Raw genomic sequence first — 144,179 nt, 5'->3', positions numbered from 1 at the left:
CATAAAATTACGATTAAATCGTTCCGCTCTTCTGGCCTTCTAACTACAAACCTGTCTGCAGTCGTGGTCTAGTAGTTACCAATACTGTCTCTAGATCGCGACCGAGCGAGGTGGCGCAATGGTTAGTACACTAGACTCGTATGCGGGAGGATGACGGTTCAAACAAGCTTCCGGCCGTCCTGATATAGATTTTCCGTGATTTCCCTAAATCATTTCAGGCAAATGCCGGGATGGTTTCTTTGAAATGGCCCGACCGAATTCCTACCATATACTTGATACAATCCGAAATTGTGCTCCGTCTTTAATGACCTCGATGTCGACTGGACGTTAAAACCTATATTTCTCTTTCTAGATGGCGGGATCCGGGTTCGATTCCCGGCCGTGTTCCGCTCGGGGACTGTATGTTTGTGTTGTCCTCATCATCTCATCCCACCTTCATCGGTTTTCTCTACGCCACTGAGCAACATTGTAAATATGTACTGTATACACTGCCAGAAAAAAAATGCAGCGCTCTCGAGGACTGTGTACAGTGGCAGCAGGGTATAATGTGTGCAGTCTGAGGGGTTGTAGGATCAGTGATTCATTTTTCACTGTCAACGGTGATGAGATGGCGGTTAGGACGCCAGTCTGTGCGCCATCTGTCTTGACCCTATAGTCACTAACTGTAGAGAGATTAGAGGTGAACAGCGTTTGAAACATTCTTACTAGAGAACAACCATGCACTGCCAACGAGTACGTACTCCTGTTCAACAATTTCAGCCATTTGAACAGGGTCGCATTATGGGCCTGCGGGAATTGCAACGAAATTCTATGGCAGGATGCCATTCGGCGCCTTTATGATCGTTTACATGCGAAAATACACACCCGAGTTGACGCCAGAGAAGTGTACACTGCATATTGTTGTGAATGTTTGGTCACTCTTTATCATAGACTCCCATAGCGATGATTTACTGTCTGCGATGGAGACGACGTCGAAAATAACTGAAGATATTCACGTCTACTCTGTCTTTGGGCTCAAATGGTTCAAATGGCTCTGAGCACGATGCGACTTAACTGCTGAGGTCATCAGTCGCCTAGAACTTAGAACTAATTAAACCTAACTAACCTAAGGACATCACACACATCCATGCCCGAGGCAGGATTCGAACCTGCGACCGTAGCAGTCCCGCGGTTCCGGACTGCGCGTCTGTCTTTGGGTTGTCACATCCAAGTACTACGACGGACGTGCTTAGAGACTTTCACGTCCGCCTTTACCTGAATGACACCATTCCAGGACGTTGGATTGGAAGAGGAGGAGCAGGAGATGAACTTCATCGCAGGTAGCCTCCCAAGTCTCCAGAGCTCACACCTAGTGACTTTCATCTGTGGAGTTGCGTAAACGACCGCGTTTTTTTATCCCCCCTATTACATTTACCGTTTTCCATGGATCCCTTGGAGAGGAGTCTCTGGAATGCGAATAGAGTCAAAGCTTTCCTTTGTGCAATTATAATACAGACAGAGTTACGAGCTATAATCCTTGTGAACATATTCATCGATGGAGCAGAAGGAATTGGCCAGGAGGAACTAATTAAATTCACTCTGAATTCGATCTTTATCACTTACAAGACCTCTGATATGCTCTCGTAAGTTATTTAGTACAGGGTGTTACAAAAAGGTACGGCCAAATTTTCAGGAAACATTCCTCACACGCAAATAAAGAAGAGATGTCATGTCGTCATGTGTCCGGAAACGCTTAATTTCCACGTTAGAGCTCATTATAGTTTCGTCAGTATGTACTGTACTTCCTCGATTCACCGCCAGTTGGCCCAATTGAAGGAAGGTAATGTTGACTTCGGTGCTTGTGTTGACATGCGACTCATCGCTCTACAGTACTAGCATCAAGCATATCAGTACGTAGCATCAACAGGTGAGTGTTCATCACGAACGTGGTTTTGCAGTCAGTGCAATGTTTACAAATGCGGAGTTGGCAGATGCCCATTTGATGTATGGATTTGCACGGGGCAATAGCCGTGGCGCGGTACGTTTGTATCGAGACAGATTTCCAGAACTAAGGTGTCCCGACAGGAAGATGTTCGAAGCAATTGATCGGCGTCTTAGGGAGCACGGAACATTTCAGCCTATGACTCGCGACTGGGGAAGACCTAGAACGACGAGGACACCTGCAATGGACGAGGCAGTTCTTCGTGCATTTTACGATAACCCTAATGTCAGCGTCAGAGAAGTTACTGCTGTACAAGGTAACGTTGACCACGTCACTGTATGGAGAGTGCTACGGGAGAACCAGTTGTTTCCGTACCATGTACAGCGTGTTCAGGCACTATCAGCAGCTGATTGGCCTCCACGGGTACACTTCTGCGAATGGTTCATCCAACAATGTGTCAATCCTCATTTCAGTGCAAATGTTCTCTATACGGATGAGGCTTCATTCCAACGTGATCAAAATGTAAATTTTCGCAATTAACATGTGTGCGCTGACGAGAATCCGCACGCAATTGTGCAATCACGTCATCAACACAGATTTTCTGTGAACGTTTGGGCAGGCATTGTTGGTGGTGTCTTGATTGGGCCCCATGTTCTTCCATCTACGCTCAATGGAGAACGTTATCATGATTTCATACGGGATACTCTACCTGTGTTGCTAGAACATGTGCCTTTACAAGTACGACACAACATGTGGGTCATGCACGATGGAGCTCCTGCACATTTCAGTCGAAGTGTTCGTACGCTTCTCAACAACAGATTCGGTGACCGATGGATTGGTAGAGGCGGACCAATTCCATGGCCTCCACGCTCTCCTGACCTCAACCCTCTTGACTTTCATTTATGGGGGCATTTGAAAGCTCTTGTCTACGCAACCCCGGTACCAAATGTAGCTGAACTAAGGCGTTTCATTAACTCTAGAGTGTGAGTTTTCCAATTTAGATTGTGGTCAATTTGACACTGTCTACAGCTTTAATTTCATTGTTTGAATACATTATACTTATAGGGTCAGGTTTTCGTTGTGAGGTACTAAACTGTATGTACTGGGTCTTGTCAAAATGCCTGACACTCTTGGAAGTCTGCAACATCGCATTGCTGAAGCTGTGAATTCGCAACCGAATGTCCACCTCCTCCCTGTGTGGCAGGAAATGAGCCACCGTTTTCGTATTTGTCGTGTAGCACATGGTGCTCAAATTGAATCCGTGAAAAGTGCGAACTTTTCTCTTTCCAGGAACGCTGGAACTGTACTTTGAGGTTTTGGAAGCGATAAATGTTTAACATCTGTTCCTTCTTTCTGAACGGTCCTCTCTATGCGGTGCATCAGGTTGTTGAAAGATCCACCATTGGCAAGGAACCAGAGTATGACAGATAGCCTGACCCAGACTGGAATCGTTTCTTAAATACAGTGGAATCTTTCGAATTTTTTTCTCCAACCACCTACAGAACGGTTTCGCAATCGCTAGGTCACATTCTTAAAGAAATTCTGAAATCCATCTCATAGTCTAGATTTACTTTTTGAGAAGATTCATAGCAACAGTACTGCATCCCGAAAGTAGTTCAACTCTACTTTTAAAAAAAATGTTCAAATGTGTGTGAAATCTTATGGGACTTAACTGCTAAGCTTACACACTACTTAACCTTAAGGACAAACACACACACCCATGCCCGAGGGAGGACTCGAACCTCCGCCGGGATCAGCTGCACAGTCCATGACTGCAGCGCCTAAGACCGCTCGGCTAATCCCGCGCAGCCTACTCTAGTTCACCTTCACTTTTTTTCCTTTTGTAATAATATTAAATTAGGTGGGCATAGAGTAAACAGACGAAGATCAGTTTCTTGGGACATCAGGTTCTCATTTCTGTAGTGCAACAGACTCCGAAGTTATGGTTGCGCGACTTCGTACAACGACTGTCGCGATAAAATGTATCGCGACTGTCCATATAGATTGTCGCACCACTTTGTTGGGCGTGTGTACTTGCCTTGAGACACGCTTTTTACATTTGAACTCCCGAACTCGCTAAGGACCCCTTACAGCGCTACTTTCTCACTGTCTCGCTGATACTGGAACCTTAAAGAGCTCCCTTCTGGCATCTTGAAGTTCGTGTCAGACTGTTATGATTGCAGCAATCGATAGCTCGATACAGATCATATCTTTGCCGAGTATCTGCGGTTTAAGAACAAGTGAAAGAAATGACAGACAACATTCATTGTGTCGTCACCCAGACAACAAAGATCGTCTACTGGTTTTAGTGTCTTCTTTTCTAATCTAATTCCCTCAAAATCGCCTGATATAATTAGCCTATACTCAATTATAATCCTCTTTATTCTGTGCATGGAGATACGAGCTTTCACATACAAACTGTTTAAGTAGGCTATATATATATATATATATATATATATATATATATATATATATATATATATATATAAAATTACTTTGGAACACTATTAAGGTAAATACATTGTTTGTTCTCCGCCTATACTCAATTATAATCCTCTTTATTCTGTGCATGGAGATACGAGCTTTCACATACAAACTGTTTAAGTAGGCTATATATATATATATATATATATATATATATATATATATATATATATATATATATAAAATTACTTTTGAACACTATTAAGGTAAATACATTGTTTGTTCTCTACAAAAATATTTTATTTGCTAACTATGCCTATCAGTAGTTATTTAGGTGGCAGTATTGGCGCTTGCTGTATTGCAGTAGTTCGAGTAACGAAGATTTTTGTGAGGTAAGTGATTCATGAAAGGTATAGATTATTGTTAGTCAGGGCCATTCTTTTGTAGGGATTATTGGAAGTCAGATTGCGTTGCGCTAAAAATTGTGTGTCAGTTTAGTGATGATCAGAATAAGTAAAGAGAGAAATGTCTGAGTACGTTCAGTTATGCTCAGCTGCTTGAAAAGCAAATAAGAGGTTTACCAGCACAGTCATTCATAATTTTTCTAAGGGGACGTATAGGAATGCATATATTATTAAACTTGGAAAGAATAACCTAACTGTACCCACAAGTGCACGTACAACTACTAAACGGGTAAAATGATTAACAAATATGGTGTAAACGTCAACATTTGCCCTGCAGCGGTATTTGCACCAGCAGAGCAGAATCGCGACGCTGGAACATGATCTGCTCACTGTTGACGACACACTGGCTACTCGTACATTATGTGACAGTAACTGAGGCTACGGGGCAGCTGTGATATCATCCGCACCGCAGCACTCGTGTTTAACAAACAATCTACATATCGCCCTACGCGCTTCTCCGTATCGATTTGCTCGATGACACCATCGGCTGCCGCTGCGATATTGTCTACGTAGTGCTTTCAGATTCGTTCAGCAGTATCTGTCTTCGCCAAGCCGCATGCAGATCTTGTAGATGACACGGGTCGAAGATACTACTGAATTAAAGATATATTTTCTAGCCAAAAGAAACCTTACGCCCTCGGATGTTCCTTGCAAGGACTTAAGTCATGTACCTTATAGTGCCCCCCCACCCTTCCATGTCCCTAAAACCGGTGGTCAATTCCAGGGAAGTCTAGCCAATAACTATTTGTGCTAAACTTACAGACACTACCCACTAATCTAACGGTTAACGTTTTAGAATGATCATTTTTTCAGTGAATTAAATTTTGTGGCCTAAATTAAACTTAAATTGATGTTCTCGTGAAGAGAAACAGTTTGGAGGGAAATTTGAGGCTTTCATGCATTTATTTATTGAGCAGTTTTCATCGTCCAATATGGCAGACCAGGCCCAGTGAACGAACGTCCAAACTGATGTGGTTTTGGTCCTGCAAGTCCAAGGGAACAGATAAAAGTCGGCGAAAGAAATTCTGTGATGAGGGCAATCCGCGTCAGAAATAGAGTCTTCTGTTTCTCTATTTAAAAAATAAAAATAAATGTCTATTGTAGGAGCCTCACAAGGAACCTCTTGATTGCGAGATCGTAAGAGTCCAGTCACGTTTACGGCATTCGAGACCCAATTATTGGCTGCCTTGCAACCATAATCTTGGCTGCCAGTGGCAGCAATGGGCGGGACAGGCGGTATCTAATGGTGAGCACAGCATCAGGCTACGGAGTGCAGTTGAACTGGTTTTGATACAAAGCAGAGACATGGCAACTAAACAACACAAACATTGCATTATATCTACAATACCAGTTGCTTAAGTTGACATCTCGTCAGAAAGGAACTCAAGAAAATTGAAAAAGCTACGATACTGCAGTGGCTCTGTTATTCCGAATTACGTTGCAGAGTTACCTTGGAGATGCATGCGTATCCAAAGGATCGGGAACGGTGGCGACTACAGCCGTCGTGAAATACATGCAATTTATTCGCAGTTGCGATAATGGACAACCATCAGCTGTGTAATGGAACGACGACAGTGAAAATGTGTGCCTGACCGTGACTCGAAACCGGCTTTCCCAGTTATCGGTTTACCATTAGGCTATCCCAGCACGGGACCCGGCTGAACCCAAACTTCCATATGTCGTCAACCGTGTGTCTGCAACCTGTACATACATGGTTGACGTCATTACGGATGTTTGGGGCTGGTTCTGAGTCGTGCACCGATAGCCTAATGGTTTGCCCTTTGCAATAAAAAAAAGAGAGAGAGATTTTAAAAAAATGCTAAGGCGACCGCTCGCGATATGCGGGAAACTGGGTTCGAGCCCCGGTTCGGCACACATTTTCACTGTCGTCGTTCCATTATACAGCTGATGGTTGTTCTAGTATGATAAAAAAATAAGTCAAATATATTTCAATTTTTTCAATTTTAATCTGATAATTATGTATATATTGTGTTTCATACTAGAATGTCATGTTCGCAGTTTGGCACAGCTTTGCCGCAGGAAACACAAAAGTAGTCGAAGACGTCCGTCTTCTGGTCGGCTCCTGATCGTTGCCAGAAGGAGGCTAGTTTTTGAATACACAAAGGTTTATATGATTTGCAAAAGAATAACCCGGATTTCTCTACGTAATCAGTATGAGTTTTATAATTACCTAAGGGACCTTTAATAATGAACAGTAAAAAAAATTGCGTTTGCAAATGAAATCATTAATAAGTGGGGCAGCTATGAATTGTACAGAAGACAAGGAGCGGCGTTCTGTCTATGACCAGGATGCCGCAGTATTCTCTGCTGTAGTAAAAGCTGTTTGACGTTTATAAAAATATGATGTGGAGGTAAAAAAATAAAGGAAATGAATAGAACAAGAAACACTAAATATATTCAAACAATTCTCACAATCAGTTAGGGCTTATTTATAAACAGTATAACTTACATAAGTAATTTTCTAACTGTATGGTGCGAGCAGATTTCAGTCTGTCCTGTGCTAGTTTCTTGGTTCACGTTTTTGTCACAAATTACAGTCATTGCTTTTCTCTTTCCTTCGAGACAATTCTTGCACCGCTCAACACCTTCATAACAATAACTAGCCGGTTCACAGTGTCGAACATAAATTATTCGAATTTTATTAATTAATAACTGTTGTCTGCACGCTGGCAAGACCGCCCACTTTTATGGCTTAAAGACGACCTTCTTTACGCTTTCACATTACAAGCAGAAGTACGACAAAATCTGAAGATCTACAAAAGTTTTTACTATCACCTTTTATTTAGATCGAAGCGGAACGCTCAGTTCAGCTTCTGTTAAAATGTTTCTTTGACTGCGAAATCGATGTATTAGCGTCCGCGCTAGATGTGCGAGGTGCCGGGGCTAGCAGTGTATTTAACTCTAAATTCTTCTTGAAATGATGCTCCAAGGCCCCCTTTTCTAATTCCGACTTCTGCTGTTGCACATGGATTAAGAAGAAATGCGAACTGACTGTAATCGACCCTGCAAGTGGAGTAGAAAAGAGTTTGGGACCTGCAGTAACTTAATATGACAGAAATTAATTAGATAAAGGAAAGTTTCATTAACGTAGTGAGAAATGGAAAGGTTGCTCTACCGATTAACAGAATGAAAGTTCTGTCCAAAATAACAATTTGATTTATTATGACTAAACTCAAAATAATAAACAAAACACATGAAACATTTATAATACATCAAATTGGATACTCAAATAAATGCTCTGAAGGTGAAGTTGTCCATAAACTAGCTTGTGACGTTTATGACCAAGTGGTATGTGGAGCCCAATTCCTTGCAACTCAAATCTTAAGAGAAACACCCAGCCAACCGAACATTAACTGCTGCTACAGTAGTGAGAACTCAGACAATGAACATCCAAGACAGAACCACATAAGAAAAGACGGGAACAGGCGCACTCTGCTGAGCTCTGATTATCACAGAACAAAATTCCCTAATCAGCCGGTGCTGCAGACATACATTACCAAGCTGTCTTCTTAACTGCATGGACACGATCTGGCATACCGGAGGCGATGGCTGGTTGCTTTGATGTCCCGTCGTGGTGATGATAATGTCGCGAGTATAGCCTGAAACAAATTATCCTGGTCTGGTTGTTCCAGACTAAAGACTTCCTATCAACACAAATGCGCCTCTGAGGGAGATGAAGAAGGCTCGCGACACAATGACTGATTGTACAGTAATTGATTTTAATCAGCGAAGTCACACAGTAACTCCAACACAGTCAACTTTAGCCAAAACTGCTCAGGACGGACAACATAGGCCGCTTGTAAGCAGAACGCTCAATTGCCAACTGTACTTGGAAAGAAATGTTGAAGTCGAAACTTCAGCAAATTCGTCAAGCAGTTACAATTAAATGAAAGTATATTAGACAGCCAATGGAAGGCAGGCTGTCCAGAGCAGCGAGAGCTCAGTCTTGTAACCTACCCCGACTGAAAGGCAAGAGCCGACCCTCTCAAGAGCACCCATACAAGTTGAACACAGAACATTCCTGCACCCACGACAGTGGCCGTGGTTAAACGTGCCAATCAGCAACTCGAAAACCGGTGGAAAATTCCACTCTATTGCCGAAGCACTATTATTCCACCAATGGAGATACTTGGCGCCAATTTCTGCGCCGACTTTGCTACGTCATGGAGCTATCCCCTGAGCAAGCCAGTCACAGTTATGATTTTGCAGAAAACGTGGGAACTTGCCTGCCAAGACTGCCTGGGAACACAAGTCATTCCCACGCCTCACTGGTAGCTCGCCAGAAAGTATTTTCACAAAGTTTCTGCAAAGTAACGGAATCTCTAGCCCAGCCACTCCGTCAGGCCCTTTTGAGCGTGTCGCCCCCGCTCTTATGACAATGTCGGCGTCTGGAAAGCATCCACTCGACTCCCTCACACCCATCGGCTTAACCCTTTCAAGATCAGCAGAGCCTGCCTGTCACTGGACCAGCCGGGTGACGAGAGACGCTGCGTGAGAAGTCCGCGTGTGAAGGAAATAGCGACTTTTCACTGCATACAATTAGAGAGGAAAAACGAATTACTCAGAGTAAGATAGAAATATGAGAAGGGCCTCATGCCACCTCTCAGGTGCGCATCTTCACAGTTACGTAAATTATATAAAACAAATGTCTTTCAAAGAATAGGTCTCATCTCATAAGTTGATGATTTAATATACAGATAGGTGAATGCCTTTCTAAGGGTACTCACAGCTTTCATATGATGGAAACCCCAATAATATTACATTGTCCACATTCGCAGTTGCGAATACATTTCTTGTATTTTATGACGGCTGTAGTTGCCTCAGTGCCAAAGTGCATGAGTGTCCAAAGGAACATGGCATTGTAATTTGGATAGGCCTAACACAGGCACTGCAATATCATATTTATCCGCCAACACTGGGCACGGACTTTCGAGTAAAATGTCTCGCCTGTATGGGAATATACATAATGGATGTACGAGCACAGGTTTTAGACACAGGGTTGACGACATATGGAAGTTAAGGTCCGGCCGTGAGTCGTGCTGGGATAGCGTAATTGTAAGGCGACCACTTGTGATAAGTGGGAAATCCCGTTTTGAGTCACGGTCCGTGCAAATTTTCATTGTCGTCTTTCCATTACAGAGCCGATGGTTGCCCGTATACGCAATTTCTAACGTGTCTCATGAGTAAGAAAGAAGTTGCAGATGAAATATTAGCGTTTCTGTAAGATGAGTCACTGGAATGAGTGGTGTGTTATATCCTCGACTGTGCGGACAAGGTGCATGAGTACGACAATGACAATATGTGCTTAACAACTGAAAGTGATACTGAAACAGGTGTTGAGTCGCTCAGTTCATCATCTTCGTCCGACAGGCAGCCATAAATCCCGTCTCCACTGAAACGTAGTAAAGAACAATTGTTGTGCAAGAAGTGCTAAACATGATCACGCAAATGGAAGATCACCCACAGCATAGTATCAAAGCAATTACGAACAGGTTTTGACTGAGCGACGTGGCGCGGTGGTTAGTACAATGGACTCGCATTCGGGAGGACGACAGTTCAAACCCGCGTTCGGTCATCCTGATTTAGGTTTCCCGTGATTTCGCTGCAGACAAATGCCAGGATGGTTCCTTTGAAAGGGCACGGCCGATTTCCTTCCCCATTCCTCCCTCATTCGATGGGACCAACGATCTCGCTGTTTGGTCCCCTTCCCCAAAGCAACCTACCAACCAACAGATTTTGAATAAGTCCGTAGCAATATGACCGTGTAGTACATAAGAAAAACTACCGTTATAGAAGGAAGGACAAGGCGCACTAGTTACAAAAATTGATGTTTGGGCGTTTCAACGGTGCTGGATACAGTTTATGATGCGCGTGACAGTGACCTAGTATGTTATACAGATCAAACTCGGCGCTACATAGATGACAGTGGTTTCAAGAGAAGCAATGGCTGGTTGCGCGACTTCAAACAGTGCTACAGAATTGATTCAAATGGCTCTCAGCACTATGGGACTTAACATCTGAGGTCATCAGTCCCCTAGAACTTAGAACTACTTAAACCCAACTAGCCTAAGGACATCGGAGACATCAATGCCCGAGGCAGGATTCCAACCTACGACAGTAGCGGTCGTGCGGTTCCAGACTGTAGCGCCTAGAACCGCTCGGCCACCCCGGCCGGCTAGAGAATTAGAAGACGTAAGATCACGAAATTTCAAACAAAACGTCAGTTCAGCGATCCACAGCAAACTGCAGAATCGGACCGAAAATTTGTAGATGTGTGGAACAAACTTATCCCAACTGCCAATAAGGTCGTTTTTTTCCAACTCCGACCAAACTGGATTTGAAGAAGAAATGCGTATGAAAGGAACCCTGGAAATTGGACGTACCAAGAGAGTTGTATCAATATCAGCTAACTTGAATGCCTTAAAGCATTCAAATAAAGTTATACCAAATGTCAATCCGGATGGTTAATTGCTTGGAAAGTTATTTATTATGCTGCGAGAAAGATATTATCTGCCCTCTACGATTTTTCCTCGTGTGCGTGATCTTGCGAGGGCAATAGGGAATATTTACACCACAGCAAGCAAGAGTGGGAAAATGGGCGTAAGAGAACTACAACTATGGTGAGATCACTGTCTGTGGCCAATATCTGATCAAAATAACTTGCTTTCGCTTGATTCCTGTTTTGCATACAAAAATCATTCTCCTTTAGAGCAAACTAACCCGCCTGAAAATGTGTGACATTGCAATTCATACTATCTGGAACCACGGGAGTGAATTGGCGACCTTCCATCACGGTTTCAAATTGTGACAAATAATAAATCCTTTCGATAAGTTAGCGATGATTTTCTGATTTAAAAATAAAAATAAAAGAGTAATAAATATGGTACCTCTTTCAGTTGATGGAGTAAACTGAAAACATTTAAAATTGGAAATCCTTAAAATTGTGTCTCATTAATCACAAGAAATTGGAAAAGAACAGTTGTCGGCTATAGAATAAGAGGCATAGCACTGTACCAGATTTCAAACAACATTCAGCAGTATTCACTATTCGACTAACCTATCTCTGCCTCGTACAGATCCATGAGTCATGGCCGGTGGGTATGGGAAAGAAGGAGGAAAGATTAAGGCTTAGCGTCCCGATGACATCGAGGTTATTTGAGGTGGAGCATGAGCTTGGATTGATTCAAGGATGGGGAAAGAAATCGGACGTGACCTTTCATAGCAACAACCCCGCAATTTGCCTGGACGGATACGGGGAAATAACAGAAAACCTAAATCAGGGTCTCCAGACGCCTGGCGAAAGTGAGTGGAGTAGATGGGTAAGGGAAGGTGAGACGTGGGAAGTGTAGTGGCATGAGCATCGTAGAAAACGAAATGATGTTTGGCTGCGGGAAAGGGACGAGCTTTTGGTCGCGGTATTAAATTTAAGAAAGAATAAAGCACAGAAAGCATTTTAATCGCCAGAAACGTGCAGTCCTAAAGTATCGAGTGCACACCGACCAGCGCAGCGCTGAGAAACGGCGGCATCAAGAAAGCGCTGACCAATGCGCCAATGGTAAGAGCGGGCAGCGCCACACCTCAAGGAGGACAGGGTTCTGCGCCCCCTGTCAACGCTGTCTCAACCGGCTGCCCATCGCTGGTCACCCCGAGTTCAGTAGCTGACTTCAAGAGCATCAGCACTGAGTAATAGGAAGTTATTTAGCCTGCGTTCTGCGAGTTGTAATAGATTGCCAATGTAATTGCAGGTAGCAGGCACAAGTTAATGGTTCTCTTCTTTGTAGAAATAAGGTGTTATATTACACGGAAGAGCCAAAAATATTGGTACACCAGCCCAATATCGTGTAGGGGCCCCACGAACATGCAAAAGTGCCGGAACACGACGAGCATGTACTCAACTAATATCGGAAGGAGTACTGGAGGGAACTCACACCATCAATCCTCCAGGGCTATCCACAAATCCGTACGATTACGATGGGGTGGACATCTCTTCTGAACAGCACACTGCATGGTATCCCAGATATGCTCAATAATGCTCATGTCTGGGGAGTGGGAGTGTTCCTGGAGCCACTATGTAGCAATTCTGGATGCGAGGGGTGTCGCGTTGTCCTGCTGGAATTGCCCAATTTTGTCGGAATGCACAATGAACATGAATGGATGCAGGTGATCAGACAGGATGCTTACGTACGTGTCGCCTGTCACAGTCGTGTCGAGACATATCAGGGGTCCCATATCACTACAACTGCACACGCCCCACACCATTACAGACCCTCCAGCAGCTTCAACAGTCCCTTGCTGACATGCCAGGGTCCATAGATTCATGCGCTTGTCTCCATATCCGTACATGTCCAATACAATTTGAAACGAAACTCGTCCTACCATGAGGTCCCGGTAGAGGTTCGAGTGTTCCCTCGGGCATGGGTGTGTGTGTTTGCCCCTAGGATAATTTAGCTGAAGTAGTGTGTAAGCTTAGGGACTGATGACCTTAGCAGTTAAGTCCCATAACATTTCACACAGATTTGAACATTTGAACATCCTACCATGCAACATGTTTCCAGTCAGCGATAGTCCAGTGTCGGCGTGACGGACCCAGGCGAGGCGTAAAGCTTTGTGTCGTGCTGTCAACAAGGGTACACGAGTGGGCCTTGGGCTCCGAAAGCCCACATCAATGATGTTTCGTTGAACAGTTCACACGTTGACACTTGTTGATGATCCACTATTGAAATCTGCAGCAATTTGCGAAAGGGTTGCACTTCTGTCACGCTGAACGATTCTCTTCAGTCGTCGTTGGTCCCGTTCGTGCAGGGTTTTTTTCCGGCCGTTGTGATGTCGGAGATTAGATGTTTTACTGGATTCCAGATATTCACGGTACACTCGTGAAATGGTCGTACGGGAAAATCCCCACTTCATCGCTGCCTCGGAGATGCTGTGTCCCATCGCTCGTAGGCCGACTACAACACCACGTTCAAAATGGTTCAAATGGCTCTGAGCACTATGGGACTTAACATCTGCGGTCATCAGTCCCCTAGAACTTGGAACTACTTAAACCTAACTGACCTAAGGACATCACACACATCCATGCCCGAGGCGGGATTCGAATCTGCGACCGTAGCGGTCGCGCGGTTCCAGATTGAAGCACCTAGAACCACTCGGCCACTCTGGCCGGCAACACCACGTTCAAACTCACTTAAATCTTGATAACCTGCCATTGTAGCAGCAGTGACCGATCTAACAACTGCGCCAGACACTTGTTGTCTTATATAGGCGTCGTATTCTACCTGTTTGTATACATCTGTATTTGAATACCCGTGCCTACACCAGTTTCTTCGGCGCTTCAGTGTAAACAGCATGTGCTATGTACAGATCATTTAGGATTCCAGCAAGCGGCCATCGCAACTTCTCTCCTTGTTCCTTGTTTGAGAGTCAAAGATGCTATGTAAGTCACCGGTCACTTCAGGTGTTAGGGTGCCTGTGGTATTTGAGAATGCAGTATTGTTGCTGTATTGTGCTCTTGCGCGCAGATTCTGTAACATGCAGAAAGCAGCGGGCTGACATCTGCTTTTTATTGCTCAGGCACAACTTGCTCCAACGTATACTTTCAACTCTGTCCCGTGTTGTACAACGGGTACACCCAACCCTCTCCATACAGCATGTACAACAACTGCATAAGAAGGACCTAATAAAAACACCAATGTCGCTGTCGCGTTCCCAACGCAGAATAAATCAGGGTAAGACTGCAGCATTTTATTACAATAGTCACGGCCAGAATAATAAAAATTATTGATTTGCGTATAGGAACTGCTAGTTAAATTTTCTGAAAGGCATACCCGTCATTTGGCTGTACAACAGGTTTTATTTCACGATCTAGATTTCGGTCTTAGGCCATTATCAAATGTTAGAACTGCAACAGATTAAAGCACAATAAAAGTACAAGTATCAGGAAAATAGCAGGGCAAGCTATTTTTCTGATACTTTATCTGGTACTTTGAAAGGTCTCTGTTGGATTCCTTTCATGTTTAATTTCTTAAATCTGTTGCCATTTATGGAATAAATTCCTCTTCTAAATGTACTGTGGCGTTTCTGACTATCTGGGAGGAGACTGAGCAGTGGAACGTGTTACTTTTACACATAAACAAGAACGATCTGTCACACTACTACACTTTAAAGCACAGTTTATATGTAATTCTTATATGTAATTCATGTCACACAGTTTCATACGAAACCTACATCCGCTTTCTTTTATATACTGTATATGATAAGATACTGTCATCCCCCTTCCCTTTTGTGTGAGAGGATGAATGAGCATATGTGTATTTCTAGTTGCATGCTTGAGGGTAGCAGACAAGGCTGTCTGCTAGAGAACAGTAGGACCAACGTCGGAACAGGTAGCTACGCTTCCTAAAAGCAAAGAGGTTTCTATCCTTAGTATGGTCCTGTCCGTCCGTTGTCATGTTGGTATAGGAAGCTGCCCCTCTGGCCACTTCCGTTGGTCTTTGTGAGCCACCCTCAGGAAGCACGCTCGGTAGTAGGCAGTTGCAGTCTGGCGGTGGCGAGCGTCTGAAGTGGTAAGATCTCCGGCTAAGCGCGTGTCTGCTAAGTCCATAGGACAATGGATTTGTTAAGTTCACCCTAACTGAAAATTTAATCATCTTTATTTCGGGTTTAGCTCTAAAATATCTAAGGTTATCTTAAATTGCAGCGTAGTGTAATTCTCGTGTGAAGTTCATATTAGTTTCCGGTTGTTGCTTTGTTACTACTTTGTGAGTAAAGTGGAACCACGTGTTGATCAGTAACTCTACCTAAGTTCATCAATCTTAAATGTGAATGCTTGTGTGATTATAACGTCTCGTCTTGACAATATTTTACAATATAACAACTTTTTTTTATGCTTTTCTTTATGTTCAACCCACGTGGAGTGTACTTTGCGAGACCAGTACCACGTGCTTATATAACTGTTTGACCCATCAGGTTAATAGTAAGACGTTAGTAACCAGTTCAAGGTTTTTCTTTTGTCAATTGCTTTTCGATCGAATTTATTTTAATTATCAAAATTACTGTGGAGTTATACGCTTTCTGTAAACCAAGTTGACCACGTGGAGCATGTGGTGTAATCATCAAAGTAGCCTTCAGCTATTCCTTTTGGGAAGATTTTACAAAGAGTTAATATGAATTTAGTATACCAGTGTGTGGTAATTACATGACGGACAGGATTGTGTTACGAACGTAATTTCTTTGGGTGAAAACTGAATCTGTTGGTTGTGGTTAATTTCTCCTTGCTTATGTTTCAACGTTCTTTGGGTGTTGTTTTGTGAATGCAGGGTTGTATGCAATCTCCCAATCTTGGCTCCATATTTGATCTGTTCCGTAAGATTAAAATCTCACATTTTTACAATCCTTAAACAAGGCACCAGCTCAGTTATAACTCACGTATAATATGCTGAAATTTCAGTGAACAATTTTAAAATAAATTTCCAAATATAAACTGATTTCTTTCTTTTTATTTAAATTCTCCTTTTTATATATAGATATATTACCGGTTGTTGTATGACTGTAAAAGATTATAATCAATGTTAGTCTGTTTGGGAATTTCGTAAACTTAGACTAGATACCTGATGAAACAGTTGCTTAGTAATACAAGATTATCCTCCCCAGACAGCTCACAGCTTTTAACCCGCTTTTATTCTACTATTAGCACCCGATTTCAGCATAGCAAATTCATGTAGCAATATTACAACTTGTACTTTTATTGTGCATTATCGTGAAATAAAACCTGTTGCATAGTAAAATGGCGGTTATATCGTTCACAAGGTTTTATATGACTGTAGCTTCACAGAAAAGTAAAATCATTAATTGCTAGTTAAGTACTACACTAATTATTTATACTGAAACAGCTAGTCCACGAACTGTGGAAACCAACACTAATGGAGAGACTTAACTACAGTATCGCACCATCGTTGTGCACCAAAATACTCAGAACTATGCACCAGCTTACGAACGTCGGTGTCTGCCATTCACAGGGTCCCACGAACATGTTTCATTTCCGAGCGGTGTCGTCTCCACAATGGCTCGCACACTATTTCCGCTACCCAGTTAGGGGATGGTGGCTTCCTCCTCGTTACTTTAGTTTTTAATATCATTTGACGGCAAATGTGTCTTCGAAAAAGCAATTATTTTCCCCAGATTCTGGGACACAGACCCTCTTTGCTTATATTAAATTCCTTCACAAAAGAAGACGAAGTAAATATTCCAGAATTCCAGTCAAGAACAACTGAGAACATGGGTAACTTAGAAGTCGATAGCCTCGGTGTAACGGAGCAGCTTAAAACACCTACGAGAGCGAAGGCTGCGGTCAAGATTGTATACCAGTCAGATTCCTTCAATAGTATACTGATAAGATAGCTCCATACTTAGTAATCATGAACAACCGTATAACTGCTCGCTTGCAGAAAAATCCGTACCCAAAGACCGGAAAGTTGCACAAGTCACATAAATACCCAAGAAAGGAAACAGGAGTAATCCACTGAACAGACCCATATGACTAACGTCGACTTGCAATATGATTATGAAGCACCTCGAAGAAAACGATTTATTTACAGACAGCCAAGACGGATTCAGAAAATATCGTTCTTGTGATACACAAGTAATTCTTTATTCTCAAGAAGTAATGAGTCCTATCGACATGGGGCATGAAATTGATTCCACTTTTTTAGATTTCCGGAAGGTTTTTGGCACTGTTCCTCACAAGCGACTACATATTAAACTGATTATCTATGGAGTATCGTGTCACTAGTGTGACTGGATTCGTGATTTGCTATCGGAAAGGTCGCAAATCGTAATAACTGACGGAAAGTCATCGAGCAAAACAGGAATAATACCTGGCTTTCCCCGAGAAACTGCATAAACGATTTAGGAGACAATCCGAGCAGCCGTCTTAATTTGTTTGTAGACGACGCTGTCATTTACCGAACTGTAAAGTCATCATATGATAAAAACGAAATGCGAAATAATTTTCGCTAGATATCTGTGTGGCGTAGTTAGACAATTGACTTTAAATAATGAAAAGTGTGAAATTATCTGCTAAATTTCTGTTACATGATAAATCATAGAAATCTAAAGACTAAAAACTCAAATGAATATTTAGGGATTACAGTTAAGAATACCTTAAATTGGAACGATCACATAAATAATGTTGTGGGGAGAGCAAACCAAAGAAGTGCAACAGGTCTACTAAAGAGTACGAGGTGCATTCAAGTTCTAAGGCCTCCGATTTTTTTCTCCGGACTGGAAAGAGATAGAAACATGCGCATTGTTTTAAAATGAGGCCACGTTCATTGTCAATACGTCCCAGAGATGGCAGCACCGTACGGCAGATGGAATTTTACCGCCAGCGGCGAGAATGAGAACTGTTTTAAATACTTAAAATGGCGACGTTTTCCTTACCTGAACAGCGTGCAATCATTCGTTTTCTGAATTTGCGTGGTGCGAAACCAATTGAAATTCATCGACAGTTGAAGGAGACATGTGGTGATGGAGTTATGGATGTGTCGAAAGTGCATTCGTGGGTGCGACAGTTTAATGAAGGCAGAACATCGTGTGACAACAAACCGGAACAACCTCGGGCTCGCACAAGCCGGTCTGACGACATGATCGAGAAAGTGGAGAGAATTGTTTTGGGGGATCGCCGAATGACTGTTGAACAGATCGCCTCCAGAGTTGGCATTTCTGTGGGTTCTGTGCACACAATCCTGCATGACCACCTGAAAATGCGAAAAGTGTCATCCAGGTGGGTGCCACGAATGCTGACGGACAACCACATGGCTGCCCGTGTGGCATGTTGCCAAGCAATGTTAACGCGCAACAACAGCATGAATGGGACTTTCTTTTCGTCAGTTGTGACAATGGATGAGACGTGGATGCCATTTTTCAATCCAGAAACAAAGCGCCAGTCAGCTCAATGGAAGCACACAGATTCACCGCCACCAAAAAAATTTCGGGTAACCGCCAGTGCTGAAAAAATGATGGTGTCCATGTTCTGGGACACCGAGGGCGTAATCCTTACCCATCGCGTTCCAAAGGGCACTACGGTAACAGGTGCATCCTATGAAAATGTTTTGAAGAACAAATTCCTTCCTGCACTGCAACAAAAACGTCCGGGAAGGGCTGTGCGTGTGCTGTTTCACCAAGACAACGCACGCGCACATCGAGCTAACGTTACGCAACAGTTTCTTCGTGATAACAACTTTGAAGTGATTCCTCATGCTCCCTACTCACCTGACCTGGCTCCTAGTGACTTTTGGCTTTTTCCAACAATGAAAGACACTCTCCGTGGCCGCACATTCACCAGCCGTGCTGCTATTGCCTCAGCGATTTTCCAGTGGTCAAAACAGACTCCTAACGAAGCCTTCGCCACTGCCATGGAATCATGGCGTCAGCGTTGTGAAAAATGTGTACGTCTGCAGGGCGATTATGTCGAGAAGTAACGCCAGTTTCATCGATTTCGGGTGAGTAGTTAATTAGAAAAAAAATCAGAGGCCTTAGAACTTGAATGCACCTCGTATAGGGCCTACGCTTGTCCGCCCTCTTCTGGAATATTTCTGTGCGGTGTGAGATCGACATCAGATAGGATTGACAGAGGACATCGAAAAGCTCAAAGAAGATCAGCTCGTTTTGTATTATAGTGAAATAAGGGAGAGAGTGCCACGGAGGACTTTCTCATGAAACCACGAACTTTCTCCTCAGAGAGTGGAAATATTCTGTTAGCTCCCACCTACATAGGGAGATATGATCACCGCAATAAAATAAGAAAAATTAGAGCTCACACCGAAAAGTGTAAGTGTTCGTTTTCCTGCGTACTATTCGAATGTGGTGCCGCGGTGAAGTGGCTTAAAGGTGGTCCAATGAGCCTTCTGACAGGCATTTAACAGTGAATTGCAGAGTAATCAAGTAGATGTACTCGTAGATTACTTTTTGGGGTTCCGCGCCCAGTCGGTAAAAACGGAACTCTTCGTTGTGCATCTCTCTCTCCGACTGTGAAGACTCCTTTGTCTCAGAAACAGACAGAGGTGTCAAGTGGAAACTAATGTCACATATTAGGGTCTACAGTCTCTATGGAAAAATTTAAGCTTCTAACTCTATGAAATCAAAAGATACGGCATTTATGTCACACATTTTGACACTCGCGAACTCACTCATCAAAACATGTAAGGTGAGTACCATTGACCTAGAACCAGGAAATTTGCTAAGAAGAAAAGGTTCACAGTACAAGTAAAGTAGACCACTGAAGATTGTTAATCTGTAATTACATCAATTTTTTTGCCATTCGTTTTCCGTCTGTGTGTTTGGGACCCATTTTCTCAGGAATGAGTAGAGTTATCAAGTTGAAATTTATGTCAAGTACTGCGGTCTACGGTCAGTATGGAAAAATTTAAGCCTCCAAGCCGATGCAGTCAAAAGATGCGGCCATTTACGGCACATATTTATATACTTGCAAACTCACTCATCGTAACCTATTGATGAAATAAATGGTTCAAATGGCTTTGAGCACTATGGGACTTAATATCTGAGGTCATCAGTCCCCTAGAACTTAGAACTACTTAAACCTAATTAACCTAAGACCATCACACACATCCATGCCAGAGGCAGGATTCGAACCTGCGACCGTAGCGGTCGCGCGGCTCCAGACTGAAGCGCCTAGAACCACTCGGCCACATCGGCCGGCTATTGATGAACTATGTTTACACATAATTAAAGTACATGGAAAATCAGTTATCGGAATGGACAATGTCTTGAAAGGAGGATATAAGATGAACATCAGCAAAATCAAAACGAGGATAATGGAATCTGGCCGAATTAAATCAGGTGATGCTGAGGGAATTAGATTAGGAAATGAGACACTTAAAGCAGTAGATGAGTTTTGCTATTTGGGGAGAAAAATCACTGATGATCGTCGAAGTAGAGAGGACATAAAATGTAGACTGGCAATGGCAAGGAAAGCGTTTCTGAAGAAGAGAAATTTGTTAACATCGAGTATACATCTAAGTGTCATGAAGTCTTTTCTGAAAGTATTTGTATGGAGTGCAGTCATGTATGGAAGTGAAACATGGACGATAAATAGTTTCGACAAGAAGAGAATAGAAGCTTTCGAAATGTGGTGCTACAGAAAAATGCTGAAGATTATATGGGTAGATCACGTAATTAATGAGGAGGTACTGAATAGAATTGGGGATAAGAGGAATTTGGGGCGTGACTTGACTAGAAGGTGGGATCGGTTGGCAGGATATGTTGTGAGGCATCAAGGGATCATCAATTTAGTATTGGAGGGAAGCGCGGAGGATAAAAATTGTAGAGGGAGACCAAGAGATGAATTCATTAAGTAGATTCAGAAGGATGTAGGTTACAGTAGTTACTCGGAGGTGAAGAAGCTTGCACAGGGTAGAGTAGCGTGGAGAGCTGCGTCAAACCAGTCTCTGGACAGAAGACCACAACAACAACAACAAAAACAACAACAACAACAACAACAATTATATTTGTACAGAATCCTTAGAGTGCGAATTCTACTCCCTACTGACTGGTCTCTACAGTTCACAACACATATATCGTTTAAAAGTAGGGGTGTGATTCACTGGACTCAGTTTCTTGGCCGACTCCAGCATGTTTTAGGCGGGAAAGGTAGGATGGACTGTTGTCTGGCCCACCCCGTGCAGTCAATAGATTTTCAGCGTAGTGCCAGCACATAGGTGGAATTCGCCGTCTCGCATACCATGCCATACTTTCGCAAAGAGCTACTGTGTCTGTCCAAATCCCCATCAAGCCTTGGAGGGCTGCTTTCCACTGTGGTAAATGCCGTCACGCCAATTTTCGTTGCAAGCACAGAACCGTCCGCTAAACTGGCTGCCTCCTCACTTATTTGCTCCGTTCTATTACACCTGGCAGAAAGAGGCGTCACGGTGCTGAGGGTCACCACAAGGAGTCGCTGTGTCGATAGAGCTACATTCAGCAAATCTTCCTGCATCAACTTTTACTCTATAAAAACTGGTGTGTAAATCTAATGCCAAAAATACCAGAGGTTGAAAATACCGCTACAGCTGTAAGGTTCTTTTTATTTAACACACGGCCGGTTTCGGGCTCTTATACACCCATCTTCAGGTGTCGTAACGTGGTGCTGTGACCGCTAGCGCCGCGGTGGACGTGTACAAGACGTGGTGTGCTACCAATGAGCACGGCGCTCGGGATCACAGCACCAAATTACGACACCTGAAGATGGGTGTATAAGAGCCCGAAACCGGTCGTGTGTTAAATAAAAAGAACGTTTTATCTGTAGCAGTATTTTCAACCTCTTGTATAATAGTCAACTGCTGATGTTCCTCCGACAGGATTGTTTGGCGGAAATCTATCGCTGCAGATCTTACTAACAAGATAACGTTTGTGTGTGTGTGAAATCTTATGGGACTTAACTGCTAAGATCATCAGTCCCTAAGCTTACTCACTACTTAACCTAAACTATCCTAAGGACAACCACACACACCCATGCCCGAGGGAGGACTCGAACCTCCGCCGGGACCAGATAACGTTTCTATCGGTGTTAAATTACGTTTACGGAATCCCAGGGGGACATTCAGAATTTGAAGAAAACCTATCGCACTTCTACACGGAAATAATTATTGCACGATACGTGTTCGCAACATTAACGTCGGTTTACAACAGGACACTGCACACTAGTTCCAGTCATAGTAAACACAAGACACGAAAAAACATGGCGTACCGAGCTCTCAGACAGCCAGCTTTTGACATTCTCTCTTTCTCTATAAGCTCTCTGGTTTCCACTAATACAGCTGAAGTTTCGTAACCCACAAACTAAAATTTAATCAATAAACACGACGCTTACTCCAAAACAGCTAAAGGAGTGCCAAGCTGAATCAGGGTCTCGAGCAGCGACTCTCCAATGACGAGACATGAACTGCCGCCGTGTGCTCACCGCATCACTCACTACTCCGACACACGTCTTAAAATTACCGTAGGAGAGGAGTGCCACAGTGGCAACTGAAAATCTCCCTCTCTCTTCCTGCATGCACGGAAAGCTGGCAAAATTTTCGTCTCCATCACTTGTTTATTCTTGTCAACGGAGTAAAAGTTGGCCGTGCACTGGCTCTCGACTTCTGATTGGCAAAACCTCGTGTAGGTATTTGAGTGCAGCTTGCTTCCCACGCTGTTTACAGTAGCACAGCGGTGACTCTTTTCTCTGTTTCCACTTTGAGGACAACCTCTGAGTCTTGGTGAAATCTCTCGGAAGCTCGCGTCGCTCACACTGCTTTGAAAGACGCTTCTGAACTACTCTTGCTCAGTAGGTATCAAAGGCGGCTAACTCGCGTGGAAGTTCCTGGAAGCAAACCGCCCACAGTTCTTGTGCAGTTTACTAAACTTCTAAGACTTACAGTTGGCATGTCTCCCACATTCCAACTGGGTGAACAAGAGCTAAAAGGCCAGAGCTCATAGGCATTGCTCTTCCACTCAGGTAGCTTACAAGAATCGAACGTAGCATATATATATATATATATACTGTCGCTTAGCGACATGTGACAAACCAGTATCGCCGCGTTGCCCTCTTGAACGCCCAGATTGAAAGAGGAAAGTTTCCTTGGTATTACACCGCACAAATTATTCCGAGTTGTCACCTTGCATTGAAAGGGTAGCTTGCCGTGAGCCAGGAGAAGAGGAGAGGAGAAGTTGGTTCTCTCGCTCGCACAACTGACGGTGCCTACCGGGCCGGGAGAGCCATGTACGTGCTTAAAGCTGCGTGCAGAAAGTTGGACATCGTCTCTACGAATCTGAAGGAATACTGTTAAATATTAATCGATCTTCCTCATACTTTCCTCACCAGATTCTATGGATAACAGAACCACACTGCTACAATTTCAAATCAATAGCTCTAATACATTCAGAGCTACAAATGTTTACCTAAAACACATAATAACCTCGCTAGCATTGTGAAACTGAGTTAGGGACTATAATGTGTTCATATATAGTATCAACTGAAACTACAACCAAGAGGGCAGGTTCATATAACCTAATTTTCTGGAATTTTCTTTTGTTCCATTGCCAAAGATTTCTGACGTAATTAACAGTAAATTGGAAAATTATTATTTCATCGTGTTTTGGTTGTGTGACTCTTTTCGAGAGACACAGAGAGTGAATGGGGGACATACGTAAAGTGAGAATCTGAAATTTTATTAAAACTATGTAAAAGTAAGCGTGAGAAAGTTGTTGCGTAATCGGTGATTTTGTGACGTATATCCTAGCGAGCTTGGCATTATAAAGGGCAGCAAGAAGGGGCGTTGTGTATAAATTTATTAGTAATTTATTCTGTTGAAAGGAATCGTATTTTGTTTTCCTTAAATTTTATTTAGTTTCGGAATTACGAGATTTCTAGTCTAAATTAGTTGTGATAATCTGATTGGCGAACATTAGAAATACCGCGAGTATAGACGTGCTCGAGATGATATGATTGGCTGCTTAACATACTAGATAATAGGAATTCAGCGTTTCCGCGATTTTGAAAAGGGCTTTGTGCCTCACATCTATGAGTCGATATATTCTCTAGGGAGCCGTGTTCAGGTAAACACGTATGTTAAGTCGTGCTGATCAGATTTGTACCAAAATGGAGAAATCCGTGCATTTGATCGGTTCTCGTGTAGATGATGAAAAGCGACTACAGGGTTGAGTATTCTGAGAAAGGTCGGCCGGCCATGGTGGCCGAGCGGTTCTAGGCGCTATAGTCGGGAACCGCGCGACTGCTACGGTCGCAGGGTCGAATCCTGCCTCGGGCATGGATGTGTGTGATGTCCTTAGGTTGGTTAGGTTTAAGTAGTTCTAAGTTCTAGGGCACTGATGACCTCAGAAGTTTAGTCCCATAGTGGTCAGAGCCATTTGAACCATTTAAGAAAGTTTGAGTTTTGTGAGTGATTTAGTTTAGGAGAATTCGGGTGTGAACATTTCTAGTCGTACATAAACTCCGCGTGGCGTGTTTCGTGCAAATTCCGAGACATTATGGGGAGCACTTCTGTCCAAGAAGACTACTGAACTATTGACTGCGTTAAATATCAAGTAGTCGTGGCCCATGGACTGCTTAGGACGGTCGGAATAAATATCATCTGGCTATTTTTGGTTGTGAAATTGTTACAGAGACAGTCAGGAACATTGCGTAATTAGTGTCGGGATATTAAATAAGGACTTGACAGCCATTTTCTGTGTTTTAAAGACAATAAACGAGCGTACAGCAAATTTTACACATTTTTCAAACGAGTCATGCAAGAATGTCGAACGTTAAATACACTGCTGGAAATGGAAAAAAGAACACATTGACACCGGTGTGTCAGACCCACCATACTTGCTCCGGACACTGCGAGAGGGCTGTACAAGCAATGATCACACGCACGGCACAGCGGACACACCAGGAACCGCGGTGTTGGCCGTCGAATGGCGCTAGCTGCGATGCATTTGTGCACCGCCGCCGTCAGTGTCAGCCAGTTTGCCGTGGCATACGGAGCTCCATCGCAGTCTTTAACACTGGTAGCATGCCGCGACAGCGTGGACGTGAATCGTATGTGCAGTTGACGGACTTTGAGCGAGGGCGTATAGTGGGCATGTGGGAGGCCGGGTGGACGTACCGCCGAATTGCTCAACACGTGGGGCGTGAGGTCTCCACAGTATATCGATGTTGTCGCCAGTGGTCGGCGGAAGGTGCACGTGCCCGTCGACCTGGGACCGGACCGCAGCGACGCACGGATGCACGCCAAGACCGTAGGATCCTACGCAGTGCCGTAGGGGACCGCACCGCCACTTCCCAGCAAATTAGGGACACTGTTGCTCCTGGGGTATCGGCGAGGACCATTCGCAACCGTCTCCATGAAGCTGGGCTACGGTCCCGCACACCGTTAGGCCGTCTTCCGCTCACGCCCCAACATCGTGCAGCCCGCCTCCAGTGGTGTCGCGACAGGCGTGAATGGAGGGACGAATGGAGACGTGTCGTCTTCAGCGATGAGAGTCGCTTCTGCCTTGGTGCCAATGATGGTCGTATGCGTGTTTGGCGCCGTGCAGGTGAGCGCCACAATCAGGACTGCATACGACCGAGGCACACAGGGCCAACACCCGGCATCATGGTGTGGGGAGCGATCTCCTACACTGGCCGTACACCACTGGTGATCGTCGAGGGGACACTGAATAGTGCACGGTACATCCAAACCGTCATCGAACCCATCGTTCTACCATTCCTAGACCGGCAAGGGAACTTGCTGTTCCAACAGGACAATGCACGTCCGCATGTATCCCGTGCCACCCAACGTGCTCTAGAAGGTGTACGTCAACTACCCTGGCCTGCAAGATCTCCGGATCTGTCCCCCATTGAGCATGTTTGGGACTGGATGAAGCGTCGTCTCACGCGGTCTGCACGTCCAGCACGAACGCTGGTCCAACTGAGGCGCCAGGTGGAAATGGCATGGCAAGCCGTTCCACAGGACTACATCCAGCATCTCTACGATCGTCTCCGTGGGAGAATAGCAGCCTGCATTGCTGCGAAAGGTGGATATACACTGTACTAGTGCCGACATTGTGCATGCTCTGTTGCCTGTGTCTATGTGCCTGTGGTTCTGTCAGTGTGATCATGTGATGTATCTGACCCCAGGAATGTGTCAATAAAGTTTCCCCTTCCTGGGACAATGAACTCACGGTGTTCTTATTTCAATTTCCAGGAGTGTAGTTAACTAACTTTCAGATGCAGCCCATAGACTGGAGTTATGTGGCCTTTCCGTGGTAGGTATTTAGCTGACTTTCGTCAACGCTGCTTTTATCGGCTAGACCAGTATTTACCACGGCAGAGTGAAGGGGCAGACGACCTGAAGCCTATCCAGGTAAGTGGACTGTTTGTTTAAAGGGTAGTGAAAGAGTAACGCTCCCCGTGGCACTATATATCCTCAATCGTCAGTGCTTGGTAGCACTGCAAAAGGGGAGAATTCTTTCTCATATTTAATGTAAAAACTAGACACGAATAATGTGAACTTCTAACAGTCTTCCAGTAAGTAACTTAATAAGAAAACAAGGGGTGTTCGGATATTCGCGTTACAAACTACTAGAACTTGCAGAGGGAAGTGAATACATAACATTTTGAATAGAAGACCCATGTCTGGAAACGAATCGTTTTCGTTCTACGACGGTTTCAGTTCGCATGTTTAACTCATCCACTTCCGCTTCACGAACTGAATTGGGTATGACGCAGTACAATTATTAGGTAACAGTTTCGAAAGGAAACGTAACGACACATCAGTTTATCACTTACGCAGATTTGTTTGTGTTAACACTTAAACATTAAGTGTTTGCATTATTCGAAAAGAAAAAAAGAACCCTCATACTGTACACACAGAACAGCACTAATGCATTATAACATCGTCTCGGTGAGGCGACCACTAACGTAGTTACAGGCGTAGGACCGACAACGCTTGTTGCGGTGCACACTTTCCAATACACCTCGCGTCTCCTCAGTTTCTAGCGCAGCGGCCAAAACTAGTGCCAACACATCCTCTCTATGGGGGTTTTGTGAATTAAGTTTTGCATGCGACTTTAAATTACACTACTGGCCATTAAAATCGCTACACCAAGAAGAAATGCAGATGATAAACGGGTTTCTTTGGACAAATATATTATACTAGAACTGACATGTGACTACGTTTTCAAGCAATTTGGGTGCACAGATCCTGAGAAATCAGTACCCAGAACAACCACCTCTGGCCGTAATAACGGCCTTGATACGCCTGGGCATTGAGTCAAACAGAGCTTGGATGGCGTGTACAGGTACAGCTGCCCATGTAGCTTCAACACGATACCACAGTTAATCAAGAGTAGTGACTGGCGTATTGTGACGAGCCAGTTGCTCGGCCACCATTGACCAGATGCTTTCAAGTGGTGAGAGATCTGGAGAATGTGCAGGCCAGGGCAGCAGTCGAACATTTTCTGTATCCAGGAAGGCCCGTACAGGACCTGCAACATGCGGTCGTGCATTACCCTGCTGAAATGTAGGGTTTCGCAGGGATCGAATGAAGGGTAGAGCCACGGGTCGTAACACATCTGAAATGTAACGTCCACTGTTCAAAGTGCCATCAATGCGAACAAGAGGTGATCGAGACGTGTAACCATTGCCACCCCATACCATCACGCCGGGTGATACGCCAGTATGGCGATGACGAATACACGTTTCCAATGTGCGTTCACCGCGATGTCGCCAAACACGGATGCGACCATCATCATACTGTAAACAGAACCTGGATTCATCCGAAAAAATGACGTTTTGCCATTCGTGCACTCAGGTTCGTCGCTGAGCACACCATCGCAGGCGCTCCTGTCTGTGATGCAGCGCCAAAGGTAACCGCAGCCACGATCTCCGAGCTGATAGTCCATGCTGCTGCAAACGTCGTCGAACTGTTCGTGCAGATGGTTGTTGTCTTGCAAAAGTCCTCATCTGTTGACTCAGTGATCGAGACGTGGCTGCACGATCCGTTACAGCCATGCGGAAAACCGAGCGGGGTGGCGCAGTGGTTAGACACTGGACTCGCATTCGGGAGGACGACGGTTCAATCCCGCGTCCGGCCATCCTGATTTAGGTTTTCCGTGATTTCCCTAAATCACTCCAGGCAAATGCCGGGATGTTTCCTCTGAAAGGGCACGGCCGACTTCCTTCCCCATCCTTCCCTAATCCGATGAGACCGATGACCACGCTGTCTGGTCTCCTTCCCCAAACCAACCAACCAACCAACCAACCATGCGGAAAAGATGCCTGTCATCTCGACTGCTAGTGATATGGGGCCGTTGGGATCCAGCACGGCGTTCCGTATTACCCTCCTGAACCCACTGATTCGTTATTCTGCTAACATTCATTGGATCTCGACCAACGCGAGCAACAATGTCGCAATACGATAAACCGCAATCGCGATAGGCTACAATCCGACCTTTATCGAAGTCGGAAACGCGATGGTACGCGTTTCTTCTCCTTACACGAGGCATCACAACAACGTTTGACCAGGCAACGCCGGTCAACTGCTGTTTGTGCATGAGAAATCGTTTTTGAAACTTTCCTTATGCCAGCACGTTGTAGGTGTCTCCACGGGCGCCAACCTTGTGTGAATGCTCTGAAAAGCTAATCATTTGCATATCACAGCATCATCTTCCTGTCAGTTAAATTTCGTGTCTGTAGCACGTCATCTTCGTGGTGTAGCAATTTTAATGGCCAGTAGTGTACATCAGGTGAGCGTCTGACGTACTACACGTCATCGTGTCTACCCCATTCCATTCGAGGACAAGAAACTCTGGGACTTTTCTCTTTCCCTCAGCAGACGTGGCCGCGTTACATATGTGAATTAAAAGAGTCGTAGAACGGAGACGGTATGTTTCCGGACATTGGTTCCTATTCAGAATTTCAGAATATTACGCACTCACTCCCCTCTACAAAACACCGAACTTTGTATGAGAGTATATATAACAGCCTGTATATAGAACTCAGTCCATCTATCACAACAAAAATAAAGGAACTTTGTCCATGGTTGTGTTACAATGTAAAAATATCGGAACCTGTCCTTGTCTTACGAGTGAATAACATAACAATAATGCTTAGCAAACAACATGAGGTAGGCGTTTCACGATTAAGAGCTGGCGATGGAAATAAATTGAAACCTCGTCTGGATGCAGTAAACCATATAAGCGTCAGAGAGAAATGCTGAGAACATTAATTACACCTGTTACAATATGTGTTAGATAGTAGCCGCGCGGGGTTGCCACGCGGTCTCAGTCGTCTTGCACGGTCCGCGTGGCTGCCCCCGTCGGAGGTTCGAGTCCTCCCTCGGGCATAGGTGTGTCTGTTGTCCATAGCGTATGTTAGTTTAAGTTAGATTAAGTAGTGTCTAAGCCTAGGGACCGATGACCTAAGCAATTTGGTCCCATAAGATCTTACCACAAATTTACAATTTTTTTTGTTAGATAATAGCCTCTTCCCCAGAGAAATATAAAAAGTCTCACTACCGGCGGAAGGCCGAAATCACAATCGCAGCATTCTAACAGGCTCCAAAACATATTCCCGACAGCAAAACTGCACTTGGGTAACTATCTTCCCGCTCTCTCGTTGAAACGAGGCATAAACCCTCTGAGTACCATGACGGAAAAATCTCGCATACTCACAGTACACCGAGGCAATAAAAGCCATGGGGCAGCTATATGCACAACTACAGATGGCGGTAGCATCACGTGAGAAAGTATAAAAGAGAGTGAATTGCTGGAGCTGTCATTTGTGCTCAGCTGATTCATGTGGAAAGGTTTCCGACTTCGTTATTACCGAACGATGGTAATTAACAGACTTTTAATGTGTGAATTCTACCTGGCGCTAGAAACGTGGGACATTCCATTTCAGAAATCGATACTGAATTTAATATTCCGAGATTCACGTTGTGAAGAGTGTGCCTATAATACCAATTTTCAGGAGTTACTTCTCACCACGGATAACACAGTGGCCGACGCCGTTTGTTTAACGACAGAGAACAGCTGCGTCTGCGTAGAGTTGTCAGCGCTAACAGACAAGCAACACTGCATGATACAATCAATGCGGGACGTACGACGAACGTATCCACTAGCACACTACGACGAAATCTGACATTAACGCTCTATGGCACGAGGCGACCGACGCACGTGCCTTTGCTAACAGCACGATAGCGCGTGGACTCACCATATCGTCTGGACCCTGGAAAACCGAGGTCTAGACCAGTGTGCGGTTTGTGCTTTTACCAGTGGGGGGGATGTCTCAGGGGGTTAGTATAATTGTATATGTTACTAGCTTGGACCGTGGCGTTACCCATGGTTAAACAGTTCAAAAATGGTTCAAATGGCTCTGAGCACTATGAGACTCAACTGCTGTGGTCATAAGTCCCCTAGAACTTAGAACTACTTAAACCTAACTAACCTAAGGACATCACACACATCCATGCCCGAGGCAGGATTCGAACCTGCGACCGTAGCGGGTTAAACAGTTATTTATAAATAGATGTTAATGCCGAAACTCACTATTCACGCGTATGCACTATCAGAAAAGCCACTTTGTGAGATGTTTTAGTAAACCGAACAACTTTAGATCTCTCCTGAGTTGATCAGGAACCATCATGTCTCAGTTTTTCAAAAAGATGGACAAGAGAACTGGACTTTCAAGAAAAGCTCGAAAAGCATTAAATGAGGAAGCAACCCAACGTACGCGAAGAATACGGCCTAGTTTTAATAGCTGCAAGAATAATTCTTGTGAAAAACTTTGTAGTAGTCTCTGATTTTTGGGACTTCGAGAAAACACAGAATGCAAGGAATCTAAAAAAAAACCTGTATATGGTATACATCTGCTACATCATTCATAACATCGTGGACAGCTTTCATTTTGTGGTTCATACAATGAACGACAGTTAAATCCTTATGTAAATGACTACGCAGTAGAGCGGCTACGCCTTTGTAAGGTGCAAGCATTGTTGAGCCACCATGTGTTGCGATACCTACAAGGTGGTTTTTTAATTCATCATTTGTAATGCCATACTTTTCAAGAGCTGCCAACAATGTGCTAAAAATGCATTCTCCTGTCCCACTTTCTAATTCAACAATGTAAAAAAAATAATCGCAAGCAACTCCCTCAAAGGACAAACATAAATATATTATTAAACAAGTTTTATTGGAAACCGTTGTACTTTCGACCATCATGATACAAGCTCGCAAGTAAACGGATGATGCACCTTAGATGAAAGCAACAATGACAACGTGATAATGATGATTTAGTTCTAAACGTTTTGAAACGCTTAACTACTACATGCATGGAGAGCTGCATCAAATTAGTCTCTGGACTGAAGACAACAACAATAACTACTAGATAACACTTTTTCAAAATTAATAAGCAAACATATTAATAGTAAGACTGTATTAAAAACTTTCAGTGTTCGGCTCCACAAATTTAAATTATATGTAAAGTTTTACTCCAGTGCGTGGGAAATAAACATCCCAGGTTGGGATGCATTAACTAAAACCAGAGGAGGGGATGGTCTGATGCAGAGAGGGGGAAATCCGCCCCATCCACCCCCCCCCCACCCCCCCACCTCCCCCACCCACCCCCTACAAATCGCACACTGGGTCTAGTCAGATGAGGCCAGATTTCAGTTGGCAGGAGCTGATGGTAAGGTTCGAGTATGACACAGACCCGACGAAACCATGGACTCAAGTTGTCAGCTAGGCACGCTGCGAGCTGGTGGTGGCTTCCAAAATGGTGTGGGCTACTTGGAGACCATTTGTAGCCATTCATGGACCTCATGTTCCCAAACTACGAAGTTATGTCACCGAGCCACAATTGTTCACGACTGCTTTGAAGAACATTTCGACAATCCAAGCAGACGGTTTTGCCACCCAAATCGCCGACATGAATCCCATCTAAGATTTGTGGGACATAATCGAGAGGTCTGCTCGTGCACAAAATCGTGCACCGGCAACACTTTCGCAACTCTGGACGGCTATAGAGGCAGTATGTCTCAGTATTTCTGCAGGGGACTTCCAACGACTTGTTGAGTCCATGGCACGTCGAGCTGGTGCGCTACGTTTGGCAAAAGGAGGACCGACACGACGTTAGGAGGTATCCGTTGACTTTTGTCACGTTAGTGTAAATAATCACAACACTTCAGAACCTGGACACACACATACACAAAGATGAAACACTTTATTGAAGTTAAATACAATACAGAATGGAAAAGCAACGATACATTGAAATTTTATTCCTTTCGTCGCACCAAAATTGCTCGTTATTCTCGTGACTAGCGCGCTTTCGACTTACATGTTGTTGTTGTTGTTGTGGTCTTCAGTCCTGAGACTGGTTTGATGCAGCTCTCCACGCTACTCTATCCTGTGCAAGCTTCTTCATCTCCCAGTACCTACTGCAACCTTCTGAATCTGTTTGGTGTATTCATCTCTTGGTATCCCTCTACGATTTTTACCCTCCACGCTGCCCTCCAATGCTAAATTTGTGATCCCTTGATGCCTCAAAACATGTCCTACCAACCGATCCCTTCTTCTAGTCAAGTTGTGCCACAAACTTCTCTTCTCCCCAATCCTATTCAATACCTCCTCATTAGTTACGTGATCTACCCACCTTATCTTCAGCATTCTTCTGTAGCACCACATTTCGAAAGCTTCTATTCTCTACTTGTCCAAACTAGTTATCGTCCATGTTTCACTTCCATACATGGCCACACTCCATACAAAGACTTTCAGAAACGACTTCCTGACACTTAAATCTATACCCGATGTTAACAAATTTCTCTTCTTCAGAAACGATTTCCTTGCCATTGCCAGTCTACATTTTATATCCTCTCTACTTCGACCATGATCAGTTATTTTACTCCCTAAATAGCAAAACTCCTTTACTACTTTAAGTGTCTCATTTCCTAATCCAATTCCCTCAGGATCACCCGATTTAGTTTGACTACATTCCATTATCCTCGTTTTGCTTTTGTTGATGTTCATCTTACATCCTCCTTTCAAGACACTATCCATTCCGTTCAACTGCTCTTCCATGTCCTTTGCTGTCTCTGACAGAATTACAATGTCATCGGCGAACCTCAAAGTTTTTACTTCTTCTCCATGAATTTTAATACCTACTCCGAATTTTTCTTTTGTTTCCTTTACTGCTTGCTCAATATAGAGATTGAACAACATCGGGGAGAGGCTACAACCCTGTCTTACTCCCTTCCCAACCACTGCTTCCCTTTCATGTCCCTCGACTCTTATAACTGCCATCTGGTTTCTGTACAAATTGTAAATATAGTCTTTCCCTCCCTGTATTTTACCCCTGCCACCTTCAGAATTTGAAAGAGAGTATTCCAGTTAACATTGTCAAAAGCTTTCTCTAAGTCTACAAATGCTAGAAACGTAGGTTTCCTTTTCTTAATCTTTCTTCTATGATAAGTCGTAAGGTTAGTATTGCCTCACGTGTTCCAACATTTCTACGGAACCCAAACTGATCTTCCCCGAGGTCCGCTTCTACCAGTTTTTCCATTCCGACTTACATGTAGAATGGTTGAAATTGAGACTTAACATCCAGTCGACAAAGAGAATTGCACAACCTGGGTGTAAAAAAATGATGACTGAAATTTGCCTACGTACAAGAACACACTAATCCCGAACAAAATTAAAACACAGCAAGACTTCTATCCGAGTAAAACAAACACATGCTCACACAAGAAAACCCTCCCATAAAGACTAAAAACACTCTGCAAAAAATGGACTAAAATAAGAATAAAAGTTATGACTAACGGTATTTAAAACATGCGTGTATTTACACTACTGGCCATTAGAATTGCTACACCACGAATATGACGTGCTACAGACGCGAAATTTAACCGACAGGATAAGGTACTGTGATATGCGAATGATTAGCTTTTCAGAGCATTCACACAAGGTTGGCGCCGGTGGCGACACCTACAACGTGCTGACATGAGGAAAGTTTTCAACCGATTTCTCATACACGAACAGCAGTTGACCAGTGTTGCCTGGTGAAATGTTGTTGTGATTCCTCGTGTAAGGAGGAGAAATGCGTACCATCACGTTTCCGACTTTGAAAAAAGGTCGGATTGTAGCCTATCGCGATTGCGGTTTATCGTATCGAGACATTTCTGCTCGCCTTGGTCGAGATCCAATGACTGTTAGCAGAATATGGAATCAATGGGTTCACGAGGCTAATACGGAACGCCGTGCTCGATCCGAACGGCCTCGTATCAGTGGCAGTCGAGATGACAGGCTTCTTATCGGCATGGCTGTAACGGATAGTGCAGCCACGTCTCGATCCCTGAGTCAACAGATGGGGATGTCTGCAAGACAACAACCATCTGGACGAACAGTTCGACGACGTTTGCAGCAGCATGGACTATCAGCTCGGAGACCATGGCCTGCGGTTACCCTTGAAGCTGCATCACAGACAGGAGCGCCTGCGATGGTGTACTCAACGACGAACCTGGGTGCACCAATGGCAAACCGTCATTTTTTCGGATGAATTCAGGTTCTGTTTACAGCATCATGATGGTCGCATCCGTGTTTGAAGACAACGCGGAGAACGCACATTTGAAGCGTGTATTTGTAATCGCCATACTGGCATATCATCCGGCGTGATGGTATGGGGAGCCATTGGTTACACCTCTCGGACACCTCTTGTTCACATTGACAGCACTTTGAACAGTGGACGTTACATTTCAGATGTTTTTCGGCCCGTGGCTCTACCCTTCATTCTATCCCTGCGAAACCCTACATTTCAGCAGGATAATGCACGACCGCATGTTGCAGGTCCTGTACGGGCCTTTCTGGATACAGAAAATGTTCGACTGCTGCCCTGGCCTGCACATTCTCCAGATCTCTCACCAATTGAAAACGTCTGGTCAATGGTGGCCGAGCAACTGGCTCGTCACAATACGCCAGTCACTACTCTTGATGAACTGTGGTATCTTGTTGAAGCTACATGGGCAGCTGTACCTGTACACGCCATCCAAGCTCTGTTTGACTCAATGCCCAGGCGTATCAAGGCCGTTATTACGGCCAGAGGTGGTTGTTCTGGGTACTGATTTCTCAAGATCTATGCACCCAAATTGCGTGAAAATGTAATCACATGTCAGTTGTAGTATAATATATTTGTCCAAAGAAAACCCGTTTATCATCTGCATTTCTTCTTGGTGTAGCAATTTTAATGGCCAGTAGTGTACATAAGGTGCTGCCTCTTTTCCAACTAGGACAGACAACTTCTGCCTGGAGCAGGGGTCCGTGTATTTACTACTTCACAGGATCTATTTTCTCGCTCCGTTGTCTGATCCGACATTCCATATTGCTCACTCGGCTTCTCCTCAAGCGGACGAGTCTTATTACTGCCCCAGTTGCGTTTCACGTTGTAGTTCTTATAGGCACTGTCGTACTCCCCTGTTTTGACATTCGCAGACGCTCTGTCAAGGAAGAGCTCCAGGAAACAGGTGCAGTACCGTTCTGCATTTAAGGTTTCCTGAAAGAAGATCGGCCCAATGATGCACTTACGAGTCACGGCGCACCAAACACCAACCTTTTTATCATGCAGTGGGCACACCGTAACTTCATGCTGATCCTCCGTACTCCACACACGACTATTCTGCTATTCACGTAACCTGAGAGATAAAACCGTGTCTCATCGTTGAAAAATCTTGTGCCGAGAATTCCCTCACCATTGTCCTGCAGGAAGAACAGAAACCAGTTGCAAAAGTTCACACGCGCCGGTCGATCGGTGTCTCTCAGTTCATGCACGACCGACATTTTGTACGGATACGTGGACAGTGACTTTCAGAGGATCGTGTGAGAGGAACCCACGGACACGCGGGCCTGCTGAGCCAGTAGTCAAACCGATTTCTTTGGACATAGCAGCCTCATGTCTTCCCCCTTCCCCACCATCTCTTCGGATGTGGATGTGGATGGCCTGTCCGATTTTGGAGCATTATGAACGCTTCCGGTCTTTCGAAACTTTTTGGTGAGGTTCCGTACAGCATTGCGGTTAGGCATCTTCACTCCTGGGAACTTTGCTGCAAATTCAGTTTCTGCTGCTGAGGTAAACTTGTATCCACTGCGGAATACACGCTCCGCAAGAAATACTCTTTGTTCAGTCGTCAGCATGATGACCTGGATCATAAGAACGTCACAAAAGCCGTTAGTCTTCAATCAAACCGGAGCCGGCCAGAGAGGCCGAGCGGTTCTAGGCGTCTCAGTCTGGAACCGCGCGACCGCTACGGTCGTAGATTCGAATCCTGCCTCGGGCATGGATGTGTGTGATGTCCTTAGGTTAGATAGGTTTAAGTAGGGGACTGATGACCTCAGATGTTGAGTCCCATAGTACTCAGAGCCATTTGAACCATTCCATCAAACCGGACCTGCGAACAAATACAAATACCTGGTCAAATATGGTTCAGATATGGTACAAACATGTTAAACAATGGAAATCGTTTGAAACGTCCCCTTTTTGAAGAATTATACAAGACTGTGCTTTAACTGACACACAATATTTTTTAGCGCAACGCAATCTGACTTTCAATAATCCCTACAAAAGAATGGCCCTGTCTAATATTAACCTATACGTTTCACAAATCACTTACCTCACAAAAATCTTCGTTACTCGTACTACTGCAATACAGCAAGCGCCACTACTGCCAGCTAAATAAAAGATTCAAACTAAGGAAGGCACTAACTACTGATAGGCATAGTTAGCAAATGAAAGATTTTAATAGAGAACAAACACTGTATTTACCTTAATAGTCATATTATATATAGCAGTTCATAACAGTCTTACAAATTTCAAAACTCCGCCATCTCTCTCCCCACATCCATCACTGCTGGCGGCTCACCTCCAACTGCGCAACGCTACGCGCTGTTAACATCCAGCTGCCGCTGCCCAACACTACAATGGCAGGCAACAATCCAAACCAGCCACAGACTGCACACAGCACAGCCAGCACCCTCATACAGAGCGCTACGTGGCGCCACCAATACAAAAACCCAAACAGCCCACTTACACGTTGTATTAATAATTGACAATCATATCAGTCATTACGTAGCACACCACAACATGGCACTGCATAGTTACTTTCTGTACATCCAGTATATCCGACCTTCCTACTCTGTTGAGTAACCGCTTGTGGTCTGTTGATAAACAGTTGTATCAATTCTCCTCTGGTGTAGAGGTTGTCTAGATACTGGTTTCGCTTCAAAAGTTTAAGGAAATACACAGCGTAAGAGTAAAACACATCGCTGCTAGGGGTGGAGCTTTGAGGCACACCCTGCTCTGCTCAGGCATCGAAAAATGTGTCTTCATCAGTTCGCATTCAAACACCTGCACTGATTTACATCTCTGTTGAGCTGGTGTAGCGTTGTCACACGCTTTACCGCTCACGTAACTGCTCACAAATTCAGTTTGTCGTTGGGCTGGACAGTGACTCGGCAGACTAGATTTAAATTACGCTAATCAATGTTTTTACACAGACTTCTCCGTTCATGTGAAATATTAAGAACTTTCTTAATAAAAAAAAAATTATATTTGTCGGAGCTAATCCAATTGAACTTTGGCTACCTTACGCAACACTGGGTTCATTATGAGTTTTCTATTCTACTCTACCGGTGTACTCCTTTCATTTTAGTTTGAACGCTCGTCTCTAGCATCTTCACTACCCATAAGGTTTCCCATGTTTCAACTGTGATTACTTTTTCTACAAGTTTCTCCACTGGAGATCCGAGAAACAACTCAGTTTCGGGTTGTGTCAAAGTTTGTTTCCGCGTTTTTTTTATATTTTATATTTTTTATTTTTCGTGAGATCGAGATCTACCTGTGTGTTCCATTATTAATAGAACAAACTACCAAAAAAAGGAGTCTGAGACATCGATCTTCAGATATTAACAGATAAACACTCTAGGTCACAAACAAATGCCCTACTCAAAACTGAAAATATTTTCGCGTCCTGAATATATATTCATTACATACTACGCGAAAATTCAATTTTAAAAGTACTCCCACGAAATACATAAAATATCCATAATTAATAAAAAGTTGCTGTTACCGAAACGATATTATGAGTAAGCAAAGCAGTACGCACAAAGTAGTCCCTACAATTTGGTTGTGTTATCTAAACTGCGTCTCACTGTCCCGTTTTAAATGTGTCTGAAAAAGCCTAACTTAAGGTCTCTAGCAGGGTCGCCATGAAATGTTTACATCTCTACATCGAACTTGTACTAGTTGCCAGTCGATTGGGCCGCAACAGTCGTCCGTGCAAGCTGCCTGCCACACTCGCGAAGTGAGCACGCAAGTGACTGAACAAGTGGTTCCGTGCTCAGGTCGTATCCAACACATTCACACAACTGTGAAATAAGTAATTAGTCATTGTGCTAAGTGCTAAAGAATCTGAAGTTTCATTATCCACAAAAAAATTTAATTCAGTTCGTATAATTAAAAGGGAACCAGATAACGTTCCAAATTAAAAGTAAAGAAAACGTTTGTTGTAATGGCACCTGCATTACTTTGGAAACACTGCCACAGCGAGGTTGAAATTGAGTGAGTTGGAATCCTACGACGATTTTATTTTTTATGGAAAGGGCCGCCTCATCAGAACGTTGTGGGACGAACTGACGGAGTGAGAAGGAGTTGTTTAACAAATACTAAATTTTTTCTTTCAATCAGTATTGTTCAAGCTGAACTTCGATTGATTTACAGTCAGTTTCATCAAAACAAATGTAAATAGCAATATGGGTATAATTTTAAGACATTTCTGAATCACTAGCGTGATAATATCCAGATTTATATACACTATACCTGTGCAGAAGGCACCCCAGTACTCTCAAGAAGACTGTAAATTGAGACGTCAATCACTTTCCAAAGTCTGGGTAGCTCACAAAAGGGACTTTTGATCCCAGTATGATAGAGAACTACGTAGAAAGCAAAGACCGGTAGCAAACCAGACTCGCAAATTATGAGCTGTGCAGCGCAAAGACAATGCAACTGCTGAGCTCGACGCTTACTCTAAAACAGCTGAAGGAGCGCCAACCTGAGCAGTAACCTATCAGCGACTCACGAACCATGAGACGTGAACCTCCGCCGTGTGCTCGCCCCAAAATCGACTACCCACTCACTACTCTGACACACTTCTGAAATGTTACACAGAATCGTAAAAGTTCCATCATGTCAAACTAAAGTGAAAAAAGAACTTGACATATTAAGACAGGTCGCCGATGCAAATGATTATGACCCGGATATAGTTAACTCTAAAAATTGTTCAAATGGCTATGAGCACTATGGGACTTAACATCTATGGTCATCAGTCCCCTAGAACTTAGAACTACTTAAACCTAACTAAGCTAAGGACATCACACACATCCATGCCCGAGGCACGATTCGAACCTGCGATCGTAGCGGTCACGCAGTACCAGACTGAAGCGCCTTAGAACCGCACGGCCACACCAGCCAGCTGTTAACTCCATACATAGCAAAATTAAAAAGAAGATAAAAAGGAGCGGGAAACGGCAGGTAAAACCGACATCCGAAAAGGATACATACGCCACTATGAAATATATAGGCAAAACATTAGATAAAATCGAACATATTCCGAAGAAACGGGGTTAAAATTGCATTTAGGACTCCTGATCATTTAAAAATACTAGTGCTTCATAACTTGCCACGGAAAAGTAATAAATATAGTAAATTGAGGGCCTACGAAATATCACGTCATGAATGCGAAAAAAAGCTATATCGGACAGTCGGACAGACAGGCAGACCCTTTGCCGGCCGGAGTGGCCGAGCGGTTCTAGGTGCTACAGTCTGGAACCGCGCGACCGCCCGCTACGTCGCAGGTTCGAATCCTGCCTCTGGCATGGATGTGTGTGATGTCCTTAGGTTAGCTAGGTTTAAGTAGTTCTAAGTTATAGGGGACTGATGGCCTCAGAAATTAAGTCCCATAGTGCTCAGAGCCATTTGAACCATTTTGAGCAGATCCTTTGATGTAAGGTTTAAAGAACACACGTATCCCAGTAATAAGACAGCGCTAGGTTTACATATGCAGGAGGAGGGTCATAATATTGGTAACATCGACGAACGGCTTCAAATTCTGCATGAAGTTACAAAAAGTAAACGATTAGACATTTTAGAACAACTGGAGATTTATGTTACGAGACGCAGAGAACCTGACAAACTCCTCAATGAACAGAATGAATTTGCAACAGACGTAAACTTCAACATTTACGGCGATCTGTTCACCTGAGCGAATCGTTTTTACAACATACGTGCTTCGCTGAGGATGGAGCCTTCCGGTGGTCGAGTGTTGCACTGTGTAGTGCGGGCCGCAGCAGATGTCAACAACCTTTAAGTCGGAGGAGCGTACCATCCACCTGCAGCAGAGCACTACACTCGTCGTCCTGCCCGTGTCGTCACTGCCGTACTAATGGACAACAGCATAAACAGGCAATAGCCGGAAATACAGCGCCATCGGGCGTCAGAAATACACTCTACAAGTGCTACTACTATTTTCATCTATAGCAATGTTTTCTCCTTTTTCTGAAATGTTATGTTACTGTTCTGTAATCTTAAATTTTACGTACATTTGACCTAAATATTAATAGTAAATTTGTATATTTTAGGCCTTCAAAAATTAGGACTATCTTATAGAGGACGCGCGCATCTACCGCAAAGAGAGTGAACAAAATCTAACAAATTTTTATATCTAAATAAGACCGGTGTTTTACGTTTTATAGCTAGTTTGACAACGCGTGAACTTGTGTTGAGTGTATCCCGCCTTTAGGTATGAACTATATGTATTTCGCATAAATTCAGTTAGATTGCTAATAAGCCTGGTTAAATATTGCACTTATTTTTCGGTTTTAATATAAATTTTCTTTTGTATTGTTTTAGAATCTGAAGATGGTCATTGTATGGGTGAAACCGGTTATCACTGTGTCATAAAAATGTGATTGCGTCTATAAATAAACAAAAAATTTTACACGTCTGAAAATTGCCGTAGGACGAGGTTGTAAGGTTTGCCACAGTGGCAACTGAAAATCCACCTCTCTCTTCCTGCAAGCAGGAAAACCTTACGGAATTTTCTTCTCCACAATTTGTTGTACTCTCTGTGAACAAACTAAAAGTTAGCAGCGTACTGGCCATCGTCTTACGACTGGTGGAACAATGTCTGGCCATGTAAATGTAGATTGCTTCCCACATTGTTTATGGAAACATAGTGGTGACTCTGTTCTCTGCTTCTGTTGCATATTTTGCATTGATGGAGACACCTCTGTTGCTGGATTCTTTTGTTGGAGTGGTTCCACAGAAGTCTTCTATGTCATCCATTCTGTATGCACCACTGAGTTTGTGCTACCTTTGCAACAACGCTAGTGTTTCAGTGGTAGGTACTATTGAAACGCAGTCATTATTTCACACAGAGAATGGCAGACATGGTATTCTGTGTTTGTTTAACTAACAGCATTCATCAAAAAATAAATAAACAAATCCCAGGCATCGCGACAGACCTCGAACAGTACGCACAGCGCATATGGATAGGTGACTGTTGTGAAGAGTAGAACAAGATGATCCTGAAACAAGAATGCGAAGGTACGGAGTTGTAGAAGTCAACAACACTCTTAGGTGGTCAATCTGCACCGAGAGCTGCTTTATCCATATCACTTACAGTGCGTCCAAGGTCTGAGGCCAGAACCCCACCACGCCAAATTACAGTCCTGAAAATGAAATTTAAGAATAAGCACCGAAGATCTGCAGTTCTGAGATTGTATTTTATTTACAGATGAGGCGGAATCCACACAGAGTGGGTCAATAAATTATGACAATAACCAGGGTTTGGCAAATGGAAACACACAAGTGGTCATTGAAAAAAGGAATCCGATTCTCTTCACTATCAATGTCTTAGTGCGACTTGTGAGTGACAGACCCACAGGGCCATACAAGTTGCCAGGGAAATTATCAAGAACAGTTTACCACCAATTTCAGAGCGACAAATTTCCCATGCCGCTGGAGAACGGTGTCCTTGGAGAGACACAACAAATGTGGTTTAATAAAGATGCAGAATTACCACATTCCTACCCGTCATATGATAGAATGTAATACAATCATTTAATTGACGAAGCACCAGTCACGGAGGTACATTGCCTCATCGTTAACCTAATCTTAAACTATTACATTTGTGGCTATGGAGTAATTAGAGGCACTTGTATACTCCATGCCAACTGACATAGTGTGCACGTTCGTTACACACTGAAGCGTAGAAGAAACTGGTATAGGCATGTGTGTTCAAATACAGATATTTGTAAACAGGCAGAATACTACGATGAAGTCGGCAACGCCTATATAAGATAACAAGTGTCTGGCGCTCATATTAGATCGGTTACTGCTGCTACAATGGCAAGTTATCAAGATTTAAGTGCGTTTGAACGTCGGCGCAGGAGCGATGGGACACAGCATCTCTGAGGTAGCAATGAAGTGGGGATTTTGCAGCACGACCAATTCAAGAGAGTTCTGTGAATACCAGGAATCCGGTAAAACATCAAATCTCCGACATCACTGCGGCCAGAAAAAGATTCTGCAAGAAGGGGACCAACGACGACTGAAGAAAATCGTTCAACGTGACAGAAATGCAACCCTTCCTCAAATTCCTGCAGATTTCAGTGCTGGGCCATTGAACGAAACATCAACACGTGTAGCGTGAGAACCATTCAACGAAACATCATTGACATGGGCTCTCGGAGCCGAATGCCCACTCCTGTACCCTTGATGACTGCACGATACAAAGCTTTAGGCAACATCGACATTGGACTGTTGATGACTCTAAACATGTTATCTGGTCGGACGTGTTTCGTTTCCAATTGTGTCGAGCTGGTAGAGGTGTACGGGTGTGGAGACAACATCATGAATCCATGAGCCCGGCATGCCAGCAGTGAACTTTTCAAGCTGGTGGAGGCTCTGCAATAGTGTGAGGAGTGTGTAGTTGGAGTGATGTGGGAGCCCTGATACGTCCAGGTACGACTCTGACAGGTGACACGTACGTAAGCATCGTGTCTGATCACCAGCATCCATTCACGTCCATTGTGTAGTCCGACGGACTTGGGCAATTCCAGCAGGACAACGCGACACCCCACACGTCCAGAATTGCTACAGAGTGGCTTCAATAACTCTCTTCTGAGTTTAAAGACTTCCACTGTCCACCAAACTCCCCAGAAATGAACATTATTGAGCATATCTGCGATGCCTTGCAACGTGCTGTTCAGAAAAGACCTCCACCCCTCGTAATCTTACGGGTTTATGGTCAGCCCTGCAGGATTCACGGTGTCAGTTCCCTCCAGCATTACTTTAGCCATTAGTCGAGTTCATGCCACATCATGTTGCGGCATTTCTGCTTGATGGCGGGGGTCCTACACTATATTATGCATGTGTACTAGGTTCTTTGGCTCTTTAGTGTATGAGCACATGTTCCAAGATGTGACGGAATATGAGGGGGGCCAGGTGGGTTCGCGTGAGGTCGTGATTGTCTAAGAAGGGCTACTGTAGCTGTAAGAATGAGTGAAAACAACACCAAGGATCTCCTGTAATGTCACTGGACAACGACCCACACCTCGCTAACTCTTTCTTACAGACAGATTTTACTAGTAATGGCCCTACAAGCAGTGATGTGCCATTGGCATTCTCTGATCTTTCCAATTAACTTATTAGCAAATTGCAGAGGGACCTGCAGCTAAGTGTGGTCTCTAAAGCAGACTGGAACTCGGCATTTTTGACACTGACAAACGGGACAAACGGTTCAAAAATGTTTCAAATGGCTCTGAGCACTGTGGGACTTAACTTCTGAGGTCATCAGTCCCCTAGAACTCAGAACTACTTAAACCTAACTAACCTAAGGACAGCACAAAAATCCATGCCCGAGGCAGGATTCGAACCTGCGACCGTAGCGGTCGCGCGGTTCCAGACTGAAGCGCCCAGAACCGCTCGGACACTCCGGCCGGCCTGACAAACGTCGATACGTGTGATGGAAGTGAAGACTTACAGGTCATTAGATATGAGTTCCACGTTAGGTACTGTTCTGGTGGATGGATATCGTACTTAAGTGTAGTGACAGGTATTTAAGAGTGGTAAAAAGTGCAAAGGTACAGAAGTCGTCACGGTTCAGATTGCAGGTGGTCCTTTCTTCAGTCATTGCCTAGGTGCTAGAACAGTTTATTATAAATGTCCGCTAACTGCATGAAGGATAAACTGAAATTGGGTGGACGGAATTCTCGGATTACTGTGCGTAGCGTTAGATGGCAGCAGGACTGGGATGAGGAGCTCTGGATACGTCGACAGAGAAATGGATATCTAGAGACGATGTATGGACACACACCTATGATGTTGTGGAAGACATGGAAAATGACGTTCGCACCGATTTCCGCTCATAGATTCGACTCTTTCTCTTGCCACTAACCATCTCCTGGAGTTTACCCATATACCGATGATCCTGTATGCCGCACGCAACGACCGTTGCTGTAGAGACAGAGCCATCTGGGTCCACCTGGTGCGTCACAGCGTCGCCCGTCACGGCAGGTGGGCTGCAGCCGTGTCCAAAGTTCTTCCCGGGGAACCTGTTACGTAGTCCGATGACAAAGCGGCGAATCACTGCGTGACAATTCTGGCGTCCGCTGTGCAGTTCGCCGTACTCCACCAAGGCTGCACGTAGCCGCAGCGGGCCTGGCAAATACTGCTGCTCCTTCTGAAAAACAACCATCAAGTCGTTTAAGTTCGATAACCGAGTCCGAGCTCTTTATTACTCAGCACACTTCCCATCAGCGACCTTCCATTTCCCCTTCCATCCAGACAATATGATATCTTGAAATAAATAAATACCTCAAGTGACCGTAAGTAAGCCGGCCGGAGTGGCCGTGTAGTTCCAGGCGCTACAGTCTGGAACCGCCACGGTCGCAGGTTCGAATCCTGCCTCGGGCATGGGTGTGTGTGATGTCCTTAGGTTAGTTAGGTTTAAGTAGTTCTACGTTCTAGGGGACTGATGACCTCAGTAGTTAAGTCCCATAGTGCTCAGAGATATTTGAACCATTTGACCCATTTGACTGTAAGTGACGTCAGTTCTGTCAGGTCAGCAGAACCTGCCTGCTCAGGCAGGCGGTTGTGCCAGAGTAATGGTCTGTGCACATGCCACTGTTTCATGGTTTCCAACTTTTTCCGGCCTTTGCTAGTAGGCTATGATGTATACTTTTCTGGTTAAATGGCACGTATGACATGTGAAGTTCTCACAATAGATATTTTTCCAATGTGAAGACGATCAATGATCGAAACCGGTTGTGAATAAATACACTATGTGATCAAAAGTGTTCGGACACCTGGCTGAAAATGACTTAAAAGTTCGTGGCGCCATCCATCGGTAATGCTGGAATTCAATACGGTGGTGGGCAACCCTTAGCCTTGATGACAACTTCCACTCTCGCAGACATACGCTCAGTCAGGTGCCGGAAGTTTTCTTGGAGAATAGTAGCCCATTCTTCACGGAGTGCTGCACTGAGGAGAGGTATCGGTGTCGATCGGTGAGGTCTGGCACGAAGACGGCGTTCAAATGGTTCAAATGGTTCTGAGCACTAGGGGACTTAACAGCTGATGTCATCAGTCCCCTAGAACTTAGAACTGCTTAAACCTAACTAACTTAAGGACGTCACAGACACCCATGCCTGAGGCAGGATTCGAACCTGCGACCGTAGCGGCCCCCGGTTCCAGACTGAAGCGCCTAGAAGCACTCGGCCACAACGACCGGCGAAGACGGGGTTCCAAAACATCCCAACGGTGTCCTGTAGGACTCAGGTCAGGCCACTCCATTACAGGGATGTTACTGTCGTGCAACCATTCCGCCACAGACGGTGCATTATGAACAGGTGCTCGATCGTGCTGAAAGATGCAGTCGCCATCCCCGAACTGCTCTTTAACAGTGGGAAGCAAGAATGTGCCTCAAACATCAATGTAGGCCTGTGCTTTAACAGTGCCACGCAAAACAACAAGGAGTGAAGACCCCTCCATGTAAAACACGACAGCACCGTAACAAACCGCCTCCGAAATTTACTGTCGGCACTAAACACGCCGGCAGATGAGGTTCACCAGGCTTTCGCCAAACCCACACTCTCCCATCGGATCTTCACATTGTCTACCGTGATTCGTCACTCCACACAACATTTCTCCACTTTTCAATTGTCCAATGTTTACGCTCCTTACACGAAGCGAGGCGTCGTTTGCCATTTACAGGCGTGATGTGTGTCTTACGAGCAGCCACTCGACCATGAAACCCAAGTTTTCTCAGCTCCCGCCTAACTGTCATAGTACTTGCAGTGGATCCTGGTGCAATTTGGAATTCCTGTGTCATTGTCTGAATAGATGTTTGTCTACAACACATTACGACCCTCTTCAACTGTTCGGGGTCTCTGTCAGTCAACGTACAAGGTCAGCGTGTACTTTTTAGTGCTGTGCATGTCCCTTCACGTTTCCACTTCACTATCACATCTGAAACAGAGGACCTGGGGAAGTTTAGGAGTATGGAAATCTCGATTACAGGTGTATGACACAAGTAATACCCAGTCACCTGACCACGTTCGAGGTCCAGAGTTCCGCCAAGCGCCCCATTCTGTTCTCTCACGATGTCTTATGACTACTGAGGTCGCTGATATGGACTTCCTGGCAGAAAGTGGCAGCACAATGCACCTAATACGAAAAACGTATGTTTTTGGGGGTGACTGGGTACTTTTGATCACATAGTGTACATTGTAGGACAGCACTGTGTGTACCATGCATTTCTCCGACTGTATCAATGCTGTTGACAGTCCCCTGAAGAAAAAAAATCAGTGTGGACGGACTTTCACGATATTAGCTGAAGAGGTTTTACTATTCAGTACTGGCCCGAGGCGCTGTTTCCCAAACGTAATACTTGCTGTTAAACAACAATGAATTCACATTTAAGAATTTTTCTTTTTATTGGGTCAAAAAACATGAACATTTTGAAAATAAAGTTAACACTTCCCACATAAAACGACTACGATCTATATGACGATCGACCGCTTAGGCAACACATTTTAACTGTGTGTAAAAAGTACGAACTACGAATTCTGTGGTGTAAAGATAGGACGATCTCAATCACGGTCGTAATCCTATCACATATCCAATTCCTTTGTTATTAATCTTCTTTCGAACAAAGCTGATTTCAGATTTTATTATTATTTTTCAAAATGAACACTTCAGTCGCTTGTAACAACAGTGTTTCCATTCGCGCTGCTGTCTGGAACCGCGAGACCGCTACGGTCGCAGGTTCGAATCCTGCCTCGGGCATGGATGTGTGTGATGTCCTTAGGTTAGTTAGGTTTAACTCGTTCTAAGTTCTAGGGGACTAATGACCTCAGCAGTTGAGTCCCATAGTGCTCAGAGCCATTTGAACCATTTTTTTGTTTCCATTCTGGTCTTTCCTTCGTATTCAGTTTTCGGCGTCTAGGTGTCCCCTCACAGCGCTTGAGACTGTCCACGCTCCGTTTGCGACTTTATCTGCATCTAACTCTACAAACTGCAGTGAGCAGCATGGCGGAGGGTACTTCCCACTGTATCACTTTGAAACGACCCCTTAGAAAAATTAATAGTGACTGTGGTTGTAAACTTCTACGATATTTGATTTTCAAACAGCTGAGCAAAACTCAACGTACTCAAACAGTTTTCTCTTTACTTATTCTGATCGTCACTAAACTGACACACAATATTCGTTAGCGCAGCGCAATCTTTCAAAAGTCCCTACAAAAGGATGGCCCTGACTAACAATAACCTATACCTTTCATGAATCACTTACCTCACTAAAATCTTCGTTACCCGAACTACTGCAATACAGCGAGCGCCAATACTGCCAGCTAAATCGTCCGCTTATAGTAACCTCTCAATACTCTGGCATCTCTCTCTCCACATCCACAATTGCTGGCGGCTCACCTCCAACTGCCCAACGCTACACGCTGTTCACTTCCAACTGCGTAACACTACACAAGCGAATATTCCAACAATGAGTCCAGCCAGCCACAGACTGCACACAGCGCGGTCAGCGATTTTGATACAGGGCACTACGTGGCGTTACCAACATAAAACCCTAAACAGCCTACTTACAACTTACTACAGATTCTTCCTGTTCCATCCACGCGTGGACGGTGGGAAGGATTATTGCTCGGATGGCTTTTTATTGGCTGTAATTTAATTTTGTCTTCTCAGTTGTTCCGGGAGAGATGTGTGGGGTATTGTAGCGTATTTCTATTCCATTCTCTTATTGCTAGTTCAAGAGACTTTGTATGTAGGCTTTCACGAAGTGATTGGCGTCTATCTTCAGCGACTACCACTTCAGCTTTTTTCAGCATTTCAGTGATCTCTCCCACGGGTGAAACAAACCTGTGACCATTCGTGCGGACCTGCCTTATAGAGGGTGGTTTTTATAAAAGTTTAAAAACAACCGAAGCAACGTAGATGACGCTGAGATCAGTAATATAATACAAGAGCCGCAAATGTTGGGAAATACCCTAAAAGTAGGTAATAAATGTTGAACATCGGACATCACCATGTGACGTATAACTCACTGCACGTGCAGCAATGAACCTGCGGCTGATCATCCCAATACTAGTCAAGTATTCGCATCAGTGTGGCTCTGGGCTCATGTGCGTGACTTCAGCGCATGGAGCTTAGTCTTCAAGTCTTGTGTCTGACACGCAGTATATTTTTCATTGCGTTAGACAACTGTGGGTTTATACTGAGGTAAGATTTATTTTTTTATTTACTGGTCTCGGAGTCTCTACTGGTTTATAGCAAAGTACAGAGGAACAAAATCCTACCGTATTGCATCACAACCAAATAAGTATTAGCTTCCGAAATGCGTCGTTCCCAGTAAATGAGCTACGTTTTCTTTACTAAATAATATCTATGAACAGAAAGCGAAGGGAAAAAAGAAAATAAACACAAAATAAGCACATATTTTAGTTGGTCACTGCGAGGACAACAATTTTGTAACTTCTGCACATCACATTTATAAAATGTGTTCGAAATCTGCACCGTTTACTTAAAAGCAAGTGTTGCATCGCTCAATAGTTTCTTCATCCACATGCCCAACCACTGCATGTGTGGCGAGGTACTTCATCAAGAGGCGTCACATGTTCAACATTTTCCATACACTTTTATGTATTTCCCGATCTTCACGACCTCGGGAGTCTTGTTTTAAATTACTTCTCTCAGCGTCACGTACCTCGCTTCGGAGGCTCTTAAACATTAATAAAAATCGCCGTATATATGAAGAACATCCCCTCTTAGTCCGGCTTTTAAGCAGTACTCTGGCACGAGTCTTACGAGTGTTTTGTAAGCAGTCTCATTTGAAGACGGATTGCATTTTGTCATTATCATGTCAATCAACCAAAGTCTGCCACGTGCCTTACCTGCGACTATGACTGCGTTATCGTTCCATTTTATACTCCTACAAACTGTGACACCCAATTATTTGTAATTCCTTAATGTTGTAGTCGTAGGATACTAGTATGTTTTTCGTTTTGTGAAATACTTAATTTTACATTTCTGAACGTTTATAGCAAGTTGCCTTTCTTTGCACCCACTTTTTTTAGCTTATCGGAATCTTATTGAATTTTTGCGCAGGTGTCTTCACTGTCGATAGCTAATTTACTATTGTTACTGTTGTCAGCTCATTAATAAACAAGATGAACAGCAAAGATACCAACGCATTTCCCTGTTGGCACGTCCGAAATTATTTCTACATCTGTCGACGACTCTCCATCCAAGATAACAAACTGCATGCTCGTAATCAAAGCTGCCTCATTCCAGTACAAAATTTCTTTTGCTGCTGCGTGCCATCGTACTTTCACTCTCAAGTGTAGTTGAGAGCAATGAATCAAGTGCCTTTCGAAAGACGGGAGCTGACAGCATTGATCCACTGATTTCACACGAGAAAATGGGTATTCAGGTTTAGCGTGATTTAGGTTTAGCCGCGCGGGGTAGCCGCGCGGTCTAGGGCGCCTTGTCACGGTCCAGGACGCCTTGTCACGGTCTAGGACGCCTTGTCACGGTCCAGGACGCCTTGTCACGGTCCAGGACGCCTTGTCACGGTCCGCGCGGCTCACCCCGTCGGAGGTTCGAGTCCTCCGTCGGGCATGGGTGTGTGTGTTGTCCTTAACGTAAATTAAGTTAGATCAAGTAGAGGGTAAGCTTAGGGACCGATGACATCAGCAGGTTGGTCCCATAAGACCTTACCACAAATTTCCAATTTTTTTGTTAGATAATAGCCTCATCCCCACAGAAGTATAAGAAGACAACACACACATCCATGCCCGAGGAAGGACTCGAACCTAAGACGGAGGGAGCCGCGCGAACAGTGACAAGGCGCCTAGACCGCACGGCTACACCGCGCGGCAGGTACTTTTCATTACGTGCATTTATGCACACAGAAAAAGTGCACTATACGGTTTTAGCTGCTGCAAGATGATAAGCAACCTGCACTGGAACCATAATGGCTCGGATTCTTCATCGTAAGGAACCGAAACATCTTCCCTTTAATAATAATAATAATAATTTGTGTACGTCGCTTAAAATCGTTGTGAGGCACAGTTACAGTTAAAAAGATGTTGACTTACATCTTTTTTTGGTTGTAGGGCACCACCAGCCCATGGAAATTTCGTCAGGTGGGGAAACAAAAGGCAAAATATAGTGTAAAATGTGCACTAACGGTTTGGAGATGAACCTGTCGGTTCGAAACTTGTGAAGAAGCTGTTTAAATAAATAAAAAGTAGCTGGTTGCTGTAATCTTCTGTGTAAGAGTCAACATATATTACGGACATGAAACTCTCCACAGTATATAACTATCGATTCTGTACATCTCAGCTACGTACAGCTAGTGACACGGCCATTGGACCTTTGAAACGGGTGTGGCGAGTGCAGAACGAAAACATCGTACACGGCGCTGCAGTAGTCGCCAGTGACGTCACAGAAGGCAGCACGGCTATATAAATAAGGGCGGCAGCAGCAATCACGTGACAGTCACCACAAGGCTATGGCCGAGGAGCACTCAGCTGCAAGCTCGTGGATCTGAAATCACTTGATATGGCTGAAAACCTAAGAAAATTTTGTCAGTTTATGTAACTGTTGACGCCTGCACTCGTAAACCTTTGTTCACTACCGTTTTTCGATCAAGCTCTCGTTGTCATAAAACAAAATTTATTTACATCAGCTTGTATGGTATAGTTCTTACCATGGCATAAATCAAGGAAATAAAGAAGAGTATCTTGGGTCAGTGAAATTGCCGTCAATAGAAAAGTGTTGTAACGCAGTCTACAGTTAAATGCATTAATACAGTTCAATAGTCTTCGTACAGTGTCTCTATTCATGTGTCATCCCCTGTGTGTGAATGGACTCTGTAGACAGATGACGTACGATGTTTCTTTACTTCAGTGCTTAAGATAACATAGAGAATGTTACCTGATGATGATCTGTTGATAGGAACAGGCAGTGTATAATGAATTATTCCATCGGTGGCTCTTGGCTGTTCTCAGCATGACGTTCTTTCCCAAAAATTTGTGTGCTGCGGGCCACTATCCACACACTGCTCAAAATGGTTCAAATTGCTCTGAGCACTATGGGACTTAACAGCTGAGGTCATCAGGCCCCTAGAACGTAGAACTACTTAAGCCTAACTAACCTAACGACATCACACACATCCATGCCCGAGGCAGGATTCGAACCTGCAACCGTAGCGGTCGCGCGGTTCCAGACTGAAGTACCTAGAACCGCTCGGCCACTCAAGCCTGCCACACTGCACATTAGTGCAACAAATTGAAATAACAGAGTTATTGTTTAGATTTGGTAACTTCATTGTTCCATTACTGAATAGCAGTAGTATGTACACGATAATGACGACGGCTGTAAACAACTAAATTCTAACCCAAAGAGGCGCCACAAGTATTCCCAGAATTATGTGAACCATTCAGTAAATGCGTACATTTAAGAATGGCCGATTTCACTTTAAATTTAAAAAAAAAGTCATCGTGGAGTCACAGGTTAGTTGTATTTCTGTCAATACTGTGGTACGAGCAACTTTGATTGACCTCACAGACGCCTATTTCCACACGGGAATATCTACATCAGACTTCTTGCAACGTTTCCTTTGGCGACGGAGAAATTTTCCGCGAAATACAGGTTAAGGGGGGAAGTGTGGCGTTTCACCTACTTTTAGGAATGGAAGTGAGGCGTTGGTGAGCTGCACTTTCACATTTCCCTAGACCTGAGCTGTACGTGGAAAGGCGTTTGCTTTCTCGCCGTTTGTTGTCACAGGAACTGTTCTTGGGTCAGGAATGTATCATGTTTGGCAATATGTGAAACAACATATGTAATCTGGGACTTCTGATTCCTTTCAGCTTAGTTCACGATAGCGATAGAGATATCTGTTACAGTTGATTTTGTGTGCTCTAAGTGAAACATATTACTCATTGTTTACTTTGTTTTAGATCACTGATTTAGGTTATGTTTTCGACATTATAGTTACGGGGAAAGTGTGCCATCTAGACAATCTTTCTGGAATGCTTATCCAAACTGTAACGCGGAAAACTGACGCAACAACTTCACTGGAAAGGGAGGCGTAATTCACTGAAGGCTCCGTGACCCGCTTGTAATCGTTGAAATTTGACGTTATTCTCTACGCTTCCTTGTTTTCAACAGTTTCTACGATTACATTTTCATCCTATACATCACTGTAATTTATGTACTAGAAGATGCATGTAGCAAGATTTCTTCCCCGTTCATTCACACTATGAAGCGTTGGAAGGCATTATTGTTCACGATACGAAGCTTACGAACATTCCTATATTCGAACCTGAATGAGGGTGACTGGCAGTTTATTTATTCCAACTGGTATTATTTACTGGTTTCAATGTTTATACATCGTTCATTAGCATACTTCATGTCTTAGTTCTTATGCAACCCCACATTCGAAATTGGAACCATAAGCCTAGGTAGGACTCTACTTCTCAAAAAATGAGCAGATTCGTTTTTCTCAGGTTGCTGTAATAATTGAGCTTGAATCCTTATTTTATTTCGTAATATCCTTAATCATTGTACACTGTATTTAACTTTGTATTTCACCTGTCTCAGTTTTCATTGTATAGTACATCATGTTGTGTTAACAATTACCAGTTTCCTGTTCACCAGAGATCCTCTTGTCTGTGTAGTAGCGACAGACATGCATCACTAGACTGGAAATACTGTGTACAGTATCATTGTTGTCACTGAAGCCAGCACTTTGGAATCGCAATATGGCGGCGAGCGCAAAGGACTTGTAAACAGTGGTTTATTTACTGATGAAACAGTACTTCTGTAAGCCTAAATAATTACATTACAATTTGTCTTACGTAAACACTAACAGTCTTGAAATAGTTAATGTGCGATACATTTTAGCTCTGTTGTTGTTGTTGTGGTCTTCAGTCCTGAGACTGGTTTGATGCAGCTCTCCATGCTACTCTATCCTGTGCAAGCTTCTTCATCTCCCAGTACGTACTGCAACCTACATCCTTCTGAATCTGCTTAGTGTATTCATCTCTTGGTATCCCTCTACGATTTTTACCCTCCACGCTGCCCTCCAGTACTAAATTGGTGATCCCTTGATGCCTCAGAACATGTCCTACCAACCGATCCCTTCTTCTGGTCAAGTTGTGCCACAAACTTCTCTTCTCCCCAATCCTATTCAACACTTCCTCATTAGTTATGTGATCTACCCATCTAATCTTCAGCATTCTTCTGTAGCACCACATTTCGAAAGCTTCTATTCTCTTCTTGTCCAAACTATTTACCGTCCATGTTTCGCTTCCATACATGGCTGCACTCCATACAAATACTTTCAGAAATGACTTCCTGACACTTAACTCTATACTCGATGTTAACAAATTTCTCTTCTTTAGAAACGCTTTCCTTGCCATTGCCAGTCTACATTTTATATCCTCTCTACTTCGACCATCATCAGTTATTTTACTCCCCAAATAGCAATACTCCTTTACTACTTTAAGTGTCTCATTTCCTAATCTAATACCCTCAACATCACCCGACTTAATTCGACTACATTCCATTATCCTCGTTTTGCTTTTGTTGATGTTCATCTTATATCCTCCCTTCAAGACACCATCCATTCCGTTCAACTGCTCTTCCAAGTCCTTTGCTGTCTCTGACAGATGTAACTTAACCATGTGTTTCTGACCAGTTATGGTCAACTTCTGGTTTTCTTCGAATAGTTTGCTCGTTATGAAAGTGTTCCTGTAAGTAGAAAGAGCTATTTGTCGCTGATAAAAAGCGTTTTTATTCGTTTGAGTGTCTTTACGGAAATTACAATTCGCTTTAAACTTGTGTATACGTAACAGGATGGTCTTCTCATAACACGCTTCTCCAGCATATGTGTTAAACTCAACTAGTAAGAAAATATTTGGTCAACAGCAGAAGTTCTTTAGACCACCTCGTAAAACTTACGTCCTTTCGTTTCAGAGGATTATATTACTACAATATACAAATGTCTTGACGTCCCCACCTTACCTTACCAAACGTCAGGCTTCAGTAAAAGACTCGCCTTTGTTAGTCTAGTGATGTACTGTGTGTCTGTGGCGGTAGCCGCCTTTGGCGTCCAATGCGTATTGTTCTATCTGCTGCCAGTCTTTTGTTCATTACCCATTGTCTCACGAATGAATGAAATATTGAGCACTCTGAATCGATTCAAGGTAGAAGTTAGATGTGTGTGTAAACTTGGTCAAGGAGGTTTACACCGTGACTATTCAAATATTACAGCAAGATTTATGGACTATAATTACACATACGAGGAAATGTCTACATTGTTTTATGATGAGACTTTTTCCTGTAATACAATATTCACGTAATTATTCTTAAATTACATGATTACCTGTTTTCTTTTTCTTTCAGAATTAAATCAAATGGAAGGTAAATAAGTTATACAGAACTGCAACCAGTCACTTTTTTTGAATAATTATGTTTTATTCCATGAACCGGTTTTTGAACCTTTTCAGGTTCATCTTCAGATGGTTTCAGGAAGTTACATCATTACTGCTAGCATAACGCTGGGTGCTGGCGCTATGACAAAAAGATGCGTCACACTTTACTGTATCGCTATGACTATAGCTTATCTGTCGATATGGATGTAAATTTAGTTTTTACTGACTGCTACAGTATAGGCGGCTTTTTTCGGTACGTGTCCATCTGTCTGCCTCCATTTTGATGTCCAGTAGTTATATCAGTACACACACTTCCACACAAACTATGTTAATTTACACTTTGTCAGCGAGACTTTTCCAGCATCCAGCATGAGCTTTTCAACTGTTGCTTGTAACAAACATCTTGACAGAAAGATATGGCATAGGCCTACTTTGTACAGAGATGAAATTTGTTGTTATTTACATGTATTATAGTCGATATAAGGGCAAGTATTTTAATCGGAATGGCGTTAACATAAGAGCACAAGATAAAATAAATAAATAAATTACTACAAGAACAAACTTCAGGTGATCTGATATCTTATTTCTATTTGTATATTACAGGCAGTTTATAACAATTTTTATAAAATATCATAATTGGCATTAACATGAATACCCATCAATCAATAATACAGAATTATTGTATATGAAGTGAGATGCAGCTGTCTGTATGACTAGGACCTTTATATTTAAATCAGTAACAAATCTTCAGATGAACTGTGGACTTATTTCTGTTGTATGTTAACATGATCTGGGGTATTATCAAGAGTAGATTCTGTTTATTTTAGCTAAAGGTATATGGATAAAGTTATAGTGATTGTAATAGACTAAAGCTGTTTGTATGGTTGTACGCTTTATATTTAAAAAATCATGAACAAAAGTTCTTTAACTATTGACCTTTTTTTTTTTTTAATATTAGAGTGATGTGGAATATTGGTAAAGGCACTGTCTGTTTGTTCCAGCTAGAATTAATATGTATAAAAGTACTCATTTATGTTAGCAGTAGAGGGCTTTAACATTTAGAAATATAGTACAGATTTTATAGCTTAGAACTACTTAAACCTTATTAACCTAAGGACATCACACACATCCATACCAGACGCAGGATTTGAACCTGCGACCGTAGCAGCAGCACGGTTCCGGACTGAAGCGCCTAGAACCGCTCTGCCACAGCGGTCGGCCAGAATTAAATTTTGGGCCATGTTTCGTATTGTCAGTTAATTGTGCGGCGATATGGGGAGCCTGCAGTCGATGACGAGTTTAATCCCACTATTCCCACTAACTGTTTCGAAATTTTACCCTTGCCAACTATTACCTGCACAATCGAGCGAACATTGTACCACGTTTCGCTACATAGCAGCCACTCAAAGAAGAGTTCACTCAATTTAAAGAATAAAATAATACTCTTTAACAGTGCCATTACAGATATACCGCACATTGGAATGACAGCACGACATCTCACCGTAACTGAAGTCTGTTATGAAGATTCTGGGCAGCCAAACATGGGTTTTAATGAACCGTTGTTACACAAAAGATATAATTTCGGACCAGACCTATTGGCGTTGTGTCGATACAGAATTTTTGTTGTTATGTTGTCTGCCTGTTAGTGAATTCTACGTGTTATTACATAGATTTATGTTCTCACAGTGGCATTATAATTTTGCAGATATGTAGTATTATTGTACCTTAGATTATACTTAGACTACTGCTGTGTGATAGCACATACCAATCATTACGTGGGAGCCCTAAGCAGTGTGGCGAATCAGCGGGACTGATCGTCTATCTCATCTGCAACATGGGCCAGATGTCGGAGGACAGATCAATCAGGGGAGTCTCACACATCTCCAAAACTAAAGGCACTGGTGCCCTCAGACAGTGAAACTCTGGCCGCAGTGGACAATATCACAACACGCCAGCAGGAATGTAGATCTTACATAGATCTCCCAACTTTCTGATTTTTGGAAACACTCCAGAGACTGGTTTGATCCAACTCTCCATGCTATTCTAGCCTGTGCAAGCCTCTTCATCTTCGAATAACTACTGCAACCTACATCCTTCTAAATCTGCTTATGTATTCATCTCTAGATCTCCTGCTATGATTTTTACCTTCCTCGCTTACCTCCAATACTAAATTGGTGATCCCTCGATGCCTCAGAATGTGTCCTATCAACCGATTCCTTTCAATCAGGTTGTGCCACAAATTCCTCTTCTCCCCAATTCTATTACGTACCTCCTCATTAGTTACGTGCTCTACCCATCTAATCTTCAGCATTCTTCAGTAGCACCACATTTCGAAAGCTTCTATTCTCTTCTTGTCTACACTGTTTATCGTGTGTGTTTCACTTCCATCCATGCCTACACTTCATACAAATACTTTCAGAAGCGGCTTCCTGACACTTAAATCTATAATCGATGTTAACAAATTTCTCTTCTTCAGAAACGCTTTCCTTACCATAGTCAGTGTGCATTTTATAACCTCTCTACTTCGATCATCATCAGTTATTTTGCTCCCCAAATAGCAAAACTCATTTACTACTTTCTCATTTCCTTATATAATTCCCTCAGCATCACCTGATTTAATTCGACTACATACCATTATCCTCGTTTTGCTTTTGTTGATGTTCATCTTACATCCTCCTTTCAAGACACTACCCATTCCGTTCAGCTGCTCTTCCGGGTCCTTTGCTGTCTCTGACAGAAATACAATGTCATCAGAAAGCCTCAAAGCCGGCCTGGGTGACCGTGCGGTTCTAGGCGCTACAGTCTGGAACCGCGCGAACTGTACGGTCGCAGGTTCAAATCCTGCCTCGGGCATGGGTGTGTGTGATGTCCTTAGGTTAGTTAGGTTTAAGTAGTTGTAAGTTCTAGGGGACTGATGACCTCATAAGTTAAGTCCCATAGTGCTCAGAGCCATTTGAACCATTTGAAACCTCAAAGTTTTTATTTCTTGTCCATGGATTTTAATTCCTACTCCAAATTATTCTTTTGTTTCCTTTACTGCTTGGTCAATATACAGACTGAATAACATCGGCGATAGCCTGTTGTCTCACTACATTCTCAGTCACTGCTTTCCTTTCATGCCCTTCGACTCTTATAACTGCCATCTAGCTTCCGTGATAGTTGTAAATAGCCTCTCTCTCCCTTTATTTTACGCCTACCACGTTCAGAATTTAAAAGTGTGTATTCCAGTCGACACTGTCAAAAGCTTTTTTTAAAGTCAACAAATGCTAGTAACGTAGGTGTCACTCTCCTTAACCTATCTTCTAAGGCGAGCAGTAGGATCAGTATTGCCTCGCGTGTTCCAACATTTCCACGGAATCCAAACTGATCTTCCCCGAGGTCGGCTTCTAGCAGTTTTTCCATTCGTTTGTAAGGAATATATTTCTTTTTTTCTGCATATTTTCCTATTGAAACCTGTGTACACCAAAAGGCACATTCTACATGTCTGACATATTTCATTTTAAATTCATCTGCGTAAACTGGAAAACAGTCAGATCACTTAATTAGCAGTGCTAATGAGTGAATGGAATAGGGGGATCTCGAAATTCATCTCTATCTATCATAGGAGTTGAAGCGCCCGTTGGGAGAGGTCAGGTGATGGAGCGGGTGAACATCTTGCCTCTTGCACTTTGGAAGCCTGACTGACTGACTGGACTGTTACAGCACACGCATTTATCAGCATGAGTTGCGAAGCGTAACTTAGCACGATCCTGCTGCATATTCATTATTTCATTAAGATTATTCGTCTTCACCAAACGTCATTGCTATCGACACAGTCCTCTGATGAATGGCTACAACTAATATACTCCTCCTCCAGCACAGATATCTCGTCCATTGAACACAGTAAACAATTATATCCATCCTCCCAGTCTGGCAGCTAGACATAGACAGAGTCCTTTTCCCGCCATTTTTCCCCGACCGCCGTATTGTATTATGTCACAGGAGAGGAAATGGGGAGGGACGATAGTGCCCCCTGGTAGTTGTGTTGTGAAGTAGGTCAGTTTGATTCTGGACCTCATGGTGAACACACTGGATGCAGCTACTGCCTGTAACAACTCAAATTGTTTAAATAAACAGTGCATACTTATGTCTGTCCTGTCTGGTAGTCCAGCTCAGACTAAGTCCTTTTCCCACCAATTTCCAGATGGGGAAGAGAAGAGGAGGGGAGCAATGCATGCAAAATAAAGACTTATGTCCATTACATCTGGCAGTCCAATGCACACTGAGTTCTTTTCCTTCCAATTTCCAGATGGAGGAGTGAAGGGGTGGGGTAGGGGAGCTGGGAGGAGAGGGAGGAGGGGAGGTGCTAGGTTAGTGGATGTAGCCCAATTGACCTATTTTCCCTTCCAAACTTTGAACTTACCACTGCGATGTCACTGCAACGTTGCCACATCTATGGCGCCATCTTGGATACGCAACCTTGAATAAATCTGGCAAGAATGCAGAATGGAGGCATGCCCGCTTTGCCCTGCTACTAACCTCCTCATTGTTTATCTTATTAGTCCACCTAATTTGCAACATTTTTCTGTAGAACCACGTCTGAAACGCTTCGATTCGCATCTTTTATGGTTTTCCTACTCCCCATGATTCATCAGCACACAATGCTGTGCATTCCCAGAAGTTTCTTCCTCAAATTGAGCCCTATTTCTGATTCCAATGAACTTCTGTTGGGCAGGGGTGCCCCCTTTTAGAATGCTAGACAGTTTTTTACGGCCCGTTTTCTTCATCTGTCATTGTTTATTTTCTTTCCAAGGTTGTTTGATTTCGTCTAACTCGTGACCACGAATTCTGATTTTAAGTTTCTCGCTTTTCTCGTGTCTCCAATTTCTCATTATTTTTTCCTTTTTTCCGGTTTACTCTCGGTCCATATTCTGTACTCGTTATAGTGTCCATTCCTTTCAATAGATCCTGTAATTCTTCTTCACTTTCACTGTGGACAGCAATCTCGCCAAGCGAGTCTTATCACTGATATGCTTTAGATTCGAATCTTAAATAATGTTTCTTTTGTTTCTGTCATTGCTGCTTCGATGGATAATCTGAACAACAGGGGCGAAAGACTGCATCGCTGCCTCCTTTTTAATTCGAGCATTTCTGGTTTATTTTTCCAATCGTATTGTTCCTCTCGGTTCTTTTACATGTTGTATGTTATCCATTCGTCCATATAGTTTACATTTCTTTTTCTCAGACTTTCGAACATCTTACACCATTTTACACTGTCGAAGGTTTTTTTTCTAGATCGACAAGTCCTATGATGGTATCTTGATTTTTCTGTAGTCTTGCTTCTAGTATCAAGAGCAGCGCCAGAAGTGCTCCTCTGGTGCCTTCACCTTTTCTAAAGCGAAAATGATTCTCCTCTAAAAGATTCTCAACTTTCTTTTCCATTATTCTGTATGTTATCCCTGATAGCAGATAGGAAGCATGAGCGTAGAGGAAGAGTAAACACCTCTGAAAGCATTGGGGAGATAACTGGTTGCCACCGTTGGCAACATAACTGTTACACTTAACGTTTGTAAAATGTCATCCTGATTACTTGAATGTGTACAAAGTAGTAAGTTGCATAAACTTGACAGAAAAGAATCAGCTATGCAACCAACATCTCCACGTCTTGAGTGTTGTTCCAAAGCAGTGTTTAGCTTTGCTAAATGTGATTTGCACTTGTTAGATTTTAGACGCCATCGTTGCACCCTGCAGTGTTTAGAAGTGTGGTGATGTGCGTGATGTAGTGCCACCGGAAAAGGAGCCTGTGACCACTGAATGAGTTTGTATTTTTATTGTTACTTTCACGTTTATGTTTTCGTTAATCATTTCAGTCAAAGGCCTCTATAAAACTACGAGCCTTTTACTGAAATAGAGTTTTGTTTTTCTCTACAAGACAGTGCCACAAGTTACTCCAAAATCGTAACACAAAAAATTTAAACGGACGCGAAAACTCCCAAGATCGTCGATCTTTTACGGAAGTTCGAAATTTAGGGCGGACTTCAATACGAGATGCTTATAATAGTTTCCACAGCGAACCTTTGTCTCGAAACCTGGCAGAAAATCCAAAGAGATTCTGGTCGTATGTGTAGTATGGTAGTGGCAAGACACAATCAATGCCTTCTCTGCGTGACAGCAATGGAAATGCTATCGACGACAGTGCTGCCAAAGCAGAGTTACTAAACACAGCCTTCCGAAATACCTTCACCAAAGAAGACGAAATAAGTATTCCAGAATTCGAATTAAGAACAGCCGCCAACATGAGTGACCTAGAAGTAGATATCCTCGGAGTAGTGAAGCAACTTAAATCACTTAATGAAAGCAGGTCTTCTGGTTCAGACTGTATATCAGTTAGGATCCTTTCTGAGTATGCTGATGCAATAGCTCCATGCTTAGCATTCATTGACAACCGTTCGCTCTATGAAAGATCCGTACCCAAAGACTGGAAAGTTGGACAGGTCACACCAATATTCAGGAAAGGTAGTATGAGTAATCCACAAAATTACAGCCTCGTATCATTAACAGCGATATGCAGCAGTATTTCGAAACATATATTGTGTTCGAACATCATGAGTCCTCGAAGAGAACGTGTGTTGATTCACAGTCAACACGGGTTTAGAAAACATCGTTCTTGTGAAACACAACTAGCTCTTTACTCACATGAAGTGTCGAGTGCTATTGACAAACGATTACAAATTGATTCCGTATTTCTAGATTTCCAGAAGGCTTTTGACACTGTACCATACAAGCGGCTTATAGTGAAATTGCGTGCTTGTGAAATATGGTGTCAGTTATGTGACTGGATTCGTGATTTTCTATCAGAGAGGTCACAGTTCGTAGTCTAGTAAAACAGATGTGATTTCTGCTCTTTCCCAAGGTTCTATTATAGATCTTTTGCTGTTCATTATTTATATAAACGGTTTAGGAGACAATCTGAGCAGCCGTCTTAGGGTATTTGCAGATTACGCTGTCGTTTATCGACTAGTAAAATCATCAGAAGCTCAAAACAAATTGCAAAACGATTTAGGAGAGGTATCTGAATGGTGCGAAAATTGGCAATTGACCCTAAATAACGAGAAGTGTGACGTCATCTGTTAAACTTCGGTTACACGATAAATCAGTCAAATCTAAAGGCAATAAATTCAGCTAAATACCTAGGAATTACAATCACTAACAACTTAAATTGGAAGGAATATATAGAAAATGTTGTGGGGAAGGCTAAGCAAAGACTGCGTTTTATTGACAAGACATTTAGAAAATGTAACAGATCTACTAAAGAGACAGTCTACACTACGCTTGTCCGTCTGCTTTGAGAATGCTGCTGCAGAATGTGAGGTCCTTACCTGGTAGGATTGGCGGAGTACATCGAGAAAGTTCAAAGAAGGGCAGCACGTTTTGTATTATCGCGAAATATGCGAGAGACTGTCACTGAAATGATATAGGATTGGGGTGGAAATCATTAAAACAAAGGCGTCTTTCCTTGCGGCAGAATCTTCTCGCGCAATTTCCGTCACCAATTTGCTCCTCCGAATGTTGTCTTCATCATCATTTCATCCCCATCCGGCGCGCAGGTCGCCTAATGTGGCGTTGAATGTAATAAGACCTGCACCAAGGCGGCCGGACCTTCCCCGTAAGGGGCCTCACGGCCAATGACGCCAAACGCTCATTTCCATTTTCTTCCGAATGCGAATATATTCTGTTGACGTCGACCTGCACAGGGAGAACCCAGTACGTTGTCCTCGATGGTGAGTGTTCATCGGAGGTGAGGGTCTCATCTGGAGTGCCCCAGGGAAGTGTGGTAGGTCCGCTGTTGTTTTCTATCTACATAAATGATCTTTTGGATAGGGTGGATAGCAATGTGCGGCTGTTTGCTGATGATGCTGTGGTGTACGGCAAGGTGTCGTCGTTGAGTGACTGTAGGAGGGTACAAGATGACTTCGACAGGATTTATAATTGGTGTAAAGAATGGCAGCTAACTCTAAATATAGATAAATGTAAATTAATGCAGATGGATAGGAAAAAGAATCCCGCAATGTTTGAATACTCCATTAGTAGTGTAGCGCTTGACAAAGTCACGTCGATTAAATATTTGGGCGTAACACTGCAGAGTGACATGAAGTGGGACAAGCATGTAATGGCAGTTGTGGGGAAGGCGGATGGTCGTCTTCGGTACATTGGTAGAATTTTGGGAAGATGTGGTTCATCTGTAAAGGAGACTGCTTATAAAACACTAATACGACCTGTTCTTGAGTACTGCTCGAGCGTTTGGGATCCCTATCAGATCGGATTGAGGGAGGACATAGAAGCAATTCAGAGGCGGGCTGCTAGATTTGTTACTGGTAGGTTTGATTATCACGCGAGTGTTACGGAAATGCTTCAGGAACTTGGGTGGGAGTCTGTAGGAAAGGAGGCGTTTTTTTCGTGAATCGATACTGAGGAAATTTAGAGAACCAGCATTTGAGGCTGACTGCAGTACAATTTTACTGCCGCCAACTTATATTTCGCGTGAAGACCAAAAAGGTAAGATAAGAGAGATTAGGGCTCGTATAGAGGCATATAGGCAGTTATTTTTCCCTCGTTCTGTTTGGGAGTGGAACAGGGAGAGAAGATGCTAGTTGTGGTACGAGGTACCCTCCGCCACGCACCGTATGGTGGATTGTGGAGTATGTATGTAGATGTAGATGTAAAGAAACGATCATCTTAATAAAACAAGGGTAATTATAGCTCGCACGGAAAGATATAGGTGTTCGTTTTTTCCTCGAGCTGTAAGTGATCGGAATAACAGCGAATTATTGTGAAGTCGGTTCGATGAACCCTCTGCCGGGCACTTGAATGTGATCTGCAGAGTATCCATGTTGATGTAGATGTAGACAAGACACGTATGCCGTATTAATCCACATTGACGGCCGTTTTAACATCTGAAACGCGTCATAGAAATAAATAAACACTGTCCGGCAAGAATAAACAGTTTCTTCACTCCAAGGCTGCTTCCTGTCGTACAGTGACATGAAATAAGCCCGAGGGTCTGATGACGACGCCATGGTGGAGACGTCTTTCCTTACGACACGGTTCGCAGAAGGGAAGGTGGGTCTCGTCGTATCTGGCCGCCAGCAGTGGCGCGTGACGTCCATGTCCGCGCTGACGCAAAGTGTTGGCCCCGTGCTGCGCTGCGCTGCAGCTGTCGGAAGACCGGACGGGCTCCGCCCCTGGGAGCAGCCCGCGCCGTGTCCCAACTGCGAGAGCTGCCGACGAGCCGCCCTTCGCCCTTCCTGCCTCGCGCCGCCTTCTCGGAAGTGTTTGCCGCCGCCAGGACAAGGTCCGCCGCGGCGACGCAGCACTGGCGAAGGCGACAATGCCTTCAGCTGCCACAGGCACCTCACACACGCACTCTGACGTACACAACAAGTCCTCACCACAGGCCGATACTACAGAAGCCACTGTAAATTGTCTCCAACAGTGCGTCATACAGGGTTAGGCTGGTACATAATATGATGCTGGTAACAAAAAAAGGCGGCCCACCACAAAGGACCGAATCGGACGGAAATTTATAGACGTGATATAAGAGGGTCACTCCAAGAGAAATGCGCACTATTTTTGTAAAAATACTGTTTTCATTGTGCAAGTGTGAAAGTTTTACAGTGTGTAGATACAAAGGACGTGGAAGAGCAGGTGAACGGAATGGACAGTGTCTTGAAAGGAGGATATAAAATGAACAGCAACAAAAGCAAAACGAAGGTAATGGGATTTACTCGATTTAAGTCGGGTGATGCTGACGGAATTAGATTAGGAAATGAGACACTTAAAGTAGTAAAAGAGTTTTGCTATTTGGGGAGCAAAATAACTGATGATGGTCGAAGTAGAGAAGATATAAAATGTAGACTCCCAATGGAAAGGAAAGCGTTTCTGAAGAAGAGAAATTTGTTAACATCGAGTATAGATTTAAGTGTCAGGAAGTCGTTTCTGAAAGTATTTGTATGGAAGTGAAACATGGACGATAAATAGTGTGGACAAGAAGAGAATAGAAGCTTTCGAAATGTGGTGCTACAGAAGAATGCTGAAGATTAGATGGGTAGATCACCTAACTAATGAGGAGGTATTGAATAGAATTGGGGAGAAGAGAAGTTTGTGGCACAACTTGACAAGAAGAAGGGGCCGGTTGGTAGGACATGTTCTGAGGCATCAAGGGATCACCAATTTAATATTGGAGGGAAGTGTGGAGGGTAAAAATCGTAGAGGGAGATCAAGAGATGAATACATAAGCAGATTCAGAGGGATCTAGGTTGCAGTAAGTACTGGGAGATGAAAAAGCTTGCACAGGATAGGGTAGCATGGAGAGCTGCATCAAACCAGTCTCAGGACTGAAGACCACAACAACAACAACAACAACAACAACAACAGCAACAGATACATCCTTCCCGCTTGTTTTCAAACTTAGTTCAACCTGTTCCCGTGAGTGGCGCCGTCACAGCATGTCTTCAAGATGGCTGCTACACTTGACGTCCGTCAGAAGCAACGTGCTGTCATAGAATTCCTGTGCTGTGTGAACCGTAAATTTACTCTCAAAATCTTTTCTTAAAGAATTTACTTTATTTACCAGCGATTCATAAAGAACATTTAACACATTTAATCACACTAGGTGAGCGTGGAAGTAGTTGCCAGAAAGTAACTGATGGAAAATTAAATTACTTTGAACAAATGTGTATTTTATTCCTAAAAGCTTTTTCAAACAACAGATTTAAAATTATAAGCAGGAAAGCACCCTCGAAGTATCAAGTTACAATTTTATTTAGAGGTAAACAGAACAATATTAACAGTATGAGCCTTCGGGCTGAGGAGCTTGACTGCTCCCTTTCAACACGGCCGTAGTCATGACCGCTCACAACAACCTCTGAAAGACTACGCTGGTGCAAATCTGCAGCACACCAGGTTACTGTAAACAAAAAAAATTTAACAACTCACACAAACACGTGAACTATGCACCCCGTAAGAGGGATGGAAATGGTACAACACTCAAATTATTTCCCACCGAAAGTGCAATTTGATTTTTTTTAAGGGCTTACGGTGGATGGATGGCAACCTTGTAACATAAAATGACTATTTAAATAAAACCCATAAAATTCAGACTTACATAAAATGTACAACATGCTCTACATTACTCATATACCACCTCACAAGATGATAAGCAAGATAGAAACATATTACTAGAATTCGGCCTTTAAACAATAAATTCGTTAACACCGAATCCGACAAACATGACAGAGGCAGGTATTAACGTATGGCAGATTGACGGGGGAGGGGGGGGGGGGGGGGAAGGGTTACTAAACAACCAGAATCGCAGATTGCTCTAAACCTCCCCACTTCCACAAGGGAAAAACGGACCACCCAATTCACAAATAACCACCTTCCCGCGGGTGGGTAAACGGAGAAGAATGGTGGGACGACCCCAAAACAAAGCGGCTGGTGACCTCACCAACAAAACAAGTGGAATTCAACAAGTAAATGAAACAACATATCACGAATCACTTAACTTCTAATAAACTGCGATTTCTGGTGAAGACCTGGCGCAGCACCCCCAACGCTCTCCCGAACCGTCCGCTGCCAGCCTCTTCAACGGACGCAGGAAGGCACGCCGATCTCCCGTCTCACGGCGTCGCAGCTCGCCACGGCCAGCCCGATGTCGTGGGTTGACTCCTGTTGCTCTCTTATGAGCCGCGAAGCCACTACCCCTTTCTATACGGCGCTGCCCACTGGACTCACGTGGGGACCTCACATGCGCCGACGCTCAAGGCGGACAAGTCATCTCGTGTCTTAGTGCGCGACAGACCAACCGACCGATCCAACCGCCAATGACCGTTGCTCGAGCAACTCTAGCAGACTGGCGGCCTAACGCGCAGACTCAGATGCAGGAACTCAGCCCCGACCGGGCGACCGCTAGCGGAGTTCTGTTACTGGCGGAGTGGCAAGACTCTCGTTTTGCCGGCTTTAAAGTTTGATCCAAACGACAGACATACTAGCACTCCGACGACAAACAGACACTAACTGCCGCACAAATGCAAACGAGAGACAGACCAGCAACTGGTGACGCGAGACTGACCTAGCTTCACTCCGACTGACCAACTGACTAGACTCGCCGAGACTTACAGAGTGACCAACTGCCGAGCTCATAGCGCCCCTTAAATGCACGTGAACAAGTAACTTTTTCCCTTTCCCACCAGAGGGAGACACCAAAGCTGCGATTTCCACATCGGCGCCACCGCCAGAAACGGAGGACGACTGATTCACACTACGCGCTGCGAAGCGCTGTTCAAAACAGCAATTTTATCCACTGCTCACTGTGACAACGAGACACTGGGAAACATCCACAAGAGGTTGAAAAAGGTGTATGGAGATGCTGCTGTCGATCGCAGTACAGTTAGTCAATGGGCAAGCAGGTTACGTGATGAGAGCGGGCACGGCAATATTGAGGATTGTCCTCGCAGCGGCAAGCCTCGTACTGCAGACAATGTGCAGAGAGTTAACGAATTGGTGACTGCTGACAGACGCATCACAGTGAACGAATTCTCACGCTACGTTGGGATAGGGGAAGGAAGTGTTTGCAGAATACTGAAAGTGTTGGCTTTAAAAAAGGTTTGTGACAGGTGGGTTTCCAGGATGTTGACAGTGGCTCACAAAGAAACAAGAGAAACGGTATGCAGCGAACTTTTGGAACAGTACGAGAATGGTGGAGAATTTCTTGGAAGAATTGTGACAGGTGATGAAACATGGCTCCATCATTTTTCACCAGAGACGAAGAGGCAATCAATGGAGTGGGATCATGCAAATTCACCCAAGCCAAAAAAATTTCAAAACGACTCCTTCTGCTGGAAAAGTTGTGGCTACGATGTTTTTCTATTCCGAAGGACTCTTGTTTGTGGACATCATGCCAAGTGGAACCACCATAAATTCTAAAGCATGTGTGACGACACTGAAGAAACTTCAAGCTCGACTGAGTCGTGTTCGACCACATCGGCAAAAGCAGGATGTTTTGCTGTTGCCCGACAATGCACGGCCACATGTCAGTCAAAAAACCGTGGAAGCGATCACAAAACTCGAATGGACAACACTGAAACACCCGCCTATAGTCCTGACATGGCTCCATGTGACTATCATCTCTTTGGGAAACTGAAAGACTCTCTTCGTGGAACAAGGTTTGAAGATGATGGCTCCCTTGTGCACGCTGCCAAACAATGGCTCCAACAGGTCGGTCCAGAATTTTACCGTGCGGGTATACAGGCGCTGGTTCCAAGATGGCGTAAGGCAGTTGAGAGAGATGGAAATTATGTGGAGAAATGAAAATATTGTTCCTAAAGGATGTATATACACACTGTAAAACTTTCAAACATGTAGAATAAAAGATGGATTTTTTTAAAAAAAATAGTGTGCATTTCTTTTGGAGTGACCCTCGTACATATACACTCCTGGAAATGGAAATAAGAACACCGTGAATTCATTGTCCCAGGAAGGGGAAACTTTATTGACACATTCCTGGGGTTAGATACATCACATGATCACACTGACAGAACCACAGGCACATAGACACAGGCAACAGAGCATGCACAATGTCGGCACTAGTACAGTGTATATCCACCTTTCGCAGCAATGCAGGCTGCTATTCTCCCATGGAGACGATCGTAGAGATGCTGGATGTAGTCCTGTGGAACGGCTTGCCATGCCATTTCCACCTGGCGCCTCAGTTGGACCAGCGTTCGTGCTGGACGTGTAGACCGCGTGAGACGACGCTTCATCCAGTCCCAAACATGCTCAATGGGGGACAGATCCGGAGATCTTGCTGGCCAGGGTAGTTGACTTACACCTTCTAGAGCACGTTGGGTGGCACGGGATACATGCGGACGTGCATTGTCCTGTTGGAACAGCAAGTTCCCTTGCCGGTCTAGGAATGGTAGAACGATGGGTTCGATGACGGTTTGGATGTACCGTGCACTATTCAGTGTCCCCTCGACGATCACCAGTGGTGTACGGCCAGTGTAGGAGATCGCTCCCCACACCATGATGCCGGGTGTTGGCCCTGTGTGCCTCGGTCGTATGCAGTCCTGATTGTGGTGCTCACCTGCACGGCGCCAAACACGCATACGACCATCATTGGCACCAAGGCAGAAGCGACTCTCATCGCTGAAGACGACTCGTCTCCATTCGTCCCTCCATTCACGCCTGTCGCGACACCACTGGAGGCGGGCTGCACGATGTTGGGGCGTGAGCGGAAGACGGCCTAACGGTGTGCGGGACCGTAGCCCAGCTTCATGGAGACGGTTGCGAATGGTCCTCGCCGATACCCCAGGAGCAACAGTGTCCCTAATTTGCTGGGAAGTGGCGGTGCGGTCCCCTACGGCACTGCGTAGGATCCTACGGTCTTGGCGTGCATCCGTGCGTCGCTGCGGTCCGGTCCCAGGTCGACGGGCACGTGCACCTTCCGCCGACCACTGGCGACAACATCGATGTACTGTGGAGACCTCACGCCCCACGTGTTGAGCAATTCGGCGGTACGTCCACCCGGCCTCCCGCATGCCCACTATACGCCCTCGCTCAAAGTCCGTCAACTGCACATACGGTTCACGTCCACGCTGTCGCGGCATGCTACCAGTGTTAAAGACTGCGATGGAGCTCCGTATGCCACGGCAAACTGGCTGACACTGACGGCGGCGGTGCACAAATGCTGCGCAGCTAGCGCCATTCGACGGCCAACACCGCGGTTCCTGGTGTGTCCGCTGTGCCGTGCGTGTGATCATTGCTTGTACAGCCCTCTCGCAGTGTCCGGAGCAAGTATGGTGGGTCTGACACACCGGTGTCAATGTGTTCTTTTTTCCATTTCCAGGAGTGTACAATCAAAGTATTACAATTTCAGACCACTGGATTATTGATGAAAGAGGAAGAGTTTCACACACTGAGCAACTCAGAAACGCGTTGGTCCTACTCTGGCCCTTATGCAAGTAATTATTCAGCTTGGCGTTGATTTGCAGATGCATTGGAGGTTCTACTGAGGGATATCGTGCAATGCTGACAAATTGGCGTGATAGATCGTCAAATTACCGAGCTGGTTTGAGGGCCTTGTCCGTAATTCTCCAAATGTTCTTAGTTGGGGGCCAACGGCCTTGCTGTCAGATCACTGAAGTCAAGCGCTGTCGGGCTGGGTTTGCACTTGGATGGGTGACCGTCCGGTGTGCCGAGCGCCCTTGGCAAGCGGGATGCACTCAGCCCTTGTGAGGCAAACTGAGGAACTTCTTGACTGAGGAGTAGCGGCTCCGGTCACGTAATCTGACAACGGCCGGGAGAGCGGTGTGCTGACCACATGCCACTCCGTATCCGCATCCAGTGACGCCCCCGGGATGAGAGGATGACACGGCGGCCGGTCGGAACCGTTGGGCCTTCCAATTCCTGTTCGGACGGAGTTTTACTTTAGTTCTTAGTTGGGGAGATATCTGACGACCTTCCTTGCCAAGGTGGGGTTTGGCGAGCACCGAGAAAAGTAGTAGAAACTCTCGTCGTCTACGGGAGGGCACTATCTTGCTGAAATGTTAAGTCCAAGACGGCTTTCCATGAAGGGCAACAAAACAAGGCGTAGAATATCGTCGACGTTCGCTGTGATGTACGGCCGCCGCGGATGATAACCAAAGGGGTCCTGCTATGGAATGAAATGACACCCCGACCATACACCTCGTTATCAAGCCATATGGCGAGCGACGGTCATGTTGGTATACCACCACTGTCCAGGGCGTCCCCAGACACATCTTCGGTGGTCATCGGCGCTCGGTTCGAAGTGGGACTCATCACTGAAGACAATTCTACTCCAGTCAATGAGATTCCAGGCCGAAGACGAGTCAAGATGTCTTATACAACGGTGGGATACCAACCTGACTGAAGCCCGCCATATAGCCTGGAGTGACAGTGCGGGATGCCTTTCATTGTCATCCTCGGCACCCTCACAGCATAGCAGTGTGTCGACGAGATTCTATGCCCCACTTTGTTGCCCTTCACGGCAAGAAATACTGAACTTACATTTCAGCAAGATAATACCCGCTCCCGCACGACGACTGTCTCTACTGCTTGTCTTCGCGCATGCCAAACCCTACCTTCGCCCGCAAGGTCGCCGGATCATTCCCCAGTCGAGAACGTTTGGAGCATACTATGCAGTGTCCACCAGCTCGAGATTTTTGACGACCTAACGCTCCAATTGGACAGTATTTGGTACTACATCCCTCAGGAGGAAACCTAACAACTCTATCAACCACTTTCAAGCCGAATAACGGGCCAGTAGTAGACGAATGTGTTACTCACTTGCTCAATGTGTGAAGCTCTATCTCTTGAATAAATCATCAATTTTTTTCTGAAATTGTAGTAATTTCTTTGTCTGTACATGTACACCACATTTACCGATTTCTGCCCCATTTGGATAAATCATAGCTTAAAGTGTATTTATCGATGACAAAGCAGTTTTTCATTCATCTCAGTGTTTATGACTTAATATTTCCTGAACTATATGTCACACAATGACATATTTTTCTAGGTACATCTGGTGTGATGTATGAATACTGTCTTCAAAAATTGCTGCGAACAGAATTAGTAGCAACGAAATTATAAATTTTAACGTCTTGTAAGATGCGACAGTTTTTCGTGCAACTCAGTTTTTATGACGTCATATGTCCTGAATTATGTGTCGTATCGAGCCAGGTGGCGCAGTGGCTAGCACACTGGACTCGCATTCTGGAGGACCCGCCTGCGGCCATCCTGTGATTTAGGTTTCCCGCGACTTCCCTAAATCGCTTCAGGCAAATGCAGGATGGTTACCTTGAAAGGGCACCGCCGTCTTCCTTCCCCAACCTTCCCTAATCCGAGCTTGTGCTCCGTCTCTAATGACATTCTTGTCGATGGGATGTTAAGCACTAAACTCCTCCTCCAATTATGTGACATAGGATACAATGTTCAAATGTGTGTGAAATCTTACAGGACGTAACCGCTAAGGTCGTTAGTCCCCAAGCTTACTCACTACTTAACCTAAACTATCCTAAGGACAAACACACACACCCATGCCCGAGGGAGGTTCAAATTGCTCTGAACACTATGAGACTTAACGTCTGAGGTCATCAGTCCCATAGAACTTAGAACTACTTAAACCTAACTAACCTAAGGACATCAGACACACCCATTCCCGAGGCAGGATTCGAACCTGCGACCGTAGCTGTCACGCGGTTCCAGACTGTAGCGCCTAGAACCCCTCGGCCACTCCGGCCGGCCCCGAGGCAGGACTCGAACCTCCGCCGGGACCAGCCGCACAGTCCATAACTGCAGCGCCTAAGACCGCTCGGCTAACCCCGCGCGGCTGACGTAGAATACAACCATCCAATGGTATACGTGAATACTGACTGCAAAATGCGAAGTCATAACTTAAAAAGTCAAGCTTCATGCGGCACTTTTACTTAACGAACGGCAAAAATGTATTAAGTGATAAACTTTTTTCCTATCATCATTTTGTGGTGGTCAACAGTGAGGAAACGTTTTTAAAGGTTTGAAATTATATATGAAGGTTGTCGCAAGTCCCGAAGTGCTCTCATTCCCAAATACTGTATGATTAAATTATGGTTATTCGTGTGTCGTGTGCCACACTGCTTTTCCACCCCGACGCCTTTGATAGTTAGGTGGTGATTCCCAGAAATTAAACGATATGCGTGCCATGTTTGGTTGAAATGGGTTTAGTGGTTTAGGAGCAAATGTAAAACATACTACATACATACATCCATTTTTATAATGTCTGGATTAAAACTAACATTTTTCGGTGGAACAGCGATTCTATCATGATGCTACGTCCAATCAGCTAGAAGTTTGTTTCCTGAAACAGAGATTATAGGTTTCAATACTCATTTTAACCACAGTTTGTGGAAAAAAGTTAAATATTGTGGCCCTATTCCTGCCCGAAACGAATAAATACACTCTTACATAAGAATACATTCCGCTCTAGCATATTTTCCCTGTAAATGTTGGATGATGATTGGCTGTCTGTTCAGGAGAGCGCGTCTGAACCCCCCCACCCCCCCAAAAGAAAAAAAAAAAAAAGCTTCAGAACTTATGCGACTGTTCCTGGTCGAGTGGCTCAATAAAGAGTGTATGCTAAGAGATGTGTAATTGCAGTACATGATGAAAGGGTCCTGTAGCCACCTTTCATTAGTCCGGTAGCCCATTTTCATTACCATTTCTCTTTCTTTTCCTTGTTTCTCTATTCTCTTTACTCTCATAGTAGTGTGATTGAATGAATGTGGTTGTGTGTCACGTTGCTAGACGGTGGCGTAGTCTGCCGCCGGTACGGGAAGCGTCCACAGCTGTGCTCCAGTTGTTACTTGGCGAGGGGAGAGCTGTTAGCCTTTGGTCTCGCTTTTCAAATCTGGAAGATTGCTTTGCCTTGTCGCAGCAAGGAATGCAAAACTTTGGCAGATTTTTCTTTTAGCAAATTTCTGTAGCAGACTTGGATCCGCCGGAAGAGCGCCACACAAAGGTGTCGATAAGAAGTGAGCACTCGCTTCTGTATGTATGTCTGTTTGCCTTCAGCTGTGCCTGCATAAGCTTTCACCTTTCTAAATATTTAGAGCCTTGCCTTATCGTAAATTTTCCTTTCTTTATGTGTCTTTCGTCCGTGGGGAGCCAACCACGTGGTAGAACATTATAGTTGTTGGGCTACCGGCATCACTAACTGTCCGATCGCACGTTTGTTTTAGATAATGTTAACATGATTGTGTGATGTGGTATTGTTGGAATTTGGCACTATAACTAGAAATTGTGTCTCCACAAACCACGATACCTCACGAATAGTTACACATGGCTTACCCTGCTCACGGATTTCGGTAAACCAGAGATCTTCTGATGCACAGTGAGGATTAGTTATTTTCGGTTGGATGTGCTAATTGGTATATTGTCTTTCTGTGATACAGAATTTACGTGAATTTATGATATAGATGTGCATTTTCTTACATGTTTTATCTTGTATATGTATTACTGTATAGACATTGTGATTTAGTATTCAATTGTGTTACAAGTGTGTGTTGATTCTTGTCCTGTAGCGTGTATCGGTGTCATATAGTAAATCTTGGGTGCTTTGTGGGGACTGTGAGTCCATTAGGAGACTTTGGCATTATTCTTGTTGTATTTTGGAGCACGGAGTAACTATCCTTATGATGGAGACGCGTAGCTGTTCAGGGAGCCGCGATCGGAAAAACCTGCCAGACAATAACCCTGAACAAGGACGAGGTCAAAACGTCGAGTCCGACCAGGAACGAAACGCGGAAAACGCAAGTACAAGTGTTGTCCATCCTGAGCCCGTTGTAGTGATTTCGAACCATTCGATAGATGCAAATTCATTACAGACTATGCTACGACAATTACTAGACAGTAATAGGAGACATATCGAGGAAGTGAATAAAAAACAAGCGGAAGAAAATAGGAGACATAGTGAGGAAGTGAATAAAAAACAAGCGGAAGAAAACAGGAGACATATCGAGGAAGTGAATAAAAAACATGCAGAAGAAAATAGGAGGCATATCGAGGAAGCAAATAAAAGATTGACTAGTGAAACAGTACAGGGTGTTGGGGAGAAACTGGCGATCATTGACCAACGCATCTCCGCCTTAGAAGATGGGCAGCAAGTCATTAGCAAGCAGGTGATGGAGCAAGAAGAAAGGTTCGCTGAGAATTTACGTATACTAGAAGAACAATGCCAGAGTGAACAAGCGGCTCTTGAGTCCCGAGTAGGACAAAATTCCGCCAAGGATCTCCGCGCGTTAGCAGAACAATGCCAGAGTGACCACGCGGCTCTTGTGTCCCGAATAGAGGACACTGCGGCTAAGTGCCCGGTCCACCTTAGCGCGCAGGTAGAAACCCTCAGCCAGGCGATAATAGCTCTCGAGCGAGAGCAAGGGCTTACGCAAACACAACAAGACACGGCCCACTGAGAGATGCGAAAAGAAATAGCCAGGATCTCAGACGCAGTGACGCGTAAGTCTGACAATAATAGGGAAACAATTACCTCGTCATCAGCGGATGCAGACGAAATACGGTCGATAACGAAATGTCCACGCGAACAGTGTGAAAAAAATATACAACAAAGAGGGGTTACCGAGGGACTATGTGAGCGCATGGCCCGTTTAGAACTTCGCCTAAAAGAGTTAACGGCCCATGAAGTTGAAAGAAATGAACGAATGGGTCACTATTCCGACGATGATTCCGGGAACGATGGCGAATTTGATCATCGTCACGATCACGGATCTCGTACCAGGTGGGAACGGCGCGGATCCCCTCAGGAACGTTCGCCAAGGGAAACTCACGAGTTTGACTTTAAACATTTTCTGACCGTGAGGAAGTTTGAAGTCTTCCGTAACTCGGCTACGGGGATTCACCCGCGGGCCTGGTTACAGCAGTTCGAGTTCTCCCTCCCTCCTACGTGGCCCAGTGCGCACAAGATAGAGTATATGTGCGGCTACCTCGAAGGTGAGCCAGCGGCGCGGATGAGGTCAATTTCACGCAATTGCTACACTGTTGGGGAGTTTCGACAACACTTCCTGTCGATCTATTGGTCAGTGGCAGCGCAAAGTCCTGTAGAACACGGACTCATTATGCTACCAGAGTTAAATAGGTCAAAATACTCCAGCCCTGTGCAGATGTTCGAGCACATGCTGCAGGCGAATGAACATCTTGACGATCCTTATGGACCTGCGGAAATTGTTCGTATTTGCCTGGGAAAGTTTCCAATGCAGTTGCGGCACGTTATCCTTGCAGGACGACGTAAGGATGACGTAGAGGGGTTTCGCAATTTCCTTTTAGAGCTTGAGTGCGATGCGAATGGCACCACGCAGAATTACGGTCAGAGCGCCTACGAGCAGCGGCCGCGCGAGCGAAGCCGCAGCCGTAGAGACAGGTGGCACTCCAGACGTAACGGGTCGCCTCAGAGTTACAGGGCGCGCGAGCGTTGGCAGCGTCGCGACTCCTCACGGAACACGGGCAGAACGAACGATGCCAATCGTCATCATTCGCCGAGAGTAAATCAAAGACACCCCTGGGAGTTTAGAAGATATGGTAATGAGCAGAGATATTGGCGTAATTATAGCGGACCTAGGAACGGTAGTCGTGACCGACCACAGAATAATTATCGAACAAGCAACAACAGGGGTGCTGTAAACAGTACGGGTGATCCGCCAGTGGGTGTTGAAATTCGTCCCGCAAACCCGCGGCACAATCCGACAAATGCCCCTAATCAAAGGGATCAATGACTATTGGATGACTCGGTTGGCGCAACTTAATGAGGACCCGTGCTATTGACGATATTGATGTGCATTTGATAAAGGAAGACGCTATTATGGAAGATTTGTTGAGGGAGGGTCACAGTATTGGTGTGTCTGCGGTAAACCCAGTCGCTTCTGTTTCGTAAAATTACAGTGCGTATTTTCCAATGCTTTGATTCACTCTGGTGTGATTAAAATTAACGTGTATATTTTCTATGAATTGTAAAGGGTCCCCCAATATGTGTGTAGTTATTTCTTCTTGTCAGCAGAAAGGAGTAGTGTTGTGCAGCTTCAAAACGTCTGAATGTGAATGATTATGAGGCTCATATGAAGCGTTTCCTATTACAGTAAGACGGCTTTCGTTTTTTGATGACTAAAAAGGTATCGGGTGTGTTGGCGTGGCGAGTCAATGGTCGTAAGGTAATTCTTGATGATAAATTACAGTTTTAGTGTTCTTATTCCCCTTAGGTGAGCATGATTCAGTGAGATTTTTCAAATGTACTGCGATGTTAATGAAGCAACTTGGTGACTTGTAGGTGAAGGACTTGTGTATGAAGGGAGATTAATAGTGTTTGATTTTCAGAGTTGCCATCTTATAAGATATTTGGAAAGTGTAACTTGCCGTCACATACTACTAGGTACGGTTGAGGACACCAGGATGTGAAACCCCAGAAGACGTATATGGAAACAGCTTATAAACTCAAGCAGCTTGATATTTAATAGAGAATCAATGCGACTACCTCCAAGCTAAAATAACATGACGGTAGGTGAGGACCCCTGGGGACACGTGGCGAGTAAGTGTGTAATCATTATGAGTATCTTATGATAGCAGTAAGTTGGGTACTCATGGCCCTGGACAATGGATTTCTTTTGACAGTATGTTTTTATCCACTTATAGGACGAAGTATTTATGTGTTTGCTAATAGGATAGGATGATTTTTATTTCCAGTTTTATGCCGACTGACCTTTTGCATTAGTCTGATGAATAGATGTTGAAACATTTACCATTCCAGATGTGACTTGAATGAACCTTCTGTGTCTCATTAATCATAACTTTTATTATGCAATGTCCATAGAAAAGAAGTCTCGGAAATTTCTCACAGATCAGCAAACGTGTTCTGCAAACCTTGGAGGAGCAGTTAATGAACAACGATATGGGTATTGGTAGTTGAAAGGAATATTTTGTTTATATGTGGGAATTGTAGTCGGGCTACATGGTTATGGTGACTAGTACGAGCTGTGTAGATTGTGTGTGAGAGCGTAGTTAGGAGTAGGTAGAGTTTTGTGTCTGTAGCTAGCAGCGGCGCCAAATCCTATCCAAATCCTGACCAAACCTTGTACAAGATCTACCCTGAATGATTGAGAGCAGATGTAATGCTGGAACTATATTTTATAAAAAGGATTTTTTGTTTGTTTGAATATTGGTTATTTAATTTTCCTCATTATTTTTTTATTAGTAATGTTAAGAAGGCCCTTTTTGTCAAGTTAATTTTGGGCACTATTCCATGTATTGATCAGGAGTGAGAAACTCCGAAGATTTTGTCGTAATCTGTACACATGATATTTTGTAACGATCCCTGTGAGCGCAGTTCTTAAGTGGGTGCAAGGCCGCCTAGGGAGCCTCCGCATCAGAAAGCACAGGGCTTGGTCCACCGGCAGGCGTTGCCGAACCATGGTATCAACGGCGAAGCAGTGGTGCGGCGAGCGGTCACAGCTGTTTCCACATCAGAGGGGAGGGGATGCTGGTCTCCCCCCAGGCGCAGGCTCACACCGGAGCCGGCAGCGCCAGCTGATGGCCGGCGTTCCACCCCATGCGCTAGTCATCTGACAAGCGAAAGGGAAAGTATGACGCACACCAGGCGAGGCCGCCGATCCCTGAGCGCCGCTAGTCCAGACGGCCGCTGCGGTGAGGTAACGCCCACTGCCCGGAGGGACATGGGTCCCACCACTGACGCATCAGCTGAGACGGTGCAAAGAGGTGATAAGCGAGTCTCAAGCCCGACATCCGCACGAGCTTACGTCGACCTCGATGCGACGCAGAAGAGCGCGTGTCTCCCCATTGACACGACAGGAGACGGAGGCGTGTGTCGGTAAAACACATTCCTCCACAACACATGGACGACGACCGCCAAGCCACCTTCACGATGATGAGGCAGGGCCCACAAGTGGCGATGTCCTGCAAATCTGCAACGCCGAACCATCCCAGAGTATGGAGGCAGAGGGTGGAAACGGGCACGAGGCAACGTCGCGGGGTGCTGTCTAGGATGAACAACCTGCGTTACAACGGACGTTACAATCAACGCCGCTGCGAACTCTCCAGTTCAGTGTTGTGGTCCCCTAGTAGCTTATCCTCCAAGTCGCCTTTAGAAGAGACGCCCACCCCAGCACCTAAAGAGAATACCCACTGAAAATACCATGTGACGAAACTGCAAAATGACAGCGTGTCAACGAGCTGGTTTCTGGGTGTGTTTTTGTACTCATGTCTTATTTTCCATAGGTGGTTATTTACCAGCTGTCATTCCATTGGGTTCATTAATGATTTTGTATCACTGCATTTGTTGTGAAAATTGTATTTTGCATTTTCACTTACATGTTTTTATTTATGTCAGCACCAGCTGATACTGCTTTGGTTCGTGATAATGATTTTGCATCATTGAATTTGTTTATATATACACTCCTGGAAATTGAAATAAGAACACCGTGAATTCATTGTCCCAGGAAGGGGAAACTTTATTGACACATTCCTGGGGGCAGATACATCACATGATCACACTGACAGAACCACAGGCACATAGACACAGGCAACAGAGCATGCACAATGTCGGCACTAGTACAGTGTATATCCACCTTTCGCAGCAATGCAGGCTGCTATTCTCCCATGGAGACGATCGTAGAGATGCTGGATGTAGTCCTGTGGAACGGCTTGCCATGCCATTTCCACCTGGCGCCTCAGTTGGACCAGCGTTCGTGCTGGACGTGCAGACCGCGTGAGACGACGCTTCATCCAGTCCCAAACATGCTCAATGGGGGACAGATCCGGAGATCTTGCTGGCCAGGGTAGTTGACTTACACCTTCTAGAGCACGTTGGGTGGCACGGGATACATGCGGACGTGCATTGTCCTGTTGGAACAGCAAGTTCCCTTGCCGGTCTAGGAATGGTAGAACGATGGGTTCGATGACGGTTTGGATGTACCGTGCACTATTCAGTGTCCCCTCGACGATCACCAGTGGTCTACGGCCAGTGTAGGAGATCGCTCCCCACACCATGATGCCGGGTGTTGGCCCTGTGTGCCTCGGTCGTATGCAGTCTTGATTGTGGCGCTCACCTGCACGGCGCCAAACACGCATACGACCATCATTGGCACCAAGGCAGAAGCGACTCTCATCGCTGAAGACGACCCTCCATTCACGCCTGTCGCGACACCACTGGAGGCGGGCTGCACGATGTTGGGGCGTGAGCGGAAGACAGCCTAACGGTGTGCGGGACCGTAGCCCAGCTTCATGGAGACGGTTGCGAATGGTCCTCGCCGATACCCCAGGAGCAACAGTGTCCCTAATTTGCTGGGAAGTGGCGGTGCGGTCCCCTACGGCACTGCGTAGGATCCTACGGTCTTGGCGTGCATCCGTGCGTCGCTGCGGTCCGGTCCCAGGTCGACGGGCACGTGCACCTTCCGCCGACCACTGGCGACAACATCGATGTACTGTGGAGACCTCACACCCCACGTGTTGAGCAATTCGGCGGTACGTCCACCCGGCCTCCCGCATGCCCACTATACGCCCTCGCTCAAAGTCCGTCAACTGCACATACGGTTCACGTCCACGCTGTCGCGGCATGCTACCAGTGTTAAAGACTGCGATGGAGCTCCGTATGCCACGGCAAACTGGCTGACACTAACGGCGGCGGTGCACAAATGCTGCGCAGCTAGCGCCATTCGACGGCCAACACCGCGGTTCCTGGTGTGTCCGCTGTGCCGTGCGTGTGATCATTGCTTGTACAGCCTCTCGCAGTGTCCGGTGCAAGTATGGTGGGTCTGACACACCGGTGTCAATGTGTTCTTTTTTCCATTTCCAGGAGTGTATATATTTTGTGTACCTGTTCACATATGTCTCTATACTTTTGATAATAGGTTTAAGAAATTTTAAGATAACATCTCATGTTTGTTGTCGTAGTAGGTCAGATGACATGATGTTAGCGTACAGTATCACACTTGATTTAATTTGTTTTGTTAGCCTTGCGGACCGCATGAGGTCACAATTATTGACTAAGGTCGGATAAAACTCATTCGGATCTAAGAGATCAATCAATTCTTTTGTGCTGCTGTTTGCCTGTTGCAATTGTTGCTCGTTAGGGTATGTTTCTTTCGAAGACTGTTGGCGAATCTCCTAGCATGCCGAGAAAATACGCGGCACAGTCTTCTCCGGGACGTTTGGGGTGATGAAAGGGTCCTGTAGCCAACTTTCATTAGTCCGGTAGCGCATTTTCATTACCATTTCTCTTTCTTTTCCTCGTTTCTCTATTCTCTTTACTCTCATAGTGGTGTGATTGAATGAATGTGGTTGTGTGTCACGTTGCTAGACGGTGGCGTAGTCTGCCGCCGGTACGGGAAGCGTCCACAGCTGTGCTCCAGTCGAAGAAGGGTGAGTTAGACTGACCGCGTGGCGCGTTGTTACTTGGCGAGGGGAGAGCTGTTAGCCTTTGGTCTCGCTTTTCAAATCTGGAAGATTGCTTTGCCTTGTCGCAGCAAGGAATGCAAAACTTTGGCAGGTTTTTCTTTTAGCAAATTTCTGTAGCAGACCTGGATCCGCCGGAAGAGTGCCACACAAAGGTGTCGATAAGAAGTGAGCACTCGCTTTTGAATGAATGTCTGTTTGCCTTCAGCTGTGCCTGCATAAGCTTTCACCTTTCTAAATATTTAGAGCCTTGCCTTATCGTAAATTTTCCTTGCTTTATGTGTCTTTCGTCCGTGGGGAGCCAACCACGTGGTAGATCATTATAGTTGTTGGGCTACCGGCATCACTAACTGTCCGATCGCATGTTTGTTTTAGATAATGTTAACATGATTGTGTGATGTGATATTGTTGGAATTTGCCACTATAACTAGGAATTGTGTCTCCACAAACCACGTGTTATCAGGAATCGTGTACATGCCTCACATCCTTATCTTAGGAATAAATGATTTTATCTACAATTTTCTCTTATGTTCCGAGATTACGTTTTTGCGCCTAATCCACTCACCTCGTAGCTTTCCCGTTAGCACATCCAATGCGTTTCCTTATGCACAGGTCCAGTGATTAGTCTCCCCTTGTATTTTAGAACAAATGCTTTAGATTAAGTCTTATTTTCAGGTGTGTTGCTGGGAGCTGATCTTCTGCACAGTGTTCTTGCATGTGCTATTTTATTTTAAATGTTTGATTGTCGTGAACAGTGCACGGGGAACACTATTAATTACATCGTATCCCATGTGAGCGACATGACAACGTATGCATGTTCGTGAGTTTTTGATCTGTGATCAAATTAATTTATTTTCTGACTCGACCAAATCTTTGATTAGTTGTATGGTTAGAGTCGGTGGCGACCCTATTCTTCTCACGTTGATTTCATAACCAATAAGTATTTCCATTCCCAATAATAAGGAATAACCCGTAGTAACAGGTTAGTTACAATGACGCCATCGCATTAACACAACCTCTGAAGGATGACACTGAGAGATAAATACGTTAATGTGAAAATTTCATCGAAATGTTTAATCATTAGTAAAATATCTTCGGCAAGATGCAAAGTACCACTGCCACGTGTCTGATGGATTAATTTTAAATGTTGAGGGGAAAAGAAAAAAAGAAGCCAGGATTTAGAGTAACAAGACTACAGCAAAGGCTTTGAAAAGGCTCATAACTGACTGCAACTTAGAACTATTTCTTACTAGTGTGACATAACACAGAAATACAGTGAAGAAGAAAACGTCTAAATATTGGAAATTTCGCAAATATTGACAAGTAGTTTAATGCACGCCGTACTCATTGGCAATCTTGAAAAGAAGTTTAATGACATCGTGGTTTTACTTGGAAGCAACGCAAATTTTGCTAATTATCTATTGCAAATTGTAAAATATTCGCTACTGAAGAACGACAAGACTATCGTAATGGCCATGCCTCTTCTGGGGAATAATCTAGGGCATTGCCCTTGAGAGCTTCTGTGAACAGAAATCTGCATGGGTGGACGCCGAACACAAATTCGTTGCGGCGGAAACAAAGGCAAATGACATGCAACTACATAACTAATTTTCCCTTCATGTGAAGATACGCAGTTGACTATGCAGCACGCCATTCTACACTGCGAGACTCTTAGTCTACCTGTACCTGGGAAAAGCCGCTTACCCCACCTGGAGACCCAGAAGACGTGCCCTTAGCGCTAGGATTTCACCCGGAACAAGTCCCGCCCATTCACCCCCCTCCACGCCTATCCAAAGTAGAAGGCCCTCCCCTAAACAGCCGCCAGTTCAGCAAACTGGAAGTTACATCAAAGTTGTTATCGTCACAGTCCAACACATGTTACACTGTGATGAAATTTAGTAATGATAAGAAATTTAAGTCTTTCTGGATAGTAATATAATACGAATGCGTATTATTAAAGAAATAAAAATATTTATAGAGGATTGAAAGCATCGCCAGCAGTAGAAAACAAAAAATAACGTGATGTTATTGAAAGGCAATATGGACAAATTTTCATTAACTAATTCACTTATTATAGTGCGCTTATTTGAGAGAAACAGCAGAGCAAACATACAATGCGAAAACAATGGTTTTGAATCTCTCATGTCGGTAGTAAAGCCGCGGATGCAGTCGACTAACTCTGTTGTCTAAAACCAACGTTATACATAAATAAGTGAAAGTCGTTTTGTTTATGTAGACCCTCATAGTAGCTCACGAAAATTAAAGAATATAAGAATGCCATGAAGTAGAACTGCCTAATGAAAGCAGTAAGATATTTGCTTATATGACAAATGGTTCAAATGGCTCTGAATACTATGGGACTTAACATCTATGGTCATCAGTCCCCTAGAACTTAGAACTACTTAAACCTAACTAACCTAAGGACAGCACACAACACCCAGCCATCACGAGGCAGAGAAAATCCCTGACCCCGCCGGGAATCGAACCCGGGAACCCGGGCGTGGGAAGCGAGAACGCTACCGCACGACCACGAGATGTGGGCTTTATATGACATATTTCGTTAGTATTTGCAGGGGTAATGGGTGAATTTTAACTTTTAAATTCTTCCAATGCCATACTTGCGCATTATAAACGAGGTTATAAAGAATTGTGGCGGTCCTGTGTAATTAGTGTCCTATATGCTGTTGCAAACGTCTCAGGACAATAATCTGTCGTTATTCTTTGTTCTGTCTATTTTTAACCAAAAGATAAATTAATTTCATGTCATTCAAACCATTTTTAATAATAATAATGATGATGTGTATGTTTGTCACAGAGCAGTTAAGAAGGAAATAAATGCTGCAGTGTTTCACGGCTGTAAAACGTCCTTCATGCAGTGCCAGCGCTTCTTCCACCCCTAAAACTTTTCAGCAAAACTATTCAGTGAATAACACGCAAAAACAGCCTGGATTGATCTAGCAAGAACAAAGTAATTTTGATGCCCTCTGGAATTATAGTGAACACTGGTGCTTGTTTGGCATATACTGTCTGAGTTCTAAAAACCGTGGTTCCTCTTTCTCCAAGCAAATTATTCTTTGAGGGTAGGTTTTTCCTGTTTTAGCTTTGGGTGCTTTTTCTCACATTGAAGTATGTTTCTTCATAGGCTATTCATCTGAATACTGAGTTCTCGTATTTGAAGAATTCAGTGCTAAATTGTTTTCTCTTATGTTTGCTGTGGAAGCACCTGACTCAGCTGAGGCCAATTGTGCACGTTTTTTTGCAACGTGTCTTTTAAGTATGTGGCAAAATTTAGGACCTAGCAAGATATTAATTTAACATTCACTCCAAGTGCAGCCAAACGCGGTAAACCACGTGGGTCAACTGAAACCAAGCCCAGGCGCCGAACAAAGACCGGGAAAACCGGGGGTGAGTGGGCGGGACTTGTTCCGGGTGAAATCCTGGCGCTAACGATTCCTACCCAGAAGTGTCATTCCATACAAATGTTCCAGGCCCGGCAGCACCGCCCCTGTTGCAACGGATTGTGTAGGCAGGAACTGACCACAATAACGTTTCGGGAAATAGGGCCCTTCCGAGAAAACCGGGTTTCTCCCAGAGACTGCTGTTACCTGCTTTTGAGACGCACTGAAAGCCTTCTGCTGACCAAACGACAATCCACCACGCGCTCCAGACTCTCATCCTTCCGCCCTTCCTGCCTGCTGGAAATCAAATAATTTTCCATTCCCAACAAAAGTTGCAAGCTTACAAAATAAACTGTCAAGTAACTAACAGAGCTGAAACAAAACCAGTGAAGCGATATGTGACGGTCGTTTACATATCGATCCTCCTCAGCTTTCGCCTGAATTTCGCCACCTTCTAGATCATTAACAAGTATTGCAAAAAATATGTGGCCGTTTATTACTCTCTCGGCGTACTTCCGAAATCATCTTCACATTTGTCGATTTCCTTCTGTTAAGAAAGACGTGTCTTGAATCTAGTCAGAAATCTTCTCCGATATTCGGCAAGCTCGTGTTTTGTTCACTAAATGACAATGCGGAACTGCGTGTAGTGACTTTAGGGAGGCAAATAACACTACAGCAACATGTCTACTGCGATCTGGACAAACGGAGTGGGCTGTATAGTTCATGACATCTCTACGGAGTCCGAGATATTTTTTCGATCTCCAGGAACTTCGTAATGCGTGAGCATAGAACACGATTCATAATTCTACAGCAGACTGACGTCATCGATATAGACCCATATTTACGTTTAGCTATCGGATCACTCTTCCTGAAAATGAGAATGTTATACCCTTTTCTTTTTCTTCAACCGGTTGGTACCCTCCGTTGCCGCGGGAAGAAATTTATGTTGTTATGTTGCATAATCTCTGTACAGTCTCACAGGTATATCATTCTGTATTTCCACGGCTGAACGATTTTAGCTGTTTTTCTTTTACGCGATCACTTGTCTCATTATCTGCCATTCCGTCGTCAGTGAAATTATTGATGGAAGGAATCGCATTACGGTCTTTCGCACTGAAACTGTTTCGTAAGACCGAGTTAATATTTCACGCTTCTCTCTGTCATCTTCCGCATCGATGCCAGTGCGGTCACTGAGCAACTCACTAGATGATTTCGTCCCGCTTTCCGATTTGACACACAAAAATTGGTTCAAATGGCTCTAAGCACTATGGGACTTAACATCTGACGTCATCAGTCCCCTAGACTTAGAACTACTTAAACCTAACTAACCTAAGGACATTACACACATCCATGCCCGAGGCAGGATTCGAACCTGCGACCGTAGCAGCAGCGCGGTTCCGGACTGAAGCGCCTAGAACCGCTCGGTCACATCGGCCGGCTCTGACATGCAACTTCCTAAGATCTTCTCACTGTTCGTGGAATCTCTGACACTTATAAAGGTGTGCAGGAAACAAACGTGCTCAGACGTCATTTGCATAAATTATGATAGATGTCTCCTCGGAAAATTTTTCTTGTTATTCCACTTTTTTTTTGTATGATTGGTCGTACTGATGCATATATGTGTTTATACAGACAATGATGATTATTATGTAAAGATTTTGCATTCTAACGAGGATTTAATTCTCTGTTGACGCGGTTTGTATTGCAAAGTGTAAAGTACCGAGAATTATTTGTGGAGGAACATATTTTATTTGAATTATCTGTGAACTCGTTGAGGCACATGTGCGCAACGGTAGTTGAGCGTAGTTTGGACATTCAGAACAGAAATTTCCGGTGGCGACAAATTTTATTACGGCACCGAACTCTAAATTAGTTTTTCAAAACGAACAGATAAATTCATATCTCTAGGAACTGACTAATTTTTATGAAAGAATTATGATTTATCTACTTTGAGTGTGTAACATGGACCAGAGTTAAAAAAAAAATATAAAAAAATAGTGAATTTTGACTTACAAAGTTTCTTTTCAGATCTCCGAGTAATATACCACAGAGAATAAATTTGTAAACTGAGAAGATACTAATACTTTTGTGACTAAGGAACGACAGAAGATACACTAAATGGTAATGTTGTTCGGTATTTTGGCGTGAAACGTCACAGAAATACTTGATACATTTTTCAGTAGGAAGTAATCCGCGATTCTTATTTCTGAAAGGTACCGCGAAGTGAAGCACACGGATTTGTCTCTTAGCGCCCAGAGTATTCACCATCCAGTCCAGAAGAGAGCAGTTTCAAACAGTCAATGTACAGAGCAGAAACCATTTCCGACTAGGACCACTTGGATTCCGAAATTAACCATCTCAGGTATGTATTCCCAAAGAACGGTTCACGTGATATGAAGTCAGCGTTCTCGGAGAAAATAGAATGCGAAAATATAGAACATTCACGTGACGAGCCACCGACTGCACTCCTTCCCTTCTGCGGCGCTACATCCAGCACAGTAGGCAGTCCATTTTTAATACCTCGCTGATGTTCCGCACAGCGGTTGATAACGGTGCGGATGGACTGACAGATGTAATCGCTTCCGCACTCGTAAGAGATGTTGTAAATATTGTAGGCGCGCAGGCGCCCCGCTGCCCGACAACCACCAATCCCGGAGCCCAGATGGGCCACAAGCCGCACCCCCACCGTCATGCAGAGCATGTCGCCAACAAGAGGGAAAAGCTAGCGAGGGCTCCGTACCCCACATCCCGCATACCAAGCCTCGCATTTACCGAACAGTTATCCTGCCTGCCCTCACGCATGGCTCCGCCGCATTAGTGTCATCAGGATGCGGACGCTGCAGCGCCTGCAGAACAAGGTGTTCAGGTGGAGCCGAGCCCGCACACCCCACCACTCACGAGAATTGTCACTCACCGCAAGGACCATGGATTACGCCACGTTGGGACCACACCTTCACGCCGCTGCTGTCATCGACATCCAATGTACTCAGACATTTCTCTCTTTGCTTATTCTGATCATCACTAAATTGACACACAATACAGGGTGATTCAAAAAGAATACCACAACTTTAGGAATTTAAAACTCTGCAACGACAAAAGGCAGAGCTAAGCACTATCTGTCGGTGAATTAAGGGAGCTATAAAGTATCACTTAGTTGTACATTTGTTCGCTTGAGGCGCTGTTGACTAGGCGTCAGCGTCAGTTGATGCTAAGATGGCGACCGCTCAACAGAAAGCTTTTTGTGTTATTGAGTACGGTTGAAGTGAATCGACGACAGTTGTTCAGCGTGCATTTCGAACGAAGTATGGTGTTAAACCTCCTGATAGGTGGTGTATTAAACGTTGGTATAAACAGTTTACAGAGAATGGGTGCTTGTGCAAAGGGAAAAGTTCTGGACGGCCGAGAACGAGTGATGAAAATCTAGCACGCATCCAGCAAGCATTCGTTCGCAGCCCAGGAAAATCGACTCACAGAGCTAGCAGAGAGCTGCAAATTCCACAATCAACTGTATGGAGAGTCCTACGAAAAAGGATGGAGCGCCACCACATTGGCACTTATCTGTCCGTAACTACCTGAACGTCAACTACCCGAGGCGATGGATCGGCCGCCAGGCAGCCCGTGACATCACTGGCCTCCAAGAAGCCCTGATCTTACCCCCTGCGATTTTTTCTTATGGGGGTATGTTAAAGGATATGGTGTTTCGGCCACCTCTCCCAGCCACCATTGATGATTTGAAACGAGAAATAACAGCAGCTATCCAAACTGTTACGCCTGATATGCTACAGAGAGTGTGGAACGAGTTGGAGTATCGGGTTGATATTGCTCGTGTGTCTGGAGGGGGCCATATTGAACATCTCTGAACTTGTTTTTAAGTGAAAAAAAACCTTTTTAAATACGCTTTGTAATGATGTATAACAGAAAGTTATATTATGTTTCTTTCATTAAATACACAATTTTAAAGTTGTGGTATTCTTTTGGAATCACCCTGTATTTTAGCGCAACGCAATCTGGCTTTCAATAACCCCTACAAGAGAATGGCCCTGACTAGCAATAACCTATACCTTTCATGAATCACATACCTCACAAAAATCTTCGTTACTCGAACTACTGCAATACAGCGAGCGCCAATATTACCAGCTAAATAAAAGATTTTAACTACTGAAGGCACTAACTACTGATAGGCATAGTTCGCAAATGAAAGATTTTCCTTTTTCTGACGGACACACGTCCAGATCATCCGCTCAAAACTCTGGCATCTCTCTCTCCCCACAGCCACCACTGCTGGCGGCTCACCTCCAACTGCGCAACGCTACGCGCTGTTCACATCCAGCTGCCCAACACTACATTAGCGAACATTCCAACAATGAGTCCAACCAGCCACAGAATGCACACAGCACAGTCAGTGGTTTTCATACAGAGCGCTACGTGGCGTTACCAACATAAAAACTGACACAGCCTACCTACAACGTCTCCTTTATCTTCTTAGGAGCCCGCATCTCGTGGTCGTGGGGTAGCGTTCTCGCTTCCCACGCCCGGGTTCCCGGGTTCGATTCCCGGCGGGGTCAGGGATTTTCTCTGCCTCGTGATGGTTGGGTGTTGTGTGCTGTCCTTAGGATAGTTAGGTTTAAGTAGTTCTAAGATCTAGGGGACTTATGACCACAGCAGTTGAGTCTCATAGTGCTCAGAGCCATTTTTCTTCTTAGGAGGGCGGAAAACAGTAAACAGTCCACAGTTCGGTATTGTCATTTAGTCAACAAAATAGACTGAAGCGCCTAAGAAACTGGTACAGGCATGCATATTCAAAGACGGAGATATGTCCACAGGTAGGATACTGCGCTGCAGTAGGCAACGCCAATATAAAACAACAAATGTCTGGCGTAATTGTTAGAGCGGTTACTGTTGCTACGATGACAGGTTATCAAGATTTAAGTTTGTTTGAACGTGATGTTATAGTCGGTGCAGTGCGAGTGGACGTGTACTGTAATGGAGATAACCTCATGAATCGATGAACCCTGCATGTCACCGGGGAACTGTTCAAGCTGGTGGAGGCTCTGTACTGGTGTGGGGCGTGTGCAGTTACAGTGATATGCGACACCTGATACGTCTGAATACTACTCTGACAGGCGACACGTACGTATGCATCCTGTCTGATCACCTGATCCATTCATGTCCGTTGTGCATTCTGAAGGACTTGGGCAATTCCAGCAGGACAATGCGACACCCCACACGTCTAGAATTGCTACAGAGTGGCTTCAGGAACATTCTTCTGCGTTTAAACATTTCTGCTGGCCATCAAACTCCCCAGTCATGAACATTATTGAGTATATGTGGGATGCCTTGCAACGTGCTGTTCAGAAGAGATCTCTACCCCCTGTTACTCATACCGATTTATGGACAGTCCTGCAGGATTCATGGTATCAGCTCCCTCCAGCACAACTTCAGACTTTAGTTGAGTCCATGTCACGTCGTGCTGCGGCACTTCTGCGTGCTCGCGAGAGCCCTAGACGATATTAGACAGGTGTACCAGTTTGTTTGGCTCCTCAGTGTACGAGATTGCCAAATTTCAGGGAAGATTTGTGACTGGATTCAAGACTTTCTGGAAGAGGGACATCAACGCATCTTTCTTAACAGAAGGAAATCGACCATTATGAAGGTGATTTCGGGAGGACCCCAAGCGTGATAAAGGGCCAAATATTTTTTGTAATGTTTGTTAACGATCTAGAGAGTGGCGAAATTTAGGAGAAAGCCGCGGAGGATCGATGTGCAAAACGAAAGTCACGTATCGTTTCACGACTTCAAGAGAGGTCAGTGACCTCGAATGTCGAGCAGTCATTGGATGTCATCCGAGTAATAGAGCCATCAGGGACATTTTAACCCTTCTAAAACTGCCCAAGGCCCAGGAACAACCACAGATATACCAAGTCAAGCCAGATCCGACGTACTGTCGGACAGAGAATTAGAATTGTGGAGGATGGTTGTAAAAAATGGATGTAAAAATCGCTTGGTATCTCAATAAGATGAAAAGCAGTGATTCCTTACATTGGGTACCGTGATCCAATTGTACTCGGGGACCCAATCACATTTCAGTCTAGTTATCCCTCACGGCACCACTACGATTCCTTCGTCAACAGCGTATGGAGCCTGGCAATCGAGGGAAGTCTTAGTATTCGTTTCGGACCTCTTGATAAGTATGGAAGTGTGATTACGCATGTCAATCACATCGCGATTACGGACAGCATGGGGTTCACGCCTGAGCCTCAGGACGTGCGCTAGCAGCGCATGTCGGGTGTTTCAAGTGTTAAATTCGCGTCTCAATATCTCGGGATGTAATGGGAATATTGCGATGCAATCAACGCCATTGTGTATGTGCTTTGTCATGCTATGGATTTCTGAAGAAAAAATATAGGAGGTCCATTTAAAAAAAACATAAGTTTGTGTTAAAAAACACATATGCTTTCGTTTTAGAATGTTTCCAAATATGTACATTCATGGGCCCCAGCCCTACACTGATACCGGTGAAAGTCGTTTTCCAATAGCTGTTATTGTTCCAGAGATATTTTGGGTGGACAAGATAGCTGGGACGCTCTGTATATGCTCCAGTTAGTATGAGTTTGCCGTCGTGGTCGTTTCTAAAAGTGAATATGGATGGAAGCAATACGTTTCTACTCTTCTTGCTGCGCCTACTCTCCTAACTTTTACAGTAAACATTTGGACCATTTACAAACAGCCTTCTGCTGGAATTTGATGAGCACCTCCATAAAGTAAGCACGTTTACTAATCGCGCCGACCATCTTTGGATCTTTTCTTTCGCTTCTACTAATGCTAAATGGTAATGGTCGTATGATTTACTTCGTGGCTGAAGTAAGTTACCGTAGGATTTTTCCAATGACTCTGAGGCCTAGCTCCTGCACTTCCTATAGGATATCTTTCCAGTTTTGGTCGTTCTGTATGACCGCACCCAGACATTTTACCGATGTTACTGTTTACAGCGATTAATATCCTGTTGCGCAAATGAACAATATCGGTTTTTCTTCCCTGTTATTCATGTCGAAATTCAACTGTCAGCCCCTGTACCAAGTGTGAATATTCTGCATGTCTTTTCTACATTTCGCTGCAATTTCCTGTCTTTTCTCTTTACAACAAAATCATCTAGGAAGAGCCGTGTGAAGGAAGTTTTTAAAACTATCTACGAGGTAACGTGAACCAGAACTCCACCGACAAACTTTCAGAGGTGGTAACATAAGCCATAACAAAAAACAAGAAAAAAAAGTCTTTTTGACATGGGCTCTAAAATGCATAAAATACCTTAAGAGCTATGAGCATTTGTTCGGTAAAAGAAATGTCTTCCACAGTAGCGAAGAAGAACAAGTGTTCATAGCTCTTTCGTAGCTCTTACCATTTGCGTTTTGGAGCCCATGTTTACTAGATGGCTTTTTCCCCTCTTTGCAACTTTTCTGATGGAGTTCTGCTTCACACTGCACTCAGGGTGTCCCAGGTGAATTGTCAGTATTCAGTGATACTACAGGAACGATCATTTGAAAGAAAAAAACTTCATATGGAAGTATACTCTATTCCCAATAGTTTTAGAAATAGAACTCATTTAATGTGCACCGTTACTTGTTTTCTGAGTTATTCAATACATCGACAGGCTTGCACATGTATACATATACAGCAGTTAGCATACATTACAACAAGTGGTTTACAAAAAACCAATCGAAAAATACTCACCAGTAATCCACAAAAGCGAGCACACCTCACGCACAGATGACAACCATCTCCGGCACCTTGGACCAGCTGCCGACGTGCCGAAATTTGCAGTCATGTGTGCGTGAGGTGTGTTTGCTTGTGTGAATGAAACGTGTGTGTTTATCTGTCTCTTCCTGATGAAGGCTGTGGTCGAAAGTGTTATGTGTCAGTGTATTTTAATTGTGCGTGTTTGCAAATTAACGTGTCATCTTTGTGGTAGGAAGCAGACTATCTTCTCCTACATTGTTTCTTATTTCAACCTGGAATGTCCGTTGTTTAATTGGAAAATACGTGTTTTTAACACATTGACCTCTAAGAATTATCGCACATGTCACATTACAGCTGTTGTACAGTTCAAAATAAATGCTCGTGTACCCCACCGTCAACTTAAATGCATTTGTGCACTCTTGGGAGAACATGGTGTTTTGCTTATCTGAGTGCATTCGCCCCGACAGCCTTGCCGTCAGATCACCGAAGTTAAGCACTGCCGGGCTTGGCTAGCACTTGGTTGGTAGACCATCCGGTCTGCCGAGCGCTGTTAGCGAGCGGGGTGCACACAGCCTTCGTGGGGCAGCTTGACTGAGAAGTAAATTGACATACGGCCGGGAAAGCGGTGTGCTGAGCACGTGCCCCTCCATACCCGCATACAGTGACGTCTAGGGTCTGAGGATGACACGGCGGCCGGTTAGATTAGATTAGATTAATACTAGTTCCATGGATCATGAATACGATATTTCGTAATGATGTGGAACGAGTCGAATTTTCCAATACATGACATAATTAGGTTAATTTAACAACATACTTAAGTTAATATAACAACTTTATTTTTTTGTGTTTTTTTGTTTTTCTTTATTTTTTATTTTTTTTAAATATTTTTGTTTTTTTTTCCTTTTTTTCTTAATTTATATCTAAAAATTCCTCTATGGAGTAGAAGGAGTTGTCATTCAGAAATTCTTTTAATTTCTTCTTAAATACTTGTTGGTTATCTGTCAGACTTTTGATACTATTTGGTAAGTGACCAAAGACTTTAGTGGCAGTATAATTCACCCCTTTCTGTGCCAAAGTTAGATTTAATCTTGAATAGTGAAGATCGTCCTTTCTCCTAGTATTGTAGTTATGCACACTGCTATTACTTTTGAATTGGGTTTGGTTGTTAATAACAAATTTCATAAGAGAGTATATATACTGAGAAGCTACTGTGAATATCCCTAGATCCTTAAATAAATGTCTGCAGGATGATCTTGGGTGGACTCCAGCTATTATTCTGATTACACGCTTTTGTGCAATAAATACTTTATTCCTCAGTGATGAATTACCCCAAAATATGATGCCATATGAAAGCAATGAGTGAAAATAGCCGTAGTAAGCTAATTTACTAGGATGTTTATCACCAAAATTTGCAATGACCCTTATTGCATAAGTAGCTGAACTCAAACGTTTCAGCAGATCATCAATGTGTTTCTTCCAATTTAATCTCTCATCAATGGACATACCTAAAAATTTGGAATATTCTGCCTTAGCTATATGCTTCTGATTAAGGTCTATATTTATTAATGGCGTCATACCATTCACTGTACGGAACTGTATGTACTGTGTCTTATCAAAATTCAGTGAGAGTCCGTTTACAAGGAACCACTTAGTAATTTTCTGAAAGACAGTATTGACAACCGTTGGGCCTTCATGGGCTGTTCGGGAGGAGTTTAGTTTAGTTTTTAGAGTGTATCTGTACGTGCCCTAATGACGTTGGCAGCGTCAATGCTGTGATCAAGCAGTTCATCTCGGGTACTCACCTTTCGTTTGTACACCTCAGACTTCATCCAACTCCGTAAAAAAAAAAAAAAAAAAAAAAATGTAATGGCGTAAGGTCTGGCGATATTGGTGGCCTGTTAATTGTACTGCCGCAAAAATTGCAGCGGTTGGGCTAAGTGTGGTTGAGACGTGCCATTACATGTCTGGTAAAATGTGAAGGAGCTCCAACATGCTGGAACTATGTTTCACGTACATGGGCACTGCGCAAACCACTGTTAGGTGCGTGGCGGAGGGTACCCTATACCTGTACTTGCGTTTCCTTTGCTGCTCCACTTGCAAATAGAGCGAGGGAAAAATAACTGCCTGTATGCTTCAGTATGAACCCTGATTTCTCGTATCTTATCTTCGTGGTCCTTATGAGCAATGTATGTTGGCGGCAGTAGAATCGTTCGGCAGTAAGCTTCAAGTGCCGGTTTCCTAAATTTTCTCAACGGAGTTTCTCGAAAAGAACTTCGTCTTCTCTCCAGGGATTCCCATCTGAGTTCCCAAAGCATCTCCGTAACACTTACTTGTTGTTGGGACCTACCAGTAACAAATTGAATCTCAGAATTGCTTCGATATCTTCCTTCAATCCCATATTGTACGGATCCCAAACACTCGAGCAGTCCTTAAGAATGGGTCACACCAGCGTCCTACATGCGGTACCCCTTACAGGTGAACCACTCTTTCCTCAAATTCTCCCAATAAACACAAGTCGACCATTTGTTTTCCCTACCACAGTTGTCACAAGCTCGCTCCACCTCATATCGCTTTGCAACATTGTGCTCAGATATTTACACGTCTTAACAGTGTCAAGCAGGACACTAGTATAACACTGTACCCCACCAGCACATGTTTGATCTTCCTACTCATCTACATTAACTTGTATTTTTCCACCTCTAGGGCTAGCTGCCATTCATCCGAAAATTTTGTCTAAGTCATCTTCTTGGTGTAGCTATTTTAATAGCCAGTAGTGCAATACCAATAATCGTCGCGTATTTTTCATTTTGGCAGATATTTGCAATTTTATGTTTGCGATGTGTAGGTGGAGCTAGCTCACAGATCCAGTGCTCGTCACGTCTTTCATGCGACGTCCAGTGCCCATGGAAAGGGTGGGTTTGCTTCGTGTTACGAACAAAATGGTTTTGAAAGCGCAATTTTATGGGCCCATTCCTTAGAACAGTTCCAATTTAGTCTAGTGAGACATTCGTTCTCCCGATATGTAATAACAGAGAGGAGTAAAACCCGAAGAATATCAGGTACTCGAGCAGCAAGCGAGCAGCGCTGCTGCATGGCAGTAGATCTCAGCGTGGGCCAGGGCGCCATTCAGCTCCTGCTGGAGTAGTCGATGTTCTTCGGGCTTTGTGCCTCTCTGTCATTACATATCGTGAGAATGAATGTAGCACTAGACTAATTTGGAACTGATCTAAGGAAAGGGCACATAAAATTCCGCTTTGAAAACCGTTTTGTTCGCAATAGGAAGCAAACCGACGCGTTCCATGGACGCTAGACGTCGCATGAAAAGACTTGATGCACGCTATTTGTTTGGACTGACCCCAGCTGCATACTGGAAACACGAAACTGAAGATATCTGCCGAAACACCAGAGAAAATACGCCCGACGAATCTTACAACGGGCACCCTGTATACATGGTGTCACAAGATGGGTGGTCAATATTCAGCGATACGAAACTGACGCTCTCCTACAGCCACTCAGCTTTGACGTCTTACCATACACCACGGCTTCATCAGCAAACAAGCTCAGATTGCTGCGCACCATGTCGGGAAAATCATTTACGTATACAGAGAACAGCACCTGTCCTGTCACACTTCCCTGGGGCACTTCTGATGATACGCTTGTGTCTGATGAACACCTGCCGTCGAGAATAACATACTGGGTGAGGACAACGTACTGGGTATCGTTTAAGATGTCTTCGAGCCATTCAGATATCTGTGAACTTATTCCATATTCTCGTACCTTCGTTCACGGCCTGCAATGGGGCACCGTGTCATATGCTGTCCGAGTGGCCATAGTAACTTCCTCAAGACGTTCAACAAACAAATTTTCCCAAAATGGGGTGGGTAAGACATATACGTGGGTGCCACTACCCCTAAAGAAAATTTACATTAAATGTGTTCTATCTCGGAAACATAAAAGAAATTATTCAGGTAGTGAAGGGAGACGAAAATTTAATAGTCATGGGTGACTGGAATTCGTCAGTAGGAAAATGGAGAAAAGGAAACATAGTAGGTGAATATGGATTGGAGGGAACGAATGAAAGAGGAAGCCGCCTTGTAGGATTTTGCAAAGAGCGTAACTTAATCATAGCTAACACTTGGTTCAAGAATCATAAAAGAAGGTTGTATACCTGGAAGAATCCTGGAGATACTAAAAGGTATCAGATAGATTATATAATGGTAAGACAGAGATTTAGGAACCAGGTTTTAAATTGTAAGACATTTCCTGGGGCAGATGTGGATTCTGACCACAATCTATTGGTTATTGACTGCAGATTGAAACTGAAGAAACTGCAAAAAGGTGGGAATTTACGGAGATGGGACCTGGATAAACTGAAAGAACCAGAGGTTGTAGAGAGTTTCAGGGAGAGCATAAGGGAACAATTGACAGGAATGGGGGAAAGAAATACAGTAGAAGAAGAATGGGTAGCTCTGAGGGATGAAGTAGTGAAGGCAGCAGACGATCAAGTAGGTAAAAAGACGAGGGCTAATAGAAATCCTTGGGTAACAGAAGAAATATTGAATTTAATTGATGAAAGGAGAAAATATAAAAATGCAGTAAACGAAGCACGCAAAAAGGAATACAAACGTCTCAAAAATGACATCGACCGGAAGTGCAAAATGGCTAAGAAGGGATGGCTAGAGGACAAAATTAAGGATGTAGAGGCTTGTAGATACATACTGCCTACAGGAAAATTAAAGAGACCTTTGGAGAGAAGAGAACCACTTGTATGAATATCAAGAGCTCAGATGGCAACCCAGTTCTAAGCAAAGAAGGGAAGGCACAAAGGTGGAAGGAGTATATAGAGGGTTTATACAAGGGCGATGTACTTGAGGACAATATTATGGAAATGGAAGAGGATGTAGATGAAGACGAAATGGGAGACAAGATACTGCGTGAAGAGTTTGACAGAGCACTGAAAGACCTGAGTCGAAACAAGGCCCCGGGAGTAGACAACATTCCATTAGAACTACTGATGGCCTCGGGAGAGCCAGTCATGACAAAACTCTACCATCTGGTGAGCACGATGTATGAGACAGGCGAAATACCCTCAGACTTCAAGAAGAATATAATAATTCCAATCCCAAAGAAAGCAGGTGTTGACAGATGTGAAAATTACCGAACTATCAGTTTAATAAGTCACAGCTGCAAAATACTAACGCGAATTCTTTACAGACGAATGGAAAAACTGGTAGAAGCCGACCTCGGGGAAGATCAGTTTGGATTCCGTAGAAATGTTGGAACACGTGAGGCAATACTGACCTTACGACTTATCTTAGAAGAAAGATTAAGAAAAGGCGAACCTACGTTTCTAGCATTTGTAGACTTAGAGAAAGCTTTTGACAATGTTAACTGGAATACTCTCTTTCAAATTCTGAAGGTGGCAGGGGTAAAATACAGGGAGCGAAAGGCTATTTACAATTTGTACAGAAACCAGATGGCAGTTATAAGAGTCGAGGGGCATGAAAGGGAAACAGTGGTTGGGAAAGGAGTGAGACAGGGTTGTAGCCTCTCCCCGATGTTATTCAATCTGTATATTGAGCAAGCAGTAAAGGAAACAAAAGAAAAATTCGGAGTAGGTATTAAAATTCATGGACAAGAAGTAAAAACTTTGAGGTTCGCCGATGACATTGTAATTCTGTCAGAGACAGCAAAGGACTTGCAAGAGCAGTTGAACGGAATGGACAGTGTCTTGAAAGGAGGATATAAGATGAACATACAACAAAAGCAAAACGAGGATAATGGAATGTAGTCAAATTAAGTCGGGTGATGCTGAGGGAGTAAGATTAGGAAATGAGACACTTAAAGTAGTAAAGGAGTTTTGCTATTTCGGGAGTAAAATAACTGATGATGGTCGAAGTAGAGAGGATATAAAATGTAGACTGGCAATGGCAAGTAAAGCGTTTCTCAAGAAGAGAAATTTATTTACATCGAGTATAGATTTAAGTGTCAGGAAGTCGTTTCTGAAAGTATTTGTATGGAGTGTAGCCATGTATGGAAGTGAAACATGGACGATAACTAGTATGGACAAGAAGAGAATAGAAGCTTTCGAAATTCGGTGCTACAGAAGAATGCTGAAGATAAAGTGGGTAGATCACGTAACTAATGAGGAGGTATTGAATAGGATTGGGGAGAAGTTTGTGGCACAACTTGACTAGAAGAAGGGATCGGTTGGTAGGACATGTTTTGAGGCATCAAGGGATCACAAATTTAGCATTGGAGGGCACCGTGAAGGGTAAAAATCGTAGAGGGAGACCAAGAGATGAATACACTAAGCAGATTCAGAAGGATGTAGGTTGCAGTAGGTACTGGGAGATGAAGAAGCTTGCACAGGATAGAGTAGCATGGAGAGCTGCATCAAACCAGTCTCAGGACTGAAGACCACAACAACGACAACATCTCGGAAACAATTCGGAATAGGGTATATGTCCATACGAAGACTCCTGTTTCAGAAGAGCGTCAGTTTCGTATCGCTGAATATTGACCACCCATCTTGTGACACCATGTATACAGGGTGCCCGTTGTAAGATTCGTCGGGCGTATTTTCTCTGGTGTTTCGGCAGATATCTTCAGTTTCGTGTTTCCAGTATGCAGCTGGAGCCAGTCCAAACAAATAGCGTGCATCAAGTTTTTTCATGCGACGTCTAGCGTCCATGGAACGCGTCGGTTTGCTTCCTATTGCGAACAAAACGGGTTTCAAAGCGGAATTTTATGTGCCCTTTCCTTAGATCAGTTCCAAATTAGTCTAGTGCTACATTCATTCTCACGATATGTAATGACAGAGAGGCACAAAGCCCGAAGAACATCGACTACTCCAGCAGGAGCTGAATGGCGCCCTGGCCCACGCTGAGATCTATTGCCATGCAGCAGCGCTGCTCGCTTGCTGCTCGAGTACCTGATATTCTTCGGGTTTTACTCCTCTCTGTTATTACATATCGGGAGAACGAATGTCGCACTAGACTAAATTGGAACTGTTCTAAGTAATGGGCCCATAAAATTGCGCTTTCAAAACCATTTTGTTCGTAACACGAAGCAAACCCACCCTTTCCATGGGCACTAGACGTCGCATGAAAGACGTGACGAGCACTGGATCTGTGAGCTAGCTCCACCTACACATCGTAAACACAAAATTGCAAATATCTGCCAAAATGAAAAATACGCGACGATTCTTGGTATATACACTACTGGCTATTAAAATAGCTACACCAAGAAGAAATGCTGATGGTAAACGGGTATTCATTGGACAAATATATTATACTGGAACTGACATGTGATTACATTTTCACGCAATTTGGGTGCATAGATCCTGAGAAATCAGTACCCAGAACAACCACCTCTGACCGTAATAACGGCCTTGATACGCCTGGACATTGAGTCAAACAGAGCTTGGATGGTGCGTACAGGTACAGCTGCCCATACAGCTTCAACACGATACCAAAGTTCATCAAGAGTAGTGACTGTCGTATTGTGACGAGCCAGTTGCTCGGTCACCATTGACCAGACGTTTTCAGTTGGTGAGAGATCTGGAGAACGTGCTGGCCAGGGCAGCAGTCGAACATTTTCTGTATCCAGAAAGGCCCGTACAGGACCTGCAACATGCGGTCGTGCATTATCCTGCTGAAATGTAGGGTTTCGCAGGGATCTAATGAAGGGTAGATCCACGGGCCGTAACACATCTGAAATGTGACGTCCACTGTTCAAAGTGCCGTCAATGCGAACAAGAGGTGACCGAGACGTGTAACCAATGGCACCCAATACCATGACGCCGGCTGATACGCCAGTATGGCGATGACCAATACACGCTTCCAATGTGCGTTCACCGCGATGTCTCCAAACACGGATGCGACCATCATGATGCTGTAAACAGAACCTGGATTCATCCGAAGAAATGACGTTTTGCCATTCGTGCACCCAGGTTCGTTGTTGAGTACACCATCGCAGGCGCTCCTGTCTGTGATGCAGCGTCGACGGTAACCGCAGCCATGGTCTCCGAGCTGATAGTGCATGCTGCTGCAAACGTCGTCGAACCGTTCGTGCAGATGGTTGTTGTCTTGCAAACGTCCCCACCTGTTGACTCAGGGATCGAGACGTGGCTGCACGATCCATTACAGCCATGACGGTAAGATGCCTGTCATCTCGACTGCTAGTGATACGAGGCCGTTGGGATCCAGCACGGCGTTCCGTATTGCCGTCCTGAACCCACCGATTCCATATTCTGCTAACAGTCATTGGATCTCGACCAACGCGAGCAGCAATGTCGCGATACGGTAAACCGCAATCGCGATAGGCTACTATCCGACCTTTATCAAAGTCGGAAACATGATTGTACGCATTTCTCCTCCTTACACGACGCATCACAAAGACGTTTCACCAGGCAACGCCGGTCGACTGCTGTTTGCGTATGAGAAATCGGTTGGAAACTTTCCTCTTGTCAGCACGTTGTAGGAGTCGCCACCGGCGCCAACCTTGCGTGAATGCACTGAAAAGCTAATCATTTGCATATCACAGCATCTTCTTCCTGTCGGTTAAATTTCGAGTCTGTAGCACGTCATCTTCGTGGTGTAGCAATTTTAATGGCCAGTAGCGTATAAATTGAAAGGCAGCAGTCTCCTTGAATCTAAGTCACACAGCCGATTCGATATTTTGTAAGGGTGCATTTTGTTCACTATGTGACCTTGCGCAGTTGTGTTCAATGCCTCCCGAAAGTCAAGAAGTGTGGTATCAACCTCTTCTACAATGGAATAAATCTGCCGCGTCTGAGAACACTATTTCTAATTGTCGCTCAATATACGACGACGTTCGGTCTCTGGCCTGTTCTTTGTATTCTTGCAACTTAATGAAACTGTAGAAATATTACTGGGAACCAGCCTAATCCATGTGACGGTACGCCACATAAATGGACATTTGGAGAAAGGGAAAGGAAGTTTTTGTTCAAAAATGGTTCAAATGGCTCTGAGCACTATGGGACTTAACTACTGTGGTCATCAGTCCCCTAGAACTTAGAACTAGTTAAACCTAACTAACCTAAGGACATCACACACATCCATGCCCGAGGCAGGATTCGAACCTGCGACCGTAGCAGTCGCGCGGTTCCGGACTGCGCGCCTAGAACCGCTAGACCACCGCGGCCGGCAAAGTTTTTGTTATGAGACGTGTGAATTATAAATTATTTTCTGACTGTGTACGTGTGCGCGATGTATAACAAATAGTAAAGAACGTAAGTTATTATTATCAAAACACAAATATCGATGTAATTAACAAAACACCGTTTTTTTGGTATAATCTCTGTGTAACATAGGCCATGAAGATCAGAGACAATGCTTTGATTGAACTAGCTCTCCTGTTTTGTTTCGTCTAGCGGTAGGCCGCCATTGTAGTGTGTCTGACAATTAACGTAAATTTTATCTGTATTTTGAAAAATATAATAGAAATTGTCATTAGAAAGTGTGTATTATTGACTTAGTTGTCACCTCTCATGGTCGCAACCATTAATTATAATTAACAAAATTTTTACAGAACTTCGTAATGCAGGGAGCTCATCTCCCCTAGCAGGATTTAGTCGGCCATTACGCTGACTGTATTATTTAATTAAAATATCATGTCATAACATTAAATGTAAATGCGAGAGACTTCTCAGTTTTGATCTTTCATTAATTTCAAAGTTAAAAAGAGTCAAAATAGATTTGGTTTATTAATATTTAGAATACTGTGTGAGTTCAGTATGTTTCATTTTGGCCGCCTAACGACAGACGAGATACTCTCCAGTTTTGCCTTGCAAATATTGAACAAGAAATATTGAACAGTATTACATTCCGCAATATCTCAGTTAATCTTTGTGTAACTTGGTACATAAATAACCAGTAGCCCCTGAGACCCATATTAATAATTACAGTTTGCGTAAGAATACGCATATTTTCTTTTCTAAATACCAGCGCTCACGCAAACTATTTATTAGAAGGCGGTGAGTCGCGCGTTGTGTGTTTAAAAAAATACTATATCGTACGTACTTCGGGGCAGCAGATGTCCGTACGAGTGTTATCGCGGTAGAAGTTAATTAAAAGTCTCATGCTAGCCCACAATATTTAAAGCCACCACAACCAAAATCATAAAATATATAATTATAAAAATAAAAAAAATACACTTATACCGTGATATCAAACAGGACGAGATGTTCGAGTTAAGCAACTCGTAGAATCCACTTCCAGCTCTACTTGAACACCCTTAGTACTGCTGCTACTAAGGTAATCAAACTGGCCGTCAGGAAACAATGGTCTTATGATGTCCATGTGTGACTGCAGGTCGCTAAGGCGATAATAGTAAATAAGGGCTCCAGCGGACGGAGCCAGTTGTTGTTCGGGGCTCTACCGTACCCCACCCCCGGGTTCATCCTTCCAGGAATGGAGGCGGGCAACACATTCCTCGGTGGTCTGCGTCTTCCGGGAACGTCTGGAATGGAGCTCGCTCGCGCTCCATCAGTGCTCCTGCCACCGGCTACTGGCTCGACGACGAAGGCAGTGCATGTTGTTTTGAATTTGGAAGTGCCACTGGGCTCTGCCCTTCTCTCTTCAGATTGCACCTGGAATGCACAGGGCTAGTAACACGTTTTATCAAATCAGAGCGCAACGCCGAAAAGGGACGAAATTCAGAGTCGTAACCTTTCCCAGAAATACTGTTACTAACGTTTTTCCACTTTCATTTCCTCCTGTTATGTAGCACGTTGTTCTAACCATTACATCCTCTTTTAGCTTAAGTATTGATCTGATGCTCTTGTATTCTTTTCAGTGAGAATTTCTCGATCCACTTCTTGCTTGCTTTCTTCTTAGATTTTAGCCATTTAGTTTCTTCTTGAGAGACGCATGTCTGATGATGTCATTATGTGACATGTGTAGCTCTTTCAAGGAAGGAAAAGGGATTCATCTAACAGACGCAAATCCAATCTGTATTTTTTTATTGCAGGTCTAGATTTCAGCTATTCAATACCTATCTTCAGTGCGTTTAAACCGAGTCTTATACGAGGGTTGGAAGTTTGATAGTGACAACTATTTATTTACAGCTTGTACAAAATAGATACGCGTTTGAAAGTCTCACTGACCTTCAATGTAGTCAACAGCATAGTGTATAACCCGCTGCCAGCGATGTGGAAGTCGTAGGATACTCTTAGCAGTGCCAGTTGTGTTGACAGTTCGAGCGGCGCGGTCTATTGCCCGACGAATTTGTTGCAGTTCTGAAGCGAATGGCCTGAAGTGTTTCCTTCAGTTTAGAAATCGAGTTGAACTCACAGGGGCTTAAGTCAGGGGAGTGCAGTAGATGGTATAGCACTTATCAGTCCCAGTAGTCAAACAAATCATAACAGCTTGCACTGTACGTGCTTGAGCATTGTCCTGCAAAATGATGGTAGGTCCTGCGGAAAGTGTCGTCACTTCTGTCTCCATGCTGTTCATTTTTGGAACACAACCTACGACCAGCTTAGAGACAGAAGTGATGACACTTTCTGCAGGACCTGACCGTTTTGCAGGACAATGCTCAACCATCTACAGTGCAAGCTATTACTGATTTATTTGTCTGAGGGGGCTGCTAAGTGCTATACCACCCACTGCACTCCCCTGACTTAAGCCCTCGTGAGTTCAACTCGATTTCTAAACTGAAGGAAACACTTCACGGCATTCGCTTCAGAACTGCTACAAGTTCATCGGGCAATAGACCCCGCCGATCGAACTGTCAACACAACTGGCACTGCTAAGAGTATTCTACGACTTCCACATCTCTGGCAATGGGTTGCACACAATGCTGGTGACGATTTTGAAGGTCAGTAATACTTTGAAACACGTATCTATTTTGTACGAGCTGTAAATAAATAGTTGCTACTCTTAACGTTGCAACCCTCGTAGACTCACCAAGCATGTGACATACGTGTATATTATCATACGAACTTCATGCACATAGCCACATTACAGTCCGGCTATGTCAGTGTTAAAGAAAAATGTCACAAGTTTGACGAGTCCATATGAGTCGCTGTAAATGTACTGAACATAACTATTGAATAGCTGAAGTCTAGATCTGCAATAAAAAAAAAATATTGGATCTGCGCCTGATAGCTGAATTACTTTTCCTTTTTTGAAGTACACCATAGTCGCTGGTACAACTTTTACAACGAATCAAACTTAGCTTCGTCCAGGTTTTCTTTTTCAACAATTTGGGATCCATTATTTTATTTTCGTCATTTACACGCAGCAAAATACACAACCACACAACATATCCATAAAAAAGATACATTCATATATTCACATACAGAGCCACACACACACACACACACACACACACACACACACACACACACACACAACAGATGAAAAATATCAAACCACACAACACAAACAAAAGCCTACAGACAACCAAACAACAGTTGGCAAACTACACACTGAAAACACTCATATGTTGATCACAAAATGGAAAGTGTAAGTGATATGTGCGATGTGTCAAATGTGGGCGAAAGAACGCCAGAAACCAACGAATACATCTCCAGGACCACAAGCGTGAGTTAACAGCGCTGGAAATCATAAGCAACACCGAACGATAATTTCACATAAGAAATTTGTGCCACAAAAGTTGATACTAAGCTAAAAAACAAAAACAAAACACGATAAAATGTAACATAGCAGCATACTGTATCTATCACATAATACGTTAATTGTATGTATAAAAAGAAGCAAGTATTACAGGCTACTGAAGATGCTTCCCAAAATGAAAGAAGGGAAACGCGTCTGGCAATAAACAAACTGTCTTCAATTAGTTGCATGGACGGAACCTACCTCCACACATTATTTTCTTTATTTTACTTTTTAATTCATAAAGTAGATGATAATTCGTCTAACTACCACTCGGATCTCATTCTTGTCAGACGATGGTAGAAGGAAGATTGGGTTTAACTTCCAATCAGCATCGAAGTCATTCGAGATGAAGTTCTAGCTCGAATTGTGACAAGGATGGGGAAAGAAACTGGTCGGGCCCTTTCAAAAGGATTGGCCAGACGCGGGTTTGAACCGAATGCGAGTCCAGTGTGCTAACCACACCGCTTCCTCGCTCAGTATGATCGTACAATGAAATCCTCCTCATCTAAATCGTACATCTGCTAGTTGTCCTGCCAAACCTTTCTCGTTTTCCGTGAGACCATTTGCTACATGCTGGCGTCACAATAAGGTAGTGTTCGAGCATCCTTTGTTATAAACACCTCTGTCAAAATAATGTAAGCATCCTTTCATAATCTACTGTCTGCGTTTATCGAAATTAGGTATCAGACAGTTAACATCCATAAAGGCGCGCCTCCGTTAACTGTACTTGGGCCCATCATTGGCCTGTCTGTTCTAATCAAATACAGGGCGAGTCACTAACCATTGCCACCTAGAATAACTACGGAAGTATAATAGTAGCTGAAAAGTTTGTGGGACATCGGAGGACAAAATATGACGTTGGTTTTCGATTGCTAGGTGGAAGCGCTTCAGAGATAGGAAGATCAACTTTTTTTTTTTTTTTTTTAAGTGGGATGCTATAGATTGATACTTATTTTCTGATAGCGACTACCGAGACGAATCCAATGATGTGTAAGGTCTTCGAAGGTCAACGAAGGTCACAAAGGTGGCATGAACGCCCATTTACAGAAGGTGTTCGAAATGATGACTACTGGTATCAATGCAGTGCTGCAATCTTCTTATCGTGGATTGAGTGGTATTCCTTATCACTTCGGCACTTATCAAAGCACATGCTCTGACAATTCTCTCTCGTATATCGTGCAAATAGTAAATATTCGCCAATTTGGCGTATCCATCTAACGTGCCATTGACATGTAAACACCATTCGATGCTTTCGCAATTCAACACTAATAGGAACAGTAAGACTAGTATCGTCGAATCAATGGAATGTGAATGACGTATTCCTTCGAAGTCAAAAATCTTCTCATTTACGGAGAATGTCAACGAAATTCAGTGAGAGCTGGAGAGTTATACAGTGAAATATATCCTCAACGTACTCACCCTACACGTCGTACATTTAAATATGTGTATGATAGATTGAGAACAACTGGCTGTTTAACGCATCGGAAACATATCCGGCAAAGGAAAGTTACTAACGAGGAAACGGAAACTGGTATTCTTGCCACTGTGGTTCGAGATCCTTGTGTTAATTCGCGTGAAATAGTAAGGGAATCTGGGATCACCATAAATATCGTCCTAACCGTTTTAGTCTCCACCAAGAATTAACTGGAACGGATTGTATGCGCCGCATTGAATTCTGGCGATGGGCTCAACTTCAGATTCAGAGGCATGACACATTTATTAATTTGATTTTATTTACTGACGAGGCTACATCTGCACAACAAGCATTATTGGGCAACTGAAAATCCATGTTGGCTACGGCAAGTTACACACCAAAACCGTTGTCGGTGAATGTACAGTGCGGGATTCCGGAGGACCGAATTGTATGCCCCTATTTTGTCGAACTAAATCTTAACGGTAGGAAGTACACCACATTACTGCAAGAAACATTACGTCTGTTATTGGAAGGAATACCTTTATGAACAAGGAGCAGAATGTGGTGTCAACACCATGGATGTCCGGCACATTTTTTGCTGATGGCTAGAAATGAGTTTCAGAGACAATCCCCAGATCGTTGTAGTGGACGCGGAGGAGATTTGTCGTGGCCGGCTCGTTCGCCAGACTTGACAACTCTGAATTTTTTCTTGTGGGGATTCGTAAAAGACATTGTTTATAAAGATGTTCCAACTATACTTGAAGATATGCGAGAGAGAATTGTCAGAGCACGCACATCGATAAGTGCCGATGGTATAAGGAATACCACTCAGTTCATGATAAGACGATTGCAGCACTGCATTGATACCAATGGTCATCACTTCGAACACCTTCTGTAAATGGACGTTCATGCCACTTTTGTGACCTTCCTTGACCTTCAAAGACTTTACTGTTACACATCATTGTATTCGTCTCGATAGCCGCTATCAGAAAATAAGTACCAAACTATAGTACCCATTTACAAAAGGAAAGTTGACCTTCATATCTCTGAAGCGACCTCACCTAGCAACAAAAAACCAACGTCATATTATGGCCTCTGTTTTCCCATGCAACATGTGTCCCACAAACTTTTCAGCTCCTACCATATTTTCGGAGTTATTCTTGGTGGCAATAGTTAGTGACTCACCCTGTATAGACTTTCTAGCTTAGCGTCCTTTGCTTCGCTCGCGTAACTGTATGGTCTGCACAGATTTACCGTTTATCTTTCACGAATTTTTATGTTGTTCACAAGCCACAACATTTTCTGCACTTTTCAGGCTAATTAAGGCCATAGAAGCATGGTCGTTCCCGAATGTACTTCTGACCAAAAGGTAATTTTTGTAGCTGGAGACAGAGGTGCTTGTTAATCATGCCTTTTAAGTTTTGACGATAGTACGTCAGATTATTAACATTACAAGAAAGAAACATTCACAACAGGAGCAAACCACAAAACAATTTATAACGTAAGTCCTAAACTTACATCATGTTGTGATACAATACAGAGTGACAGCGACCACTGATGATATATGGACATAAGTCACGAATTTGTATATACGATTAACCAATATTATAATAAAATAAAAATGTTATGCAACTTTGACGGGTAGTCTGAAGATGGCCTAAATGGATCTATCGCGATAAGTACAGCATTAAACTACTGTAGTAGCAATCTGGATTTTATTACGTATGTTATCGTCGTGTTCTGCGATTGTATCAAATGCATATCGTCCCTCATGTAGACATGGATGTCTTCCAAAGTTAAGTATGTGTTGTTAAAGTGTTTTGCTGAAACTGATCTAATGTTCATTGTATGTTGTGTCATCTACTCGACCTGTTCCAGAAGGCAAACCCTTATAACAGTCGTCCAGGCTTGCTACAACATATAAAATTGATTATATGACCACTCCTGCTATTGTTCCTTCTGCACAAATTTTACATTACGAACTGGTAAGTGCATAAGCAGACTCAGCCTACCTTGAGTAAGATTTCAAATATGAACTTTGTAAGCATACGCTTGTATGTAATGTAAGCTCCTTACTATATTTTACTTCCAACGCTAAGTTTACCCTGTCATTTTAATTTAATTCAATGTTCTTTCGTTAGTTCTGTACTGTTATTACTGTTTCTGGCTGTATGGCCAATGTTGCTTAATGCCAAAATAAACACATAAAAATGAAAATACAAAGGCTGTTCCAAAAATAAGTTCCCTAAAAAGCTCCAGTACGTTTAAGAGGTTGTGTATTTCGTACAACTTAAAACTACAGCTGTCAGCTAGTTTTCTATAGAATTGCGTCCTGCACTGTTGACTTGTCGTGCCGAGGTACGAGTTTTTCGACTTAGAATTCTGCCGCCTTTGACCTAAACCATGATTTGTCGCTCTCCTTTAACTCGTCCTCGTCTTCAAACCGCTATTGACCCCAACCATTTTGTATCTTCGGGAACACGGGAAAATCATCTGCTGACGGATCAGAGCTGTAAGCAACGTTTGCGTGTGTGCTGCAATATGTGACCTATATGTTTATATGTTGAAAACTTGAGTTCTAGCATCGTTCTGGAGAGTTTCTTTAGGGTTTCGATATAAATTTCCTAATTTATTTTAGTGCCTCTTCCCATAAAATCAGCGAGGAAAGCTCCCATTCTGTCCCAAGAAACAGTTGTCGTCAGCTTTCGTGCAGACGATGTTTGGTGGCACTCTGAAAGTGGAGAGGTAATGTCGCCTTACTCCACTGATCGGTTTGTTGCCGTCATCCTGAATTATACAACCACATGTCTGATCGACTGCCACAATACAACTGAAGAATTTGCGCCCTTCTGCTTCGGGTCGCATCAGAAACGTCAATGCGTCTCCCAAACTCTTTGTTTTGCGAGAATCAGTCAGGCGCTTAAAGGACAGATCGAGCACAAAATTTATGATTACGGAGCTTATACGTCCCAAGTTCATACAACACTATCTGACACATCTGAGGATAAATTACTGATAAGTCTGCAATTGTGAACCGACGATTTTCTCCTCTTCTGTCATTAACCTTTATCCTTAACCATACCAAATGTTCATTTCTCACAGCAGATGGTCGTCCGCAATGAAGGTTCGTCCTCCGTCCCCAAAGCACCATTTTAGTGTTCCGCATCCCAGACCGTAAAAACGGAACACGTATAGGATAGCTTTGTTGTCAGTGTCTGTCTGTCTGTCTGTCCACCTATTAAGAACCCATTCTCTCATAATCGACAGCGGTACCTAGCTGAAATTTATTGGTGGTGAAAAAAGCTTAAGCTTCTACGTCAATGTTATCAAACGATGCGGTCATTTATGGCACATATTTTGATATCTTGCCAGTACCGACATCGATAACAGGCAAAACTCGTCAAAATTCTCTATAAGTAACTATCTCTATAAGTAACTAAGATTGTACGGAACGCTCGATGCGTGAGTTGTACTCGCTCTTATCCGGATTTCTTAGGGAACTGTCAGTCGCAATGCTCTCTCCGTATGTTGCACAAAGTTCGCTAGGAATGTCTGCAGCTTTCATGTTTTTCTCACACACAAACACAAAACTGATTGCAGCATTTTTTTTCGCAGGCGGGCGAATTTTCAATGATAGCAGCTATTTTGATTTATACACTCCTGGAAATGGAAAAAAGAACACATTGACACCGGTGTGTCAGACCCACCATACTTGCTCCGGACACTGCGAGAGGGCTGTACAAGCAACGATCACACGCAGGGCACAGCGGACACACCAGGAACCGCGGTGTTGGCCGTCGAATGGCGCTAGCTGCGCAGCATTTGTGCACCGCCGCCGTCAGTGTCAGCCAGTTTGCCGTGGCATACGGAGCTCCATCGCAGTCTTTAACACTGGTAGCATGCCGCGACAGCGTGGACGTGAACCGTATGTGCAGTTGACGGACTTTGAGCGAGGGCGTATAGTGGGCATGCGGGAGGCCGGGTGGACGTACCGCCGAATTGCACAACACGTGGGGCGTGAGGTCTCCACAGTACATCGATGTTGTCGCCAGTGGTCGGCGGAAGGTGCACGTGCCCGTCGACCTGGGACCGGACCGCAGCGACGCACGGATGCACGCCAAGACCGTAGGATCCTACGCAGTGCCGTAGGGGACCGCACCGCCACTTCCCAGCAAATTAGGGACACTGTTGCTCCTGGGGTATCGGCGAGGACCATTCGCAACCGTCTCCATGAAGCTGGGCTACGGTCCCGCACACCGTTAGGCCGTCTTCCGCTCACGCCCCAACGTCGTGCAGCCCGCCTCCAGTGGTGTCGCGACAGGCGTGAATGGAGGGACGAATGGAGACGTGTCGTCTTCAGCGATGAGAGTCGCTTCTGCCTTGGTGCCAATGGTGGTCGTATGCGTGTTTGGCGCCGTGCAGGTGAGCGCCACAATCAGGACTGCATACGACCGAGGCACACAGGGCCAACACCCGGCGTCATGGTGTGGGGAGCGATCTCCTACACTGGCCGTACACCACTGGTGATCGTCGAGGGGACACTGAATAGTGCACGGTACATCCAAACCGTCATCGAACCCATCGTTCTACCATTCCTAGACCGGCAAGGGAACTTGCTGTTCCAACAGGACAATGCACGTCCGCATGTATCCCGTGCCACCCAACGTGCTCTAGAAGGTCTAAGTCAACTACCCTGGCCAGCAAGATCTCCGGATCTGTCCCCCATTGAGCATGTTTGGGACTGGATGAAGCGTCGTCTCACGCGGTCTGCACGTCCAGCACGAACGCTGGTCCAACTGAGGCGCCAGGTGGAAATGGCATGGCAAGCCGTTCCACAGGACTACATCCAGCATCTCTACGATCGTCTCCATGGGAGAATAGCAGCCTGCATTGCTGCGAAAGGTGGATATACACTGTACTAGTGCCGACATTGTGCATGCTCTGTTGCCTGTGTCTATGTGCCTGTGGTTCTGTCAGTGTGATTATGTGATGTATCTGACCCCAGGAATGTGTCAATAAAGTTTCCCCCTCCTGAGACAATGAATTCACGGTGTTCTTATTTCAATTTCCAGGAGTGTAGTTATGACGCAAACTAGAGTTCAGTAACCTATCCGCGGCGCTGTCTCACAAGTACTGAACTGGGCCACACAGCTTTTCTGAACTACTTCTGCCAATTGCTCTCCTCCGTGCACAAGACAGCATCGGAATTTACTTGCACAGCAGCGCTTGTAATACACATTTTTGCAGATAAAAACGCGGAAAGAGGTGCATTTTGTTACCAATTGTGCTTTAACATAGACATCCACACGCGTGTGTTTCTTTCAAATTGACTTTTACTTACAATGCTGCATTACGTATTATTTAACTTTTGTCGTATCATTCTGTGTTGTAATCACATGTTTTTTTATTCTCTTTCGGAAAATAAGAAGAGTGTCTGTGCTAACCCTACGTGTCCGATACCATCTAGCCAGTTCACCATTAAACCGTCACCTTTCAGCCTAATCTGTCTCGGTCTACACTGCAGATCAGTCTGTTACCGTTACCAATATTCCAAAAATTGAATTAGACACGAAAGGAAAATAGTCAGTGTTCCCTTTTCTTCCTGTTTGTGCAGGTAGGGCGTCGGCACGTCATTTCATAATCATGCTACGGAACGAAGTCGATTTAGGTTCAGTTGATCCCATAGTCTTAATAAGTATACATCTTCATAAAAACACTTTCTCTGTATTTCATAGGCCGGCCGCTGTCACCGAGCGGTTCTAGGCGCTTCAGTCTGGAACCGCGCTGCTGCTACGGTCGCAGGTTGGAATCCTGTGTGGGTGTGTGTGATGTCCTTAGTTAGGTTTAAGTAGTTGTAAGTGTAGGGGACTGATGACCTCAGAAGTTAAGTCCCATAGTGCTTAGAGCCATTTTTCATTTCATAAATACGTATAAGGCGATGAAAGAAAAGAAAGGAAGTCAGGGTTTATCATCACGTCGATGACGAGATCATTAGAACAGGAGCACAAGCACGAACTGTGGAAGCACAGGAAAGAATAGACATCGTGTCGTTTTCAGAGAACCATCCCAGTATTTTCATAAAGCGGTTTAGCAAAATCATGGATGTGTATGGCCAGATAGGGATTTGAACCCCGGTCCTGAATATGAGTCAAGTGTTTTCTGACAATAGTACCTTGCCCAGTCAGCTCGGATTGTGTGCACAGTGTTTATGAGCTACGTTGTTAAAAAAAATGGTTCAAATGGCTCTGAGCACTATGGGTCTCAACTGCTGAGGTCATTAGTCCCCTAGAACTTAGAACTAGTTAAACCTAACTAACCTAAGGACATCACAAACATCCATGCCCGAGGCAGGATTCGAACCCGCGACCGTAGCGGTCTTGCGGTTCCAGACTGCAGCGCCTTTAACCGCACGGCCACTTTTTTTTTTTTTTTTTTTTTTTTGCATTTTGTTCATTGTTGATCGTTGTGTTCGGTCGTTGCGGACGTCGCAAGACATCCTGTTCAAGTTCGTTTGTTGATCCTTTCACTCAGTTTTTTATTACAGAGGCCAACCGGCTCTCTGGCCGAACACGCTGAGCTACCGTCCCGGCGCCACTTCGGCTGGCAGCTACGTTGTTGCTGTAGCATTCAGCCAGAAGACTGGCTTGATACAGCTCTGCATGCTAGTGCGTCCTGTGCAAGAAATCTTCATCTCTGAAAAGCTACTGTAGGCTACATCCATTCGAACTTGCTTAGTGTATTCAAATCTTCATATCTCTGTACAGTTTTAACTCCCCAAACTTCCTTACATTACCAGTTTGACGTTACTTGATGCCTCAGGTCTTGTTCCACCAACCATTCACGTATTTCAGTCGAACTGTGCCATAAATTTCTGTTTTGCCCAATTCAATTCAGTTCTCCTTTATTTGTTAGTCGCTTTCCCAGCATTCTTCTATAGCACTAGATTTCAGAAGCTTTTATTTTCGTCGATGTATTGCTTCCGTACAAGGCTGCACTCAAGAAAAATATCTTCAGAACGCACATCTTAACACTTAAATTTATATTTGATGATAACCATTTTTTTCGGAAATGCTTTTCTTGCTATTGCCAGTCTACATTTTACATCCTCTTTGCTACGGCTGTCGTCAGTTATTTTCCTGCCTAATAGTAAAACTCATCGACTGCTTCTAGTATGCTGTTTGCTAATCCAATTGTATCAGCATCACCAGATTTAATTTGTTACGTTCTACTTCTTTTGCTTTTGCTGATGTTCCTCACATAGCCTCTTTTCAAGACATACATTTTCCTTTCCTTGGTATTCCAAGCCCTTTGCCGTCTATGCGAGCGTTACAGTGTCGTCGGCAAACCTCAAAGTTTTCATCTCTTCTCTTGAACTGTAATTCCCTTTCCAAATTTCTCCTTGGCTTTACCAGCTGCCTGCTCAATGTACAGTTTAACTAAGAATGGTGATAGGTCGCGTCTAGCCCCTTTCTCAACTATTGCTTTCCTCTCATGCCCTTTGACTCTTATAATTACAATTTATTCTCTGCACAAGTATCAGACAACTTTTAACTAAATACAATATATTCGTTTTATTGAAGTATGAAAAGTAAACATAGTTTCATGGAAAAGGTTTACTTATTCTGCTTTTTGACCAAAGTTAGAGTATGGTGGCAGAGACTAAAACTTAATATGATTGATAGGGAGTGGAAATTGGACCCGTTGGTGGAGAGGGGGGAAGGGGGGAGGGGGAGGGCGTGGCCTGCACTGGCGGAGACGAGGTATGGGCGGCGTATTGGTGAGATGGGAAAGAGGTACTGGGCAGATCTGAGGTACGGCAAAGGACTACCATTTTAAGTTCTGGTCCTAAGGTCTCCATTACTGTAGTTACGCCCTTGCCCGTGCCAGAACTATCCTTTGTCACACTATGTTGAATGGGTGAGATGTACATCGTGTCTTGCCCCTTTTTCTAATGTGATTTCTCTTATTCCTGTATAGCAGACAACAACGGACTAGGCAATACTTATTATGTGTCTCTGCTTTTTGGCGTTCTGACACCTCCACCGGTATAGTAACAACCTACGTGCCATCACCTACGCCTCCGTCGAACTGCTCTCCGTTTGTTTACTCAAGGCAGTCGTGGCACGTTTGATCTTTGACGTATTTCTCGTTAAACCGCATAACTTTATCTGGGAGTGTCACCACGCTGTGTCTGCTATTTCATCTGTGACGCACGTACCTTGAATTTCATAGTACGTCATCTCTGACTCAGTTGTGCTGGTGTCCTAGGGAACAGACTGTACGTGTCTGAATACAGAAACCTGTGTAAATATGGAAAGAAACATTGAATACTAAACAGCGCTAACTATTTTTCAAGTGGAATAGCGAGTACCACGACGGCGCCGGGAGACGTTCGAGTATCGTTTGCTGGGGTTACGCATACTTCGCTTTAAGAGCATGTGCACTCCTTGGGCGTACCGGGTGGAGCCATTCCGGACCTGGAATGGGTCCTTCCGGATGCCATGAGAAGCACAGCTAGCAAAGCTGGCAGCCTTCTTCATGTTCATAGTCTGTACAAATTTATAAAGGACAAACAGCAACGACGAGACGTGAAACTAAGTTATAATAAGGTTGAGAAAGGTGAAAGGGAAACAGGGTTAGTGTAAATCAACTTTCTGGCGTGTTAATACTGCACAAAATAACCGCGAAATGAAACTAGTGATTGCATAAACATGCTAGAAAGTTTGTCCGCCTGGTCATGAAATGCCAGTGTTAATTTATTGTGGCGTTAGGAAATATTTAGCTCCGTTCTGCCCTAAATATCCGAAGCCTCTGAATGTTCGCACCATTATGCACACCTGTAATGAGATTACATGACACTTCCTTGTCTGCCTAGTCACGAAAAATTAAGAGCGCAAAGGGAATTCCACTGTTAAATGCAGAGAAGAGAGCGGACAGGTGGAAAGAGTATATTGAGGTAGAAGACTTGTCTGATGTGACAGAGGAAGAAACGGAATCGATTTAGAAGAGATAGGGGATCCAGTATTAGAATCGAAATTTAAGAGATCTTTGAAGGACTTAACATCAAATAAGACAGAAGGGATAGATAATATTCCATCAGAATTTCTAAAATCATTCGAAGAAGTGGTGATAAAACGACTATTCACGTTGGTGTGTAGAATGTATGAGTCTGGGGACGTACCATCTGACTTTCGGAAAAATATCATCCACACAATTCCGAAGACTGCAAGTGCTGACAAGTGTGAGAACTATCGCACAATCAGCTTAACAGTTTAAGCATCCAAGTTGCTGACAAGAATAATATACAGAAGAACGGAAAGGGAAACTGGGGTTGTGCTAGACGACAATCTGTTTGGCTTTTTCAGAGGAAAAGGCACGAGAGAGGCAATTGTGCCGTTGCCGTTGATAATGGAAGCAAGACTAAAGAAAAATCAAGACACGTTCATAGAATTTGTCGACCTAGAAAAAGTGTTCGACAAAGTAACATGGCGCTAGATGTTCGAAATTCTGGGAAAAATAGAGGTAAGTTATAGGGAGAGATGGGTAATATACAATATGTACAAGAGCCAAGAGGGAATAATAAGAGTGGACGACCAAGAACGAAGCGCTCGGATTAAAAAGGGTGTAAGACTGGGATGCAGTCTTTCCCCTCCTACTGCTCAATCTGTACATCGAAGAAGCAATGATGGAAATAAAAGAAAGATTCAGGAATGGTATTAAAATTCAAGGTGAAAGAATATCAATGACACGATTCGCTGATGACATTGATATCCTGGGTAAAAGCGAACAAGAATTATATGATATGCGGAAGGAATGAACAATCTAACGAATACAGAGTATGGATTGAGAGTAAAACGAAGAAAGACGAAAGTAATGAGAAGTAGCAGAAATGAGAACAGCGATAAACTTAACATCAGCATTGATGGTCACGAAGTAGATGAAGTTAAGAAATTCTGCTACCTAGGCGGCAAAATAACCAATAACAGACGGAGCAAGGAGGACTTCAAAGAAGGCTATCTCTGGCAAAAAGAGCATTTCTGGCCAAGAGAAGTCTATTATTATCAAACACAGGCCTTTAATTTGAGGAAGAAATTTCTGAGAATGTACGTTTGGAGCACAGCATTGTGTGGTAGTGAAGCTTGGACTGTGGGAAAACCGCAACAGAAGAGAATCGAAGGAGGGTTGACTGAAAAGTAATGCCTCCACCTTCGTAACTCTTCAACAGTTGGCAGCATTGGTGTGCGGCAGGTACTGGCTTGTTCCGTAGCCTGTTCTCTACAGCTCCAGTTGGCGGGAAGCCTTAGCATTGAACGGTTGTGTTGTTACAATGTAAATTGTGGAAGTACTGTGCGTCGTTGGGCGAGTAAGTTTGAAGATGTTGAGGCGGGAACATCTGACCTGCGTGACAAACAAAGAGTTGGGCCTCCTGTGACAGCAACCACTGAGTTTCACAAGCAAAATGTTGACAGATTGATTCAGGACGACCGTCGTATCACTCAGAGAGGGCCTGCAAACACAGTCGGCATTTCGCAAGAACGTGTGGGTCACATTATTGCTTTGCTTGGCTATCGGAATAACTGTGCGCGATGAGTAACCCGGATGCTCACTCCTGAAATGAAAGCACTCAGACTTGAAGTTTGCCAGGAACTCCTCTCACGTTACGAGAATGAAGGTGACGCCTTTCTCCATTCAGTTGCAATAGGAGACGGAACGTGGGCACACGAGACGCGGAGACGAAACGATAGTCTATGGAATATCGACACAAAGACTCGCCCCAGAAAAAGAAATTCAAGAAGCAGCCCTCAGCTGGAAAAATCATGGCCACAGTTTTCTGGGACGCAGATAGTGTTATCCATGTCGATTTCCTTGAACGTGGAACAACAATGAAATCACAGCATTACATCACAACGCTGCGAACTCTGAAACGACTGCTCACAAGGGTCCGAAAGGAAAAGGGTAAATGTTTTGCTGCAGCATGACAATGCCAAACCACACACTTCACGTGCCACCACAGCAGAACTTCAGAGACTGAATCTCACCACTGTACGTCATCCTCCATGAAGACCAGATTTAGCGCCGTCGGATTTCCATCTGTTCCCGGTAATGAAAGACGATCTGCGGGGACATCATTATGCTTCTGATGAAGACGTTGAGAGAACTGTGAGACTGTGGTTGCGGAAACAGAGTGTCGACTTCTTCCGTGACGGCTTCAGAAAACTTGTTCATCGTTGGCAGAAATGTATCCAATTGGCTGGTGATTATGGGGAAAAGTGAATATTGGTAATTAAAGCTCACATTCTAAGGACTATTTCTGCATTTTATTTATTAAAATATTCCCATCCAAACACAATTAACGAAGGTGGAGGAGGCATTAGTTTTCATTCAACCCTTGTATTTGAGATGTGGTGCTACATGCGAATGTTGAAAATTAGGTGGACAGATATGGTAAGAAATGAGGAGGCTGTGCACACAATCGGAGAGGAAAAGAATATATCGAAAACACTAACAAGGAGAAGGAACAGGATGATAGGACATCGGTTAAGGCATCAGGGAATGTCTTCCATGGTACTAGAGGGTGCTGTAGGGGGCAAAAACTGTAGAGGAAGACAGAGATTGGAATACATCCACCAAATAATTGAGGATGTAGGTTGCAAGTGCTACTCTGAGATGAAGAGGTTAGCACAGGAGAGGAATTCGAAATGGGCCGCATCAAACGAGTCAGAAGACTGATGACAAAAAAAAAAAAAAAGTAAATTTAAAAAAAAAAAAAATGCACACTGCACACTTGGACGTGCAGAACGAGAGTTGCAGATGGATGTCTTGCCTCAGTCTGCTCTAAAAGTGAAGTCAGTGTCTCTACTTCAAAGTCTGCCATAAAAGAGCCTGTAAGAGGTCCATGACTAAGGAATTTATTGCTAGCACACTCGAGCAGACGTAATTTCGATGGTTTGCTCACGCGCTAGCTGCGATATATGTAAGCTGTAAGAGAATCTCAAACCATAGAGCAGTGTTGGCTGCAGTAGGAACTGTTTAGCAGTAGGAGTAAGTAGGTCCTAGGAGTCGTGTGTATCGAGTTGGCTGGGCCGGTCGTGGGGAGCGATGGCGGTGCCTGAGCAATGTAATATAAGGTAAAAGCGGCCGAGTGCATATGTAGTTTGTTACAACATAATATGTACTATTGTTATATCAAGTCCCATGTAAATGTTTCAAAAAAAATCTTTTAATAATAATCCTTTTTATAAAATTAACTTTTTGACTATCGTTCATCCGAATTTAAAAAAATGGTTCAAATGGCTCTGAGCACTATGGGACTCAACTGCTGAGGTCATTAGTCCCCTAGAACGTAGAACTAGTTAAACCTAACTAACCTAAGGACATCACAAACATCCATGCCCGAGGCAGGATTCGAACCTGCGACCGTAGCGGTCTTGCGGTTCCAGACTGCAGCGCCTTTAACCGCACGGCCACTTCGGCCGGCCATCTGCGCAGGGCACGGTTTCACAGTCATGTGCGGTCCAACCGTAATGGTCAAGAGCCCACAGGCGTTGCAGGCGATGTCGCGCCGTTAGCAAAGGCACTCACTTCGATTATCTGTTGCCATAGCCCATCAACGCCAAGTTCCGTTGCACTGTCCTGTGGACACGTTCGTCATACGTCCCACATTGATATCTACGTTATTTCATACAGTGTTGCTGGTCTGTTAGCACTGAAAACTCTACGCAAACGCCACTGCTTATTCAAGAGTGCCCATATCTATGGGCAAGACGGGGAGCGGGAGGGGTGGGTGGGATCGCAGTCCTCCCCTACCTCTCACGGAAAGATAAAAATATTTAAGTGTTTTTTGTGGTGTCACCGCCAGACACCACACTTGCTAGGTGGTAGCCTTTAAATCGGCCACGGTCCGTTAGTATACGTCGGACCCGCGTGTCGCCACTATCAGTGATTGCAGACCGAGCGCCGCCACACGGCAGGTCTAGTCTAGTGAGTCTCCCTAGCACTCGCCCCAGTTGTACAGCAGACTTTGCTACCGATGGTTCACTGTCTACATACTCTCTCATTTGCAGAGATGACAGTTCAGCATAGCCTTCAGCTACGTCATTTGCTACGACCTAGCAAGGCGCTATATTCAGTTACTAAGAGTAATATCTTCAAGAATGTATTCTGAACAGATAATATTGTGACTCATGTATCGTCAAGAGCGACGTTCATCATTAATGGATTAAAGTTAAGTATCAAACTAATTACGTCCGCTTTCTGAATTCTCATTCCTTGTCATGTTCCAGACCTCACGTCATTATAGCTCTTCCCTCCACACGCCAGCCTGCGTAAGCTAAAACGCGTGCATTTCGGCCTCCACTCGTAACACGTGTTGGTTCTTCTGCTAACACAAAATTTTTATTTCAAGAAAATACTTGAAAAGTCAGTATTACAAAGGTTTTTAACGTGGCTGGATTTGAAAATTCTTTGTGGCTACTTACGTGTCACCATTCGCCTTCCAAAATATTAAAAATACACCACACCCCTAGGTTTAGGCCCGCCCCTACAAACTATCGTATGTGCGCCCTTCTACAGCGCGATTTTATTTCTATATGCATGCCCATCGAATTAGAAAGGAATTACCCTGCATTGTCTTACTGCGCGTAGCGAACAGCCAAGTCTTCTTAAAATGCGAAGTGTGTAGCCCATTCCGTATGTTCAGATTTTCGTTCTTGCACTAGTTTTTCGTTCATAAACTCAACAATAGCGAGTTTTAAATCGAAAATTCGTTCCAGGTATGCCCCTTGACTGTGCAGTAATATATGAAGTCTCCATACCCTTTGTTCAGTTCCACTGAAAATTGTTGCTAGTGACAATGGAATTGTGTGCGACTTCAGAAATTTTGCTATTCGCACCACTAATTTCTTCACGTGCTCCATGTCTGCAAATTTAGCTCAAAGTGCTTCTTGTGAACAGAAGAATGAATCCCGTCTGCTGATCGTTGTAATTTTTTGCTCTTTCATTGTCGACTGACCGCTTAAATTCTTTCTGAATTGTGTTGTAATGTCAGTTCACAGCAAATGTGCAGTACCTGTCGCTTACGCGAATTGAGAATTCTCGCCCTCACATTTGTCATTTCCATTCATTTGAAAGGCTTGCCACGGTAGACCGCCGGGCTGCCTCCTTTTGTGCAGGTAGCTTCTGAGTCGGTGAACGTTCTCCATACCATGAACAAATAGCGAAGAGTAAACAGCGCTTACACCACGATTCTGCCGAACTCAGAGACTGGTGCCAACTGAGAAAAGCCCCGCCGCAATGTTAAACGAAATGTCGCGCAGCTGCGGGCACTTCCGAGAACGACCGAACAAAGACGAGTGACAGGCTGTGCCTTGGCCTGCACGAGGTCCTCACACGCTGCACGCGTGAAGTTTGGCACGCCGTGGCGGGCCCTGTAGTAAACGTATCACAAGCGAAGGAAAACGTTTTCGAACTGTCTCTACTGCGCATGCGCAGTATCGTGATAGTTTCGCCCGTCACAAGCGTTTGAAATTACAATGAAATGAATACCCCTAGCTGTATACAAGCTTTGATACAAGTCAAACGGGGACAATTGAAAATGTGTCCCCGACCGTGACTCGAACCCGGGATCTCCTGCTTACATGGCAGACGCTCTATCCATCTGAGCCCTGCGACTGCAGGGACTTATCTCTCTCTGGCACGCCTCCCGCACTACCAGCATTCCCAACTTATTGTCCCTCACTATATTCGTAGTGCCCCTGTCCATTATACTCATTACTCGCGGCTTGTTGCCGATTCCCGTAAGAGTTCCGCACAGAAGAAGATGGTCAAATGCCTGTTGATATATATTATATATATATACAGGGTGAGTCAAAAAGAATACCACAACTTTAAAAATGTGTATTTAATGAAAGAAACATAATATAACCTTCTGTTATACATCATTGCAAAGAGTATTTAGAAAGGTTTTTTTTCACTCAAAAACAAGTTCAGAGATGTTCAATATGGCCCCCTCCAGACACACGAGCAATATCAACCCGATACTCCAACTCGTTCCACACTCTCTGTAGCATATCAGGCGTAACAGTTTGGATAGCTGCTGTTATTTCTCGTTTCAAATCATCAATGGTGGCTGGGAGAGGTGGCCGAAACACCATATCCTTAACATACCCCTATAAGAAAAAATCGCAGGGGGTAAGATCAGGGCTTCTTGGAGGCCAGTGATGAAGTGCTCTGTCACGGGCTGCCTCGGGTAGTTTGGTTTTCAGCCTAGTCAACAGCGCCTCAAGCGAACAAATGTACAACTAAATGAAACTTTATAGCTCCCTTAATTCGCCGACAGATAGTGCTTAGCTCTGCCTTTTGTCGTTGCAGAGTTTTAAATTCCTAAAGTTGTGGTATTCTTTTTGAATCACCCTGTATATATATATGAAGATGGTATCTGTTCTTTCCGACATGTCCGAATGAACAGATACCATCTTCATACATGTACAAGGCTTTGAGTTTTACGCGAACGCACATTTGCTGTGTTTCGTTGTTTGATCACCTGTAGCGCTGGTTGACAGCTTTGCTCTCTTTTCGTTGCTCAAATGTTTTTGATTTAAATTATGAAACAGGGCACCGGCATCGTTTTTTTTTCATGCTTTGCAATACACGTTCCGAGAATTTATTCTCATTGACAAGCACAAATATTTACATGAGTATATTGTGTGTTCTTTGAGCGTGAGTCGCGCCTCCGTTGCAGTGTACTGTGTCGTCTTTTTGAAGTTGTAAAGTGCCTCCTATATTACCCAGAAAGGAAACTCACATAGCGTGAAATTTCACAAACAGTATGAGTGATGATTTGCGTGTGTGTGGCTTTCTGGATAATGGAGGAGGCACAGTATGTTACAACATCAAAAAGACGACTACAGTGCTAGACAGACAGCACAACACACGAAGCAGTAATGTAAGTATTTGATCACAACAAGAAGAAATTCTCGTAACGCGACATTCTAAGTATCAAAAGTACATAAGCGATGCAGTGTTTCATTGTTTAAGGCCGGCCGCTGTGGCTGGGCGGTTCTAGAGGCTTCAGTCCGGAACCGCGCTGCTGCTACGGTCGCAGGTTCGAATCATGCCTCGGGCATGGATGTCTGAGATTTCCTTGGGTTAGTTAGGTTTAAGTAGTTCTACGTCTAGGGGACTGATGACCTCAGATGTTAAGTCACATAGTGCTTAGAGCCATTTTAACCGTTTCATTGTTTAAAGAGTGGATGACACACGCAGGCATTCCGAAAAGTCGGTTATTATGGTGAATGAAATTGAGTCAAACGTTTCTGCTTCCCATTTGCGATCGGGGTTTTTGGAGAAGCAGTGATACGAAATGTTAGCTAAAGAATTTTGTAATTATTCCTGTTACCACTTTTCTCATCAACATCCTGCCTTCTTTTACATAGTTTGAGTGTATGCATACGGTGACAAATTTGATAAGTTTGTCTACTGATTTTGCTAACACACATTCTGTTGCTAATTGACAATACATTGCAGATAAACAGTACCAATCTTAATAAACTACAATGCAGTAAATGCTTTGACATTGCAAATGCTGAAGATTATCTAATTTGAAGAAAAATTATCGCTGGTATAGTTGTTTTGGAGGGACTGCAATGAGTCCACTGCAGCTTAATTTCACGAAGTGTAACAGCGTTTCATGTTTATTTCTGTCTATGCAATCTCCGCTCTAAACTGGACCAAGATAGTATATGTATGCTATATATAGCAAAGACGACACACCCACCACGTTGCACGCAGTATGTGTTCGTACTGTCCTTGTGCAGAATGGGGAAGGCGCGCGATCTGTCTCAGTTTGACCGAGGGCAGACTGTTATGGCCCCGGAGTCTCGACACGAGCATTTCGGGAACTGCATCACTTGTTCGGTGTTCGTGAAGTGCTGTGGTGAGTTTCTCCAACACGTGGCGAAACAAAAGTGAAACTTTGTCCAGACGTCGTGGAGTTGGGCGGCCACATCTCATTACAGATGAAACTTCCTGGCAGATTAAAACTGTGTGCCAGACCGAGACTCGAACTCAGGACCTTTGCCTTTCGCGGGTCCCGTCCTCACAGCTGTACTTCTGCCAGTACCTTGCCAGGTCCCGAGTTCGACTCTCGTTCCGGTTGGTTGGTTGGTTTGTGGGATTAAAGGGACCAGACTGCTATGGTCATCGGTCCCTCTCGTTCCGGCACACAGTTATAAGCTTCCAGGAAGTTCCACATCAGCGCACACTCCGCTGCAGAGTGAAAATCTCATTCTAGAAACATCCCCCAGGCTGTGGCTAAGCCATGTCTCTGCAATATCCTTTCTTTCAGGAGTGTTAGTTCTGTAAGGTTCGCAGGAGAGCTTCTGTAAAGTTTGAAAGGTAGGAGACGAGATACTGGCAGAAGTAAAGCTGTGAGGACGGGGCGTGAGTCGTGCTTGGGTAGCTCAATTGGTAGAGAACTTGCCTGGGAAAGGCATGGGTGCCGAGTTCGAGTCTCGGTCCGGCACACAGTTTTCATTTGCCAGGAAGTTTCATATCAGCGCACACTCCGCTGCAGAGGGAAAATCTCATTCTGGTCTCATTACAGATGTTGGACGTCGTACGCTGGGCAGACTGGTAGAACAGGACAGACGGCGAAATGTGGCGGAACTAACATCAGACTATAATGCTGGGCAGAGTACATCTGACAATATAGTTCACGGAACGCCCCTAACGACTGGCGTCCACGGCCGGCAACCCATGCATGTGCCGATGTCGACACCATAACATCGGCAACTACGACAGTAATGGGCACGTGACCATCGGCACTGGACGTTAGCGCAGTGGCACAGAGTTCACGTTAACCCTCCCGCGGGCGCGCCTGTTTGTAAAGTGCGCCAACCCAAAAACAAAATGATTTTGTGCGGTTCCATTTTTGTTTCACAACTGCAGACCTATACCTATTCCTTCAGTATCGCTTCAGGTAACACAGCGATAAATGATATTGTCGTACGTCCAAGTGAGCAGCCTACTATAAAATACAAAGCGAGCTAGACGAGAAAAAATTTATGATCAGTTCAAAAAAATGACCCCAGTTAGGAACTAGCAACATAATCCCACACTGACGCAGTTGTCTACGAGATAATTAGTGATCGAATAAGCAGCTGACCGAGATCTGATGCAACAGCACCGCTTAATCCTGAACAGCTACAAATCATCCTTGCAACACTTCACACGATTCCGTTTTTGGTCAAGCGTGAGCAATCGCGGAACCCGTCGTGCGGATATCTTTCTCATGTCCAAATGTTTATGCACAATATTATGTACCCACTCATTCGAGATGCCCACAGCACTTGCAATCTCATGTACCTTAACTCTTCTGTCATCCATCACCATATCATGGATTTTATCAATGATTTCTGGAGTCGTAACCTCCACACGGCGTCCAGAATGTTCAGCATCACTTGAGCCCATATGACCACTCCGAAAATTTTGAAACCACTTATAAACTGTTCCGATGTAAGGTGCAGAGTCACCGCAATGTTTATCTAGCTTCTCTTTAGTCTCCAGAGGCTTTTTGCCTTTCATAAATTAATGTTTAATCACCACACTAAATTCTTTTTCGTTCAATTTTTGACAATCACTCCGACTTCCTTGATTCACACGAAAGCCAAACACAAAGAAATTGACCAATATGGCTGAAACTTGGTATGCGTTCTTTCCAAAGATGCTACTAACTAAACATGACCTCGATACTCGCCAATGGTGCCATCTCTCGGACTTTTCACGGACTTTTCAAACGCCCCTCGTACTTCTTGTTAATGTGTATGCTCCTACCGGATCCAGCGGGAAACGAGCAAGGAGCAACCCGCTCCGGACTCAAATTAACGGATTCTCGACTGCACGTAATTTTGCGTATTGATTCAAGAAGATCAAGTCACGAATTGCAGAGAGCTTTTGTTGTAACTAACGGACTAGCTGTGATAGATACTTGGTGCCTTCTTCGTCCTCACACCCGAGGATACGCGTTCGTCTCCAGTAATTCGGCAGGCAGACTAGACTGGCTATGTGTAGCAAAAAGCTGTATCCATAATGTGGCCCCTTAACTTCCGGATCGCTGCGCACTTCATATAACAGCGCATCGCACTAAACAAAAAAACATTCCTGGGAAAGGGCGTACGGTAGCTAAACATGTCACTTTGGAGGACGTGGAACTGAAACAAGACATCATTGTTTGCACATGGCACGATACCTTTGGACGCGATTCCAGATATGCAACACGCATCATGTGGTGGCTACAGTTTGTAAAACTACAGATAAAAAATACACCTTACGACATGGCCACATGAAATCGTACTGGCGAAAACGCACCTTGGAATATCACTTCTTATGCCTTCGCGAATTGTATGACGAGCCCATGGGAGTAGTAGTAAATAGCTCTAGAATAAAACACACTAAAGCAAGAATCCCAGCGCTGGTATGACAATCTCTAGAGCGGAAAAAAGTTCGAGCGCGTTCTCCTATTAAAACTGACGCAGGGGAATACATCCGTACACCACATGATTCAGGAGGCCAAAGAGGTTAACATGCTCTCAACGATGAAACAGGGGCACGAATACGAGCAACAAGTAGCAGTAAAAAAACGGCGTGATGCAATATTATACCGACTTTTACGCCGAGTCGGCAACTGATTCGACGGCAAATGATCCGCTTTTATTCTACATTCAATCCACGGTCAGTCCAACTGACAACGCCGAACTTGTTAGCCAACAATAACGATGAGGGAATATTTACCATAATCAAAGATTCGCCTACAGAGAAATCCTAGTTTAGATGGCCTACCCATAGAATTTTATGCCTGCTTTTGGACGTTCATAGGACCGGAGTTAACAAAAGTATGCAATGACTTACTGAGAGACGTGCAGATGCCATCTGAGTTTACGGAAGGACTGACTGTGCTGATCCCCAGAAAAACACGGAGCACTAAGCTGAAGGATTTTCGACCACTAACTCTAATTTCCGGCTGTAGAATCTTCACCCGACTCGTAAATAGAATGAAGCTGGTACTGCCGAAGGTAATCGGTCCTTATTAAATTCCAAGGAGATGCATAATGCGAATATAGGGATATTATAAATTTGTCGCGGTTATGTAAATGCGACATTGGTCTCACGTTTTTAGACTTTGATAAGGTATATGACCGCATCAGCCACCACTTTCTACTAACCATAAAGCAACGGATGGGGTTCAGTGCTCATTTTATTCAGATTATACGCAAATGTTGTAAGTGGGCTGCTTCTATGTTCGCGGCGCTATGTAGCGCTTTGCATTGAATCTCTGACTGCGCTTTCTTTGTAAGAGACTCTGTGGCTGGTTGGACTCGTTGGAAGTTAGCAGTGATGGAAGTACTGTTGGGCAGTTGGAGGTGAACAGCCAGCAGTGATGGATGTTAGATGTGAGAAGTTAGCATTGATGGAGGGTAGAGGTCTGAAGTGTTAGCGTAGGCTAACGATCTGTACATGTTCGATTTGGAGACTGAATACGAGGTGTGGCTAGAAAAAAACCGGACTAGTACTGGTGAAACAATAAAACGAATGCAATAAGGCTGAAAGTCGCGTGGCCTGTCACGTGACTCTCGCTCCGCCTACTGCTCGAGTTTCATCTGCCTCCTGCACTCAGTCTGCCCGTGGCGTCTGTTTTAAGTAGTTGACGTTTTGTCTGTGCGTCGGAAAATGTTGAGTGTACAGAAAGAACAGCGTGTTAACATCAAATTTTGTTTCAAACTAGGAAAATCTGCAAGTGAAACGTTTGTAATGTTACAACAAGTGTACAGCGATGATTGTTTATCGCGAACACAAGTGTTTGAGTGGTTTAAACGATTTAAAGATGGCCGCGAAGACACCAGTGATGACACTCGCACTGGCAGACCATTGTCAGCAAAAACTGATGCAAACATTGAAAAAAATCGGTAAACTTGTTCGACAAGATCGTCGTTTAACAATCAGAGCAGTGTCTGAGTTAACAGGAGTTGACAAGAAAAGTGTTAGGCGGATTCTTCATGAAAGTTTCAACATGAACAAAGTGTGTTCAAAAATGGTTCCAAAGTGTCTCACAATTGAACAGAAGGAACGCCGAAGAATGATTTGTTCTGACATCCTGGAAAACATTGAAAGTGATCCCACCTTCTTACAAAATGTTATTACTTGCGATGAATCGTGGTTTTTTACTTACGATCCCGAAACTAAACGCCAATCGATGCATTGGAAAACTCCTGGTTCTCCACGACAAAAAAAAGCACGAATGTCAAAATCGAAATTCAAGGCAATGATTATTGTTTTTTTTGACATCAAAGGGATTGTGCACATTGATTGGGTACCAGAGGGACAAACAGTGAATCAGCATTACTACATTAGCGTCCTGGCTACCCTACGTGAGCGAGTACGGAGAAAACGGAACGATTTGTGGAGAAAAAAGTCATGGATCCTTCACCAAGACAATGCCCCAGCTCACAGTGCGTTGTCAGTGAAGACGTTTTTGGCAAAACACAACATTCCCATCTTAGATCATCCACCCTATTCACCTGATTTGGCCCCCTGTGACTTTTTTCTTTTCCCTAAAGTCAAGTCAGCTTTGAAAGGAACTAGATTTGAGACTGTTGAAGCAGTAAAAGAAAAAGCGACGGAAGTAATGTATGGACTTACCGAAAATGATCTGCAGCATTGCTATGAACAGTGGAAAATTCGTATGGAGCGGTGTAGAGACCGAGGAGGAGAGTACATTGAAGGAGATAACACGAAATTGTAAATAATTGTAAATAAATGTTTTTTCCAGCATCAGTCCGGTTTTTTTCTAGCCGCACCTCGTATTATTTATGACTATATACCTTTGTACTAGATTTCAATGACGATTTTTATTCGTGTTTGAACTGGATGTCACATTATTAAGGTAAAAAAATACATTATTTTGTTTGCAACAAAATCTTTCCTTTGCTAACCACTTGCCTAAAAGTAGTTAGTGGTTTTAGCAGTTAGAATCTTTTATTTAGCTGGCAGTATTGACGCTCGCTGTATTGCAGTAGTTCGCGTAATGAAAATTTTTGTAAGTGCTTAATGAAATTTATAGGTTATTGTTAAGATTTATTTTTAGTAAGGGCCATTCTTTTGAATTAATTATTTGAAATCAGGTTGCAATTTTTTTGAACAGTCAGATTGCGTTGCGCTAGAATATTGTGGGTCAATGTTGACATGATAAGAAAAAGTAAAGAGAAAGTAGGCTCAGTAGGTTCAGATTTACTCAGCTGTTACAGAATCAAATAATGTAGAAGTTTCATCTTCTCAGTCATTCTGCAATTTAAGTACAGACACACTCATTTAAATAAAGAAGTTTCAATGTATAGTCGGAGTTTCCTCTCAAATCAAAATTAATCGCCAACTAAGTTCACCAGTCCCGATTAAGAAATCAGTTAGACAAGGCTACCCCCTTTTTATGACAGTGTACGCAATCGCCGTAGAACCTTTACTGTTAAACCTGCATCACAGGTTGTTTGGTACAAAAACAATGTGTCACGCTTATGCTGACGGTATCAGTGTAATAGTTAACACGTAATCAGAAACTGAAATCGTTCAACAAATAATCCATGCTTACGTCTCTTCTTCTGGAGCCAAGTTCAATAAACTCAAATCGAAGATTTTACCCGTCGGACCACTTATGGAGAATATTCACACAACATGGCTACTAAGGACAGAGAAGAAGAAACAGTTAGTTATGATTTTGATGTCCAATCCACCAGCGATTACAGTTGCCAACTGGAACCACAAACCCAGTATATTCAGGGCTACTTTCCGTGAACACGAAACTAGGACATTAAATCAGATAGAGAGAGCTCTGTTGATTAACGGCTGTGCCCTGAGCAAAATATATCACGTCACAGCACTGTTACCAGTACCCAAGGATACAGCGCACAAGATTTTAGCTGCAGCGTATTGGTTCATCTGGAACGCAAATATCTTTAAAGATACCATGCCAAACATAGTATTAACAAGTCCATCTGGTGGTTTAGGCGTCTCACACGCACAGAAACAATGCACTGCAATATATGTATATCAACCGTATCCACAAAATACTGCAAACACTCCATCCGATACAAACGTTATTTAACACGTTAGCCCCAACGAGCAACCAGGCTCCAGTCGATGTTGGTCGCATCAACGCTCAACTCGACCACGTCCGAACTTACTATCTGGAAATGAGCCATAGTCAAGATGTAATGCACAGCAGGTTAACATCAGAAGGACATATTGCCACCTCACGAGACTCCATAAGCCACACCCCGTGGAAGCGAAATATCCAGCGGTCAACTGGAAAAACGTCTGTAAAATTATTAATAATCCCACCCCCACTCCAAAATAGTGTCCACATGGTATGACATTGTAAACGAGAAGGTGAAGAACTGCACAAGATTAAACTGGCCGTACTGTGATCGTTGCCATACTGTGGACACCTTGGCACACACCCTAACCTACCGAGAGAAATTCCATATATGGAACTGCACTAGAAAAATCTCGCCACAGTTACTTGGATTACTGAATCTGCTATAACACTTGAAGAAGTACTTCAACCAGTCTGGTATTTCTTTCCTGAAACAAAGAAAGTAGCTATACTTGAATTATCGGCCAGCTCGCATGTTTTGCAGTTATGACTAAATATGCGAGTATAGATGAGAATATGCAGTATATAATGGAAGAGCACCATAATCTTACAAAGCGTCCGAAATACAAAGGTTCTTTTCAAGATTATTTACTTCACTCTTTGCCACAAACAAGCGGTAAATTATGGTTGGCGCACAACACATAAGCGGTTCGCTAAGAGTTTTGTATCATTTTAATTAAGTTGGCACAAAAATGTGTTTTTTTGCTAGGCCAAGTCATGATGCCCCAGGAAAACTAATTTTGGCAGAAGCCACATCATGGGGGCAAAAAATTAGAACAGCATTTCCAAGAAGCGTTTCATTTATTCTGTTTATTCTTTTTTCACGGATATTGGACTCTTTGTTACGAAAAGAAGATATATTTAGTTTCTGTTTCAAATTAAGGTCGAAGGATTTAGCCTAAAAATGTGTTTAGCGTGCAACCTACGTAGGCAGTGCATCGCTGAATCAAGTCCCGCTCATGCTTTTTTGTGTTACTTTATATCGACACTAGTCATGTTATTTCATACGTATTGCATACGAGATGCAAGGGAGATGTAATGAAAGGACACATAAAAAAAATGGCTTAGTTGTACTGGCGGTTACTTTCTAATCTGCGGGTAGGCATTTCGAATCCTGTTGCTTCCACAAATTTTAATGGGTGGTAGGAGTGATTAGTTTAGGAGAACAATGAGAATTATTAAATATGCATAATTTTAAAGTATTACGTCCACAACATCGTTTATGCACTATTTTTGCTCTTTGTGTACTGTGATTTATGCTTGGCATTGAAAGAAAACGGTATATATTTTGTGTTTTCGTCGGTATTGCCGTTCTGCCTGCATGTAAATATAGAGAACACAAATTAATCTAATGCTTTTTCACCACGTAAAAAAACGAAATAGTTCCTCTTTCATGCCTTCATCGGCACTAATATCATGTGCCATGTGACAGAAAAAAGTTTTATATTAGTGTCGGTCTTTTTGATAGAATATAAAATAATGTAAAAATCAAGGGTCTATTGAACGACTGAAAAGAGTGTAATAGACAGCCCAGTTTTTACGTACATTCTGTTCCTCTTTAAAAAAGTGTTTTTCTCTTCTTCGAGGGAGAACAAAACTTTCAGTTGTCGTAAACAATTTCTCCATAATAACTTAATAATTCAGTCCCGTGTCCAGTTTCCGTCCTCCTCTGCCACCATATTTATCCGCCGAAGGTACCAGGTGAAACTATTATTCTGTGACAACTCTTCCCATGCGTCATGATTTGCTTCGGACAGCTCTGTCTTGGTCATCGGTGCTGGTCTTCCACAACTAATAATTTTTTTTTATCTCTGCCCATATGTGCACTTAGGGATTGAGGTCATCACCTTTGGGGGGACAGTCCAACAGCTTAAAGTCTCCGTCATTTGAATCCAGTGTTTTACACAGTTCGCCGTATGGACAGGAAAACGGTCATGTTGGAAGATTATTCTGCCGCCCGAAAATCTCTGACGAATAGAAGGAAACATTACGTTCCGCAGTATTTCGCAGTGGTAATGACTCAATAAAGGACTGTCTAGTTGCCACAAAACCATCTGGGCCACAGTTTCACAAAATGACCAACCTTCATCAAATGTTTCCTTCAAACACACATGTAACAGCAGCAGAATGAAGAGGTTAATACCGATAATGAAAGTAATAATTGAAGTACTTGGTGATTTCATATTCTTCAACGGTATTAGGCGATCTAAGAAATTTTTTGAAATAGTGAAAATTTCGAAATGGCTTCCAATCGAGGCTGTGATAGGTAAAAGCATATTTACATCCCGCTGATATGATACTCGCACAATTTTCGCGTCAGAAGCTGGCTGATAATTTACCATTTAAGAGAGAACTGAAGTTTTTCACCGTGTCTAATTTGTAAGCTAAGCGCATGATATGTCACAACACAATCATGCACGTAGCAAATGTGGGCTTCACTGGTGCTGTGGATTGACCCAAGTTACTTCATTGTGAGATGCATCAGGTGTGAGTTCGATTACCACTTTCGACATCTCTCTTAAACGAACCCGAACAGATCTCCTTCACATCTAGTAATGCCAAGTGAAGAACGTCACGTTGCAACGTACTTTAGAATCCGCATTATAAATGTCATATCCCTTTGCTACCAAATGGGGGCAGAGCCTGTTTAGGTTGGGCCATAGCAGAGGCGGAATCCGTGACAAACAGAAACTCTGTCGCTAGTAATCTTCCTTACTCTAGAAAGTTTATTTTATTTAATGATCCAATGGTCATTTACGGTCACAGAGCTCATATTTTAATTGAACTTGAGATGTTGAAAAAATTTTGTTGGACTGGGATTCGAATTCGTATCTTCTCTTTTGTGGTATCTGACCTACACGGAAGGACATACTTGGGTCACTCCGTTGTTTTCTCCATCATGGCTCGTCTCCACAAAATTGTCTCTTCATGTGTTATGCCATTATTTCTAGTCAAACATGTAAACATCTCATTACTGGTGTACAAACAATTCGTGGATAGAAAACAACGGCTGTAGGTGGCGGTTTCGATTCCCGGTCAGGCAAAAAAATTCAGAGATCTCGCTGCTAGTGAAAAAATTCGACATCTAACATTTGATTTTTCTTAACGAAATTGATCCCAGTTTCGAATCCCCATCACAGAATATTACATCATGGCATTTCGTTTAAAAACGTGCCAACTTTGTCACTTGAAATTACATTAAACGTTTTTCGTGGTTAGTTGACAGGGAAATAACAGTCTTGATAGGATTCCAGGCACAGCAAAAAATTTTCAAGTTCAGATTTGGTAAGTAATATTAGTTAAAGTTTCGATATTTCTCGACTCTTTATGCCTAGTCACCAATGATGAAAGTTGCTATGATCGCGTCTCGGTCAGGTACGAAAGCAAAAAAAGCAAAAGCATATGCAAAAATAATTGCTCAGTCATAAGCACAGAGAACTTATTGTTGATGCGATGTTAGTTCTGATGTTTCCACGGAGGGCTTGCCGCCCTTAAGCGCGCTCCTTTTAATTTGTTAGTTCAACATCCAGTTGATGACAAAGCCGTAGGCTGGTGTTCTAACCTATGGTATTCTAGCACCAGAAAATCACGTTATTCAGTGGAATACATGATTTCAATCTCTTTCTTCGGTAGTCTAATCTCATTAGTCACTATGTACTGCGATTGCGCTGTCGGGCTGGGCTAGCACTTCGATGGGTGACCCGGTCTGGCGACCGCTGTTCGCAAGCGGGGTGCACTCAGCCCTTGTGAGACAAACTGAGGAGCTACTTGATCGAGAAGTAGCGGCTCCGGTCTCGTAAACTGACATACGGCGGGGAGAGCGGTGTGCTGACCACATGCCCCTCCATATCCGCATTCTGTGACGCCTGTGGGTTGAGGACGACACGGCGGCCGGTCGGTAACGCTGGATCCGCCAGGGCCTGTAGACGGAGTTTACGTTTACGTTTTTTGTGTACTGCGACTAGGTGCCATCTGTTACCAGCTTTTGGAACTATTTCGAAACTACTGTATAAAATTCTCACAGCTTTCACAATAATCATTCCGTTTGCTGCACTCGTCTATCGATCTTAGTTATCGAACTGTTTCATTTTTAAACCAGGGACTCCACTGAACAGCTTGGGAGTTCCAGTCCACCGGATCACTGGGGTTTATGGTATGGTTCCCTTCTTATGAGGCTACGCTCGTAACCGCCTGCCAGATATTGCCAACTGGGAATCTCTTTGCCCTTTTTCTTTAGGATTTAGCTGCAAAGAACATACAACAGCAGAATGGAGAGGAACTTGAATGTACGTTACAGTGTGAACTACCTAGTGTGTCACACTTTACTGCAATTTGTAGACTGTAGATGATGATTTAGATGCAAGTATATAAGTGGATAAAGTAAGTTTTGTACAAGAAAAAATGCTGTCGTAATTGTACAAGTATAATTACCACATGAAATATATGCTGCTGGAGATACGCATTAATAAATTCGTCATTATTGTTGACAGGATACACAGTTGACATTATGGTACAAATTCCAAGAAAGGTGCTCAGTACGCTTTAATTAAATTTATAAAATACACGCGTGACGTAGTTTTTAGAACGCGTATTTGGGACAGCTAACGACAGTGCATAAATTGCATACAGAGATATGCAAATAATAGTAGAGACGTTTCACTTCAGTGTCAGAATAAATATTTCACTTAAACAGATATGAAGAAACGCTACTTGCTATTATGTCCCTTCGATTTCTGCGATTCATCTAAAAGGCCGTTCCATCCCTAAAAAATTTAAGACTCATCGATTGTGTCATATATTGTTGTGTTTTATTCCAGATTGTTGATTCTTAATGAAAGCTGTATAATTGATCTTCGGCTATGAATTTTCGTTTCCCTGTAAACGGCAGTGCATTTTCTTCAGCTGTGTCGTTTATCTCCAGCTTTCTACGCTACCGGAATGGGACACGTCTAATACAAAGTCAACATTTATTCTTTTTTGTTTTAATGTAGTGTTCAGACAGGTACCTCTAAACTAAAAGAGTAATGCGTCCCACGCTGTAACTGTATCGCATTGTAAGAATTCTGACACAGTGTGACGAGATGTGATTCGCACTTTGGTGATCAAAGTTTCCACTGAATAAACCTGATGAGTGATTAACTGTGACCATGGTGGAGTACCAAATATTTAACGCCTCCTGGAGCGCAAATGCCAACACATGTTTGTCAGAGTAAAAGCTTTTGCAATCAGCTACCGCTGGGGAGGGAAGAAATTACTAGTTCACAGTTTCCAGCAAATGCAAACAATCTCGTTGATCGTTGATACGCAAATGTTGGTTTTAGCGTACACTTTCCTCTCCCAATACAATGTTTGATTTATGTGTAACATTAAAAAAAAGTAACTATGATGAGCAGGAAATTTTTATGGAAGAGCGAGAAATTTTGTTAGCCACTACGAATGTTGGTAAGAGCTACTCTTGTGACACTTGTGTTGAAATTTTCAAACAGATGAAAACGTAGTCATGTGCTAGCAACTATCTTCGTAAATGATGGTGTCGTATTATTCATATCTGTAGATAAAGACGAATATCGTCAATAAAATTCTTCTGGGTTTGAGGCCACATTGTCATCTGTAAAATTCCGACGTTTCGGCGACTGTTGCAAGGCGTCTTCCTCAGTGTGTACCCTGAGGAAGGCGCCTTGCAACAGTCGCCGAAACGTCGGAATTTTATAGATGGCAATGCGGCCTCAAACCCAGAAGAATTTTATTGACTGTCGATTTGTGTGCCAACTACGTGCCACTAAGTGCAAATTTGCACACCACAGAGAAGGTGAACCTTTGAAATCTAAATTTACTACGCGAAATTCTATTTACGTTATTCAACGTAACGCAAAATTATTTGTTGCATTGTATTTAATGCAAACACTGTCTACCGACGCCAAACTTTTCTGCTGACTACCAGCAAAGCAGATAACCAAATTCATTGTAACAGACCATTCACAGTAGGAACTGTATAACATATCGATATTACTCGGTTTAGTCATGATATTCATATTCAGTTCCTGCGGTAGTGACTGTGACTCATCCCGACTGCCGAACAATTAAGGTTCGGAAGAATGTTGCATCAGCAATTGTCTCATAGGAAGAATGCTGCAACAGCAGTTTTCTCAATCTCGTTCTTTTTATCACTTGAGGTGAAGACTGAAAAAGCAGTTCTATTTTATAAAAAACGTGCTGCAGGCCACATGCAAACTGCTCCAAAGGAAGTTCATAAGCACGTCGATTTGGATTGCAATTTCAGTTCGCCGCCCATCTCTGTTCAAATTTTGAATGGCCTCTACCGACTTGTTACTATCCAAGCAGTTCATCTCCGGATTCGTTGACATCTATGTACTTTACAAGGAGTATTGGACGTGATTCGTTCGTGAACGAACGGTTCCAAAGGAACAGTTCACTAAAGTGAGGAACCACTTCTAAGGAATGGTTGTTCACGGTCGCGATCGGTCTCGATCCCGGGATTGGTAGTTCGCAGTTCAGTTTGGCCATCTTGTTCGCGCTTCGGTGTCGCTCGGCCAGTTATGTTCTTTTCTGCGCAATCGCTCGTTCCAGTTCAACTTTTTTATAATTATATAACTAATGAAAAAATTAAGTTGTCTGTAACACACATATTTCCCGTCCGGTTAGCCGTGCTGTCTAACGGCCCCCGGCACGAATCCGCCCGGAGGATTAGTGTCGAGGTCCGGTGTGCCGGCCGGTCTGTGGATGATTTTTAAGGCGGTTTTCCATCTGCCTCGGCGAATGCGGGCTGGTTCCCATTATTCCGCCTCAGTTACAATACGTCGGCGATTGCTGCGCAAACACTTTCTCCATGTACCCGTACACCATTATTACTCTACCGCGCAAACATTGGGGTTACACTCGTCCGGTGTGAGATGTTCGCGGGGGGTCCACTGGGGGCCGAACCGCACAATAACCATGGGGTAGGTGTGTGGCGGCGGTGGGGTGAGTGGACTGCTGTAGCCCGTTGTGGGATTGTGTACCACTGATGGCTACTGCGGGAATGAAGCCTCTTCGTCTTTTCTAAGCCCCAGTTCAATACAGTTCTTTACAATACAACACACACATACGTCAGGCAACAAAAAGAAAAATCTACATATCTCTTCGTTTTGATGAACTGTAGAACGCATATTTATCACATGGCAAGTTATTCTTTTGTTTGGCTAATTAAACGGGTAGCTGTTGGTGTTTTTATTTTAAGATTAAGTTTCATCTGCTTGATTTAACGACTACATTTTAAGATAGCTTTTGATATTTTTTGGCCGGCTGGAGTGGCCGTGCGGTTCTGGGCGCTACAGTCTGGAGCCGAGCGACCGTTACGGTCGCAGGTTCGAATCCTGCCTCGGGCATGGATGTGTGTGATGTCCTTAGGTTAGTTAGGTTTAATTAGTTCTGAGTTCTAGGCGACTGATGACCATAGCAGTTAAGTCGCATAGTGCTCAGAGCCATTTGAACCATTGATAATTTTTTAATTGTGGTGCCAGGAAGTTCGCCTAAAGCTTGCGATTTCCGCCTTTCTTCCAAAAATAAAACATGTGGCTTTGAGAGGCTCTAAATTTTCAACTTAGGTTTTTTTTGTGTGGTACTCTTAATTTTGTGTTCTTTGCACAAAAAATAAGTTGTCCATGATCTCGGCAAATATGACGAGAAAACCACGTTTTATTTGAAACATACTTATTCCTCGATAAAGTTTTTTTTGTATTCTTTTCCTGTTTCTCCACCCTGGAACCTTATAGGAATATTCATACACACCTGAAATGTATATGGCTCCTGTTCCATGGTATTTTTCTTGTAAATTATTTATTACAGTGTTTCACGAGCCTGAAGCCCGTATGAGCAAAATAATTTACAACCTTTCTTGATGCAGAACACTGATGACATCTTCATCTTCATGGCATTGTGCAAAATCTGTCTTAAGATACTCGTCACTGAAATAAAATCTGTTTAAAGATACTGTTCTTTTATTAGAAAGGGATTGTTCACTCACGTTTGTCACGATTTCTGAGATTTGATCCATTCCTTCTTGAGTCTTTATATTTTTTCGTTCGTTGGTTCTCCTTAAAGAGTCAATGTAGTAGCTGTTTACATTTTTGGTTCAGAAAATTAAGGCGACAGGACAGGAACCACAAACGACTTTTGCCACTCGCGGTAGCTTCAGCAGTTTGGGCCCATAGGATCTTACCACAAACTTCCAAAATAAATAACTTTTCAATTTCAGTAAAGCCACACGCGGAATATCACTATCGCTGGTCTAAAAGACACACACAAAATTTTGAAAGAATCCTGAAATTCTAAGATGATGCTTTGGCTTCTGAAGTGGCACTGGGTCACGCTTCGACTTATATCCTGCTAAGCTCTTTCAAGTACTGAATCGACATACGAGCACACAATTACAGCTGGTGAAACTAACATGAATTTTCTATACAGTAGTGCCTCCAGTGTGAAATTCAGCCGGATACTTTCTTCTTCAAGCTACTTCAGCTCGCTCCCACCATCAACAGTAGTCACACTCTCATATATACATCAGCAATAAAATCTCCAAACAGAATGATTCGTATCTCTCAAATATCTGCACCAGGCATGTCTGGCCATGACATAATTTTCATGATGTACTCGCTAGAAATTCCCAGAAAGAAACCACAATTGACTAAATACCGAGATTTCAAACGCATTAATAGTCTGGGGGACGTCTTCCATTCCTTTCTAGGACATAAAAAGTTAATGTATTTACTAACAATCTTACTCAGTTATATGACAAATATGCTCCCATAAAAAACAGGAAAGTTACAAAGAAACCTGCACTTTGGCTACGTGAAGAACTGAAACAGCTTATGAATCACAGAGACACTGCACATCAGCCATACAAACTACGCCGCACACAAGAAAATCATATTGCTTACAGGCAGAAACGGAACAATCAGCCAATCTGTGAAAAATGCAAAATTCAGACATGCCCAAACATTAACCGACAACAGAAATAGGCCAGCTGTCCTATGGGAAGGTCTGTGGAAGAATAAAAGTTGACGCTGATCCCCTTGTCACAGCCGAAGAACTGAACCGGTTCTTTACCCTGCCTACAACCACAACTAAACCACAAACGAAACATTAGACTCACTGATTATTTCACTACTTCACTGCAGCCACGAAAAATTCTTTCCAAATATGTTGCTTGCAGTACCGTCGAAAAAGCCATCGGATCAGCACCTATTGGACACGATGGCATCACAGTCCAAATGGTGAAGCTTATTATCGACTCGCTGCTGACCACTATTACAGATGTACTCAACCATTCCTTAAGCACAAGTGTTTTCCATGAGACCTGGAAACGGACTACTTAAGCCACTACCTAAAAAGGACGTCGCCACGGTACCCTCTGATTACCGAGCCATTTGCATTCTTCCTGCACTGTCCAAGGCGTTAGAATATATGGTCCACGACCACCTAACAATCTAGCTAATCACAAACAACATATTAGACGAATACCAGTTAGGTTTCCGTAATCATCGCAGCACAATTTCTACCTTACTAAAGGTAACAGACGACCTAGAGTTTGCCATGGATAAATACGAGACGACTATCATGTTTCTTAGACATCAGCAAAGCCTTTGACACTGTCGACTTCGATATTTTACCTGCCAAACTTAGCAGCATAAATTTCTCGCAAACTGCTGCGCAATGATTTCGCTCATACCAGGCGTCACGTCGGGCACCATCAAGTCACAATGGAGGCAGTTAGTACCAGGTGCCGCACAGGATTTGGTATTAGGTCCTATACTCATTCCGTTGATTGTTTGTTTGTTTTAGGGCTCAAGAACAACTAGACTCATACACGCTCAACTCCTTCCATTGTATGTCAATGATGAGTCATCAGTTTTGTCCTGTTGCAAATACCACATGTACGCTGATATCCTCCGACTGTTGTGCTGTACCTACTGCAACCTACATCCTTCTGAATCTGCTTAGTGTATTCATCTCTTGGTCTCCCTCTACTGTTTTTACCCTCCGCGCTGCCCTCCAATACTAAACTGGTGGTCCCTTGATGGCTCAGGACATGTCCTACCATCCGATCCCTTCTTCTAGTCAAGTTGTGCCACAAATTTCTCTTCTCCCCAATTCTATTCAATACCTCCTCATTAGTTATGTGATCTAACCCCATAATCTTCAGCATTCTTCTGTATCACCACATTTCGAAAGCTTCTATTCTCTTCTTGTCGAAACTATTTATCGTCCACGTTTCACTTCCATACATGGCTACACTCCAAACAAATACTTTCAGAAACGACTTCCTGACCCTTATATCTATCCTCCTTATTTCCCAGTACAAGAATGGTTTGATAAGTCTGGTAAATTTCCATGAAAGAATGGGACAGTTTTTTTGCGCTTTCATTGTTGATAAGTCTGATTATTCCAAGGCTGGTATAAATAATTTCAACAATGTGCAGCGTACAGTTCATTGTTGTTAGCCGTCTGAATTAGTCACGTGTCGACTGCGATTGAAAATGGAGAAAATCGAGTATCGTGCTGTTATTAGACATTTTCATTTGAAGGGTTGGACTGCTGCACAAACCAGAAGTGTATGTAGTTCGCGAGGACTCTGCACCAATCACTGATGACCTTTTACTTTCGGATTAATAAATTTAAACGTAGTCGGAGAAGCAACCGTAGACAAGTGCACTCCGGCCGTCCATCTGAGGTCACAACAAAAGAGACATTGATGAAATCCTTGATATGGTAATGCAAGACCGCAAATAAAAACTTGTGAGATTCCTGAGCCAGTAGGCATCCAAGCTAAGCGACTGCATAATACCCCAAACAGAAGAAGCAATGTGTTTGAGGTGTGTACCGCGACAGCTCACAAACGATCAAAAGCGTACCTGGCACACTGCAGTACAATGTCTACAGATGTTTGATCGCAATCCCAAAGAATTTTGGCGCCGATTTGTGACTGTTGATGACAGCCGGAACCATCATTACACATCAAAGTCAAACCGGCAGTCAGAACAATGGACAAAGGCTGGTGAAGATGCACCAAAGAAGGCAAAGACCATTTTGTCAGCAAGTAAGCTGATGACAACTATCTTTTTTTGTTTTTTTGTTTTTTGTTTTGGGATTGCCGTGGGAAAATCCTCATGGGTAACTGTGAAATGAGCAGAATTGTAACTGTACCTTATTATGCTTCATCTTTAGATGGTCTGGAACTTGGCGCTGACTGAGAAAAGACCAAGCTTGGCACGCACAAAAGTACACTTTCACCAGGATGATGCACCATCCCACACATCAGCGATAACAATGGTGAATGGGCATGAACTGGTCTGCATCCACCGTATTCACCAGAATTAGCCCCAAATGAGTTCTTTCTATTGTCTAACTTGAAACTTTGGCTTTCTGGAAAGAAATTTTCATCAAATTGGGATGTGATAGTTGCAGTCAACAAGTATTTTGCAGAGTTTGACGGAATTTATTTTTCCGATAGGATGAGAAAGCTAGAGGATCGTTGCACCAAGTGTAAATCCCTCAAAGGGGACTAGTCGAGAAGAAAGGTCAGTTGTTTATGAAACATTTTTCTTGCTCTTCTACCTGACTTATCAAACAACCCTCGTATTCTTTGTTAGTGCAGCCTCCTTAAATTTTCTTTCCCCAGGACTCGCTACAACAGAAAACACCTATTTTTACAGCCAAAAATTCTTGTTATGTCTGCTACTACATTATTGTTATCACTGTCAAAATTATTATTACTGCTACAATCAATATTAGTGGCAGTATCAGCAGTAGCACAAGTACTGCTCGTATTGACTTTATTAGTTCATAGCCATTATCCATTACTCACGCTGTCACTACAGACACAAAAATCATTTTAATACTACATGTTACACTAAAATTGTTATTTACTAGGGAATCGAGGCGTAAGAAGGGTCCGATACAAGAGGGCCTAATGACGGTTAAATAAATAAATGAAATTGGAATAGAAGAAACTGCAGTCTCCTGTGGCCATAATTAATTTCACCACGGAACACAAACTTTTCACTACACACACACACACACACACACACACACACACACACACACACACACACACACACATATAACTCCCGCCATCCATCTTGCATGATGGATCCCCTTTAAGCACGGCAGTCCATGAGATGACCTTGAAGAAGAGATTTTGCAGTTAATTCAAAAAACTATCAACATTATCACCTCATAAGTCTCATACATGCCAGGTGAACACAAGGGAACTTTTTTTTTTTTTTCAAAAAACTTGCGTCTTTTCGCGCCCTTTACTATAGTAAGTTAAATGACCGCAATGTGCGTAAAATTATCAGCACTGAGCTAGGGGTAAACATTAATTCTCTTTTATTTTCAAGTACTTTTGTGTGTAAAATTTATGTTTTTAATACTTCCATACGTATTTAATGAACTGTTAAATTTCATTTCGTCTGACTCTCGCCCGTTAAAGGCTGCCTGTGCTCGCTCAGTAGTTCTCTGTTTCAAAAAGCCGATTATTGATTCCATGGATGAACCTTGTCACCCCTTTCAACTGGGGATTGATCAAGAATTGGTTATCAGTAAAAATCTTCAAAGTAATGATACGCGCTATGGCATGAAGATTTTGAAAAGAAAAGCAGTTTTGTTTGTTTTTACTTAGAAATTTTCGACGATCTCCGAACATATTTATGCAGTTGCCCCCGTTGCTGATACAAAGCATCAATTTCATCCTGTGTCGAAAGTCGTGATCTTCCCGAATAAATCTTCACTTACAACAGAAATAGGATGCCACTTTCCTATATAGTTAATTTACAGGCCCTCAACGTGTAAAATAAAACTATTAACGTAGGACTGACAGATGACAGTTTTCTTTCCGTTACTAATGCTAATAAGGCAGACGTGAGTGCAACTAAGACACCGTACATGCTACGACTACCAGCTTGGCTCCAAAGTGAATGACGGCTGAGGTAGCCCGCACCGGCTCATGAACAGATTCCGTAATCGGTACTTACGTACTTTCAGCCTCATCTGGCCGCTCCCTACCTGGTTTGCGGTCACGGGCCCATTACGTCAGCCGACAAATGTGACGCAATCAGCTAAGGAAATCGAAGTAAACAACCCGTCCACACAACGCAGTCAATGAATTCATCGCGCAGGAGTAATACTTGTGCAAATTTGATGTTTTATCTGGAAATTTGTCTAAAATACATGTAACATGTACAATTAGATGATAAATGGTCGGTGAACGAGTAAAATGTCCGGTTCCCAAACACGAACTATCAGCAGTTAACCAGTTCCCAAAACGGACGAGTCTGTTTATCTCTAACAAGGCCTCAAAAAGCTGAATCAGTACTCATAGAACTGGCTGTCCTGACATCTTGGGCGCGACTTTCTTTACGAATGCACAGCAAATTTCAGGCTTCCATTCTCCTGCTAATCTAATTAATCGTTTATGCGCTCATGGGTCGAATCAGTATAACCACTGCTCACTGTGAAATTGAATTCCACTTGGGGCAGGTGCGTTACGCCGTTTGCAAAGTACATACGAGGAGCAGAAAGGAATGGGGATCGTGACGCCAATGATATGGGCCAAAAATGGGAAAATCCACTGACAAGTGACTGTCACAAAGGACAGATTGTTGTGCCTGGTGCCTTGGAACGAGGATCTCGGAAATGAGGAAACTGGTCGGCTCTTCGCGTATTTGTGCGATTAGCATCTGTGGAAAGCGATTGGAGCACGGTGAAACGACGTTTGTGTGACAAGCTGTTGCACGTCCACGTATCGTCACAGAATGTGGAGGCCAGAGGATTGTCCACTCTGTTAAGTTAGATGGGACTTACACGTCTCATCTTTTACTGTCATAATGGTCACTAACTCATTTGCTTTGAGTTAGACTGCAGCTAGTTGATGTACGCTCACGACTGTAGAAATCGCTATTCAGTGATTTCGGCGATTACGATGTCTTCTAACGTCTTATATTCTCTACCTAAAATGACGAAAAAAACGCAACTCTAAAAGTAAATAAATAAAATAAATGAAAAATAGAAAAGAAATTTACAGTAATGAAATTTCGGGAAGATATTTGTCTAGGTAACAAGTTTTCAGACATAGGAATCATACAACCAACTGATTGCAAATAACTGTTAGGAAAGAAACTTCCTGGCAGATTAAAGCTGTGGGCCGGACCTTTGCCTATCGCGGGCAAGTGCTCTACCAACTGAGCTACCCAGTCACGACTCACGCCCCGTCTTCACAGCTTTACTTCTACCAGTACCTCGTGTCCTACCTTCCAAACTTTACAGAAGAACTCATTCTGGAACTGTTAGGTGCATTGACGTGACAAGGC

The sequence above is a fragment of the Schistocerca piceifrons genome, chromosome 6 (assembly GCF_021461385.2).
Source record: "Schistocerca piceifrons isolate TAMUIC-IGC-003096 chromosome 6, iqSchPice1.1, whole genome shotgun sequence".
Taxonomy (NCBI): Eukaryota; Metazoa; Arthropoda; class Insecta; order Orthoptera; family Acrididae; genus Schistocerca; species Schistocerca piceifrons.
The sequence above is the reverse complement of the archived record's forward strand: the minus strand, read 5'-3'. Positions refer to the sequence as shown.